This window comes from Schistocerca serialis, chromosome 10 (assembly GCF_023864345.2).
Source record: "Schistocerca serialis cubense isolate TAMUIC-IGC-003099 chromosome 10, iqSchSeri2.2, whole genome shotgun sequence".
NCBI classification, from domain to species: Eukaryota; Metazoa; Arthropoda; class Insecta; order Orthoptera; family Acrididae; genus Schistocerca; species Schistocerca serialis.
The window spans coordinates 115,434,647-115,578,825 of NC_064647.1; the positions used below are offsets into that span (position 1 = coordinate 115,434,647).

The 144,179-nt window shown below is 44.2% G+C and overlaps 1 protein-coding gene, 1 non-coding gene and 1 pseudogene across 3 annotated transcripts; 2 read left to right on the forward strand and 1 right to left on the reverse strand.

Moving 5' to 3' along the window:
• Window positions 1-24,341: 24,341 nt before the first annotated feature.
• LOC126425161 (dihydropyrimidinase-like) lies at window positions 24,342-111,959 on the forward strand. 2 transcript variants are annotated; one of them, XM_050088111.1, is made up of 12 exons: window positions 24,342-24,403; window positions 32,851-32,945; window positions 33,026-33,099; window positions 47,830-47,940; window positions 48,015-48,142; window positions 62,026-62,205; window positions 66,636-66,749; window positions 71,268-71,515; window positions 87,392-87,617; window positions 87,773-87,883; window positions 104,172-104,324; window positions 111,545-111,959. In XM_050088111.1, the coding sequence occupies exons 1-12, from the start codon at window positions 24,398-24,400 to the stop codon at window positions 111,566-111,568; spliced, it is 1,470 nt and encodes a 489-aa protein (XP_049944068.1). In that variant the 5' UTR covers window positions 24,342-24,397; the 3' UTR covers window positions 111,569-111,959. The 2 variants fall into 2 exon arrangements, with proteins under 2 accessions (XP_049944068.1, XP_049944069.1); XM_050088112.1 differs by having other exon boundaries at window positions 111,560-111,959.
• A 22,099-nt stretch (window positions 111,960-134,058) lies between these two features.
• On the forward strand, window positions 134,059-134,132 carry Trnat-ugu (transfer RNA threonine (anticodon UGU)). Its single transcript has one exon. It is a non-coding gene; the product is annotated as a tRNA-Thr (tRNA).
• Window positions 134,133-137,402: 3,270 nt separating this feature from the next.
• Window positions 137,403-137,520, reverse strand: LOC126425546 (5S ribosomal RNA; annotated as a pseudogene).
• Between the last annotated feature and the right edge of the window lie 6,659 nt (window positions 137,521-144,179).

A 144,179-nucleotide genomic window follows, 5' to 3' on the forward strand; every position in this document is an offset into this window, starting at 1 on the left:
TGCTGGAGTCGGCGCCAGAGATGGTGAGGGCGATGGCAACGGCGATGATGCAGACGATGAAGAGGGCGAAGGGGAAAGTTGAGTGTGGGTGGTGGCCCTCCAGGCCACCACCCTCGCAGGGGCCGCAGAAACGGAAGGAGCAGATGGGGGGAGTGGAGGGAAGGGATCAGAGGAGGCGAGGCAGGGAGGAGCCGGGGATGGGGCGACAAAAAGTGAGGGAGATGGGAGAGTGAGGAGTAGGGGATGGACTGATTGGGGGGGGGGGACATTGGGCACACCACATGTTAGTGGTGGCAGCGGCAGAGGGAGATGAGTATACTATGGTGGTGGTGGTGGTGGCTGCAGTGGTGATGGTGGGGGTTGACATGGTGATAGGGCGAAAAACACAGGACTGGACAAAGACGCAAATGAGGGACGGACAAGACGATGAGAAACACACTGTAAAAGGGATGGAGAACGATGAAGGAGACTGGGGCCACAGCCCCACTCTGCTACTGCTGGCGGAAGGGGATGGGACCTGGGGGGCTGGCCGGTGGGGACCCGCTGCTACTGCTGGCTGCTGGCTGGGACCGATGCTGGTTGCTGGCTGGGACCGCTGCTGGACACTGGCTGCTGGCTGCTGGATGGGACCACTGCTTGGTGTCGGCTGCTGGCAGGAACCGCTGCTGGCTGCTGGCAGGAACTGCTGCTGCCTGCTGGGTGCTGGCTGTTGGCTGGGACTGCTGCACGGTCCTGGCTGCTGGCAGGAACCGCTGCTGGCTGCTGGCAGGAACTGTTGCTGCCTGCTGCCTGCTGGCTGCTGGCTGCTGGCTGGGACCGCTGCTCGGTGCTGGCTACTGGCAGGAACCGCTGCTGGCTGCTGACAGGAACCGCTGCTGACTGCTGGCAGGAACCACTGCTGCCTGCTGCCTGCTGGCTGCTGGCTGGGACCGCTGCTGGCTGCTGGCTGCGACCGCTGCTGGCTGCTGGCAGGAACTGCTGCTGCCTGCTGGCTGCTGGCTGCTGGCTGCTGGCTGGGACCGCTGCTGGCTGCTGGCAGGAACTGCTGCTGGCTGCTGGCTGCTGGCTGGGACCGATGCTGGCTGCTGGCTGGGACCGATGCTGGTTGCTGGCTGGGACTGCTGCTGGATGCTGGCTGCTGGCTGCTGTCTGCTGGCTACTGGCTGATGGCTGGGACCGCTGCTCGGTGCTTGCTGGCTGCTGGCAGTAACCGCTGCTGGCTGCTGGCAGTAACCGCTGCTGGCTGCTGGCAGTAACCGCTGCTGGCTGCTGGCAGTAACCGCTGCTGGCTGCTGGCCGGAACCGCTGCTGCCTGCTGGCAGGAACTGCTGCTGCCTGCTGGCTGCTGCTGCCTGCTGGCTGCTGGCTGGGACCAATGCTGGCTGCGTGCTGGGACCGCTGCTGAACGCTGGCTGGGACCATTGCTGGATGTTGGCTGCTGGCTGCTGGATAGGACTGCTGCTGGCTGCTACCAAGAACTGCTGCTGCTTGCTGGCTGCTGGATGCTGGCTGGTGACTGGGACCTCTGCTGGCTACTGGCAGAAACCGTTGCTGGCTGCTGGCAAGAACCGCTGCTGGCAGGCACTGCTGCTGCCTGCTGGCTGCTGGCTGCTGCCTGCTGGCTGCTGGCTGCTGGCAGGAACCACTGCTGGATGCTGGCTGGGACCGCTGCTGGATGTTGGCTGCTGGCTGCTGGCTGCTGGATGGGACTGCTGCTGGCTGCTACCAAGAACTGCTGCTGCTTGCTGGCTGCTGGATGCTGCCTGCTGGCTGGGACCGCTGCTCAGTGCTGGCTGCTGGCAAGAACTGCTCCTGGCTGCCAGCAGGAACCGCTGCTGGCTGCTGGCAGGAACTGCTGCTGCCTGCTGGCTGCTGGCTGCTGGCTGCTGGCTGCTGGCAGGAACCACTGCTGCCTGCTGCCTGCTGGCTGCTGGCTGATGGCTGAGACCGCTGCTCAGTGCTGGCTGCTGGCAGGAACCGCTCCTGGCTGCCAGCAGGAACTGCTGCTGGCTGCTGGCTGGAACTGCTGCTGCCTGCTGCCTGCTGGCTGCTGGCTGCTGGTTGGGACCGCTGCTCGGTGCTGGCTGCTGGCAGGAACTGCTGCTGGCTGCTGGCAGGAACTGCTGCTGCCTGCTGGCTGCTGGCAGGAACCGCTGCTGGCTGCTGGCAGGAACCACTGCTGGCTGCTGGCTGGCACCACTGCTCGGTGCTGGCTGCTGGCTGGATCCTTTGCTGGCTGCTGGCTAGACTGCTGCAGGGTGGCTGGCATCTGCAATAGACCTATCGCTTCGATTAGAACCGGAAAGGCACAATCGGAGGGTGGTATTCTTCCGGATTACCGCCGGAGACCATTAGTCTTTTAGCTTTCATAACGGTTTTCAATTTGTCGTTGTACTCGCTGGTACTCGCTGCTTCTGTCGCGTATCAGTGGTTTTGTGATGGTGAGTGACGGTAAGTAAGCAAGCTAGTAATCTCACGAGACGTCTGTGCATACAGTATGGTACACTGATAGTGACCGGGCCAAATATCTCACAAAATAAGCATCAAACGAGAAAACTACATACAACGAAACTCGTCTAGCTTGAAGGGGGAAACCAGATGGTGCTATGCTTGGCCGCTAGATGCCGCTGCCATAGGTCAAACGAATATCATCCGCGTTTTTTTTTTTAATAGTAACCCCCATTTTTATTACATATTCGTGTAGTACATAAAGAAATATGAATGTTTTAGTTGGACCGCTTTTTTCACTTTGTGATAGAAGGCACTGTAATTGTCGCAAACGTACAAGTACGTGGTACGATGCAACATTCCGCCAGTGCGGACGATATTTGCTTTGTGATAATTACCCGTGTTATAATGGACCGTTTACCAATTGCGGATAAGGTCGATGTCGTGTTGGTATATGGCTATTGTGATCAAAAAGCCCAATGGGAGTGCGCTATGTATGCTGCTCGGTATTCTGGATGACATCATCCAAGTGTCCAGACCGTTCGACGGATACTTAAGTTATTTAAGAAAACAGGAAGTGTTCAGCCACGCGTGAAACGTCAACCACGACCTGCAACAAATGATGATGCCCAAGTAGGTGTTTTAGCTGCTGTCGTGGCTAATCCGCAGATCAGTAGCAGACAAATTGCGCGAGAATCGGGAATCTCAAAAACGTCGGTGTTGAGAATGCTACATCAACATCGATTGCACCCGTATCGTATTTCTATTCACCAGGAATTGCATGGCGACGACTTTGAACGTCGTGTACAGTTCTGCCACTGACAGATTTTTTGCACGCGTTCTATTTAGCGACGAAGCGTCATTCACCAACAGCGGTAACGTAAACCGGCATAATATGCACTATTGGGCAACGGAAGATCCACGATGCCTGAAACAAGTGGAACATCAGCGCCCTTGGCGGGTTAATGAATGGTGCGGCATTATGGGAGGAAGGATAATTGGCCCACATTTTATCGATGGGTCTTTAAATGGTGCAATGTATGCTGATTTCCTACGTGATGTTCTACCGATGTTACTACAAGATGTTTCACTGCATGACAGAATGCCGATGTTCTTCCAACATGATGGACGTCCGGCACATAGCTCGTGTGCGGTTGAAGCGGTATTGAATAGCATATTTCATGTCAGGTGGATTGGTCGTCGAAGCACCATACCATGGCCCACACGTTCACCGGATCTGACGTCCCCGGATTTCTTTCTGTGGGGAAAGTTGAAGGATATTTGCTATCGTGATCCACCGACAACGCCTGACAACATGAGTCAGCGCATTGTCAATTCATGTGCGAACATTACGGAAAGCGAACTACTCGCTGTTGACAGGAATGTCGTTACACGTATTGCTAAATGCATTGAGGTTGACGGACATCATTTTGAAGATTTATTGCATTAATGTGGTATTTACAGGTAATCACGCTGTAACAGCATGCGTTCTCAGAAATGATAAGTTCACGAAGTTACATGTTTCACATTGGAAGAACCGAAATAAAATGTTGAAACGTACCTACGTTCTGTTTTTTAATGTAAAAAACCTACCTGTTACCAACTGTTCGACTAAAATTGTGAGCCATATGTTTGTGACTATTACAGCGCCATCTATCACAAAGCGAAAAAAGTGGTCCAAATAAACATTCATATTTCCTTACGTACTGCACTAATATGTAATAAAAAAATGGGGGTTCCTATTTTTAAAAAACGCAGTTGATATCCGTTTGACCTATGGCAGCACCATCTAGCGGGCCAACAATAGCGCCATCTGGTTTCCCCCTTCAAGCTAGACAAGTTTCGCCCTTTGTAGTTTTTTCGTTTGATGCTTATTTCGTGAGATATTTGGCCCGGTCACGATCAATGGACCACCCTGTATAGTGGTGCAGATACTTACGCATAAAAAATGTATGCTGTGCCGGTATGTAGGTAAATAATGAATGCGTTTCTGTTATTTTGCATTATGTCGAATCTGAAAATATGCATTACATTATCTAATTATGTTTAAAAAATGCCTCCATTCACTACATTTGTGCAGAAGTAGAGTTTTAGGTGCTCCTCTGGCTCACCTAGTTCTACATGTGAGATCAGAGAAACACATACTAACCGTTTCTCCCATGTGTTATGGTATCTGCAACTTTTGATACATCTCCTAAATGGGTAATGTATGATTAACGTAGTCAATTAATAGAGCATAATGAAATACAACTTCACCAAAGTCCTCCCAAGTTCCACAACTACACGTACTGCTCTCTGTTTGCCGTACAGCCTTTAAATAACGCCGTCGGTGTGAGTCTTCAAGCGTTTTTGAAGCTCCGAGCCGCGCGCCGTTCTGCGTCTAAAATGCGACAGGCTTGTGACTGTTCTAATGTCTCTGTAGCTCTCAAGTTCTGGATTACTCTGAGGTTTGTTGGATTCGAGTAACAGTCGTAGCTAAATCAGACGTTTCCATGGTTTATAGTAATAGTTTTAACTATGGTTCTCGGGCTTTTATTTTTGTGTCCTCACCAAAACTTAGTCTATGTCATTTGGTGTGGGAACTAAATATCAGCAACCACGCCCACCATAACACTGGAATAGCACTGTTGTTGTTGTTGTGGTCTTCAGTCTTGAGACTGCTTTGATGCAGCTCTCCATGCTACTCTATCCTGTGCAAGCTTCTTCATCTCCCAGTACCTACTGAAGCCTACATCCTTCTGAATCTGCTTAGCGTATTCATCTCTTGGTCTCCCTCTACGATTTTTACCCTCCACGCTGCCCTCAAGTACTACATTGGTGATCCCTTGATGCCTCAGAACATGTCCTACGACCCGGTCCCTTATTCTTGTCAAGTTGTGCCACAAACTCCTGTTCTCCCCAATTATACTCAATACCTTCTCATTAGTTATGTGATCTACCCATCTAATCTTCAGCATTCATCTGTAGCACCACATTTCGAAAGCCTCTATTCTCTTCTTGTCAAAACTATTTATCGCCCATGTTTCACTTCCATACATGGCTACACTACATACAAATACTTTCAGAAACCACTTCCTGACACTTAAATCTATACTCGATGTTAACAAATTTCTCTTCTTCAGAAACGCTTTCCTTGCCATTGCCAGTCTACATTTTATATCCTCTCTACTTCGACCATCATCAGTTATTTTGCTCCCCAAATAGCAAAACTCCTTTACCACTTTAAATGCCTCATTTCCTAATCTAATTCCCTCAGCATCACCCGACTTAATTCGACTACATTCCATTATCCTCGTTTTGCTTTTGTTGATGTTCATCTTATATCCTCCCTTCAAGACACTGTCCATACCGTTCAACTGCTCTTCCAAGTCCTTTGCTGTCTCTGACAGAATTACAATGTCTTCGGCGAACCTCAAAGTTTTTATTTCTTCTCCATGGATTTTAATACCTACTCCGAACTTTTCTTTTGTTTCCTTTACTGCTTGCTCAATATATAGATTGAATAACTTCGGGGAGAGGCTACAACCCTGTCTCACTCCCTTCCCAACCACTGCTTCTCTTTCATGTCCCTCGACTCTTGTAAGTGCCATCTGGTTTCTGTGCAAATTGTAAATAGCCTTTCGCTCCCTGTATTTTACCCCTGCTACCTTTAAAATTTGAAAGAGAGTATTCCAGTCAACATTGTCAAAAGCTAAGTCTACAAATGCTAGAAACGTAGGTTTGCTTTTCCTTAATAGCACTGCCACGGAGTATTATGTAGACACCAAGAGCCGGCGATCATCGCTCCAGAATAGCGCCCACGCCACTCTCGTACACCATATGCAAAAATGTTAGTAACACTCGAAGAGATACTGCTTTCTAAAGCACCATATGGTGTTCCTCAGGGTACAAACTATCTGCATACCAAGGACCATCGGAACTGGTTCAGCGGTAGAGTGGTCAAAACGTAACAGAGTGAGTTACTTTCGCATTTAATGACAGCAGTGTTAGTATGGAAGTATAGTCCGCCCCGGTAGCTGAGTGGTCAGCGCGGCAGACTGTAAATCCAAAGGGCCCGGGTTCGATTCCCGGCTGGGTCGGAGATTTTCTCCGCTGAGGGACTGGGTGTTGTGTTGTCCTAATCATCATCATTTCGTCATCGACGCGCAAGTCGCCGAAGTGGCGTCAAATCGAAAGACTTGCACCAGGCGAACGGTCTACCCGACGGGAGGCCCTCGTTACACGACATTTCATTTCATGGAAGTATAGATTAAACACTTTGAGATTGAGCCTACATCTACATCTACATCTACATGGCTACTCTGCAAATCACATTTAAGTGCCTGTCAGAGGGTTCATCGAACCACCTCCTCAATTCTCTATTATTCCAATCTCATGTAGCGCGCGGAAATAATGAAGACCTCTACCTTTCCGTACGAGCTCTGATTTCCCTTATTTTATCATGGTGATCGTTTCTCCCTGTGTGGGTCGGTGTCAACAAAATATTTTCGCATTGGGTGGAGAAAGTTCGTGATTGGAATTTCGTGAGAAGATTCCGTCGCAATGGGAAATCGCCTTTGTATTAATGATGTCCATCAAAATCCTCTATCATTTCTGTGACTCTCTCTCCCATATTTCGCGATAATACAAAAGTGCTACCTTTCTTTCAACTTTTTCGATGTACTCCGCCAGTCCTGCCTGGTAAGGATCCCACACCGCGCAGCAGTATTCTAAAAGAGGACGGACAAGAGTAGTGTAGGCAGTCTCCTTAGTAGATCCGTTACATTTTCTAAGTGTCCTACCTTTGGTTAACCTTCCCCACAACATCGTGTATGTGTTCCTTCCAATTTAAGTTGTTCGTAACTGTAATTCCTAGGTATTTAGTTGAATTTACTTCCTTTAGATTTGACTGACTTATCACGTAACCGAAGTTTAACGGATTCCTTTTAGCACTAACGTGGATGACCTCACACTTTTCGTTATTTAGGGTCAACTGCCAATTTTCGCACCATTTAGACATCTTTTCTAAATCGTTTTGCAATTTGTTTTGATTTTCTGATGACTTCATTAGTCGATAAACGACAGCGCCCTCTGCAAACAACCTAAGACGGCTGCTCAGGTTGTCTCCCAAATCGTAACGAACAGCAAAGTACATATAACGTTACCTTGTGGAACGCCAGAAATCACTTCTGTTTCACTCGATGACTTTCCGTCAATTACTACGAACTGTGACCTCTCTGACAGGAAATCACAAATCGAGTCACATAACTGAGACTATATTCCATATGCACGCAATTTCACTACTAGCCGCTTGTGTGGTACAGTGTCAAGAGCCTTCCAGAAATCCAGAAATACGGAATCAATCTGAAATCCCCTGTCAATAGCACTCAACACTTCATGCTAATAAAGAGCTAGTTGTGTTTCACAGGAACGATGTTTTCTAAAACCATGTTGACTGTGTGTCAATAGACCGTTTTCTTCGAGCTAGTTCATAACGTTTGAGCACAATATATGTTCCAAAATCCTGGTGCAATTCGACGTTAGTTATATGGACCTGTAATTTAGTGGATTACTCCTAATACCTTTCTTGAATATTGGTGTGCCCTGTGCAACTTTCCAGTCTTTGGGTACGGATCTTTCGTCGAGCGAACGGTTGTATATGATTGTAAAGTATGGAGCTAATGCATCAGCATACTCCGAAAGGAACCTAATTGATATACAGTCTGGACCAGAATAATTGCTTTTATTAAGTGATTTAAGCTGATTCACTACTATATTTACTTCGTCTTCTTTTGCGAGGCATTTCGGAAGGCTGTGTTTAGTAACTCTGCTTTGCCAGCACTGTCTTCAATAGTATCTCCATTGCTACCGCGCAGATAATGCATTGATAGTTTCTATCCGCTGACAACCTCCACATACGACCAGAATCTCTTTGGATTTTCTGCCAGGTTTCGAGACAAAGTTTCGTCGTGGAAACTACTATAAGCATCTCGCATGAAAATCCACCAATCTTGGGGATTTTGTGTCTCTTTAAATTTGGCATGTTTGTTCTGTTGTTTCTGTAACAGTGTTCTGACACGTTTTTTGTACCAAAATCCGCATTGTATTGCTTACACTGAATCATATTACGTGGAATATATCAACGAATAATAGCATTTTCACAATTATGATAAAGTACAGAAGTCCAAGAGTAAACAGCTTTATCAAAGAGTAAATATTTTCCCTTAATTTGCGTAATATTCATCAAATCAATAAATGACTTGTACTACACATTTTGTAAAGTAGCCTGTCTTCTTCATCAGGGTTGATTGGTTGTTTTGGGGGAGAGGGTCAAACAGCAAGGTTGTCGATCCCATCGGATAAGGGAAGGATGGTGAAGGAATTCTGGCGTGCCCTTTTAAAGGAACCATCCCGACATTAGGATTCAAGCTATCTCACGCCATATTTCATGGACACAAGTTCAGCAGTTTAGTCGTGAAAACACAGCAGATTTTCGCATTTGTGATATTAGTATCCAAGTATGGCTCAAATGGCTCTGAGCACTATGGGACTTAACTTCTGAGATCATCAGTCCCCTAGAACTTAGAACTATTTAAACCTTACTAACCTAAGGACATCACACACATCCATGCCCGAGGCAGGATTCGAACCTGCGACCGTAGCGGTCGCGCGGTTCCAGACTGTAGTGCATAGAACCGCTCGGCCACCCTGGCCGGCATTCAAGTACGGATTGGTATGAATTAAACAAATTCAAGATTGTACAAGCAGTGTATTGTAGCTGCCGACCAGCACTCGCGTACCAGTAAAGTGAAATGAAGTGTGCGCATAGTTTTACTGGCGGGGAGACCCCGGTGAGGATTCTCGGAAGCTTGGTTCAAGTCTTTTTATTTTTGACGTCGAATCGGCGAGTTGCACGACGGTGATGATAAAAGTATGATGAGGACAATGCACGCACCCAGACGCGAGCAAAAGAAAGAGGAATGGCCCGGGTAGGAACTGAACCGAGGATCGGAGAACCGCAACGCTGATCGCATGACCACAAGCTAACAAGTTATAAGAGACACACGAAGCTCAGTGGCTAAAATGTGACGGGTTTGTGACTGATGTTAGTGTTGCGTTGGCAGAAGAGCCAACACCGTGTTACTAGTGGAGGCCGAAATGCACCCGTTTTAGCTCACGCAGGCTGGCGTGAGAAGGGAAGGACTATACTGACGTGAGGTTTGGAACATGACAAGGAATTAGAATTCAGAAAGCGGACGTAATTAGTTTGATACTTTACTTTAATCCATTCATGATGAACGTCGCTCTTGACGGTACATTTCACAATATTATCTGTTCAGAATACATTCATAGTAACTGAATATGGCGCCTTGCTTGTTCGTAGCAAATGACGTACCTGAAGGCTATGCTAAACTGCCGTCTCTGCAAATGAGAGCGTATGTAGACAGTGAACCATCGCTAGCAAAGTCGGCTATACAACTGGGGCGAGTGTTAAGGAGTCTCTCTAGACCTGCCGTGTGGCGGCGCTCGGTCTGCAATCACTGATAGTGGCGATACGCGGGTCCGACGTATACTAACGGACCGCGGCCGATTTAAAGGCTACCACCTAGCAAGTGTGGTGTCTGGCGGTGACACCCCAGTTAGTATCAAATGATTGTATTAACATTGGATTCATTAGGTTGAATCGTATTATGTAGAAAATATCAGACAATAAAAGTATTTTGACAAATATAATAGAGTTCAAAAGTCAAACAGTAAATACCTTTTTCAAAGAGTAATTATTACTCCATATTTCGCGTTATATTGTTCAAATCAATAAATATGTTATACCACACACTTTCTAAGGTCACGTATGTTCTTCCGCGGTGCTCAAGCTATATGCATGCCAAATTTTATCAAATTCACATCAGCGGTTTAGTCGTGAAAGCGTAACAGAGTTACTTTCGCATTTATAACATTATTATGGATCCCATTTATAATATTATTATGGATCATTGCGATGATCGGAAAACTGTGGCCTCTGCTGACAGCGTCCTGACAACTGAAGGAAATTCAGTGAAATTAAGTTACACAGACTTCCACTGTCACTTACATTTTCTCGTGTAAACCTCGAAAACTACTGCCGCATTTCCTCCAACGGAGTATGTGGGAGTAGCACCGGTGAGGAAACCGATTTAACGGTGTTATTCATACGTACCCCGTGGGAGAATCTTCGGCTGCAGTGTTGAGCAGTAATAGTAGGAAACATGAGTGACAATGAGATTCAAGACTAGAGGTGACGTCGGAGGGCCTAAATATTTAAGCGACTGCTCACGTTAGTCCTTGACCCCGGTTCGAGTCCCGGCATGGCGTAAGTGTCCCGCCATTTTCAACTAGGTGACAGTTTCCCATTTTAATTCGAGATGCTAGGTCAGAGACGACACATTTTCACATTTTACATCACCGCTGTTACACGGGAGCAGGGCTGTGCAGAAGAATTATTCAACAGGTCAAAGTGACAGCGTATTATTGGCCACTAAAAACTGGATTCTCCAGCGGAACTACAGAACTGTACTTCCGCGGAAAACATGGTCGACCACAGGAATTTTTTCGAAAATGGACAAGATTCAAACCTTTTGATGTTATGTCTCCATACACATCTTGTTTCAGCAAGATATAGGCCGCCCGCACACGGCGAGAATTTTTTTCTGCTTATCTTCGTGCTTACCAAGCCGTACCTTGGGCAATGAGGTTGCAGGGGCTCTCCCTAGTTGACAAAGCTTGGAGCAGTGTGGCCCGCCAACCAGTCGGGGATTTTGACAGTCTATCGCGCAGATTGGACTGAACTTGGCACGATATCCGTGAGGAGGGCATCAAATCTATTCCAAATTCGGGTAACTGCTTGCATAACGGCTAGAGTGGGCAATCATGTCATAGTAGTAGTAGCTTTATTCATCCGTAGATCTCTTTTTACAGGGATATAGCACACGCCAAAGTATTTACAACTTTAGAACAATTTAAAATAAGCTAATTCCTATAGACGTACATCTACAGACTTCTACATTACTGACCATTAAAATTGCTACGCCAAGAAGAAATCCAGATGATAAACGGGAATTCATTGGACAAACATACTAGAACTGACATGTGATTACGTTTTTACGCAATTCGGGTGCATAGATCCTGAGAAATCAGTACCCACAACAACCACCTCTGGCCGTAATAACGGCCTTGATACGCCTGGACACTGACTAAAACAGAGCTTGTATGTCGTGTACAGGAACAGCTGCCCATGCAGCTGCAACACGATACCACAGTTCATCAAGAGCAGTGACTGGCGTATTGTGACGAGCCAGTAGCTCGGCCAACATTGACCAGACATTTTCAATTGGTGAGAGATCTGGAGAATGTGCTGGCCAGGCCAGCAGTCAAACATTTTCTGTATCCAGAAAGGCCCGTACAGGACCTGCAACATGCGGTCGTGCATTATCCTGCTGAAACGTAGGGTTTCGCAGGGATCGAATGAAGCGTAGAGCCACGGGTCGTGACACATCTGAAATGTAACGTCCACTGTTGAAAGTGCCGTCAATGCGGACAAGAGGTAACCGAGACGTGTTACCAATGGCACCCCATACCATCGCGCCGGGTGATACGCCAGTAAGGCGATGACGAATATACGTGTGCGTTCACAGCGATGTCGCCAAACACGGATACGACCATCATGATGCTGTAAACAGAACCTCGATTCATCCGAAAAAATGACGTTTTGCCATTCGTGCACCCAGGTTCGTCGTTGAGTACACCATCGCAGGCGCTCCTGTCTGTGATTCAGCGTCAAGGGTAACCGCAGCCATGGGCTCCGAGCTGATAGTCCATGCTGCTGCAAACGTCGTCGAACTGTTCGTGCAGATGGTTGTTGTCTTGCAAACGTCCCCATTTGTTAACTCAGGGATCGAGACGTGGCTGCACGATCCGTTACAGCTATGCGGATAAGATGCCTGTCATCTCGACTGCTAGTGATACGAGGCCGTTGGGATCCAGCACGGCGTTCCGTATTACCCTCCTGAACCCACCGATTCCGTATTCTGCTAACAGTCATTGGATCTCGACCTACGCGAGCAGCGATGTCGCGATACGATAAACCGCAATCGCGATAGGCGACAATCCCACCTTTATCAAAGTCGGATACGTGATGGTATGCATTTCTCCTCCTTACACGAGGCATCACAACAACGTTTCACCAGGCAACGCCGGTCAACTGCTGTTTGTGTATCAGAAATCGGGTGGAAACTTTCTTCATGCCAGCACGTTGTAGGTGTCGCCACCGACGCCAGCCTTGTGTGAATGCTCTGGAAAGCTAATCATTTGCATGTCACAGCATCTTCTTCCTGTCGGTTAAATTTCGCGTCTGTAGCACGTCTTCTTCGTGGTGTAGCAATTTTAATGGCCAGTAGTGTAGTTAGAGGCAATCATTATATTTACTCCTGGTATACAACACCTTTTTTACAAATAATTTATTAAGTGATGTAATGTCACATTGTTCACTCATATCTCACTGCCAGTCACTGCACACACTATACACACATTGTTTCAGAACACTTCTCTCACTACACATCCAAAAACACACAAACTGGTGATCTCTGAGCCTTTTTCCGTACCACACCTTCCCATTTGCTATCCTGAAAAACTGAAACAGTATGCCTCTATTATGAGTGAGATGTTGAGCTCATAAATAGGAACAGCTGTTAGTATTGTACAATGCATAGTTTGGGGGTATGCTAGAAAAGGAAAAAAAACAGGAAAAAACATAGTGTGAAGGAGTTATGTGGAATGTTAGATGTTCTATTATCATTATTATTATTATTTATTTGTATAACTTTTTGTTACTAACTTGCTCAGTTTGTGAAGTCCTTTTTCTTGAATAAATCATCCAATTTTTTCTGAATTGTTTGTCTGTAAATGAACATCACATCTACCGACTTCCGTTCCATTCAGGTAATTTCTTCCTGGTGACTCATCTCTTATCGTCTTAGAGTGTATATGATTAATGCGAGTGTGGATGCCACCTATTTGATTCAACAAGGTGAAGTTACATTGTCGTGTAATTAAATCTAGGTTATCTAACGAATTATGAAAATAAAGAAACAAAATATTCATGAAAATAATTTGCACTTACTCCCTTTAACGTTGCGATTCAAATTAAAAATTTAAAATTTCAACTAGACAATGAAGTCAGATTATTACAAACGATCCCGCTGGATATCAACAAAACTATCGCACGAAGACTTCTCCAAGTGCCGAAACAGGCACCAAATATTGATAAGAGCTTATTCAACGCCGATTCCATCTACAAGACTTCGTTTGCTCATAAAACTCCGGTGCTGTTCACGTTAATGGATTTATTGTATTACTGTCATGATTTCTGGTTCTTTAGTGGCAACGGGCATGGCTGAACTAGTACAAAATGTGTTTTGAAAGCTACATTTTTTTGCGTCGGTAAGATAAAGTGTAGCCCAGGGCCAATCTGTGAGGAGATGAATCTGGGAAAACTCGCCAAAACCATCCTTACATTCGGCAGTAGAATTAGCTTTTAGCGACCTAGAACTGCATCAAGGTAATATACGTCTCTCCAGTTCGTCACAGTATTGTGCGCCATGCCGACTGGAATGCAGAATTGGTAACTTCGAGACAGCACGTGGCACTCTTTTGCTGCCATAGACTATGAGAAAGTCGCAGTCTGACGTCCCTTTCCGACTGGAAGATTTCTCTCCCTTCCCTCTCTTCTAGTGCTGAGAACTATACTGTCTTTTTTCGTATAATGTGTTTGGGGGTAGGTATAGATGCACACACCTACAGTATACCGGGTCGTTGTAATACCTTATACTGCAGGTGCAGTGTGGCTTGTAACTATCGTACATCGGCCAAACGTGCTAGATACGCTAGTAAGTTACGCTGAAATAAATTTGTTTCAGTTGTGGAAGCCAGGTCCTAATCTAGCGCAGTAACGCATCTCGTTGTTGTTGTTGTTGTTGTTGTCTTCAGTCCTGAGACTGGTTTGATGCAGCTCTCCATGCTACTATATCCTGTGCAAGCTTCTTCATCTCCCAGTACCTGCTGCAACTGACATCCTTCTGAATCTGCTTAGTGTATTCATCTCTTGGTCTCCCTCTGCGATTTTTACCCTTCACGCTGCCCTCCAATGCTAAATTGGTGATCCCTCGACGTCTCAGAACATGTCCTACCAACCGATCCCTCCTTCTAGCCAAGTTGTGCCACAAACTCCTCTTCTCCCCAATCCTATTCAATACCTCCTCATTAGTTATGATTATCTACCCATCTAATCTTCAGCTTTCTTCTGTAGCACCACATTTCGAAAGCCTCTATTCTCTTCCCTTCCAAGCTATTTATCGTCCATGTTTCGCTTCCATACGTGGCTACACTCCATACAAATACTTTCAGAAACCACTTCCTGACACTGACATCTATACTCGATGTTAACAAATTTCTCTTCTTCAGAAACGCTTTCCTTACCATTGCCAGTATACATTTTATATCCTCTCTACTTCGACCATCATCAGTTATTTTGCTCCCCAAATAGCAAAACTCCTTTACAACTTTAAGTGTGTCATTTCCTAATCTAATTCCCTCAGCATCACCCGACTTAATTCGACTACATTCCATTATCCTCGTTTTGCTTTTGTTGGTGTTCATCTTATATCCTCCCTTCAAGACACTGTCCATTCCGTTCAACTGCTCTTCAAAGTCCCTTGCTGTCTCTGACAGAATTACAATGTCATCGGCGAACCTCAAAGTTTTTATTTCTTCTCCATGGATTTTAATACCTACTCCGAATTTTTCTTTTGTTTCCTTTACTGCTTGCTCAATATACAGATTGAATAACATCGGTGAGAGGCTACAACCCTGTCTCACACCCTTCCCAACCACTGCTTCCCTTTCATGTCCCTCGACTCTTATGCCATCTGGTTTCTGTACAAATTGTAAATAGCCTTTCGCTCGCTGTATTTTACCCCTGCCACCTTCAGAATTTGAAAGAGAGTATTCCAGTCAACATTGTCAAAAGCTTTCTCCAAGTCTACAAATGCTAGAAACGTAGGTTTGTCTTTCCTTAGTCTAGTTTCTAAGATAAGTCGTAGGATCAGTATTGCCTCACGTGTTCCCATATTTCTACGGAATCCAAACTGGTCTTCCCCGAGGTCGGCGTCTACCAGTTTTTCCATTCGTCTGTAAAGAATTCGCGTTAGTATTTTGCAGCCGTGACTTATTAAACTGATTGTTCGGTATTTTTCACATCTGTCAACACCTGCTTTCTTTGGGATTGGATTTATTATATTCTTCTTGAAGTCTGGGGGTATTTCGCCTGTCTCATACATCTTGCTCACCAGATGGTAGAGTTTTGTCAGGACTGGGTCTCCCAAGGCCGTCAGTAGTTCTAATGCAATGTTGTCTACTGCTAGGGCCTTGTTTCGACTCAGGTCTTTCACTGCTCTGTCAAACTCTTCACGCAGTATCGTATCTCTCATTTCATCTTCATCTACATTCTCTTCCCTTTCTATAACATTGCCCTCAAGTACATCGCTCTTGTACACTCCATCTACACTCCTGGAAATTGAAATAAGAACACCGTGAATTCATTGTCCCAGGAAGGGGAAACTTTATTGACACATTCCTGGGGTCAGATACATCACATGATCACACTGACAGAACCACAGGCACATAGACACAGGCAACAGAGTATGCACAATGTCGGCACTAGTACAGTGTATATCCACCTTTCGCAGCAATGCAGGCTGCTATTCTCCCATGGAGACGATCGTAGAGATGCTGGATGTAGTCCTGTGGAACGGCTTGCCATGCCATTTCCACCTGGCGCCTCAGTTGGACCAGCGTTCGTGCTGGACGTGCAGACCGCGTGAGACGACGCTTCATCCAGTCCCAAACATGCTCAATGGGGGACAGATCCGGAGATCTTGCTGGCCAGGGTAGTTGACTTACACCTTCTAGAGCACGTTGGGTGGCACGGGATACATGCGGACGTGCATTGTCCTGTTGGAACAGCAAGTTCCCTTGCCGGTCTAGGAATGGTAGAACGATGGGTTCGATGACGGTTTGGATGTACCGTGCACTATTCAGTGTCCCCTCGACGATCACCAGTGGTGTACGGCCAGTGTAGGAGATCGCTCCCCACACCATGATGCCGGGTGTTGGCCCTGTGTGCCTCGGTCGTATGAAGTCCTGATTGTGGCGCTCACCTGCACGGCGCCAAACACGCATACGACCATCATTGGCACCAAGGCAGAAGCGACTCTCATCGCTGAAGACGACACGTCTCCATTCGTCCCTCCATTCACGCCCGTCGCGACACCACTGGAGGCGGGCTGCACGATGTTGGGGCGTGAGCGGAAGACGGCCTAACGGTGTGCGGAACCGTAGCCCAGCTTCATGGAGACGGTTGCAAATGGTCCTCGCCGATACCCCAGGAGCAACAGTGTCCCTAATTTGCTGGGGAGTGGCGGTGCGGTCCCCTACGGCACTGCATAGGATCCTACGGTCTTAGCGTGCATCCGTGCGTCGCTGCGGTCCGGTCCCTGGTCGACGGGCACGTGCACCTTCCGCCGACCACTGGCGACAACATCGATGTACTGTGGAGACCTCACGCCCCACGTGTTGAGCAATTCGGCGGTACGTCCACCCGGCCTGCCGCATGCCCACTATACGCCCTCGCTCAAAGTCCGTCAACTGCACATACGGTTCACGTCCACGCTATCGCGGCATGCTACCAGTGTTAAAGACTGCGATGGAGCTCCGTATGCCACGGCAAACTGTCTGACACTGACGGCGGCGGTGCACAAATGCTGCGCAGCTAGCGCCATTCGACGGCCAACACCGCGGTTCCTGGTATGTCCGCTGTGCCGTGCGTGTGATCATTGCTTGTACAGCCCTCTCGCAGTGTCCGGAGCAAGTATGGTGGGTCTGACACACCGGTGTCAATGTGTTCTTTTTTCCATTTCCAGGAGTGTATATACTACTTCCACCTATCTGCTTTCGCTGCTACGCATCTCGTATCTCGTCGATATCGCCAGTCACCATTCTGAACAAACTGTATAAATGGTGCATAACACTAAAATGAACATTATTCCTTTCTCACTTGTTTTATCTTCTGTTCTCACATCTCGTTCTTAATCCATTACATATGGAAACATTTCTATAGCTCTTTCTTGCATTCACAGCTCTAGATTTGCACCTGGTGGCCAAAATTATGAAGAAATTTTTTCCGGCGTAACTCGGTTTCGCATTAATGCATTAGAACATCTACCCAAGTTTCATCGCCGTATGATAATTACTGCCCTCACTGGACCTTTGTGAGTAGTCGCACTTTAATTATAACCACCCGGTAGCTACATTCTTCCGAATGTACTATAATAGCTCTGTCGCTTAAAATTGCACCCAAAATCTGCAAGGCATCATGCGTTCTTTTTTTTGCCATTGACAAATGGTAAATTACTGTGAAACCTTCCCGTCTCCTCTATACCTCTTTTGTTAATGATAACCTCCCCTTTTACAATAACCTATGTAAATTTCCCTTAGGAGTTCTATCTCTCGCTTAATAATATGAAATCTTCCCTTTGAAATTTATTCTCTTTTTCAATCTTCGCATATAAATTTAATTGCTGCTTATTAAAAGTGATTTTCTGATTATTTCGACGAAACATAGAATGTGTCGTCGTCGTGGCCCTCAGTCGTTACCTGGAATAACCTGTTCCTTACCTTTTTTACTGTTACTGGATCGCCATGTGATTGCTACATCGAACTGCGACATGAATATACTTACTCTGTTTTACTATACTCTATTAACTGCTGGTGGGCTGTCATAATAAGTGGCTGTATTTATTACCAAAGCTGACGTTATTCTTTAATAGCAAAGCTGACGTTATTCTTTAATTAATTTTACTGAAGTTATGTAAATCATAGTTACACTTTTTCTTGACAACAATAAAATTTTTTCAAAGTTTTATGTTGATGGTTTTTGGGATGGATTATAATCAGTAATGCAACATTGCTGGCAAAAATTAATTATATTATGAAAACGCTTCAAATATTTACTGTTGGCAATGAAATGATTTTACAAACGTTCAAATGGGACTTACTTTTTACAATAATCTTACAACTAGCATTGCGCAAACATACCTTCAGTAGTCTTGAGTTTCGCAAAGAAAATAATTCAATAATATTAGTTCCTCTTATGATAATAGTTAGTTGATGTCTCTGTTCTACTCCTCTCAACCTCTCGCTTCAGACCTGCTACCAAGCCGGCCGAAGTGGCCGTGCGGTTAAAGGCGCTGCAGTCTGTAACCGCAAGACCGCTACGGTCGCAGGTTCGAATCCTGCCTCGGGCATGGATGTTTGTGATGTCATTAGGTTAGTTAGGTTTAACTAGTTCTAAGTTCTAGGGGACTAATGACCTCAGCAGTTGAGTCCCATAGTGCTCAGAGCCATTTTTGAACCTGCTACCAACTCGCTTCACATCTCGCTTACTACTGACTTCCTACGAACGCCAAAGTGCGGTCTCTCCCGCCAACAATGCTTTCTGGTGCAGACAATCCCTGCTACCATTACAAAATGTATCAATGCGCGGTCTTTCCCGCTCTTTTCTTAAAATGTATCCATACGCGGTCTCTCCCGCCCTTTCTAAAATCATAACAGTTTGCGGTCTCTATTGTCAACAATACTTTGGTGCAGACATTCCCTACTACCACAATTATTTCCAACATGACAAATATTAATTATTCCTACTTAATCCTATTAATAAAATATAAACATCTTTCATAAATTGAGGTTTGACAATAGACAATAGAAATATACACGTCTTACAACTGTTTCGATGTGAATCAAGGGGAGTGGGAGTTCTTATGGAGGAAAAAAATAACGGTACGGCAGTTTAGGTTGAGACTCTTCGGCGACTTGCGAGTCTTTTTGTCATTATGATGACACGAAATGATTGGGGCAACTCAAATACCAGTCACCGACAGCAGAAAATCTCCGACTCGCCGGGAATCGAACCCAGCTCTCCGGGATACAGAGGTGGCGACGCAGACAACTAGACCACGAACTGCTGACCCCGTGTAGGAACTGGGGAATCATGACTGATATGCATATTACTGCCACGTTCGTGTGTTGGGAACTGGCGACTGAATACGTGTTACAGGGTGTCAGACCGCGTCCTATCCGCAGCTCGGTAAGACCTGAAAGAGAAAGCGGCAGAAAAAGATGGAAGACGATATTAGGGCGCACTTCTGTATCCATCTTTGACTGCACGTGAGCACCAAAACCGCAGCTGCACCAAGGAAGTGGAACAATCAGCGCTGATTTTCTGGATAAAAGGTTATGTGGTACTCTGAGTGACCTACTGCCAAAGTCCAATGCGTGTAAATTATTGCTGTAAGAAATTATACTTTAAACACGTACCACAAAGCAAATAAATAACTTGGATTTATATATTTGGAGTAGGTATTAAAATCCATGGAGAAGAAATAAAAACTTTGAGGTTTGCCGATGACATTGTAATTCTGTCAGAGACAGCAAAGGACTTGGAAGAGCAGTTGAACGGAATGGACAGTGTCTTGAAAGGAGGATATAAGATGAACATCAACAAAAGCAAAACGAGGATAATGGAATGTGGTCGAATTAAGTCGGGTGATGCTGAGGGAATTAGATTAGGAAATGAGACACTTAAAGTAGTAAAGAAGTTTTGCTATTTGGGGAGCAAAATAACTGATGATGGTTGAAGTAGAGAGGACATAAAATGTAGACTGGAAATGGCAAGGAAAGCGTTTCTGGAGAAGAGAAATTTGTTAACATCGAGTATAGATTTCAGTGTCAGGAAGTCGTTTCCGAAAGTATTTGTATGGAATGTAGCTATGTATGGAAGTGAAACGTGGACGATAAATAGTTTGGACAAGAAGAAAATAGAAGCTTTCGAAATATGGTGCTACAGAAGAATGGTGAAGAGTAGATGCGTAGATAAACATAACTAATGAGGAGGTATTGAATAGGATTGGGGAGAAGAGAAGTTTGTGGCACAACTTGACTAGAAGAAGCGATCGCTTGGTAGGACATGTTCTGAGGCATCAAGGGATCACCAATTTAGTATTGGAGGGCAGCATGGAGGGTAAAAATCGTAGAGGGAGACCAAGAGATGAATATACTAAGCAGATTCAGAAGGATGTAGGTTGCAGTAGGTACTGGGAGATGAAGAAGCTTGCACAGGATAGAGTAGCGTGGAGAGCTGCATCAAACCAGTCTCAGGACTGAAGACCACAACAACAACATATAATATCTACAATTAAGGTTAAATAAGGGACCTTACAAATGAACGTGATTCATTAAAGCAGGTTCCAAATAGGTACATTATGTGATCAAATGCGTCCGTACACCTGGCTGAAAATGACTTATATATTCGTGGCGCCCTCCATCGGTAATGGTGGAATTCAGCATGGTGTTGGCCCACCCTTAGCCTTCATGACAGCTTCCACTCCCGCGGGCATACGTTCAACCAGGTGCTGAAAGTTTTCTTGGGAATGGCAGCCCATTCTTCACGGAATGCTGCACTGAGGAGAGGTATCGAAGTCGGTCGGTGGGGCCTGGCATGAAGTCGGCGTTCCAAAACATCGCAAAGGTGTTTCATAGGATTCAGGTCAGGACTCTGTGCAGGCCAGTCCATTATTGTAGCGTAACCAACCCGCCCCAGGCCGTGCATTATGAACAGGTGCTTGATCGTGTTGAAAGATGCAATCGACGTCCCGGAATTGCTCTTCAACAGTGGGAAGCAAGAATGTGCTTAAAATATCAAAGTAGGCCTGTTCTGTGATAGTGGCACGCAAAACAACAAGGGGTGCAAGCCACACCATAACACCACTGCCTCCGAATTTTACTGCTGGCACTACACACGCTGGCAGATGACGGTCACCGCACATTTGTCATAACCACACCCTGCCATCGGATCGCCACATTGTGTACCATGATTCGTCACTCTACACAACGATTTTCCACTGTTCAATCGCCCAATGTCTACGCTCCTTACGCCAGGCGAGGCGTCGTTTGGCATTTACCGGCGTGATGTGTGGCTTACGAGCAGCCGCTCGATCCTGAAATCCAAGTTTTCTCACCCGCCGCCTAATTGTCATAGTACTTGCAGTGGATCCTGATGCAGCCTGGAATTCCTGTGTGATGGTCTGGATAGATGTCTGCTTATTACATATTACGACCCTCTTCAACTGTCGGCGGTCTCTGTCAGTCAACAGGCGAGGTCGGCTTGTACGCTTCTGTGCTGCACGTGTCCCTTCACGTTTCCACAGCACTATCACATGGGAAACAGTGATCCTAGGTATGTTTAAAAGTGTGGAAATCTCGTGTACAGACGTATGACCCAAGTAACGCCCAATCACCCGACCACATTCGAAGTCCATTGAGTTCCGCGAGAGCCCCATTCTGCTCTCTCACAATGTCTGATGACTTCTGAAGTCGCTGACATGGAGTACCTGGCAGTATATGGCAGCACAATGGACCTAATGTGAAAAACGTATGTTTTTGGGGGTGTCCGAATACTTTTGATCACAAAGGTATCTTTCTGGTTATACATTTTCCTTCGCGGGGATGTCAGTCTCAAAAGCATGACACTGAAATTGTTGACCACTGTTGCGAAATATTCAATCATTGTATATTTATTTCTGTCCCAGTGTCCCAACTTTGGTACGTTTTGTTCAGAAGTAGGCCCGCTCGTCAGTGACACATTTTCAGCACACACGATTCCATATCCACTGTTGTTGCTACTTTCATCACCTCTGTCATTCTCAAACAGTTTTTATTCGCTGGGTATGAGAAATGCTGCAAAATATTACGATTCATTTCGACTTTAAAAGTCTAATGGAATTTCTCACTTCACCTAAACGTCTTCACCGATTACAGAAGTGAACAAACGCCGTCACGACATCACTGAATAACAGTGAAAGCTGTGCGTTCTTGAAATATATTTTAACATGTGACCGCATGAAACTATTATCTATTTCCGTGGTTCTTAACATTTACATGTGGAACGATATCAAAAATACTATCCAGACACATATTCTCATCACGTTTATAAAAGATTGTGAGATTGTTTGCTACGAATCGTTCCACATCTTTACGATTTATCGTGCAAACTGATACATCGAACATGAAATTTACTAAGTGACTATATAACCTGGGAGGAATATCAGTATACAAATGCCCCAGATATAGACGAAATTTAATATCATTATCTGCTTTTGCTAATAACGTCACTGATGTACGATTTTTCTATCTTTTGATATAAATTAAATATAACTTCTTCCCACTCTGAAGATTCAAAATGTTAAAAGGGACGCATCCACGAGCGTAACCTAGCTAGCTCAGCACTGAGCATAATTTCCCTGCGAACAGAGCGACAACTAAGAAAATTCAGCCGCGCGGTTTGAGGCGCCATGTTAGGGATTGCGCGGCCTCTACCGCCGGAGGTTCGAGTCCTCCCTCGGGCATGGGTGTGTGTGTTGTTTCTAGCATAAGTTAGTTTAAGTTAGTTTAAGTAGTGTGTAAGTCTAGGGATAGATGACCTCAGCAGTTTGGTCCCTCAGGCATTCACAAACATTTATTGAATTAGAAAACGCAAGATATACACTGTGTTCAGAGACAGCCTGAAAACTTGTAGGCTCTGCTGACAAATAACTGTTAACAAAAAAAAATTCGATTTGTTGCGCCATTTCCGTTTTAATTATCACTGAAGTTGTCGAATCAGTTAGTAGTGCGGACAAATTGGAGCAGCCTGCCAGGTAGTGTTGCCAAACATATTTTTCGCTTTGGTTCCCGACTTCTGAATTCCGAAAAAGGAACATTTCTGCTGGTAATGACCGTTTCAAACAAGTGGTAACTCACGCACACGCAGATGTCTCTCCATTACCGCATTATAGTGCGCCCAAGTGTTTCAATTTACACCTGATTGGCTAACTTCAGTGCCAAATAATTCGGAAACGGAACAACGCATCGAATTATTTTCTTAACATTTATGTCTCCGTATAATCTCTCCTGCTACAACCTTACAAGCTTTCCAGACTGTTTCTGACCCCCATGTATAGTGATTGCTAAAACTCAAGTATTTCTCGTTACTATCCGCATTGTTAAATCTACGGGTTAATGCGGTCGCAGTTAATGATTGCTAGAAGTTAGAGAGAATTCTGTAACGAAAAGAAGCGCTGCACCCATATTCCAGCAGTGCTCGAACTCGCTGCTGGACCTCCACCCTCCCTCCCCCCCCCCCCCCCCCCCCGTCCTTCCCTTGCGGCTATGATGGGAAGCAACGTCTAGTAACTAAACCAGAGCTAATCCGATGCTCCCAGGCAGACATTTCCAGTATAGAGGCAGATAAATCCGGCCTAAGGATTTTCTAACAGTTTCATCATTGTACCATTCCTCCGACAGAAAATAATCTATTTTTTTCTGTATGTCATCTCGGCAAAGATACGATGAATACGGCAATGTCATTGTCACCACCACTTTTTCGGCGCTTGTTTCAGTTCGGTCCTTTAGCGCCATATATGGCTCGTTGAAGCGCTGACAGTTAATCTAGAAAGGTTATCGAAGTAGTTCGTTTACGCTACGGAGGGTGCGATAGCACTACCGCACGGAGATAACCCCAGTCTGACCAGGCATTTTTTGCTCCTCAACTTTTAAATGCTGATAATGAAATAAGAAAGTAGTATTTTTTTTGTCCGCGTGTGCAGATGTGAACTTTCCGCTAATGATGTCTCTTATTCGTTCGATTGGGCTGTTGTAGCTCCGCCCCTAGGCATGAGGGGGAGGGAAATTCACGCACTTGAGAACATTTAAATAAAACGCTTCTGTGTCGCTTTGGACACATATCAGTTTTTACTGTGAATGGGTTCTGAACGTCCTGCACTTCATAATGGAGGTAAGAAATCTGTTTCTATTAGCACATCACTAAGAACAATAATTCATGTTTATTTTCAAAAAATTGGGATGACTCAGTGCCGTATGTGCTGTAACGCAATTGAACCCATAAAAATACATAATATGCAGCGTCAGTATGCAGGCCTCCGATAAAAATGTGGTAACAATGCGGGGAAAGTATGCTTGAAAATAAACGCAAGTACTAGCCAAGTCTCCAGGTTGTGCTGTTGTATTTGACCACGAACGCCACCTGTGTGATATCCACGATACATTGTAAAAGTCAGCCGTAGTCACAACAGTATTCTGTGTCGTCGCGTGTACATTACGACGGAGCCAATTCCAAAGTGGGTAAATTGTTTGTCCGCGTACGGTGAGTGATTCCCTAGCCAAGGAAGGCTAAATGTTTAGTGTTTAAAAAAAAATGGCTCTGAGCACTATGGGACTTAACTTCGGAGGTCATCAGTCCCCTAGAACTCAGAACTACTTAAACCTAACTAACCTAAGGACATCACACACATCCATGCCCGAGGCAGGATTCGAACCCGCGACCGTAGTAGCCACGCGGTTCCGGACTGAAGCGCTTAGAAGCGCACGGCCACACCGGCCGGCGTTTAGTGTTTCAAGAAGCACCGTATGCAAGATTTGTACCGCATAGAAAAAAAGTGGAAAAATATCACCAGCTACGTCACAGCGCGAGCGAAAGTATGTGTTGAGTGATCCTGACAGACGGTCGTTGAAGAGGACTGTAACGAAAAATAAGAGCAGCCGCAAAAGTGGCGAGCGGTCTAAGGCGTTGCAGTAATGGACTGTGCGACTGGTCCCGGCGGAGATTCGAGTCCTCCTTCGGGAATGGGTGTGCGTGTTTGTCCTTAGGTTAATTTACGTTAAGTAGTGTGTAAGCTTAGGGATTGATGACCTTAGCAGTTTTCAGAGTACCTTTTGGCTCAATACAAAAGTTTTGTCTCAAGTACAGATAGTGTTGAGGATCAGTGGACAAAGTTCAAAACCATCGTACAATATGTGTTAGATGAGTATGTGCCAAGCAAGATCGTAAGAGATGGAAAAGAGCCACCGTGGAACAAAAAACGAGTAAGAAACCTGCTGCGAAAGCAAAGGGAACTTCACAGCAAACATAAACATAGCCAAAGCCTTGCAGACAAACAAAAATTACGCGAAGTGAAATGTAGTGCGAGAGGCGTTCAATGAATTCGAAAGTAAAGTTCTATGTACTGACTTGGCGGAAAATCCTAAGAAATTTTGGTCTTATGTCAAAGCAATAGGTGGATCAAAACAAAATGTCCAGATACTCTGTGACCAAAATGGTACTGAAACAGAGGATGACAGACTAAAGGCCGAAATACTAAATGTGTTTTTCCAAAGCTGTTTCACAGAGGAACACTGCACTGTAGTTCCTTCTCTAGATTGTTGCACAGATGACAAAATGGTAGATATCGAAATAGATGACAGAGGGACAGAGAAACAATTAAAATCGCTCAAAAGAGGAAAGGCCGCTGGACCTGATGGGATACCAGTTCGATTTTACACAGAGTACGCCAAGGAACTTGCCCCCTTCTTGCAGCGGAGTACCGTAGGTCTCTAGAAGAGCGTAGCGTTCCAAATGATTGGAAAAGGGCACAGGTCATCCCCGTTTTCAAGAAGGGACATCGAACAGATGTGCACAACTATAGCCCGATATATAATAATGACTTTTCTGGAGACTAGAAATGTACTCTGTAGGAATCAGCATGGGTTTGGAAAAAGACGATCGTGTGAAACCCAACTCGCGCTATTCGTCCACGAGACTCAGAGGGCCATAGACACGGGTTCCCAGGTAGATGCCGTATTTCTTGACTTCCGCAAGGCGTTCGATACACTTCCACATAGTCGTCTAATGAACAAAGTAAGAGCATATGGACTATCAGACCAATTGTGTGATTGGATTGAAGAGTTCCTAGATAACAGAACGCAGCATGTCATTCTCAATGGAGAGAAGTCTTCCGAAGTAAGAGTGATTTCAGATGTGCCGCAGGGGAGTGTCGTAGGACCGTTGCTATTCACAATATGCATAACTGACCTTGTGGATGACATCGGAAGTTCACTGAGGCTTTTTGCGGATGATGCTGTGGTATATCGAGAGGTTCTAACAATGGATGAATCCATAGAAAATGCAATCCGAAAACAAAGGAAGAAGGCTACAGTACGCTTGTTCGCCCACTGCGTGAATACTGCTCAGCAGTGTGGGATCCGTACCAGATAGGGTTGATAGAAGAGATAGAGAACATCCAACGGAGAGCAGCGCGCTTCATTACAGGATCATTTAGTAATCGCGAAAGCGTTGCGTAGATGGTAGATAAACTCCAGTGGAACACTGCAGGAGAGACGCTCAGTAGCTCGGAAGGGGCTTTTGTTGAACTTTCGAGAACATACCTTCATCGAGGAGTCAAGCAGTATATTGCTCCCTCCTACGTATATCTCGCGAAGAGACGATGAGAATAAAATCAGAGAGATTAGAGCCCACACAGAGGCATACCGACAATCCTTCTTTCCACGAACAATACGGGACCGAAATAGAAGGGAGAACCGATAGAGGTACTTCAAGTACCCTCCGCCACACACCGTCAGGTGGCTTGCGGAGTATGGATGTAGATGTAGATGTAGAAGTCCCATAAGATTTCACACACATTTGAACATTTTGCAGAAGTGAATACGGAAATGAATGTCGCATTCACGAACCCTATCGACACCGAAAGAACACGAAGGAGCTCTACAAGCAGGGAACTGCAGAGCGAGTTGGAATTCCAAAACCACTCACCAGTGACACAAATTTCCGTAACGTGATGCCGAGGCCATAAAACATGCGCTATGGAGCAATAGAAGGAAATCATTTGATCAAAGGAGTCTCTTTCACACTTTTTCCAACTCCTGGCCTACTTTACTTCCCAAGGGGTACTCAACAGAGGAACGTCCACTGGAGCTGACGGGATACAGATTCGATTCTACACAGAGTACGCGAAATAAATTGCTCCCCTTCTAACAGCCGTGTACCGCAAGTCTCGAGGATCGGAAGGTTCCAAATGATTGGAAAAGAGCACAGGTAGTCCCAGTCTTCAAGAAGGGTCGTCGAGCAGATGTTCAAAACTATAGACCTATATCTCTGACGTCGATCTGTTGTAGAATTTTAGAACGTATTTCTGCTCGCGTATCGTGTCGTTTCTGGAATCAACATGGATTCCGGAAACAGCGATCGTGTGAGACCCAAACTATCTTTATTTGTTCATGAGACCCAGAAAACATTAGATACAGGCTCCCTGGTAGATGCCATTTTCCTTGACTTCCGGAAGGCGTTCGATACAGTTCCGCACTGTCACCTGATAAACAAAGTAAGAGCCTAAGGAATATCAGACCAGCTGTGTGGCTGGATTAAAGAGTTTTTAGCAAACAGAACACAGCATGTTGTTCTCAATGGACAGACGTCTACAGGCGTTAAAGTAACCTCTGGCGTGCCACAGGGGAGTGTTATGGGACCATTGCTTTTCACAATATATATAAATGACCTACTAGATAGTGTCGGAAGTTCCATGCGGCTTTTCGCGGATCATGCTGTAGTATACAGAAAAGTTGCAGCATTAGAAAACTGCAGCGAAATGCAGGAAGATCTGCAGCGGATAGGCACTTGGTGCAGGGAGTTGCAAATGACCCTTAACATAGACAAATGTAATGTTTCGCGAATACATAGAAAGAAGGATCCTTTATTGTATGATTATATGATAGCGGAACAAACACTGGTAGCAGTTACTTCTGTAAAATATCTGGGAGTATGCGTGCGGAACGATTTGAAGTGGAAAGATCATATAAAATTAATTGTTAGTAAGGCGGGTGCCAGGTTGAGATTCATTGGGAGAGTCCTTACAAAATGTAGTCCATCAACAAAGGAGGTGGCTTACAAAACACTCGTTCGACCTATACTTGAGTATCAGTGTGGGATCCGTACCAGGTCGGGTTGACAGAGCAGATAGAGAAGATCCAAAGAAGAGCGGCGCGTTTCGTCACAGGTTTATTTGGTAAGCGTGATAGCGTTACGGAGATGTTTAGCAAACTCAAGTGACAGACTCTGCAAGAGAGGCGCTCTGCATCGCGGTGTAGCCTGCTGTCCAAGTTTCGAGAGGGTGCGTTTCTGGATGAGGTATCGAATATATTGCTTCCCCCTACTTATACCTCCCGAGGAGATCACGAATGTAAAATTAGAGAGATTCGAGCGCGCACGGAGGCTTTCCGGCAGTCGTTCTTCCCGCAAACCATACGCGAGTGGAACAGGAAAGGGAGGTAATGACAGTGGCACGTAAAGTGCCCTCCGCCACACACCGTTGGGTGGCTTGCGGAGTATAAATGTAGATGTAGATGTAGGTGATGGTTTGGACAGTCATCTCCTGGTATTCCATAGGCGCCATGGTTATTCTGCCAGGTCGCATTACTGACGAGAATTTGCGACCATTTTGGTTCATTCCATCTATGCTATAACACATAGTTTCTTCTTCAGTTGTGATTCCATGCCTTGCTCACGCAGCTCGCATAGTCCAGGACTGGCTTTGTGAGCACCAGGAAGTATTGGCGCGTCTCCCCTGGCCACTCAGTATTACTGAGACTTGGGAGAGATAGATACGTGATCGGTATCAACATCGTTAGCAGAACTTGCCACTATATTGCAGAAAAAATGTTTATAGAATGAAATTTTCACTCTACAGCGGAGTGTGCCCTCATATGAAACTTACTGGCAGATTATAACTGTGTGTCGGACCGAGACTCGAACTCGGAACCTTCGCCTTTCGCGAGCAAGTGCTCTACCATCTGAGTCACCGAAGGACGACTCACGCCCCGTCCTCACAGCTTTACCTCTGGCAGTACCTTGTCTCCTATCTTCCAAACTTCACAGAAGGTTCGTAGGAGAGCTTCTGTGAAGTTTGGAAGGTAGGAGACGAGGTACTGCCAGAGGTAAAGCTGTGAGGATGGGACGTGAGTCGTGCTTGCGTAGCTCAGTTGGTAGAGCACTTGCCCGCGAAAGGCAAAGGTCCCGAGTTCGAGTCTCGGTTCGACACACAGTTTTAATCTGCCAGGAAGTTTCATATCAGCGCACACTCAGCTGCAGAGTGAAAATCTCATTCTGGAAACATCCCCCAGGCTGTGGCTAAGCCATGTCTCCGCAATATCCTTTGTTTCAGGAGTGCTAATTCTGCAAGGTTCGCAGGAGAGCTTCTATAAAGTTTGGAAGGTAGGAGACGAGGTACTGTCGGAAGTAAAGCTGTGAGGACGGGGCGTGAGTCGTGCTTGGGTAGCACAGATGATAGAGCAGTTGCCCGCAAAAGGCAAAGGTCCCGAATTCGAGTCTCGGTCCGGCACACAGTTTTAATCTGCCAGGAAATTTCATATCAGCGCACACTCCGCTGCACAGCGAAAATCTCATTCTGGAAACATCCCAAGGCTGTGGCTAAGCCATGTCTCCGCTATATCCTTTCTTTCAGGAGTGCTACTTCTGTAAGCTTCGCAGGAGAGCTTCTGTGAAGTTTGGAAGGTAGGAGACGAGGTACTGGCGGAATTGAAGCTGTGAGGACGGGGCGTGAGTCGTGCTTGGGTAGCTCAGTCGGTAGAGCACTTGCCCGCGAAAGGCAAAGGTCCCGAATTCGAGTCTCGGTCCGCCACACAGTTTTAAACTGCCAGGAAGTTTCAGAAAGAATGTTATTAATTTTCCCTTTAATATCACACTGTAACTGTATCCACCCCTTTCCCTTTAAAATCACACAGGAACAGTATCCACCCCTTCGGAGACGACTGAAAGCTCTTTTGAACGCCAACTATTTCCCGGCACCCTGTTTGTGGCAATACCATTTTTTTTTCACGCCTTGTATTAGTTTCCTTTCTGCTGTAACATTAAAGTGCTTGAAGTATTTATACTGTGCGTGTGCTTTAGCAATATGTGTTATTTTCATGTGAGAAGCTAGTGCAAAACAGCAAGATGATGCACACTGAAACGCCAAAGAAACTGGTATAGCATCCGCATTCAAATTCAGAAGATATGTAAGCAAGCAGAATGCGGCGCTGTGTTCGGCAATGCCCATACAGGACAAGAAGAGTCTGGCTCAGTCGTTAGATCGGTTACTGCTGCTACAATGGCAAGTTATCAAGATTTAAGTGAGTGGTGTTGTAGTCGACCCACGAGCCAACGGACACAGCATCTCCGAGGTAGCGATGAAGTGGGGATTTTCCCGTACGACCGTTTCACGAGTGTCCGTCAATATCAGGAATCAGGTAAAACATCACATCTCCGACATTGCTGCGGCCGAAAAAATATCCTGCAGTAACGGGACAGACAGCTGAAGAGAATCGATCAGCGTGACAGAAGCGCAGCCCTTCCGCAGATTATGGCAGATTTCAGTCCTGGGATGTCAACAAGTGTCAACGCGCCAACCATTCATCGAAACATCATCGATATCTGCTTTCGGAGGCGAAGGCCTACCCGTCTACCCTTGACGATTGCACGACACAAAGCTTTACGCCTCGCTTGGGTCCGTCGACACCGACATTGGACTGTTGATGACTGGAAACATGTTGGCTTGTCGGACGAGTCTCGTTTCAAATTGTATCGAGTGGATGGACGTGTATATTTACGGAGACAGCCTCATGAATCCATGGATCCTGCATGTCTGCCATTGACTGGTCAAGCTGGTGAAGGCTCTGTAATGGTGTGGGCATGTGCAGTTGGAGTGATATGGGACCCCTGATACACCTAGATACGACTCTGACAGATGACACTGTAAGTAGGCTGTTTAGGTTTTTATGTTGGTTTCGCCACGTAGCGCTCTGTATGAAAATCACTGGCTGTGCTGTGTGCAGTCTGTGGCCGGGTGGCATTGTTGGAATAGTCGCTATTGTAGTGTTCGGCAGTTGGATGTGAACAGCGCGTAGCGTTGCGCAGTTGGAGGTGAGCCGCCAGCAGTGGTGGATGTGGAGAGAGAAATGGTAGAATTTTGAGAGCGGACGATCTGGACGTGTGTCCATCAGAAAGAGTAAATTTGTAATATTGGATATCATGAACTGATATATATATGATGACTTTGGAACATTATTAAGGTAAATACAATGTTTGTTCTCTATCAAAATGTTTTATTTGCTGACTGTGCCTATCAGCAGTTAGTGCCTTCAGTAGTTAGAATCTTTTATTTAGCCGGCAGTATTGGCGCTCGCTGTATTGCAGTAGTTCGAGTAACGAAGATTTTTGTGACGTAAGTGATTCATGAAAGGTATACGTTACTGTTAGTTAGGGCCATTCTTTTGTAGGGATTTTTGAAAGTCAGATTGCGTTGCGCTAAAAATATTGTGTGTCAGTTTAGTGTTGATCAGAAGAGGTAAAGAGCGAAATGTCTGAGTACATTCAGTACTGCACAGCTGTTTGAAAATCAAATAATGTAAAAATCATCCCATGTAGGCTTTCACGGCCGGCGTCTTCATCAGTAAAAACTTCCGGGCTAAGTTGCCGTGGTCGATCTGTAGAACTTCTTCTCCCTAGTTCTACAGATCGACCACGGCAACTTAGACCGGAAGTTTTTACTGATGAAATAATGTAAGAGGCTTGTCAGCACAGTCATTCATAAATTTTTCTAAGGGGCCGTTTCAACACGTACTTAAGCATCCTGTCACCTGCATCCATTCATGTCCATTGTGCATTTGAACGGTCTTGTACAATTGTAGCCGGGTTCGATTCCCGGCGGGGTCACGGATTTTCTCTGCCTCGTGCTGGCTGGGTGTTGTGTGCTGTCCTTAGGTTAGTTAGGTTTAAGTAGTTCTAAGTTCTAGGGGACTGATGACCATAGCTGTTAAGTCCCATAGTGCTCAGAGCCAATTGTAACAGAACAATGCGACACCCCACAAGTCCAGAATTGCTACAAACTGGCTCCAGGAACACTCTTCTGAGTTTGAACACTTCCGCTGCCCACCATACTCCCCAGACATGAACATTATTGACCAAATTTGGGATGCCTTGAACGTGCTGTTCAGAAGAGGTCCATCCCCTCGTAGTCTTGCGTATTTGTGGACAGACCTGCAGGGTTCATGGTGTCAGTTCCCTCCAGCACTACTTCGGACATTAGTCGAGTCCATGCCAGATCGTGTTGCGGCACTTGTACATGCTCGCGGGGGCCCTACACGATATTAGTGAAGTTTACCAGCTACTTTGGCTCTCCACTGTATGTGTATTACAGAACCACGTGACTGTTAACCTTTTCATCTGCTGAGATACCTTGATAGTGAGGCATCAGCTACAGAATCTCTACGATCCAACCTGAAGTCTCAACACGGCATGTAATTGATATGTGTCAAGAAAGCCCATTTTCAAGTTGTCAGGAAGTGGTTTGTTAGACTGATAATAAAGTTAATCGCACTCTTTTTCTTTCTTTGCAGAATTCCCAGAACAGGATACTTATCAAACATGGGAAGATTGTCAATGTGGATTCTGTGGTAGATGGAGATGTTTACATTGAAGGTGGAGTAATAAAGTGAGTTTCGTCAATCTGAAATGCATTATCTTAGTACTGTCAAAAAGTCTCCATCGAAGTTCAAAGTTTGTTTTCCGCAGGCAAGTTGGCAGCAACCTGACCGTTCCTGGTGGTACGAGAATAATTGATGCTCGTGGAAAGTATGTGATACCTGGTAAGTAGCAAAACACTTAGCCCTTCCTTGCTAAGAATCAGGAATGTTTACTTCATGGGCCATGGCTACTTTTCTAATGACTAATATTTAGTTTTTTATTAACCGTTCTGTAGCTTGATTGGAAAAGGAGCAATCTCAGATTTTGCTTTAATAAGGTGAAATACAGCATGAAGCTATTGTGTGGTTGGGTGTCTTAAGTGACTGAGATGCTTAGAGTGCAGAATTATTGGCTTGAATCATGTTAATTCATAGTTTGCGTGTTCTGGCTCTGCATAGCCGAATGCACACATTCTGATGTCGTTAGTAACCACAGAGCTTGACAGTATTTTTAAAACACTTAAAAGAATTCTAAAATTTCAGTTGTAAATGAAACTGTCGTTTCATTTTATGAAACCCAATCGATTGGAAATTTTCTCCGCTCAGGGACCGGCTGTTTCTGTCGTCTTGGTCATCCTCATTTCATCCCCATCGACGCGCAAGTCGCCGAAGGGCCGTCACCTCAAAAGTCTAGCACCAGACGATGAGGTCTGGGGGGCCCTCGCCAGATGACATTTACAACTGAAATTTTATCGGTTCTACCCTCTATTCCAGTCTCGTATTGTTCGTGGAAAGAAAGATTGTCGGTATGCCTCTGTGTGGGTTTTAATCTCTCTTATTTTATCCTCATGGTGTCTTCGCGAGACATACATAGGAGGGAGCAATATACTGCTTGACTCCTCGGTGAAGGTATGTTCTCGAAAGTTCAACAGAAGCTCGTACCGAACTACTGAGCGTCTCTCTTGCTGTCTTCCACTGGAGTTTATCTATCATCTCCGTAACGCTTTCGCGGTTACTAAATGATCCTGTAACGAAGCGCGCTGCTCTCCGTTGGATCTTCTCTATCTCTTCTATCAACCCTATCTGGTACGGATCCCACACTGCTGAGCAGTATTCAAGCAGTGGGCGAACAAGCGTACTGTAACCTACTTCCTTTGTTTTCGGATTGCATTTCCTTAGGATTCTTCCAATTAATCTGTCTGGCATCTGCTTCACCGACGATCAACTTCATATGATCATTCCATTTTAAATCACTCCTAATGCGTACTCCCAGATAATTTATGGAATTACCTGCTTCCAGTTGCTGACCTGCTATATTGTAGCTAAATGATAAAGCATCTTTTTTTCTATGTACTCGCAGAACATTACACTTGTCTACATTGAGATTCAATTGCCATTCCCTGCACCATGCGTCAATTCGTTGCAGATCCTCCGGCATTTCAGTACAATTTTCCATTGTTACAACCTCTCGATATACTACAGCATCATCCGCAAAAAGCCTCAGTGAACTTCCGATGTTATCCACAAGGTCAGTCATGTATATTGTGAATAGCAATGGTCCTACGACACTCCACTGCGGCACACCTGAAATCACTCTTACTTCGGAAGACTTCTCTCCATTGAGAATAACATGCTGCGTTCTGTTATCTAGGATCTCTTCAATCCAATCACACAATTGGTCTGATAGTCCATATGCTCTTACTTTGCTCGTTAAACGACTGTGGGGCACTGTATCGAACGCCTTGCGGAAGTCAAGAAATACGGCATCTATCTGGGAACCCGTGTCTATGGCCCTCTGAGTCTCGTGGACCAACAGGGCAAACTGGGTTTCACACAATCGTCTTTTTCGAAACCCATGCTGATTCCTACAGAGTAGATTTCTAGTCTCCAGAAATTTTAAAAATACTGTCCAACTTTATAAGCTCACCACACGAAAAAAATTGTGGCCCCTAGGGAAATCATGAGCATCGTTTAATACTATATAATTCGGCCCCTGGATTTGTTAATCGCCTGGATTCCGTTAGGAAGCGACACTACAAGCTTGTGCAGATACGTCGCACACAGTTTAAGCCACTCACTGCAGAATCTGACCGAACAATTTCATCAAACTTCGGGGATGATGATGTCAGCGCCTGACGCGTCATTCCAACATGTACCATAGATTTTCTGAGAGATTCCAGTCAAGTGATACTGGCGTGCCAATCGAAATGGAAAAAGGTAGGGAAGTGTTCAGAAAACCAATGACACATTCTTTCAGTCCGCTGAACTTTGTTGTTGTCGTGCTTTGTGTGACAGACTCCAAATGTTGATTACATGCAGTTCCCATCGAAATGTTCTCTAACTAGCAGGCTGGGATGGACCATCAATCATTGCTTGCAGCAACTCGATTTTGATTCTCAAGTCGTTAAACGCGTCTCCGGACACTCTCGGTCTGTATCTTTTTGCGACCGCAATTCTGAGGTCGTGTTTCGTGACCATGAGTATTACGTCACTGCTTCTACACACGTTGAACAGCCCGCCGCGAAAGACCAACAAATCCCGCAATTTCATACACACTATATCCATATTTGTGCATTGGCAAGCGCTAAAGGAAACCAAAGAAAAATTTCGAACATAAAGTTCAAGGAGAAAAAATAAAAACTTTGAGGTGTGCCGATGTCATTGTAATTCCGTCAGAGACAGCAAAGGATTCGGGAAATTAGTTGAACGGAGTAGATAGCATCCTGAAAGGAGGATATAAGATGAGCATCAACAAAACCAAAACGAGGATAGTGGAATGTAGTCGAATTAAATCAGGTGAAGCTAAGGCAATCAGATCAGGAATGGAGACACTTCAATCAGTAGATGAGTTTTGTTATGAGGAAGCAAAATAACTGATGATGGTCGATGTAGAGAGGATATAAAAGTAGACTGGCAATGGCAACAAAAGCATTTCTGAAGAAGAGAAGTTTGTTAAAATCGAATATAGATTTAAGTGTTAGGAAGTCTTTTCCGAAGGTATTTGAATGGAGTGTAGCCATGTATGGAAGTGAAACATGAACGATAAACGGTTAAGACAAGAAAATAATAGAAGCTTTTTACGTGTGCCGCTACAAAACAATGTCGAAGGTCAGATGGGTAGATCACATAACTAATGAGAAGGTACTGAATAGAATTGGGAAGAAATTTGTGGAACAACCTGACTAGAAGAAGGGATTGGTTGGTAGGACACATTCTGAGGCGTGAAGCGACCACCAGTTTAGTGCTGGAGCAATCGTAGACCGTAGAGGGAGACCGACAGATGAATACTGTAAGCAGATTCAGGTTGTAGGTTGCAGTAGTTACTCGGAGACGAAGAGGCTTGCACCTTCTTGCACCTAGTTGCAGGAAAATTCTGCGTCTCCCTGGAGTATCTGTTGCAAGGGAAATGCTCAGTACAGAAGACCTTTATGAATTTCTGATAGTATAAGCACATTCTGGATAAATATCTCACATTACACTCTCACCGAGCAGTGGGAGAATGTGTAACTGGCCTCATTTTCTTTGGATCAGGACTGACCCCATCGCTACTAACTAGGTGCCACAAGATTATTTTTTCTTGGCCAATGAAGAGGTACTTTGTCAGATTCAGATGAGGCTTGCAGTACGAACACAATGTAGCACTGTTCTCAGGTCACTTGGGCGTCTTCGAAAATCGACAATGTCATCCAGATAGCAAAGTGTCGAAGTGCCAAGGCAGGTTGCCATGGAACGTTCGAAAGTAACTTAGAATTTGTAGACGCCAACAGATGTTATAATGGCAGTCTTTTCCTGGACTCCGTCAACCTCGACTTGCCAGTTGGCTATCTGCATGTCCATAGTTGAGATATATTGTGCTCCTTTCAAGCAGTATAGGGGTTTGTCAATTCTTGGCAACAGGTAGACATCTTTTTTCTTGATTTTGTTCAGTCAAAGGTAGTCGAGGCAGAAACACGATGAGCCATCATTCTTCTTCACAAAGACCACAGGACCAAGGAAAGAACTAAGGATTTCCTGAAAAATTCTGTGATGTTGCTGTGGCCTTGGCTGTTGGCTTCATTGCAGGCACCAAACATACAGCAGTGCATAACAGGTTGCTGTCTTGCCGACCCACCAGCTACACGATTCGGGTGTTCACGAGGAAGCAATCTGGCAGCCATGTAAGCATGCCAGGTGGCTTCCCTCTGCAGCGCTTTTGTTGTTGGCAGGAGCTCGCAGTTACAAGACGTGGACCACCTGAAGGTCTTGCCTGTGTCCTTCCGCCAGGAAGCTTTGTATGTCGCTGCCTTTTCGCTCTCCTGCAGCAGTTAACACTAAGGAACACTTCAGGCTTTACCTCGACTACACCAAGTGGTTCCTCAATCAGAATTCACTCATCACAGCTGACTCTGTACTGAGATACACCAGTGTAGTGGCACTACCCAGTCTTTTAGCAAAAGTAGGAAGGAGTACACTCATGTTCAGAAAAAAACAGAACAGCTTGAAAAACTAGAGATAGGAGGTTTATATTCACAGGACATGTAGACTAGTATGTTCTGCAGAAATGATTAGCATTTGAGCCATGTCGAGGTGTGGCTTGAAAGTCAACATCAATATCATCGTGCAACACCACCTACCGGTATACTGCGCCTGCGGCTCTGAGATGTATTCATCTGGGATACTGATGATCATCTGGGACGAAATGTTTGGCAGTGCAACGCCTGTGTGCAGACTGGTTCATGGAAGGCCATAGAACACGACGAGATGGATCGGGTCACACCACCCATACCCCTGCCCCCCCTCCCCCTCGAGAAGATCGACACCTGATCAGAATGGCTTTGTGGGACAGATATGTGTCCTCCTCACCACTGGTGCAACTGTGGGACAGTGTAACACATCGCACACTATCAGGGGTGACAGTCCATCGCCTTTTATTATGGCATGTCGTCCACTTCTGCACTTACCTTTGACGAATGTTCAGAGACATGCTAGATGGCGATGGTGTATGTAACGACATTACTTGGGGAAGAAATGGCATCAGATAGTGTTTTCAGATGAATCCAGGTTCTGTCACAGACAGGGGAGAGGCATCACAGTGACTGCACCCATGCAGACTTACAGCGCCAACTCAAGGCCTTATGAGTAGCAGAGCAAACTATGTACGAGCGCATTTTGTTAGTGCGGGTTGCCTTTATCAGAGGCAGGCATGCACTCTCCTTTGATTGACAAGTACTTAAACTATTGTTCTCCTTTGATTGACAGGTACTCAACCTAATGTTCTCCTTTTATTGACAGGTACTTAACCTGTTGTTCTGTTGAGTGCTGAGTGCATACCTGCCCCTGATGTAGCGAACCCACACTAACAAAATGGGTTAATACATAGTTTGCTCCACTACTCTTATGTTGTGGGGTGGTATTGGGTACAATCACAAATCGCAGCTGGTATGTGTCCAGGCTACTGTGACCAGTGTGACCTATATGAATGACATCCTGCAACCCGTAAGCCAAACCCTTTCTGCGCAACACTTCAGAAACAGTTATTCTGCAAGACGATGCATGTCCAAATGTTGCTGCACAAAGACATGCCTTCCTGGTGTCACAGGATGTTGGCCTTTTGCCCTGGCCCACCAGATCACCAGACATGTCACCAATCTAAACTATGTGGGATATGGTGAAATGACAGGTCCAGCGCCTTGACCCAGTGTCAACCATGACAGATGAACATTGGAACCAGGTGATTGCGGCATGGCTGGCTAACCACAGGATGCCACTCGCACCTTATATGCGTCGATGCCATCACGCGTGGAACAAGTTATCAGGACCCGTAGCAAAATGTGTGCCTACTATGCAACAGGACACATGCTGAACCGAAGTGACTGAAATGCTAATCATTTCTGCATAACATACTAGTGTACATGTCCTGTGAATGTGAATGTTCACTCTCTAGTCGTTCAAGGTGTTTTGTGTTCTATGAACATGACTGTAGTAAAAAAGACACTGCAAAGTACTCCTTTAGCAGCTGGTATACAGTATGGCAACATATGAGTTGCAAAAACATGCATTTAAGGTGATTGCAGGATAAAGCTAGCCGCTCTCAGCTGAAAACTGCACCGTGCAACAGTGATGACCGTAGCAGGTATGCACTAGGGCAGAAGCCACCGCCCATACGTATGTGACACTCGGGGCCAACAGAGCGAAGCGTGTTTTGCGTAACTCGCCAACGACAAAGGTTGTACCAAAGTTGAGCAATGCATTCTTTACTGTCAGAAATATTATAAAATGTAAACTTTCACTGCCAGAATTGTCACAATTAATAAAATATTCTATGCTATTATATCGTGGTCTAAGGGATTTCACTTCAAAACCCGACGTTTCACACCCATTTTCTACTGGACATTTTCAAGAGGGTCGTTGTTGTTGTTGTTGTGGTCTTCAGTTCTGAGACTCGTTTGATGCAGCTCTCCATGCTATTCTATCCTGTGCAAGCTTCTTCATCTCCCAGTACCTACTGCAGCCTACATCCTTCTGAATCTGCTTAGTGTATTCATCTCTTGGTCTCCCTCTATGACTTTTACCCTCCGTGCTGCCCTCCAATACTAAATTGGTGATCCCTCGATGTCTCAGAATATGTACTACCAACTGATCCCTTCTTCTAGTCAAGTTATGCCACAAGCTCCTCTTCTCCCCAATTCTATTCAATACCTCCTCATTAGTTATGTGATCTACCCATCTAATCTTCAGCATTCTTCTGTAGCACCACATTTCGAAAGCTTCTATTCTCTTCTTGTCCAAACTAGTTATCGTCCACGTTTCACTTCCATACATGGCTACACTCCATACAAATACTTTCAGAAACGACTTCCTGACATTTAAATCTATACTCGATGTTAACAAATTTTTCTTCTTCAGAAACGCTTTCCTTGCCATTGCCAGTCTACATTTTATATCCTCTCTATTTCGACCATCATCAGGTATTTTGCTCCCCAAATAGCAAAACTCATTTACTACTTTAAGAGTCTCATTTCCTAATCTAATTCCCTCAGCATCACCCGACTTAATTCGACTAAATCCCATTATCCTCGTTTTGCTTTTGTTGATGTTCAACTTGTACCCTCCTTTCAAGACACTGTCCATTCCGTTAAACTGCTATTCCAAGTCCTTTGTTGTCTCTGACAGAATTACTATGTCATCGGCGAACCTCAAAGATTTTATTTCTTCTCCTTGGATTTTAATACCTACTCCGAACTTTTCTTTTGTTTCCTTTATTGCTTGCTCAATATACAGATTGAATAACATCGGGGATATGCTACAATCCTGCCTCACTCCCGTCCCAACCACTGCTTCCCTTTGATGTCCCTCCACTCTTATAGCTGCCATCTGGTTTCTGTACAAATTGTAAATAGCCTTTCGCTCCCTGTGTTTTACCCCTGCCACCTTCAGAATTTGGAAGAGAGTACTCCAGTCAAAATTGTCAAAATCTTTCTCTATGTCTACAAATGCTAGAAACGTAGTTTGCCTTTCCTTAATCTTTCTTCTAAGATAAGTCGTAGGGTAAGTATTGCCTCGGGTCTTCCAACATTTCTACGGGATCCAAACTGATCTTCCCCGAGGTCGGCTTCTATCAGTTTTTCCATTCGTCTGTAAATAATTCGCGTCTTAGCTTTGTTGAACTGGCCAGTAACGAGACAGGGTGTGAATCGAAAGTTCAACGAAGCTAAGATCCCCCTTGAAAATGTGCTGCACAGATGGGGACGAAACGTCGGGTTTTGAAGTGAAATCCCTTAGACCACTGCATTTTTTTTTTTTTTTTTTTTTTTTTTTGTCATCAGTCTACTGACTGGTTTGATGCGGCCCGCCACAAATTCCTTTCCTGTGCTAACCTCTTCATCTCAGAGTAGCACTTGCAACCTACGTCCTCAATTATTTGCTTGACGTATTCCAATCTCTGTCTTCCTCTACAGTTTTTGCCCTCTACAGCTCCCTCTAGTACCATGGAAATTATTCCCTCATGTCTTAGCAGATGTCCTATCATCCTGTCCCTTCTGCTCATCAGTGTTTTCCACATATTCCTTTCCTCTCCGATTCTACGTAGAATCTCCTCATTCCTTACCTTATCAGTCCACCTAATTTTCAACATTCGTCTATAGCACCACATCGCAAATGCTTCGATTCTCTTCTGTTCCGGTTTTCCCACAGTCCATGTTTCACTACCATACAATGCTGTACCCCAGACGTACATCCTCAGAAATTTCTTCCTCAAATTAAGCCCGGTATTTGATATTAGTAGACTTCTCTTGGCCAGAAATGCCTTTTTTGCCATGGCGAGTCTGCTTTTGATGTCCTCCTTGCTCCGTCCGTCATTGGTTATTTTACTGCCTAGGTAGCAGAATTCCTTAATTTCATTGACTACGTGTGACTGTTCATTCCATTCAGCAGATCATTTAATTCTTCTTCGCTTTCACTCAGGATAGCAATGTCATCAGCGAATCGTATCATTGATATCCTTTCACCTTGTATTTTAATTCCACTCCTGAACCTTTCTTTTATTTCCATCATTGCTTCCCCGATGTACAGATTGAAGAGTAGGGGCGAAAGGCTACAGCCTTGTCTGACACCCTTCTTAATACGAGCACTTCGTTCTTGATCGTCCACTCTTATTATTCCCTCTTGGTTGTTGTACATATTGTATATGACCCGTCTCTCCCTATAGCTTACCCCTACTTTTTTCAGAATCTCGAACAGCTTGCACCTTTTTATATTGTCGAACGCTTTTTCCAGGTCGACAAATCCTGTGAAAGTGTCTCGATTTTTCTTTAGCCTTGCTTCCATTATTAGCCGTAACGTCAGAATTGCCTCTCTCGTCCCTTTACTTTTCCTAAAGCCAAACTGTTCGTCACCTAGCGCATTCTCAATTTTCTTTTCCATTCTCCTGTATATTATTCTTGTAAGCAGCTTCGATGCATGAGCTGTTAAGCTGATTGTGCGATAATTCTCGCACTTGTCAGCTCTTGCCGTCTTCGGAATTGTGTGGATGATGCTTTTCCGAAAGTCAGATGGTATGTCGCCAGACTCATATATTCTACACAGCAACGTGAATAGTCGTTTTGTTGCCACTTCCCCCAATGATTTTAGAAATTCTGATGGAATGTTATCCATCCCTTCTGCCTTATTTGACCGTAAGTCCTCCAAAGCTCTTTTAAATTGCGATTCTAATACTGGATCCCCTATCTCTTCTAAATCGACTCCTGTTTCTTCTCCTATCACATCAGACAAATCTTCACCCTCATAGAGGCTTTCAATATATTCTTTCCACCTATCTGCTCTCACGGCATAATCGCTCGGAATATTTTATTTCTTGTGTCAGAGGTACGTCCACTGGATCCTCTGACCGCTCACCATCAGCACTCAGGCCGCCAGACGCATCTGCAGTCTTCGCTGTGGCGTCCGTGGCCTCGATGGAATTAGTCGGAAGCTGGCATTGGAGCTCACCACGTTACAAGCTGCATGCGTAAGGGGACAGTGATATAGGACAACTGGGATCGTTAATGATGAATTTATAGTTGGAGACAACCAGGTTTAGGCAATGTGTGGAAGTGGTGTAAGCCAGGGCTAATAGAGTTTCTGCCATAATTGACCTCTGATGGCACGTAGTGGAGCTTAGTGGGCAGACATTCCGGCTAGGGAAAGCCGTTGTCAATGTTGATGTGCGACTAGCGTCTAGAGAACAGGACAATCCAGGTAAACCACAAACGTTAAGACTTAACTGGCGTGATCGCGTGTCGAGTGGCACCGGGGCTATGGGTGAATGTGTAGCCAGCCTTACCGAGTGATACACTGTATATAGTGGAACCGCTGGAGAATAGTGGAGTATTTGAGGCAGCATGTTGTTTGGTAAGACGTAGTACTGCACACATGCAGGAGAAGGGCATAGGCATGGTAGCACCCGTCAGTGTCGATAATTTTGGCGTCAAGGAGGTTAAACTGGTGAAGGAAACATTGTTGGCTACATTGGAGATTCTGGGTGAACAACATTGCCAAACAGGAGGTGTAGGCGGTAGGAGGGCATATAATGCTGCTAGGACTGCATCTCGTGAAAAATTGAAGTGTGTGAAGGGGTCAGCCGGAGGATCTGTTGCTAGAATCTCAAGACTTGTTTTTTCCACATGGGCCATTGCCTGCTACACCAGTAACATGTCACATGATTCTGACAGGGAATGCAGCACCAATGTATTGGACACCATACAGAACACCATGATCTCTGCAACCAGTTTCAGAGGAATTTATTTATCAACAGTTGGTTGAAAGTATAGCAGAAGAAAGTAGTAGAACCTGGGGACGGGGGTGAGGGAATTGTAACAGTACTGAAGAATACGAACAGTTCGAAGAAACGCCGATTCTGTTGCGACTATTACTATTTAAATATTAAAACTACGAAAAACACCTCCCCTACACCAAACACAGAAACGATTGATAATCTGGGGCAATGCCGGAACATTTTGACAGTAGATGTCAAGAGTGGATACCAACAGTCAGAACTGGCTCCAGAGGAGTGAAAACTGCATTTTCAGCGCCTTGGGGTTGCTGTCAGTGAAGAAGGATACTATTTGGATTAAGAATGCGCTAGAAAAATTCCATCCGTTATTGGACAGAGTACTAAAAGAATTACAACAGCATTAGCGTCTGAGCCGGCCGCAGTGGCCGTGCGGTTGAAGGCGCTGCAGTCTGGAACCGCAAGACCGCTACGGTCGCAGGTTCGAATCCTGCCTCGGGCATGGATGTTTGTGATGTCCTTAGGTTAGTAAGGTTTAACTAGTTCTAAGTTATAGGGGACTAATGACCTGAGCAGTTGAGTCCCATAGTGCTCAGAGCCATTTGAACTATTAGCGTCTGGTGTCCCTAGATGACATACTAGCCTTTTTCAGAGATTTGCAGGGACATTGGAATTGACTGAGAGACATATTCAAAAGGTTATAGGCAGCTAATTTAACACTAACTACTGAAAAATGTCGCTTTGCGTTGTAAGAAATCAACTATTTAGGCAATGTAATTTGCAAGTGTGGTGCAAGAACTGATCCTAGATTAGTGCAAGGAAGAACCAGTCTTATATGGCTCAGACAAATTATTATAGAAAGTTCATGAAGGGATTTATGGATATTGCACGACCGCTTACACAGTTCGGGAAGAACGTTGGCGTAGTCATAGGAATGTCATGGAGCGCTGTCGAATTTAAGTTGTTGTTTAACTCGGGTCCTGTGTTCATGTTTTGGGACTTTCAGAAGGAGTTCGTGTGGTCACGTGATGCTTCGAACCATGCCCTTGGGTTCGTTTTAAACCAGAAGATCGATGTCAAGAACATCCTACTGCATTTGCGTCAAGACAGTTGAACATAGGAGAGAAGAATTATTCTGCAATGGAGAGAGAGAGATGCTAGTTTAGCTTCAAAGTGGTGACGGACCATGTTGCTTTGAAGTGGTTACTAGGTTTGAAAGACTCATCCAGTAGACGAAATGGGCATTTAAAACCAGTGAATTCGAGTACGAAATAATCCATAAATCAGGGAAGAAGCGTAGAAATGCAGACGAGTGAAGCAGGAATACAGCAGTAGTACAAGCACTGTGTCAGCACCTTGCTGAGTAGTAAACAGCACAGAGCATCAATGAGAAATGTGAAGAGTATAGCAAGCAACATCCGTCAGATCACCGAAGTTAAGCGCTGCTGGGCTTGGCTAGTATTTGGATGGATCCAGGTCTGCCAAGTAGCAAGCAGTGTGCACTCGCACTTGTGAAGCCAATTGGGGAGCTACGTGACTGAGACATGGCACTCCTGCATCCACATCCGGTGACGCCTAAGGGATGAGGATGACACGGCGGCCGGTAGGTACCGTCGGACCTTCGAAGCCTGTTCGCACGGTGTTTATGTAGCAAGCAACAGCAGACTAGCATGAGTGACGGTTTAGTGTGTGAGAAACAAAATTATGACCAAATGTGGCTGTGGCAGCCGATTTGAAGCAAAACTAGTACGGGGAATGCACGTCACATCTTATGAGGCCATGGGGGATGCAGGGCGACGAGTCGGTGAGTGGCGTAAAAGCACTGGTGGATGGGAAGGAAGAACGATGCGAATCATCAGAAACTGTGTAGAAGGTGAACAGCATGTGGAATCAGAAGCAGGTGCTATTGCTGAGGCTGCCAGAAGCAATGAAACCCTTTAATTCCATTGGGATGGGAGTGTTTGGATCATTAAACTGAACACCAGCTGACCATAATAGATCGTTTCTTTTTTTTTGTTTTGGTTACATTGATATGGTGCTGATGCCGCACCAGCAGGCAATCAACCTTGCGCAAGTGTTATGTAATATGCAGATTTTGAAGTTCGGGTGTCAGACACAATAATTACACACAAAGGGACAAGCTTCATGTCAGACATAATGAAGGAGTTGAGTCATTCGTTAGAAGTAAAGATGTTAAGAACTAGTCCACTTCATTCTCGAGCTAAAAGAGGGACGGAACGAGTTCATCAGACAATTGGGAAAATACTTAGTACGTGAGTCATCATAAAAATATCTGACTGCGGCCCCAAAAATCTTGCATAACCAGGTTGGACATTGTCGATCTCAGCTATGAGGTACGTAACGGGTGGTCACATCATAAGGAAATTCCGCCATCTACTCAATCGAGGGAAGCTTTCGTAAGTAGGGTCTTCCTTAAGCCGTCGGCACACGGACCGTGCATCCGAACGTTGAGCGTTGAGCGTGCCGAGTCTCTGACGTCACAGCATGGAATAGCACGCTTGGGAGTCTTTCCGAACGTGCAGAGCAATATCTGGCATGTCAGATATTCTCAGCGTGCGTCTGAGCGTTGACCAATGACATGGCACAACGCCACCTACGTCACACGCACGCCGTCTCCCTGCAGTACAGAGTTGTGACGCGCCATATTGTCATTCATTTCAAGCCTATACGTACATATGCCGTTCCGAGCACCAGCAAATTGAGAATCACTGCAAAACTCATTGTTAACTGTGTGATTCGTTCCAATAAAATAATGAGAAACATCATATTCGCGGCAAAATAATTATTGTAACTTGCGTATAATCAGAGTAGGTTATTTGAAGGCAGCGACACACTGAAGAGCCACCCAAAACGCATTGTTCTTGGTACAATGTGTTATAATTAAATTTCAGTTAATAAAATATCTACGATTAAAGTGTCTAGCAAGACGTAAGGTACTATCATTAGACACAGCAGACGTGATGTTGGTATAGCGTAATGAATAGCATCATTGTATACTAATGAGGGTTTTTTTTTGTTGGGGCGGTGGTTCGCGTCCTGACACGACAAATTTTTTTTTTTTCCTAACATTCGTGTTTTTATTAGGTTCTGATACTTTATTATTAGTTTAATATAAGTATAGACTGTAATGTTTGATTTTATGTAAATACAAGTTCACCTTTTTTTGGGGGGTGACTTTGTTCGATTGGCTTAATGTAAAGGACAGGTTACGCTACTTGTATAAAGGTATTTTTTCTCCTTTTTCTTTTACGCTTCGTAATTGACATGTTGCAAAGATTCTGCTACTGGGTACGAACAGTGATCAAGTAAGACTGACCTTGCGGTTTTAGTAAAATGTGGGAATGATGAAATAATGTTTATCTTATGCGGAAAGCATTCCAATTTTGTAACGCACTGTTTGTAATGGAACTTTTATAAGCCTGTGTCCTTATTGATTGGACATGGTACTTTCCTTTTCGTGGACGATGGAAGAAATGTGCATTTTAATAGAGCTAACGTGGGAATTTTACGCGCCCGTTGAGTAAACAGTGTGATTAACGAACTAGAAACATCCCTCAACTGTCGCTTGAGTGCGTTGCGATCGCGTACACCACAGTGGGGTCCACGTACCGTATGCACGAGTCGCATCGTCCCTGAGCGTTGAGCAGCACGTTGAACTCGGCACGCCCAACGTTAACGTTCGGCAGCACGGTCCGTGTGCCGACGGCTTGAGGCCATCTCAGCCAGTCAGTCAGCACAGAAAGATCATTAGTGAGCGAGCACCAGTCACAGAAATCCAGATGACTCACAAAGAAAATAAGCGAATAGGAGGCGAAATGGCCAATAGGTGAGTAGGTGACAATTCACTTATCTTCTGCGTGCTGGAATTCTAAGGTGTCCCATTGTCTGTGCCATCTAAGACACTAGTATTCATTAGTCTTGTGGGTAGTTTTTCCACCAGTGGTTGACGTCTTCACTAGTGTTCGTTTTATCCGTGTCTCCCCACAGGTCCTTGGCGATTCTATCTCACCTCCCTCAGCTTTCACCTCTGCATCTAATTAGCACTCTAGGCTGCATCCGGAAGTTGCTGACTCTCCGTTTACAAAGCAGTTCCGGGGCCCTTGGCTGTTCCAGCTGAGCCATTTGAATGTAGCAAAGGTTTCAAAATCTTTAACTTCGGCCTTCATGAGAGATCATGCGCTGTTTCTAATGCATCACGTATTTGGAACCATGTACCAGGGCACAACACATACGCCCACTCTCAGTTGGTCGTTGTTCATTGCCAGTCTTGGCATATGGTGTTAACAGGTTTTTATCATAAGCTCAAACATCTAGCGTTCATCAGATTTGTGATTTCTACCTTTCGGTAAGCATTATGATAATAATGGTGAACCACACATGGAAAAATTAGGGAACAGTCATTCTACTATAGGCAGCATGAAAATCACCAGCTCCTTACTGTAGGTTCAATTTAGTTCCATGTGCCTATAATATGAAATAACACATTTCCAGCTCCATCTTCTAGGATAAGAAAACTTGGTGTTCTGTCCGCTGGAAAGTGTGAGTGCGAATGTAAAGGCTGGCTTACAGAGATTATTGCAAATTTTAATAGAGCTTTCCAGGCAAATACCAGGAATTTGAGAATATGACTTGTTATTACTTTACAGGTGGCATCGATCCCCACACACACCTAGAATTTCAGTTTATGGATGCAGTAACGGTTGATGATTTCTACCGAGGCACAAAGGCTGCTATAGCTGGAGGAACTACTATGATAAGTAAGTAAACTGACGGTTCATTATGCATTGTGAATTTTTAAACACAGCGCTGACTAAGCACTTTGTATTTACAGTTGATTTTGCTGTGCCCAAGAAAGGCCAGTCACTTCTTGAAATCTACCAGAAATACAGAAAGTTAGCGGATGGAAAAGTCTGTTGTGACTACGGCCTACACGTCGGAGTCACCTGGTGGTCGGACAAGGTATAACGTGGAGTACTTCTATTTACTTTCAGCGTTTATCGCATTGTTATGTACTGTAATACTGCATAATTGTGATATCTTTTGTATCGTATCATCATCTGTAGCAGCAACTGACCTGAAATGAGGAATATCTTACATGAGATAGTTGTTGAAGGTCTCATAATGGTGAAACTTCCTGGTAGATTAAAACTGTATCCTGCACTTGGGACTTTTCGTTTCGCAAGTCCTCTACTGAGCTATCCAGTCTCCTCAACAGAACTTGTGTGAAGCTTGGAAGGTAGGAGATGAGACACTGGCGGAAGCGAAGCTGTGAGGATGGGTCATGAGTCATACTTGGATCATTTAGCCAGTGAAGCACTTGCCCACTGAAGTCAATGATCCAAGGTTCGCAACCCAGTGCAGAAAGAGTTTTAACCCGCCAATAAGTTTCAAATCAGTGCACACTCAGCTGAAGAGTGCGAATTCATTCTGGTCCCATAATTATGCTATGCTACCAAAACGACTTAGTGGGTTTTCTTCTACAGAGTTGCATATCTGAATCTCTTCCAACCAGCTTACCCTATTAGTCATATATTTGTCGTTGATACAAGGCATGTTCCACGTATCCGTATTCTTTTGCTTCCATTAGTATATTACAATTGATCAAAAAAGTGATACATTTGTGGAGGCATGTTTACAGTAATGGGTATTATTTAATCTACACTCCTGGAAATGGAAAAAAGAACACATTGACACCGGTGTGTCAGACCCACCATACTTGCTCCGGACACTGCGAGAGGGCTGTACAAGCAATGATCACACGCACGGCACAGCGGACACACCAGGAACCGCGGTGTTGGCCGTCGAATGGCGCTAGCTGCGCAGCATTTGTGCACCACCGCCGTCAGTGTCAGCCAGTTTGCCATGGCATACGGAGCTCCATCGCAGTCTTTAACACTGGTAGCATGCCGCGACAGCGTGGACGTGAACCGTATGTGCAGTTGACGGACTTTGAGCGAGGGCGTATAGTGGGCATGCGGGAGGCCGGGTGGACGTACCGCCGAATTGCTCAACACGTGGGGCGTGAGGTCTCCACAGTACATCGATGTTGTCGCCAGTGGTCGGCGGAAGGTGCACGTGCCCGTCGACCTGGGACCGGACCGCAGCGACGCACGGATGCACGCCAAGACCATAGGATCCTACGCAGTGCAGTAGGGGACCGCACCGCCACTTCCCAGCAAATTAGGGACACTGTTGCTCCTGGGGTATTGGCGAGGACCATTCGCAACTGTCTCCATGAAGCTGGGCTACGGTCCCGCACACCGTTAGGCCGTCTTCCGCTCACGCCCCAACATCGTGCAGCCCGCCTCCAGTGGTGTCGCGACAGGCGTGAATGGAGGGACGAATGGAGACGTGTCGTCTTCAGCGATGAGAGTCGCTTCTGCCTTGGTACCAATGATGGTCGTATGCGTGTTTGGCGCCGTGCAGGTGAGCGCCACAATGAGGACTGCATAAGACCGAGGCACAAAGGGCCAACACCTGGCATCATGGTGTGGGGAGCGATCTCCTACACTGGCCGTACACCACTGGTGATCGTCGAGGGGACACTGAATAGTGCACGGTACATCCAAACCGTCATCGAACCCATCGTTCTACCATTCCTAGACCGGCAAGGGAACTTGCTGTTCCAACAGGACAATGCACGTCTGCATGTATCCCGTGCCACCCAACGTGCTCTAGAAGGTGTAAGTCAACTACCCTGGCCAACAAGATCTCCGGATCTGTCCCCCATTGAGCATGTTTGAGACTGGATGAAGCGTCGTCTCACGCGGTCTGCACGTCCAGCACGAACGCTGGTCCAACTGAGGCGCCAGGTGGAAATGGCATGGCAAGCCGTTCCACAGGACTACATCCAGCATCTCTACGATCGTCTCCATGGGAGAATAGCAGCCTGCATTGCTGCGAAAGGTGGATATACACTGTACTAGTGCCGACATTGTGCATGCTCTGTTGCCTGTGTCTATGTGCCTGTGGTTCTGTCAGTGTGATCATGTGATGTATCTGACCCCAGGAATGTGTCAATAAAGTTTCCCCTTCCTGGGACAATGAATTCACGGTGTTCTTATTTCAATTTCCAGGAGTGTATTTATCCATTCGACGAATATCAACAGTCGCCTCTGGACTAATGAATGGCTACTATAAAAAGGTTCCCTCAAGGTAAACTGATCCATGAGGTTGCTGAACACAATGGTTAACTAATTGCACATATTGTTTCAGGATTTGAATTGTTTACCTATGTTGCGCACTATAGTTAAGATCTGGACTCACATTCAGGAAGAGCAAATTTCTTCCTAGCCATCCAAATGTAGTTTTTCCTTGAATCAATTAAGGTCAATGACAGAAAATGTTAAAAAAATGACAGAATGGTTTCTTTGTAAAGAATACACCAGATATCCTACCTCAGTCTTCCTTCCTTCCGTCTTTCCAATTTTCCAATCTTTCTTCCTTTCAGTCTTCTTCCCTTCCTTCCAGTTTTCCATCCTTTTAATCTTTCTGCCTTCCAATCTTTCTGCCTTCCAATCTTCCTTCCTTCCAGTCTTCCTTCTTTCTTTCCTTCCTTCTTTTTAGTCTTCCTGCTTTCCTTTTCTCCTTCCTTCCAGATCTTTCTTCCTCCCTTTCTTTATCTGTTCTATCTGAATTCTTATCTAGATCAGTTCTCTTGAACCACTGGAACGATATTCTGCCTATTTCACTGCGTTTCCGTAATCCTCATAACCTTAAAATCTGATAATCCTACAGTGTTGTCATTGTATACAGGTGAGTCAGGGGAAAAGGTATATGTTTTGAGGGGGGTATAGTACTTCTTATTATGAACAAAAAATGCAAATGAACAAATGTCATTTTCTTAATCGTATCCAACATAGAGCTGTGTGAAAATCATGGACATCATTCGCATGTCCTCCTTCACCAGCACTCAGATACGAATATAACTAAAGCAACATCAGGCTACGTAGTGTTGCCTTAATGACCATTTCAATGCACACTTCATTTGCACTTAGAGGTTCCTTGATTTGCTTCAGCATGCATTACCAGAATACTTGAAGGATATTCCTTTGCCAACACGACGTCATATGTACTTTCAGCACGACACGGAAATGTATCCTGCGCGTTGGATCAGACACTGTGGAGTCATTTCTTGGACACTGAGGTCACCTGATCTTACACCATTACATTTCTTTCTAGGGCCTGGCTTAAGAGCGAAGTCTACGAGCAAAGGGTGGACACAAAGGAAGCACTTATCGCTCGCATTTTACACGTGTGTGCTCAAGTTAAACACTGTACTAATGAGCACAGATCAACAACACAGCAGCTGTCTGTAAGAACTGCAAAAGGTATTGCAGTTGATGGCGGACTTTTTGAACACCTTTTGCGAGGAAATTGAACGACGCCTTACACCGTAATGTTTCATTTACTATCTATCATATTTATCCTGTTCCCCATCATTTTCATTAGTTCCCTCGGAAATGATTAAGAACAGCACAAATGTTCAAACTACTTTTTTTGTTCAGAATCGCTAATACTATCACACTTCAAAGCATGTACCTTTCCTCCTAACTCACACTGTATACTCTTTCCCATTTTCTTTCTATACTCTTCATTTATACATTATCTTCATTCATTTATTTGCCCTGTTATGTACTTCACCATTGCTTTTACTTTTTGGATAATCTTTCCTCCTCACTTTGCTCCATTACAATTTTCCCTTTAAGTTTAGTTGTTTTTGCCCCACATTTTTTTCAGGTGGATTATATGACTGTGAGAACTGGTAGCATGTCCACATAACCAACACTTATGATATGAATTTTATTTATTAGTACTTGGCAAATACACTTAATCAGTCGAACACTTTGCATGGTATACTGTTTACACACGATATCTCTCATATGTAAGGTTTTGGAGAGTATGGTGAATTGCCGTTTAGGCTTTTCACACTTGCCCAATGCAGTTTCCAAAAGCATCGTTCTGCACTTGACGATCTTGTTGCTCTCTCCACTTATATAACGAACAATTTTCTCAGGAAACGCCAAACGGTAGCAATATTTTTTGATCTGGAGAGAGCATACGATACCTGTTAGAGGACAGGCATCCTCCGCACACTGTTCTCTTGGGGCTTTCGAGGTCGGCTTCCCCTTTTTATTCGTGAATTTATGACAGAGCGCACATTTAAAGTGCGGGTGAACACTACTCTCTACCGCACTTTCTCCCAAGAAAACGGGGTACCCCAGGGCTCCGTGCTAAATGTTGTACTGTTTACCATCGCCATAAATCTAATTATGGATTGTCTCCTTCCCGATGTCTCGGGCTCCCTCTTTGTCGACGATTTTGCGATCTACTACAGCTCTCAACGGACTAGCCTTCTTGAACGACTTCTTCGTCTCGATCGCCTCCACTCTTGGAGCATCGAAACCGGCTTCGGCTTTTTTTCCAGTAAGACTGTCTGTGTAAATTTTTGGCGTCGTACTGAGTTTCTTCCGCCGTCCCTACATCTAGGCCCTGTCGACCTTCCGTTCGCGGACGTCACTAAATTATTGGGACTTATGTTTGACAGAAAACTGTGCTGGTCCTCCCACGTTTCCTATCTTTGGGCTCGCTGTCTGCGATCCCTCAACACCCTCCGTGTCTTGAATGGCACCTCCTGGGGAGCGGACCGAGTGGTCCTTCTCCGCCCATATCGCGCCTTTGAGCGCTCGAAATTTGACTATGGAAGCAAAGTTTACTCCTCTGCTCGGCCGTCTATTCTTCGGCGTCTCGACTCTGTCCACCACCGTGGATTGCGTTTAGCGTCTGGAGCTTTTTACACCGACCCCGTGGAAAGCCTTTGTGCTGAGACTGCTGAACCTCCGCTGACCAATCGGCGAGCTGTCCTTCTGAGTCGTTACGCTAGCCATCTGTCTTCCATGACCTTTTTGTGCACTCCTCCTTGGATTTAGGGTATGCAGGCTGCCCCTCCTCCCTACTACCACCGGGAGTCCGCTTCCGTCAACTGCTACGTTCTCCTTCCTTCCACTTTCCTATAACTTTCTTGACAACTGAGGGTACAGCACCACCTTGGCTTCGCCCACGGACGTGCCTGCTCCGAGACCTTTGTCAGCTTCCCAAGAATGGTACCCCTTCTCTCGTTTATCGTCGGGCATTTGCTGCTCTATGCGCACAAATGAAGGATGCCACATCTATTTACACTGATGGCTCAAAAACATCATTTGGTGTTGGGAGTGCCTGTAATGTTGGCGACAACCCAAATCGATTTCGGCTTCCCGACCAGTGTTCGGTTTATACTGTGGAGCTTTACGCTGTTCTCCAGGCTGTTCAATACATCCATCGCCATCAGCGGATACAGTATATTATATGCTCAGATTCGCTCAGGTCTCTCCTCAGCCTCCAAGCTCTTTATCCTGTCCTTCCTCTGGTCCACCGGATTCAGAACTGCCTCAACTTGCTCTACTTGGAGGGTGTCTCTGTGCCATTCCTCTGGATCCCAGGACATGTTGGTATTTGTGGTAACGAGGCGGTAGCGGCCAAGGCTGCAGTCTCTCTTCTTCAGCCTGCTGTTCACATGGTTCCCTTCGCCGTTCTAGAGAGTGTTTTATGTGGTCGTGTTGCTCTTTTATGGCACGCACATTGGTCTGCACTTCCCAATAATAAACTGTGGGATGTGAAACCTCTTCCCTGTGCTTGGACCTCTTCCTCCCGAACTCGTCGGGAGGAGGTAATTTTAACTAGACTCCGGATTGGGCACTGTCTTTTTAGCCATCGACATCTTTTAAGCGGCGATCCTCCCCCACTCTGTCCCCACTGCTCTCAGCTGTGGACGGTAAGACACCTTTTACTTGAGTGCCGCTATTTTACTCCGTTACGCGCCCGTCCACAGCTGTCGCCTGATATATCTCCATTTTAGCAGATGACACGCGCTCGGCCGATCGCGTCCTCGAGTTTATCAGTGTCAGTGAGATGACGTCGGTCATTCTAAGCTCTTTTTGGGAAAATAACCCCCCCCCCCCCCCCTTCTATAGTGGTTTTCTAAGCTTTCCTTCCGTTTTTAGTTTCCCAACTTTTTGAGTTTCGCTCCCATTGCTGCTGATTTCCAATTCGTTTTTTTTCTTTTTACCCTTCCCTAAGCCACAGAACGGGCGCTAATGACCGTAGCAGTTTTGCGGCCTAAAACCATTAAAATGAATCAAAGACAGTCAGCCATCGACTCTGTTTTCTGATCACTGAGTGACATCACAATTCACTATCGATATGATGCCGCATCAGCCTCTCCCTTTTCGAAGATCTGATGTCCGGTAATTTGCCGAAGTGATGGAGTTCTTTCGTGGATGGCGACGAGCTGCATTGCTGCCAGCCATGTGAGTGGGAAATAATTGGGCTTTTTCTTGGTGTGGTGGCAGTACATCTACACCACACACGGTGAAAGAAGGACTTGTGCAAGCTTGTTAGTTGGCTGTCCACCGACGGATGGCAGTTGGCATGTCGCAGTCAACTGATCTCTGCCCACCTTCATTAAGCTAGTTCCTTGTGTGAATGAAAGAGTTATTGGTGCGTCCGCTGGGCTTCTGAAGCGGTCTCGCTGGTCGTGCACTTCTTGTATCCGTGTGCTTTGATATACGCCGGTGTGAGTCGGTCCAATAGAATCGCTGTCGGGCTTACTATTTGTAGAGCTCGGACTTGGGTGCCTAGGAAGGGGGGGGGGGGGGAGGGGTGACTGACATCCCAACCAGAACAACACTCCTGGCTGACGGATCCCGTGTGGCAGAACACTGCTGTTCTGGGCGTCTCCAGACATGTCTTTTCCTGTCACCAGGGCTCAGTTCTAAGTGGGTTTCACCACTGAAGGTAATTCCACTCCAGTTAATGAGATTCCAGGCCCAAGATGTGATCTTGGTCGCCTACGGTGGACTCGAAGCTGAGCGGTGTCCTCTCCAGTTGACAGGATGCTAGGAAATGACTGTGGACGTGTCACTAACGCCAAAGATACATTATTAATTCGTGACACCTTTGTTCCTGCCGAGTACAGGCCCGCGCAACACAGGCTGGCTGAGCTTGGTGATATCAACGACCTTCCCTGAGTCCTCGCTGACTCGTTGCGATGACACCAGCTCCGGGCCGCACCAGTCTTGCTAGCGCAGCGCCGCGTGCAGTGACGTAGCGCTGGAGTGCCCTTACTTCGGCCGCGCATGGCTGGCGGCACCCGGCTGGCCGGCCGGCTCGGCAGTGGACAGCAGGCAGCTGTGCGTAGGAGGCTCCGGGTTGGAGTCCCGCGCTGATGGCACTAGAAGCGTTCTCGTAGTGCGGAGTGTACTCAATCCCACCCTGTCTCCTTCCCTGCTCCTCCTGGTGGCTCGTCCGCGGTGGACGGGCGGAACGGCTGCAGTCCCCCAGCGTCGTCGGCTCACCCAGTTGTGACGGCGGGTGCACAGGGCCTAGGCCCCGCACGATCTCGACGACGGCTCACTGATGTGGTCAGCATTGGCGAAGAGCGAGTCTGCCGCGATGTCTGCTAATCCTGGGTTGATGATTGACAGTGGCAGCAGAGAGGACCAGAGCTGGTTCTGTCCCCTCACGTCTGCTGCTGGATGGGCCGCCCTTACTGCAACATCTCCTTAGTAAAGATTAACATGTCGAACACCGATCTGAGCGCTACACAGCGACCCAGTACACATCTAACTGCAAGTCTAACTGCGAATGCCTTGTTGCTATCAAAGCTGGCGTATTTAAAGGAAGCACGAGCGACGTCCTGACGTCATGCTCGTTTGTAATGAACGCATTCGTTCCACTTATACTGCTGATTCATCTGCCGTAAAGAGTTGGAAACGTGGAATATTGTCAAAGTTTCGTTGCCTATGCCGAGAGCCAGAGGCAGCAGGTTAGCCAAGAGGTAAGAGGATTGCACATGTATCGGAATGTGTCGTCAGGCAGGGGCAATGGCCTGGTTACACACAACAGGCGAGAGAGAAATGCTTAGCACGGGGGTTTGTGTGGTGTTCTTGCGACAGAATTACGTGTTGTTACGGCAGACTTACGCGAAGTTGTGAAATGCAGTACAGCTGACGCTATACTTCTGTCTTGCACTCTACGAAAGTCTCCGTCTAACACAACCCCACATGCTAAGCAATTCTCTCTCGCCTGTTGTGTGTAACCAGGACATTGCCCCTGCGTGACGACACATTCCATAAATGTGCAATCCTCTTACCTCTTGGCTAACCTGCTGCCTCTGGCTCTCGTCATAGGCAACGAAACTTTGGCAATATTCCACGTTTCCAACTCTTCACTATTCCGCGACACTACAGTCTGCAGACGCCCAGGACAGTGGTGGTATACCAACTCGACTGTCGTCCACCACACGGCATGACAGTTAGGAGTGATGGTCTGGGATGCCATTTCTTTTCGTTGCGCGACCTCTCTGATTGTCATCCGTGACTCCCTTACACCACCTCAGTACCGTACATCGACGATACTCTATCCCCCTTTACGTTGCACTTCGTGACAAGCCATCCTGAGCTTACTTTTCAGCAAGATGATGCCTACCGGCACATGACGACAGTTTCTACCTCTTGTCCTAGTGCCTGCCAAAACCTTCTGAGCCGAGTATCGACTCGTGCTACACCTTGTGTTTAAATTGCATTGGTTTTCCTTTTCTTCCCCTGACATCTTTGTTTGATATGTTGTCTGTCATTGCCTGCTTGGTTGTCTTTTCCCTCTGCTATCGATATCTGCGTTTTTGCTTCCGGGAAACTGGTATGGAGGAAGTGAGATCTTTGACCGGTGGTAACTTCGTGCGGCGGCGCGGAAGTAGGGGCGTTGCGCGCAGAGAGTGTGGTGGACATGGGAGGGCAGTGTGGCTCTCCAGCGCGAAGCAGGCGTGGTCGGTTGTACCGAGTCGCCACGTGATGTATGTCGGTTGTGTGTAACGAGCGGGTCGAGTTGGCGGAAGAGCTCCCCGCGGGTTGGTGGTATACAGAATCGCCCCACGAGTAGTTTCTGTTCATTTCGCCTTGGTGGGACGTTTTCTTTAAGTCCTCCGTTTCAACACTGGAATTTAAAAAGGAGACACCTAACATGCAGGAGTGATCACTTCGCGTCAACGTTGCAGAGAAGACGTGAACTCCGGTGACAGAGCGTGTTGTCGCGTGACCGTGGCGTGTTGGGTACGCTGGCGACGCGTGCGCCGTCGGATGTGTGGATCCTTGCCATCGGAGGTCGTGTACTGCCTGTTCGAGCATAATTGCAAGTTAAGTTCGTGGAAGGTTTAATCATTAAGTAATAATTTTGTGTAACCAGCGTCTCTTCCGCCTTGTGGCCTCCGGCGACCGGGTTTCCTGTCCCTGGCACCGGTGTAATTGAAGACAGTGATCTTTCCTCCTCCTCTCGTTACTGTACGATGGGAGGTGTAGTTTTGGCAGTTTAATTGTTTCGCTATTCTGTCGTGTGCTATGAGTACATTCATGCTTCTTGTTGGTTGATCATGTGGCCGCTCATTCAGGACTGTGTGGTGTAAATTTCCTTGCACGAGGTTAGCTCTAATTTTGTCAGCAAGTTAAGCAATCTTATTGCAAGTTTTCGCTGGCTAAAAGTCGGAGCGGTGACCAGCCTGAGAGTGGTAATTGTGTTTACTGGCGTATTTAAATTGGTCAGTATTCTGCCTAGCCTGAGCATCCCTGAGTGGGTGATTTGTGGTCGCCTTACACAGGTCCGAAATATCTGTTACGTTCTAATGATATTCCAGGACACTTTTGTTTAAAAACTTTTTTTTTTAATTCCACTATTCCTTTATTGCCATTAATCGTGTGTTTGATGAGACCTTTGTTTGTTTTTTTTTTTAATGGCGGTGTTGGTAGTTTCACTACCTCATCGTACTTTATTAACAAAGTTCTGTATTTACTTTAGTAGCCTGTTCACTAAGGTTCTTGAAATTTTTTTAAACTGTTGTATTGCTATAAGTTACTTGATTCCCGTTACCGGCGTGTTCTGAAAGGCTGTGTTTGCTTTTTTTTTTTAATTTTTAACTGTTGTATTTCTATAAATTACTTGATTGCCGCTTTTAAAAGAAATTTTTAAACAGTTGGATTGCTGTAAATTATTTGATTGCCGTTAGTGCCGTGTTTTGAAAGTTTGTTGATTCCCGTACTTTTACTTCTAGCCGGCCGCTGGTGGCCGAGCGGTTCTGGCGCTACAGTCTGGAACCGCGCGACCGCTACGGTCGCAGGTTCGAATCCTGCCTCGGGCATGGATGTGTGTGTTGTCCTTAGGTTAGTTAGGTTTAAGTAGTTCTAAGTTCTAGGGGACTTATGACCTCAGCAGTTGAGTCCCATAGTGCTCAGAGCCATTTGAACCATTTTTACTTCTATTTTTTAAAAAAAAAGAATTTTTTTTAAATTGTTGTATTGCTATGAATGATTTGATTGCAGTTAGCGGCGTGTTTAAAATGCCGTTTATTGCCGTACTGCTAGTTTCTGTAAGATATGAATCAAACATTTCTGTGTGAAAATCTCAACTCGACAGTAAACTACTAGAAATTTGGCCCCGTTTCCCAACTTGTGGTGTGGCTTGTAGTAACCGTAACCACTGTGTGTGTCACATACCTTGGCCAACAAGGTCGCTGGACCACTCCCCAGCTGAGAACGTTTGGAGCATTATAGGCAGGGCCCTCCAACAAGCTCAGGACTTGACGATCTAACGCACCAATTGGACAAATTTTGGAATCGATAGCCCTCAGGAGGACATTATAATTCCCTCATTCAGTTCCTAACCAAATAACTGGTTACATAAGGGCCTGATATCGAGCAACGCATTATTGACTTGCTCATTTTCTGAAGCTCTTGCTTCCTCTGCTTCTTCTTTTTCCTCTTCTTCTTCTTCTCCTCCTCCTCCTCCTCCTCCTCCTCCTCCTCCTCCCCAGGTATTAGGCAAAAGTGCCTGTTACGGTGCCCATCGTTGCTGAGATCTTCCTTTATCTCTTCTTCCTTGGTACTAATAATTTCTAGCCTTTAAGGGAGTCTGTCACTCTTCATTCTTTCTAGGTGTTCATTCCACACTCTACAACTTTATTAATTAGACTAAAATTTTTTAGTTGTTCTCTAATATCTTTATTCCTTAGTATGTCTTCTATTGTGCAATCTTTAACTCGTTTCTGGAATTTCATTTCTTGCACCTGAATACGGCTTTCTTGATTTTTCCTAACCACCCAGTTTTCGCTTCCATGTGGGGACTGCAACTGTTTTGTAGAATTTAATTGGAGTATCTTTACTTGTTTCGTTTTCAAAGTTTCTGTCAATTTTTCCACATACCCAGCTAAATTTACTATGCTTAATTTCTATACCTTTGCTGTAACCATATGTCACTTGACATTCCAGGGAGCTGAAGTGGTTTACTTGCTGTAAGATCTTTTGACGTCACTGCATCGTCAGCAAATAGTAAGATATGTAAAAGAGTCGTCCTGTCTAGGTGTACGGTATACCTTTCCGAAATACTGTTTTCCATATATGCATTACTTCATGTACGTAAATGTTGAACAAAGTTGGGGAGATACAGCAGCCTTGTTGTCCTGCTTTGCTAGTCGATATCTCATTAGTCATCTTTCCGTTGAGATCTATACTGTTCTGGTACATACTTTTTACCGCATTTATTAGATCTTTTAGATATCCAAAATTCGTCATTATCTTCCAAAGTGTATGTCTATTAACATTGTCAAAAGCTTTTTTAAAAATCAATAAAAGCAATATCTGTTTCTTTATTATATTCTCTGCGTGTTTTGTATTCTCTGTTGTAAAATAAAAACTGCACCTATCGTAGAACACCCTTTCCTAAAACCCATTTGTTGCTCATGCGGTACTGCTTCCGCTATGTTTTGAAGTCTTGTATTTAAAATCTTAGCATACATCCTGTATGCTAAGTCTAGTATAATTATTCCTCTATAGTTTCTGCACAGATTTTTGTCTCATTTTTTTTAAAACTGTTGTCACTCTAGCAATCTTCCAGTCTTTGGAGATAATTTTGCTCTTCCAAGACTCGTTTAAGAGACGTAACAGTCGTAGATGTAGCTTCATTCCTCTATATTTTAGCAATTCAGCATTAAGACAATCTCTTCCTGTCGCTATTTTGTTCATAAGTGATGTCAAGGTAGATTGTTGTTGCGTCAGGATGTATTTCAGCTAAGCCCTTGCCATCTATTGTTTCAATTACAGTTTCTTGTACTGTATCATCACACCATAATGCTTTGTAATAATTTACTCCTCCTCTTCTTCAATATTGCTTATTTGTACCTTCTTTTGAAAAAGGACAAAATAAAATGGGCCAACGGATATATCAAATTAACAACCGAGGATGTCAGAGGAACTTTCCAAAAAGAGACAGAACTAGCAAATATACTCAAAGACATGAATGCAGATGCTGTAGCGATCACACAAAAGAAAATAAAAATGAGGAGTACTAAATATCTAGGTGATTACGTTGTGTTCTGTAGTGGAGTCGAACAAGATCAAAATGCAAGCAAAGGTGAGGCATTACTCTTGCGTAAGAAATCAAAGATTGCACATACATAAGCGAAACAATACTCTTAGTCAGACTGAAGCTGAAAAGAGGCAACGCTACCATTATAAAAGTATATGCACCAGAAGAAGGAAAAAAGGGATGAATCTAGAACCATGAATCTAGAACCTCCTATGAAGAACTACAGGAGACTGAATAAATACAGTGCTACTGATCAGATTATTATGACGGGGGATTTCAGTGCCAGATTAGGAAATATCCGAGTAGCGATTATAGGGCATTTGGGAGAACCGGCATGTAATGAAAATGAAAAGATACAAAAAGACTTTGCCACTTACAATAATCTAAGAATAATGAAATCACTTTTTAAGGAAAGAGATATGCATAAGTATACTAGGCCACTAGAGGTCTTAGCTCAGTAATTGACTACATTTTAGTAAATGTTTAGCTAGCGAGTCAAGTAAGGGATAAAAGAGTTTACGGAGGTCAAGATACAGAGCCAGATCATTTTCTACTAATCTACAAAATAGATCTTTCATCAAAATGGAAAAAAATGACAAAACAAATGAGTAACCAACGATATCAAAGCGTTTATAAAGTATACTTGCTGGAAGAGGACAGCATCAAACGTCTTTCCCAAAGCAGTTTGAATAAGAGCTAATTAATTTTCAGACTAAAGATAATATAGAAGTCTAAAGAGCGTGATACATACAGCAGTAGGAGAAGCTCTCGGTAAAAAGAAAAAAATAAGGAAAAAAAAGTGCCTCAAAATTGGAAGGAGCATACAAGAAAAGCTGTTAAAGATAAACAGGATGCATGTATAAAACTCATAACCAACACCATAGATGAAAAGATGAGAACATGCAGTCTTACATGGAGAGAAGAAATGTTCCTAAATGTGTAGTAAGAGAGGCACACCAAGATCATTGGGACTGATTCATTCCTAATATCAAGAATGATGTTCAAGGGAGACAGCATATAGCTTATAAGGTTTTAAAAACTTTAAACACATCAGGGAACGAGAATTGAAGCTCTTTCTGTTGAGTAAATCATCCAATTTTTCTGAAATTGTGGTCATTTGATTGTCTATGCATCTGTATTACGTCTACCAATTTCCGTTCCATTTGAATAATTCCTTCATTGTGCATCATTTTCTTTTTCTTAGAGTGTATTTACATATAGTAGTAGGCTTCTTGACAGTACTGACTTTCTTCAAGCTCTCCACATTTCTGTAACATATTACAGGGGGCAACACATTTGTGTAAATTACGGTAATGTATAAGTGTAGTCCCTACAAATATAATCTCGAAAATATTGTATTATCAGTGGCACAATGTGTGTGTGTTCATGAATTGCAGGTTAGAGAAGAAATGGAACTTCTTTGTAAACATCATGGAATAAACTCTTTCAAAACATTTATGGCTTACAAAGATTTTTTTATGGTGGATGATTCCGAATTATTTGAAATATTCAAAAGATGTAAGGAACTTGGAGCAGTAGCACTAGTTCACGCCGAAAATGGTTCCATCATAGCTAAGGTAACTGACTCATTTCCATGATTTTAACTTTCGGTTATATTTCTGGATGTTTCACTATGGTAATAAAAATTTTCACAGGTAATAGTATAAGACGATCAACGGAGTTTGATAATGATTCTATCTGTATAGTACACACTTATTATTGAACTGTACACATACTAATGAATTTATTCTGATTTACTGGGATTCTATAGAGAAACATTCAATGTATGATGTAGTCTTAATTTCTTGCTATAACATCAAACTCTGATTAATGAAAGTGTAGCTGTAGCATAGGTTGCTTGTGAGCAAAACAAAGTTATTATTTGAAACAATTTTTTTAGAATCAATTAATTTTTTATTTACATTAAAATGTGTCACTTAAGACAGCCTAGAGCTAGGATATCATAAGATAAGTATTATTTTGCAGTAACACTGTGACAATATAGCCATGTGTGTGTGTGTGTGTGTGTGTGTGTGTGTGTGTGTGTAAGCTTCAACAAATGTCACTATCCCAAATCTCACTAACAATGTCTATCCTGTCTGCGTGCCTTTAGACAACTCAAAGCCACATCTACATTAGTGTTTAAATTTATTTTTTTCCGTTACTTATTTTCTCTGAATAAAAATATTTGTGTGAGAAACAGAATTACAAAACTGTTATTGCAAAACTTTTATTAGGTATGTGAAGTAACCAAATGTCCTTGGAAACATTACAGAATACAAGCTGTTCAGTGGAGGGTATACAAGAATAGGCACAGTGTGTCAACATCACAGTCTGTTCTGTCCAAGCACAACAATGAAAAGGATAGGTAATTTGATTGAGATGTAATTATAAGACCCCAAGAATTTGAGCTGCTCATGAGAGAATCTTCACAGCATCTAAGTGTGTCTGTGCCTGCTGTTAAAGATGTTACTGTGAAGTGAAGATATTGAGGAAATACTAAAGCCAATAATCACTTTTTTAGGCATAAAAATTAGTTGCTGTGGACTGTCAACGCGTATTTTGTATTGCACAAACAGTTTTCTGGGTATCTCCTTCAATTACTTTTAGATCAATTGTGCTGCAGCCGAGATACAGTGGCTATCAGCAGCAAAGATCATATTAAGATGTGACAGAACTCAGTTTTCAGTAAGTAATTTGGAGAATGAGTATTTGATATCACTTAGCCGCTTAAAGAGCGTTATTGTTTGTCTGTGTTGCTACAGAACAACTATTTATGGAGTGATTAGCCACCATACATTGGTTTGGTATTCAGATGTGCTCATGTTGGCCAAGCAGATGCAATGCATAGTGGTTTTACCGGAGTGTGTTGTGACAGTGAAACTCGGAGTGACTGATGTCATATTCTGGAACTGTTTATTGTGATTTCCACTTGAACCATTCGCTTTGGTTAATAGTAAAATGAATGCAGGCATTTACACGCCTGAAAGACCATCACCATTTTTATGTTGTGGCAACAATGTGGACCTGAACCTTTTCTGTGTCAGTATGATGATGCTCCTGGTCACAAAATAAGAGTCATCCCCTAAGGGCCTAATGAACATTGGGTGAATATGATGGACCAGCCTACTAAAATCTCTGACCAGGAACTTCTATTGATCATCTTCAATTAGTATCAATGTCAGTTAATTTCATTGCAATGGACCCAGAAACCCATTATAATGTAAGCACTGTTCTTAAATTACAATTAAATACATACTGCATTCAAAGCATCATAACTAATGGAAAGCTTTCCCCAAAGATTAAGAGCAGTAAATGTAACGGAAGATAGTCTATAGGCTAGTAGTTACTTGGTCAGCATCTTCAAAATGAGCAATGATTTGTGTCTGGAAGTCTGGACTCTTGAGGTCACATTCTAATATATGTCTTTTGATTTAATGACTCTTTAAAACATGCATGTCAAGCACTCTGTTTTTCGATGCAAGCAGCTCCTTGTTTCCCATAATTATTCTATATGCACAATTCCATACAACTGTAAGTAGAGAAATTCAAATCGTTACTATGTTTGAAGTATTTAGTGTTTTATTGTTCAGTTTGCGATAGGCCTATTTTGCCTACAGCGCCATTTTCTAGCTTCCTGCCAATGATACATAAACTTGTTAACTTTTTATTCTATTCCTTTGCACAATTACTGAAAATATTATGTGCTTACACAATATTACTTATGTCTTGCTGCTTTTGACGTCCACAAAACATCGATTGGTGCTTTCACTGTCTAATGATTTGATTGCTGTGTCTTAAAGGTGATTGTGGTGGCTATACTGCCATATACCAATCGTTAATATTCTTGTAGGTAAGGTTTTTTTGTTGGCTAAGGCCATTTCGTTCTGTTTACTAATATTTGTACTTTTGACGAATTTACTTGATAGGACACCAGCGATTTTCTGTAGTCAGCATTTTGTTTTAATTTATTAATCTCTGAGTTTCTTTGTATTAGAGATTTATCTTTGCTGTTAATTTTACCTTTGCTTGAAAAGGTTTTGGCTGTGTATGTTCATCCATTTTCTATATTTATTATGTTAATAAAATTTTCAATATAGTGTTTCCATTTACGACCTGTTTGGTCATTTAATATGCTCTAAGGATTGATATACATACACAAAAATTTCTATCTCTTCTGAGATATTCATGATTAGCCCTTTTGGTATTATGTGTAATATTTGCATTGCTCGTTCTGTTTGGTTCTACTTTGTTGTTTTCTGTTTTCATGTGACTGAAAAAAGTGAATGGATTTCTATAGCTATTTCTGATGTGTTCTCAGAATCTAATACATAGAAACTCATAGATTAAGTCATTAAACCGAAATTTTAACCTTATAAAATCGCTGGTGTCGCATTAAATAAAGCTGTCAAAAGAACAAAAGCTAGTAAACAGAACAAAGATGCCATAGCCAACAAAAAATCTCGTCTACAACTGTATTAACGATAGAGATATGGCAGTACAGTTGCCACAATCATATAATCATGCTACCTATAAGGCATAACAATAAAATAATCAGACAGTGACAGCAACAATCGATGTTTCATGGACATCAAAAAACTAGATTATATTGTATAATCACTCAAAATTATCAATAGTGGTGCATAAGAATAGAAACCAAGGGCAACAAAGTAATGTATTATTGCAGAGAGCTGAAAAATGGCACTGGAGCTGAAATGGGCCTATCGAAAAACCAACAAATAAAGCAGTATACAAAGGGTTTAAGCCATTATCTGCATGTGGGAATTGATTTATATGAAAGGGGCGAGTTGAAATTTGTGCCATATGGGGTTCGAACCTGTGTCTCCTGTTTATTAGCCAGGTGTGCTGACCACTAAACCATCTGGACACAATGGTCACCACAACAGTATGGACTACCCTAGATGCCTTCCATCAGACCCAGGGTCTGAACTTGTATCACACATTACTGATGTAGTGTCTCTTTTTATTAGTCTCATTACATGTGGCATCTCTCCAATTACTACAATAATTCGAGCTTGGTGTGCATCTGCACTAAGGGGATCATTGTCTGTCGTCACCTCATATATATATATATATATATATATATATATATATATATATATATATATATATATGTGTGTGTGTGTGTGTGTGTGTGTGTGTGTGTGTGTGTGTGTGTGTGTGTGTGTGTGTGAGTGTTCTTTTGAACATGTTTGCAAGAGGCATGCTAGAGTAGTCTGTGCAGTTATGGTGACCACTGTGTCCAAATGGAACAGTGGTTAGCGCATCTGCCTTCTGCCTAGTAAGTGGGAGACCTATGTTTGAATCCTGGTCTGACATAAACTTTCAACATACCCCATTGATATAAATCAGTGCACACTGGTAGCTAATGTTTTTAATTCCTTTATGTGTGATTTATGGTATCTACAGGATCAAAATAGTGTCTGTTGTTTTAGACATGTCTGAAAGAACACACACCACATATACACAAACAATAAAGCACTACATACTTTAAACATAGCAGCGATTTGGGTTTTTGTACTTGCAATGGCTCTGCAACACATACATCGTGCCATGAGCCATCAAGAACACAAACCATACTATTATGTTCCAAATAAATTTGGAGCAGTCCAAGAATCAAATCAGGCATCCATACTGTCAATCATTATACCATAGAGACTTTTCTCTTTCAACATATTCCCCCAATGGCCTAGTCCTACCTTTGTCTCATAGGTCAGCTTTTCTTAATTTCTCTACACTATTTCCATTTGGAAGCAATATCCATCTAATACATTTTATACTGGAATCTTTAGCCTGTCCTCAGTGATTTTTTTGCCACAAATATATCACATAGAAAAAGATAATTGCCAAATGGCTTACATGAAATGTAACTCTGTGAATAATTTTGAGTGTTATTAATAAACACAGATGTTCGACAATCATATTTTTTGATTGTGATACATGCACAACTCTGATGCTTAATAACAGAATACCACACCCATTACAGAAAGCACAACAGTTGTTAGCTGCTGGCATTACTGGTCCTGAGGGGCACCAGCTATCAAGGCCAGAACCAATTGAAGCAGAAGCCGTGGGAAGAGCATGTATCATTGCAAACCAGGTATTGTTATCACTTTTGATGTCACGTACATAAATAATATAAGCTCACAATTTTAGTCCAATATGAGATTTCGCATAGCACTAGAACACAGTGATTGCTAGCTATTACTGAGTTTCAATTGTATAAAGTGAAACAAGTAATTTTATGCAAATCTAAAACTGGCAACACCATACATGTTTGTCACTGTCTGCTTTTCTGTGTTAGTATTTATAGGTATTTAACTGTTGTTCAGGACCTGCAAAGAATAATGAAAACATATTTTATTGTTCTTCTAGAAGGTCCTAGAAAGAATAACAGTACTGCTGCTGTTTGTATCATTTTTCTGTCTACAAAGTCAGTTATGTTGTTGAGACACTGTAGAAGTAAATAGTCAAACCATGAGGACTCATGACTACTATGAATAGCAGCAGTTTGTCCAGTCTCTCAGAAGCAAACAAATGTAATTAACTCAGACTTTCCATTATACATATGGTTTTTGTGAGGATGCATTTTCACCTTATGTACGTATTTTTTGTGAAATAAATTAGTCAACATGAAAACATTGTGCTAGAAAAATTTGGTTCCATCAGGATGCTGAAGTGTTTAGCCCCTCCATCCCCCCCCCCCCTCACTCTCATACCACGAAATAATTTTCAAAAACTGAAATGTTACAAATGTCTCATCTACTGTCTGGAGATCATAGGGAAGAGTTAGTAGGTTATTTGTACTAATACTGGCGAAAATGATTTTAACCTGAGTTCTTTTCTTATGTCCATTTTAATTTCTTCAATTTTTGTCACAGCAGCCTTGAAGCATGTTATTCTGCTACATGGTTCACAACTCCAACCACATTCAACTCACAACAACTAACTTGACAAGAAGCATGAATATATTGCATATCAAAGTAACTCTTTAACTTAACAAAAGACTTACATATTAACAGTGTTTTCTGCATTACCTTTTCAGAATTCATAATTACCTGTTCCAACATAAGTAACTTCAAATGTAATGACAATTTTGAAATATATAGAACATACAAAAAGGTAATTATGTTTCTGAAAGGTAATAAATCTTACATTAAATTCATGTTTTATCACATTTGTTTTTCACAAATACATAAGATAACTTTAGCTTTGTCATCTCACCAAATCTACACTATATGCAAAATTACTATTTGTACATTGTAGGATTGTATTGTGAATTTATTGTATACCTCAGGTGCCCAGTATGTGACAAAGAATGTTCACTGATGAGTTTCATTATAATGGCCCCCAAACCCAAGAAGTTTTTTAAGCAAAGCCTCAAAATATATAGATAGATAGATAGACAGACAGAAAGTCTAGTGATGTTGGATGAGTTCAGTCAAAACATCCCTCATCAAAAGAAAAATTAAGAAAGAACAGCAACAGTGACAAGGCAAGAGGGTGAGAATATGAATGAGTGTACTCAAAAAATATATATGAGTAGCATCCAATGGCATCTGTCCACCAATGTAAATTCACAACACATAATGGCGAAATGGATGATTGTGATAGTAGCCTTACAGCATTGTAAAGAACCTTATCACTGAGAAATTTTTTCTGAGACACTATTTCGGATACCAAGGAAGATGTAAAAATGAATATATGATTCTATACAGATTTAGAAAGGATGTAAACATAATACTATTCATAACTATACAAATGATAAAATTTCAGAAAATCGTTTTGTTACTATACTGAAGGTGACTCAAAATACTTCAAACTGTAAAACACACATGAATTATTGATAATGCTAGGTAGTAACAAAATATTTAAAAAATTCATAAATTTGTAATACTAACTTTAAAATACTTGAGAGGTAGTATGGACAGAAAAAGACACACCAGGCACATAACATATTAATTTTGTATGTTCCTTTGAGGAGTTCCATATACATTTTTCACATATTTAGGTCAAAATAATAATAATCATGTTGTTTATACATATCTTACAACATATACATGTATTTTTCAATCTTCAATCAATTCAGAACACTCAGCTTCTTTTTTCCAGTGAATAAACTTCTCCTTTTATTCAAATTTTTTATGAATCATCTCTACCCTTCCGCTTATATGGTTTCAGAGAAGTTATGTTTCTCAGCCAAAGAAGTTCCTTAGATTTGAGATTAATCAATTGATTTGCACAAGGATGGGATATTCAACTATTTTTCAGTTTAACAGTTAAGAGTTTTTTTGCCGAGTTTTTAACAAATATATAATCTCCATCCACCAGGTAGGATGTACACGGTTCGATAGCGTCCGCATTGTTACTTTCTGCCAGGAAGAGCTCTCAACAAGGGAAGTGTCCAGGCGTCTCACAGTGAACCAAAGCGATGTTGTTCGGACATGGAGGAGATACAGAGAGACAGGAACTGTCGATGACATGCCTCGCTCAGGTCGCCCAAGGGCTACTACTGCAGTGGATGACCGCTACCTACATGTTATGCCTCCGAGGAAACCCGATAGCAACGCCACCATGTTGAATAATGCTTTTCGTGCTGCCCCACTACGTCATGTTACGACTCAAACTTTGCGCAATAGGCTGCATGATGCACAACTTCACTCCCGACGTCCATGGCGAGGTCCACCTTTGCAACGACGACGCCATGCAGTTATATACAGATGGACCCAACAACATGCCTAATGGACCGCTCAGGATTGACATCGCGTTCTCTTCACCGACGAGAGTCGCATATGCTTCAACCAAACAATCGTCGGAGACGTGTTTGGAGGCAACCCGGTCAGGCTGAACGCCTTAGACACACTGTCCAGCGAGTGCGGCAAGGTGGAGGTTCCCTGCTGTTTTGGTGTGGCATTATGTGGGACCGACGTACGCCGCTGGTGGTCAGGGAAGGCGTCGTAACGGCTGTACGATACGTGAACGCCATGCTCCGACCAATAGTGCAACCCGAGCATATTGGCGAGGTATTCGTCTTCATGGACGACAACTCGCGCCCCCATCGTGCACATCTTGTGAATGACTTCCTTCAGGATGACGCCATCGCTCGACTAGAGTGGCCAGCATGTTCAGAGATGAACACTATCGAGCGTGCCTTGGATAGATTGAAAAGGGCTATTTAGGGACAACGTGACCCACCAACCACTCTGAGGGATCGACGCCGAATCGCCGTCGAGAAATGGGCCAATCTGGACCAACAGTGCCTTGATGAACTTGAAAGTCACGAGCTCTATCTTCTTATCTCGTGTTTTCTACTGAAAATCTGGTGCTTGTACTCTTGTTAACTTTACTATTACAGAGATCACCTAAACTCTGTTTTTTTATTGGTCCTGTGCGCAACAAATAACTTACTTGGTCTTTCTGCTGCCACTGCTTGATCTGCTGCATTCCATTATTTAACAAGACCATAAAAAACCTATTATTCATGGTGAGTGCAATGCATGTTCTGTCTGGCGGCTGCTGCTGTTGCTGCGGCTGCTGCTGCTTACTACAACTACACATAATTCAAGATAAAGGGTTTGATCAAATCTAAACTCGATAAATGATAACCCAAACAAGTAATTCCTTTTTTAAAAAACTATATTCTGAAAGCGATTCTTTCTCATTCAATTAGCAAAATTTGAACAATCGCTTCGTATGTAAATCTGCCTCCAGTGGCATTAAAGCAATATTACAAATTAACCAAACTCTTGACACAGACTGAAATACTTCTCAATTAAATACATAGTGAAACAATTCCCTGACAATTACAAAAGAAATCAATGACAAAAATCAATACTTAATCTATACGCCTAACAATGGCTTCCCTTAAGAATTCAACTCCTATCATTACCAAAATTACCGTCTGCTGCTACGCACATACACGAAGCCTTTTCTTTAAATTAATAAGCGCGCTGCAAATTATAAAAAATATCAACTCACTACCAAATCCCGTGTCGCTGCTGGCGGACACGGCAGTACGGCAGCTCTGCGACGACTCCTCGCCCAACACATGTGCGCACCACAGCAGGCGGGCTCCTACACTGGCTCCCAAACTGCCGCTAGTTAATCCCTGCGCTGCGAGGCGCTACAATAATATCTTAGATTCCAGAGCTTGTGTATGCGCGCTGTAGCCAACTCTCAAACTTATGGATGGTAATGCGACGACGAATACAGGCATGCATCAATGCAAGAGAACATGCTACTGGGTATTACAGGTACCGGTGTGTACAGCAATTCTGGACCACCGCCTCTGAAGGTCTCGCTGTATGGTGGTACAACATGCAATTTGTGGTTTTCATGAGCAATAAAAAGGGCGGAAAAAGGTGTTTATGTTGATCTCTATTCCAATTTTCTGTACAGGTTCCGGAACTCTCGGAACCGAGGTGATACAAAAAGTTTTTTGACGTGTGTATTTCTACTTCTCGTTATTGTAGTTGTTTTTGTTTACCTTAAAGCGCAAATTATTATCCCGTAAGGTATGGTGGTTTGTTGTAAATTTACACTAGTCACATCCTAACTTCTCATTCTGTCGTATGGTCAAACTTAATTTTTTATACGTGTGACACACTTTCCCCTGTAGGTGAACTGCCCGCTGTACGTGGTGCACATAATGAGCAAGCCTGCAGCAGACGCACTGGCGCACGCACGCAGTATCGCCTCTGCTACCGGGGGGAGCCCAGTGTTTGGAGAGACGCTGGCGGCTGCCCTGGGCTCTGACGGCAAGCAGTGCCTCCACAGGTGCTGGTACCACGCAGCGGCGCACATCGTCAGCCCCCCGCTATCTCCTGACGTCACTGCCAAGAGCTACCTCATTCGTCTGCTGGCAGAGTAAGTACGGCCGAGGACGCGCGGCTTTCTCTTGTAAAAAAGGCTCACTGTCGGTGATGGTTCGGTTTGTGTGCACATTCAAGAGTAGCTGCATGCAGCAGATTGTCAAACTAAGTGATATATACGCTAGTGGCCATTAAAATTGCTACACCAAGAAGAATGCAGATGATAAATGGGTATCCATTGGACAAATATATTATACTAGAACTGACATGTGATTAGATTTTCACGCAATTTGGGTGCATAGGTCATGAGAAATCAGTACCCAGAGCAACCACCTCTAGTCGCAATAACGGCCTTGATAAGCCTGGGCACTGAGTCAAACAGAGCTTGGATGGCGTGTACAGGTACAGCTAACCATGCAGCTTCAACACGATACCACAGTTCATCAAGAGTAGTGACTGGCGTATTGTGACGAGCCACTTGCTCGGCCACCATTGACCAGACGTTTTCAATTGGTGAGAGATCTGGAGAATGTGCCGGCCAGGGCAGCAGTCGGACATTTTCTGTATCCAGAAAATCCCGTACAGGACCTGCAACATGCGGCCGTGTATTATCCTGCTGAAATGTAGGGTTTCGCAGGGATCGAATGAAGGGTAGAGCCACGGGTCGTAACACATGTGAAATGTAACGTCCACTGTTCAAAGTGCCGTCAGTCCCAACAAGAGGTGAGCGAGACGTGTAACCAATGGCACCCCATACCATCACGCCGGGTGATACGCCAGTATGGCGATGATGAATATACGCTTCCAATGGGCATTCACCGAGATGTCGCCAAACACGGATGCGACCATCATGATGCTGTAAACAGAACCTGGATTCATCCGAAAAAATGACGTTTTGCCACTCGTGCACCCAGGTTCGTCGTTGAGTACACCATTGTAGGCGCTCCTGTCTGTGATGCAGCGTCAAGGGTAACCGCAGCCGTAGTCTCCGAGCTGATAGTTCATGCTACTGCAAACGTTGTCGAACTGTTGGTGCAGATGGTTGTTGTCTTGCAAACGTCCTCATCTGTTGACTCAGGGATCGAGACGTGGCTGCACGATCCGTTACAGCCATGCAGATAAGATGCATGTCATCTCGACTGCTAGTGATACGAGGCCGTTGGGATCCAGCACGGCGTTCCGTATTACCGTCCTGAACCCACGGATTCCGTATTCTGCTAACAGTCATTGGATCTCGACCAACGCGAGCAGCAATGTCGCGATACGATAAACTGCAATCGCGATAGGCTATAATCCGACCTTTATCAAAGTCGTGATGGTACGCATTTCTCCTCCTTACACCAGGCATCACAACAACGTTTCACCAGGCATTGCCAGTCAACTGCTGTTTGTGTATGAGAAATCGGTTGGAAACTTTCCTTATGTCAGCACGTTGTAGGTGTCGCCACCGGCACCAACCTTGTGTGAATGCTCTGAAAAGCTAATCATTTGCATATCACAGCATCTTCTTCCTGTCGGTTAAGTTTCGCGTCTGTAGCACGTCATCTTCGTGGTGTAGCAATTTTAATGGCCCGTAGTGTTTGTCCTAGCGCGGTTCCAGACTGTAGCACCTAGAACCGCTCGGCTACTCCGCAAAAACCTTTCAGTTTCACTTTTTGAGAACTAGGATTTGTGTAGCATTTTTATGAATTTGTTCAGCGAAATTCCACAGTCTCAAAAAAATGGTTCAAATGGCTCTGAGCACTATGGGACTTAACATCTGTGGTCATCAGTCCCCTTGAACTTAGAACTACTTAAACCTAACTAACCTAAGGACATCACACACATTCATGTCCGAGGCAGGATTCGAACCTGCGACCGTAGCGGTCACGCGGTTCCAGACTGAAGCGCCTAGAACCGCACGGCCACACCGGCCGGCTTCCACAGTCTCAAATCATCATTATTATATAACCTGTCAAGACATGTTCCAGCTGAGCTATTTCATCCACAGTGCCCTTTCCTTTAGCTTTCGTGATAATATTCCTGACGTCAAAACAGTGCGCTTTCCTTTAGCTTTCGCGATGATATTCCTGACGTCAAAACTGTCAGTATACCTTACCTCTGTGTCTTTGCCCTTCTCCTTCTCTTTCAATGATATCTTTTTGCTAACGGCGTTTTCTTACACTGTTTGCAACTCGTCTCACTATCCTTCTTTTTATGTGCTTTAGGAGGGTTCCAGTTTCCTTTATTCTCTTGTGAACTTCATCATTCTTAACTGTACCTATTTAATTATTCGTAGAACTCCACTGACAGTTTTCAAACCTTTTAAGATTTTTCTTCTAGTATTCCTCAGGGTCAAGTTTGGGCTCCGTATGTGACAACATTCCACAAATTAAGCAATTTGCAAGTATCTCTTAGTTAAATTCTATTGCTCTTGTCTCTAATTCATGTATTCCTCTGAAAAATTACTTGCTGTATTTTATCCTACTTGTTCGTCTAGTACTGCTTCCATCAGCATTAAGCCTAAGTGAAAGAGTTCACTTGTTTAATTATTTCACCCTGTAGTGTTATATTTATTGAGCTATATATGTTTGTCGTTTTCATTAAGTCTGTCTTGGGAATACTGAGACACTCTGAAGATGTTTCTCTTACTGCTTGCATGATTTTCAGAAAATCTTCACCTTCTGGGAGGGCTGCTTCATCATTTGCATATGTAGTAGCATTCTCTTGCCCTTGTAATCTAACTCTGTGTACATTATTCAAGGCTACGTCAGCAAAGTCGGTCACAACAGATATGAAACAGAGCTAGAGGTATGTAGCAACCTTGCCTCACACCTCTCTTTACAGGCAATTCATCTGTTTTTTTCCTTTGGCCTATCCCCATTGCTCTCAAAATAGTCATGACAGACTATCTTTCTGCTGTCTGTGTTTGCGGCAGCTGACAAAATACACATTGCAAAGCCTAAGCTGTTGAGTTTACTTGTTAAGTAGTCTATGTGTACCTTCTAATTTTAATTTTTATAGTTATTTAGGCCTAACAACATTGCATAACTTGTTTCTGTGATATCCTGTTCACTGCAAGTAATTTTTATTTCATCGTATTGCCGCGTGGAGTGGCCGCTTTGGTTTAAGGCGCCATGTCACGGATTGTGCGGCCGGAGGTTCGAGTCCTCCCTCGGGCATGAGTGTGTGTGTTGTTCTTAGCATAAGTTAGTTTAAGTAGTGTATAAGTCTAGGGACCAATGAACTCAGCAATTTGGCCCCTTAGGAATTCACACACATTTGAACATATATTCATCCTGTTCCATTTAATTAACTTCAGATTCAATCATTCTGATTTTAATTTCGTTTAATTTTAGTGCATTTTAAGGGAATGAAGATTCAAGTTTTTCTAAAGTATTTGTGACACTTTCTGGAATCCTTCAGCAAATAAAAGTGAATGAACATAAATAGCATGTGGTAAATCGTTTATGTAGAAAAGTAGCAGATAGGGACCCATTATAGAACCTGGTGGGACTTCTTGGGGAATTTTTTTTCAGTTTTATGGAGTATTTGCTTGAATTTGAAGTTACAGTTACTCTTTGTTTCCTATCTGTTACATGACAGTTGAATAATTGTAAACCAGTGTCCTTGATTTCATAACTCTATAATTTGTAGCGAAGTAAGGAGGGGTTCACCGAACTGAATGCTTTTGTCAGATCACTGAATATTCCTGTGGCCTTCTAACCCTTATCTAACGTGGGGCATATTTTTGAGTAAATCACTGACGACATTTACTAAGCTTTAAAAATTGGTGTTTAAAAATTATGTCATCCACTGATTTGTAGTCAGAAATTTTTTAAATTTATTTTGCTAAAATCATTGCAAACCCTTTGGAGAATATCGGGAGAAGAGAGACAGTGCGGTAATTGGCCATATATTCTGTCGATTCCTTTCTGAATACTGATCACATCTCTCGTATTTCAGTACATCTGAAAAATATCCCTGCTCAAAAGATTTTTTTATAATAACCTGTCAGTAATGTGGACTATCTTTCTCGTGAACTCTGAATTAACCATAGTTTGTCCTTTTGATCTGAGATGTTGTAAAAGTCGATCTGCATATACTTTAAAATAAATGTGTTCTCTCAACTGTGATATGCTGTGCGTTTTGTATGTGCTCCTTGCCGTTTTTCTAAGGAAGATTCACGGGCTATGGGCCCGGAATCGCCAGTCCAAAGCGACAAGAAGTGTAGACTAAATAACAAAGCAGACTGGAAGATGGTTCGAAACGCTGAGAAATTGTGAGTACTGAAAGTATTTGCCTTTCGAGGGTTCGTATGTGATATTACGAAATCATTGTGAAAGTGATAACGTGATTGCATTCCGGGAAAATGAACAGGAAAGTGTCCGTGGTTCTCGATATAGTTGCAGTACACAAATAAATGATAGGACATGGCGGTCGAGCGAAAATCGAACTGTTGATTAAAGATAATTACCGCCGCCTGTCACAAAGAATTAAGAGGATTCCCATAAATAAAGAGCGCTGTAATAGATTGTGGCATGGTAAATATACACACAGCGGACAGACAAAGCAATGGCAGAAATGATTTATTCCTTTTTCAAATGTTCTTTTACAAAAGGAAAACCAAGGAGAATTGACCTACCACTGAAAAGGTGACTGAAATAAGTGTTAATGTCAGTAGTGTTGAGAAACATCTAAAACCGATCGAATCCCTATGAGATTCTATACTGAGTTTTCGGTTGAGTTAGCCCTCTCTTCATTGTAATCTATCGTAGACTCCTCGAACAAGAAAGCCCGCCCAGTAGGAGCAAGAAAGCACAGGTCATACCTGTTTGCAGGAAGGGTTGTCGAAGTGACCCACAAAATTACCGTCCGATAACCTTGACATCGATTTGTTGTAGACTCTTAGAGCATATTCTGAGCCCAAACATAATGCGATATCTCCATGCGTCCACTCAATCTGGTGGAACTGCGCGATTAAATGACTTGTGGACTCACGTCATAACCGAGTCCGGACCGTTGTCAAGTCCAGGGTCGGATTTACACGGTGTTAAGGTTTTGCAATGATTTCTCTAGAAGTGACGAAGGTTTTTTTTCGGTGACAACACGAAGAAGGCATTGGAAGCCTGTGCTGGGACTGCGAAACATGACTGGAAGACGTACAAATGTGAAAACTGCAAGTGACAGTCTCAATGCAGCTGCAAGTGAGTCATTATTATAATAAAACTGGGATTAGCTCAACATTACTTTTTGTAATAAAACAGTATTCCTGTAGGTATGCAATCTTGGATTTTTCTTATGCAATAACCCTATCCAAAATTAGGAACTACACAACCCGAAAGTACGCGCTATTTTAGTACACTCATCAAAATGACCAACATCCTCTGACATAAATTATAAAATTAATCTGTTGACTTTCGCTGTGTTGCTGTTGTTTTGATCTTCAGTCCTGAGACTGGTTTAATGCAGCTCTCCATGCTACTCTATCGTGTGTAAGCTTTTTCTCTCCCAGTGCCTACTGCAGCCTACATTTTACTGAGTCTCCTTAGTGTATTCATCTCTTGGTCTCCCTCAGCGATTTTTATCCTCTACGCTGCCCTGTAATACTAAATTGGTGATCCCTTGATGCCTCAGAACATGTCCTACCAAACGATCCCTTCTTCTAGTCAAGTTGTGCACAAACTCCTCTTCTCCCCAATTCTGTTCAATACCTCCACATTAGTTAAGTGATCTGCCCATCTAATCTTCAGCATTCTTCTGTGGCACCACATTTCGAAAGCTTCTATTCTCTTCTTGTCCAAATTATTTATCGTCCATGTTTCGCTTCCATACATGGCTACACTCCATACAAATACTTTCAGAAACGACTTCCTTACACTTAAATCTATACTCCCTGTCAACAAATTTCTCTTCTTCAGAAACGCTTTCCTTGCCATTGCCAGTCTACATTTTATATCCTCTCTACTTGGACCGCCATCAGTTATTTTGCTTCCCAAATAGCAAAACTCCTTTACTATTTTAAGTGTCTCATTTCCTAATCTAATTCGCTCAGCATCACCTGACTTAATTGGACTACATTCCATATATTCGTTTTGCTTTTGTTCATATTCATCTTATATCCTCCTTTCAAGATGCTGTCCGTTCCGTTCAACTGCTCTTCCAAGTCCTTTGCTGTCTCTGACAGAATTACAATGTCATCGCCGAACCTCAAAGTTTTTATTTCTTCTCCATGGATTTTAATACCTACTCCGAATTTTTCTTTTGTTTCCTTTACTGCTTGCTCAATATACAGATTGAATAACATCGGGGAGAGGCCACAACCCTGTTTCACTCCCTTCCCAACCACTGCTTCCCTTTCATGTCCCTCGACTCTTATAACTGCCATCTGGTTTGTGTACAAACTGTAAATAGCCTTTCGCTCCCTGTATTTTACCCCCGCCACCTTCAGCATTTGAAAGAGACTATTCCAGTCAACATTGTCAAAAGCTTTCTCTACAAATGTAGAAACGTAGGTTTGTCTTTCCTTAATTTATCTTCTAAGATAAGTCGTAGGGTCAGCATTGCCTTACGTGTTCCTTTATTTCTACGAAATCCAAACTGATCTTCCCCGAGGTCGGCTTCTACCGGTTTTTCCATTCGTACAGGGGCTACTTGAATACATCACATTTCATGTTTGTACTATTTTTTATTACAGAGATACGAGGCCATCTTTGGTGTTTTTAAATGGAACCCTATGTTACATTTTTGGGGAACATGATGGGATTAAAAAGGCGGTTTCAAATATGTGTATATCATATTATTTAGGCGAATAGTTTTTAAGACACAGACATATTCTCGTATCGTATTCGACCTTCGAAGCGGCGTTGTCCAATGCGACCTTTCCTGCTGACCACTAAGGAACTTAACGGGGAAGGCGTTGTTTTCCTGCTTCTCGATAACGCCGTAAGGTGACGCACGAGGTAGCTGGAGAGAAGGGTATAAATGTGCTGCTGGGGTAATGAGACATCCCAAAACCCAGGCGATCATTGTAGGCAAAACCACCCCTTCCTTCCGCCTCCTTGATTTCTATCTCACCCTCTATGGCCGTCCTACCGCCCTCACTCCCACCCTTACGTACCTTGACGTCACCCTCGACCGCCGCCTCTCCTGGACTCCCCACCTCCGGACAATCCAAGCCAAGGCACGCTCCCAACTCGGTCTCCTCAAGCTCCTCTCCGGCCGTACGTGGGGTCTGGACCCCTCCACCATCCTCCACACCTATAAATCCCTCATACGCCCTATCCTTTGTTATGCCCATCCGGCTTGGATCTCCGCCCCCCCTACCTTTTATAAATCCCTCCAAATCCTTGAATGTCATGCTCTTCGCCTCGCCTATCGCATCCGTCTCCCCTCCCACACGCGGATCCTGTATGATCTCATCCCCTTCCCCCACCTCCTCCTTTTCCTTGAAAGGTTATGGATCCTGTACACCTCCCGCAAACTCGATCCTCCTCACCCTCTCGTCCCCCCGATCCTCTCCCACCCCCACCCGCTGCCGCTCCTGTATTCGCACGTCCCACCCGGTCTCCATCTCTCCACCCTCCTTACCCTCTCCCAAGGTGGCTTCCGCCAGCTCCCCCTCCCTGATGATGCCCTCCTCCCCTCCATTTACCCCTCCTACCAACTTTGAACCTCCCGCCCTCCTCCTGTGCTTGCTCCTCTGGGCACCCTCCCTCCCTTCTCTCCCTTTTCCCTCCCTCCTCCATTTCTCCCTCCTCCTCCCCCGGGCTTCCCTCCCCAGTCCCTCTCCTCCTGCCCCCATCTCCTCAGCCATTGGCATCCTTTTTCTCCCCTCCCCCCCCCCCTCACGCCTGTTCCCCTCTTGGCAGGTCCCCTGATGCACACGCTAAGTGGACATTCGCGCGCCGAAGATCACCACCATCAGTGTTTCGTGTGTGCCGTCATGTTTAGTGTTCAGTGTTCACCGTCACCCTACATCGTTCACCAGTGCCATCGTCTTCTTCAGTGTTTGTGCGTCGTGTCAACAGTTAGTAGTGTGGATTGTCATCGAGTGTGAACGGCTTCATGTTTTTTTTTTATGTTCATGTGTCTACTGTTTTTTCCCGCCGTTTTTCCAAGTGATGTATCTTCTCTGTTTGTATCACTGTACTCTCCTCGGCTGAAGAGCGGCGTATTGTGCTGCTGCCAGCCTACCTGTTCCACAGGTTTTAAAATCACAATAAAGAAAGAAAAAAAAATGAGACATCGCATTTCTGGCACAGGCTTCGCGGTCTGCCTCACAGAGGGCAGCACGCATGCGCGAGACGTATAGAATCAAATTCTTATGACGCAAGCGTCAGATAACATTTTTGATATGAATTAATTTTATACTTTACTACTGTAAGTTAATTACAGTATCCAGCATGACTACGTTTTACATTCTACCACAGAGCCTTATAAACTGACCAACAAATCTCGTATGAACATCTGTAGGAAAGGTTCTATTATTACAGAAACTGTAATGGTCACACGCATTATGAATTATTGTAAACCTAATATAGGCTGGAAGCCTTCGAAGTATGCCCTATTTTTTAGATACAGTTGATCGTTCAGTAGATTGCTTCTATCTATTATTAGGTGTGCATAAATGTGTAGTTCCTCAAGCGTGTCGAGTCTATATCCCTTAACTTCATCATGTAGTAGCTCTACGTCACGTAAAGGTTTAGGTGTATGAGCCATTTGCACCAGATGTTCCGCAAAGGCTGACCCCCGTGTTCCTACTCCCTTCATTAGAAGATGTTCTTTAAACCTTACTGCTATAGCTCTGCCTGTTTGACCTATGACATGGGCAAACATCACACATAATCTTATATACGCCTGATTTCGCTGACTTATCACAGTCTTTCTCAAGGGTATGAACCAAATTTCGCTTTAAACTATTACTCGTCAAGAAGGAAATTTTAAAACCTGAATTTTTCAACAGGAGCCCTATCTTATAGGAGACATTACCCATATAAGGAAACGACAACCATTTCTCGGTCTGATCTTGGGTTTGAGTATTTGTGCTTAGAAAAGTCGTCGTTCTTTTTCGCGTTTTCTTGTGATATAATTGCCTCACTATCTTTGGATCATAGCCATTATTCTGTGCAATACTCTCGAGAATTTGTAATTCTTTTTCGAGGGTGACATCTGACAACGGGATAGAAATCGCCCAATGGATACTAGAATAGAAAAACGCCATTTTATGCGCTTGGGGGTGGGTTGAATCGGCTGGGATGATTGTCTGAATAAGTTGCCTTCCGGAATATGTTGAACTCTATTTTAGCATCTTTAATAGTCAACGTTAAAGCAAGATAATTTAGTAATCTATCAGCTCATTCCATTTCTTGTGTGAATTTTATTTTTTCATGTAGAATGTTAAACGTTGCGAAAATTTGCTTTTTTCCTTCTGGAGAGTTATTAACCGGTAGAAGAATGTCATCCACGTATCTCCCATAAGATGATGTTGTTCACTAACTCACTAATTCCGGGTAATTTCGGAAAAAAACCAATTCCAGAGAATTTATAAAAATTTCAGACATGATATATGCAAGTGGACTCCCCATAGCTAGGTCACATGGCTGTGAATATAACTAATAATAATGTTAAAAATTATGGAATTTTGGTATTATATGAAACACTACAAACCGTCTGTGAACTGTTCAGTTTAAATGTGTCGTACATACATATGTCGTATTTTACTTTATTTTAGTTCACATCTTTTGTTGTACTTTCTCACATTTAAAGTTAGCAGTTTTTCACGCAGTTGCTCTTCCTCTTTATTACGGCTTGTCATGGGATAAGTATGCATTTTTCATTTGATGTGGTTGCTTCTTGCCACTGAGTATGCTTTGTAGTAGTATGACAGAGTACATAGTTATTGTGCTAGATACTACCATGCAACAAAAATATTCTCCATCGAAAGGAATAATTGTACATGGGATTGTGGTTTAGAGAGAAAAACAAAGTACACGCTAACGAGATGACATTTTTGAGAAACAGTATTGGAGTGACAAAGACAGACAGGTTATAGAAACCAGTACGTTGTCCTCGATGGTGAGTGTCAGTCGGAGGTGAGGTCCGCTGTTGTTTTCTATCTACGTAAATGATCTTTTGGATAGGGTGGATAGCAATGTGCGGCTGTTTGCTGATGATGATGTGGTGTACGGGAAGGTGTCGTCGTTGAGTGACTGTAGGAGGATACAAGATGACTTGGATAGGATTTGTAATTGGTGTAAAGAATGGCAGCTAACTCTAAATGTAGATAAATGTAAATTAATGCAGGTGAATAGGAAAAAGAATCCTGTAATGTTTCAATACTCCATTAGTAGTGTAGCGCTTGACACAGTCACGTCGATTAAATATTTGGGCGTAACACTGCAGAGCGATATGAAGTGGGACAAGCATGTAATGGCAGTTGTGGGGAAGGTGGATGGTCGTCTTCGGTTCACTGGTAGAATTTTGGGAAGATGAGGTTCATCTGTAAAGGAGACCGCTTATAAAACACTAATACGACCTATTCTTGAGTACTGCTCGAGCGTTTGGGATCCCTATCAGGTCGGATTGAGGGAGGACATAGAAGCAATTCAGAGGAGGGCTGCTAGATTTGTTACTGGTAGCTTTGATCATCACGCGAGTGTTACGAAAATGCATCAGGAACTCGGGTGGGAATCTCTAGAGGAAAGGAAGCGCTCTTTTCGTGAATCGCTAGTGAGGAAATTTAGGGAACTCGCATTTGAGGCTGACTGCAGTACAATTTTACTGCCGCCAACTTACATTTCGCGGAAAGACCACAAATATAAGAGAGATTAGGGCTCGTACAGAGGCATATAAGTAGTCATTTTTCCCTCGATCTGTTTGGGAGTGGAACAGGGAGAGATGATGCTAGTTGTGGTACGAGGTACCCTCCGCCACGCACCGTATGGTGGATTGCGGAGTATGTATGTAGATGTAGATGTAGAAGAAATGAGAGGATCAGAGAGCTAATTACAGGAGGAGATAGAGAAATCAAAGCTGAGATGGTATGGACACGTTACGAAAATGGAGGAGGAGAGCATACCCTGGAGGATACACGAGATGAAATTGAAAGGAAAGAGACCAAGAGGAAGACCGAGAGGCAGATGGCTGAAAGGACGTGCTTCCACCGTACTGAATGTAAACTAAATTTAGTAAATACGATATCGCACTGTCCTGTGTTCTTCAGAAGTACGATGCAATTGATGAATCATTAATTAAAACTTCCGGGCTGACTTGCCGTGGTCCATATATAAAACTTCTTCTCCTTCCTGACGTTGCGAACAGCTTTCAAGAGAAATGGGTACACTGACAGGGAAATAGATCGAGCTCTCCACCCTAGAAGAAAAGTGTCCGAAAATACACAACAACAACCGGCGGCTGGAAAAGTTTTTCTTCCATTTATTCATAACATCACGGACCGTATTGGTAAAGTTTTGGCCAAGTTTCAAGTGGAGACAATCTTTCGACCTACCAAGAAAATTTTTGATAGTTTAAGATCGGTGAAAGACGCACGATACCCCTTAGCCACCCCAGGTGTATACAAAATTCCGTGTAGCTGTGGCATGGTTTATATTGGAACGACTAAAAGGAGTGTTAATACCCGCCTAACGGAACATAAAAGGAACTGTAGATTGGGAAAAATTCACAAAAAATGGTTCAAATGGCTCTGAGCACTATGGGACTCAACTGCTGAGGTCATTAGTCCCCTAGAACTAGTTAAACCTAACTAACCTAAGGACATCACAAACATCCATGCCCGAGGCAGGATTCGAACCTGCGACCGTAGTGGTCTTGCGGTTCCAGACTGCAGCGCCTTTAACCGCACGGCCACTTCGGCCGGCGAAAAATTCACAAATCAGCTGTAGCGGAACACATTTTCAAAGACGGTGATCACGAAATAAAATTTAGTGAGACAAACGTGATAGCTGGGACCTCACATTATTATACTCGCATGTATAGAGAAGCTATAGAGATCTACAAACACGGAAATAATTTTAATAAAAAAGAAGGATTAAAACTAGACAAGATATGGCGGTCGACTTTGCACCAACGAATTGACAATCGATTACCTATAATCGAGAGATATGGCACTAGCCAGAGATAGTTTTAAAGTCGAAAGCACGTGATGAGTGGTGGCGCCATCTAAGCGCTCTATATAAGCGGGACCTCCAGCGCCTAGCAGCCAGTCGCCGACTCACCTCAGAAGATGTTGCCCGCAGTAGGCAACGAAACGTCAGGAAGGAGAAGAAGTTTTATATATGGACCACGGCAAGTCAGCCTGGAAGTTTTAATTTATGAAGACGCCGGCCGTGAATGCTTACATGTTACAATGCATGAATGTCCGAAGGAACAGGCACTGCGGCGTTACGAAATACATGAATGTGTCAGCAGCTGCGAATATCGGTAACCATCAGGTGTATAATCGAATGACGACAGTGAAAATTTCTACCAGACTGGGACTCGAAACCCATTCCCTGCTTCAGAATAAATTCTAGATGTTTCAGTATTAACAACAAGAAAGGAAGTTTAAGGTTATGTGATCCTATGAGCACGGGCCCTATGAACCTGTGTCCGCAAATGCAGCGTTGGCATGGTAGGTGGAGCTGACGGATGGCAGTTCCTCTGACCACGTGCCGTGGGTTCCTTGTGTGTTGCAGGCTGTGTGATTGACGCAGTGTACTGTAAGCAGCAGAATCGTCCGATATTCACGACTGGAACAAACCGAGATCTTGTTTGTGTAGGGTCAAAAAAATGGAAATGGCCGAGAGGCGGTACGGCTATACCAAAAATATCTTCACAGACACCAATCACATCACACAACTTTTCAAGCCCTTTTTGAGCGTTTGTATGACCGTGGGTCCTTTCAGACAGGCGAACGTGCAGGGAGAATGCGGACTGTGCGTACACCAGAATCGGAGGAGCGGACTCTACAGGATAGAGATGGCCAAACTCGTTCATCCTTGGGAACTAGTTCACTGCTGATCGTTCTTTTTTTGGAACCGTTCATTTTTACTCGTCCACCGTTCATTTGTGCTTGCTATATGGTTCTTATGAAAAACTGAAAACCAGTAGTGTAGGTGACTGAAGGATAGAGGGCGCCAAGAGGGGGTACTTGCCTCCCCCCTGGAGTATAGAGTTTTTATTCATTACTGAATTCTTACACACTTTTAGAAGGAATTTCTGTGATTCTGCAGAACCTCTCGTTCAGCCAACTGTAGCGTTGTGTGGCTGACCGCACGGAAATAATATAGGGTGGCGCACGGAAAACCGGCCCCGAGTACAGACTGCTCGCCAATTACGGACCATGTGTCGCCCGTTGCGAGCAGATACAACAAACACACACATGTAATAATCAGGCAGTGAAGAAATAACAAGCTAATTCAAGCAACAATGGCGAAACAATCGATGACGATGTGTAGAGAGCTGGAGAAGAGAACATGAAAATCTCACGCGACGCGCATAGGCTGTAGCTCATGCAGTCTTGTAAACCTGTTGGTGGCTGTTTCCCAACTTTATAGACCACAAGTGCCTTGTATGAAATTCTTCGACTTGCACTATATAGCTATGCTACGTTGTAAACAATAATCGTTTACACCCTATATATACTTCATGTTGTCTCTGAGTTCGTAGGCGAAGTAGAGACTTTATGGATGCATAAAATAAAATGTGGTTTTCTCGTCATACTTGCGTCACACGCTTCGTAAAAATTATGTTTTTATGTTGGATTATTAAAGTTAATGCAGCAATAATAATAATAATTAAGTTCGCAGTAATAAAGTTTTTGGTTTGAAAGCTCCTCCTGAACAAATGTTTTTGAGGTAATAAGTAAATACGATTTTATGGCAATCTATGTCTTTTGAAATGGAGAGGCACCGCTTTTCCTACTGAGCCAAAATGACCCACAACCCACTTTTTTTTTTTCAAAGAAACCAAACTAGCAGGTAATGCAAATTGGAAACAACCAAACTCAAAAATAATTAGAGCCTTCCCAAATGTAAAGTTTTGTATATGAAAGATACACGAAAATCTTTTTATATGAATTTTCTTACACTAAAAATTAGGCAAATTATTGAAAGTTAGTTGCTAAATCAAATCGATGAAACCAAAAAATAAATGAGTAACAAAAAAAAACTTGCCTTGATATAAGTATGTTTTCTGCTGTTCATCGATGTAATGAAGTGAGCTGATATGCCCTTTTGTTACCTGAAATGACGTTCCTATTAGATACAACGTAATTTTTATGTAATTTAAGTAACTATAAAATACTTTTTGATTACCGGTTGTGGACGCTGAATAGCCAGAACCAAGTGCAAGAACAGTTTGGAACACATGTAAAATGGGTGAGCGCAGTGAACGAAACGAACAACTGGATACTGAACTAACTGGGAGCAGTCGGCAGTGGAACTGAGACAGGTGGTCATGCGAAGAACGACGAGTGCGGCCGAGGGAGACCGAGACTGAGACGAGCACGCGACCGAGGCTGGAACGAGAACTGCCGAAGTGACCGCCGCGACCGAAGTGAACTAGTGAACTATGAACCGATCGTTGCTTGGAATTCGTTCCTCGGTCCTTTCGTTCATCTTGGTGAACCGTTCCTTTGCACCCGTTCGTTCTTGAACTACCCATCTCTACTACAGGATACCTGACGGATCCTAGTACAAGCTCCAGGCAAGTGACCCGTTAAGCCAAAGGGCGATCAAGTGTGTCCTTCATGACAGCCGCTACTGTGACTATCCCCTGCAAGGAGTGCAAGGATTATCAGCAATGAATTTTCCTGTACAGAAAGGATTTTGTGGATGTTTCTTGCACCAGACCATCACAGTCATGGTATTTCTGTCAGCAGTCCTCTTTACCGTCGAAGCAACCTTTACAGGAACTGGCATCACCAATCTGCATAATCGTCGTATGTTCAAAATTGTGTGAATTCCCAAGGGACCAAACGGCGGAGGTCATCGGTCCCTAGACTTATACACTACTTAAAGTAACTTAAACTAAGAACAACACACACGCGCATTCCCGAGGGAGGACTCGAACCTCCGGCGGCAGTGGCCGCGCAATCCGTGACATTGCACCTCTAACCGCGCGGCTACTCCGCGCGACAATCGTCATATATTGTGACGTGGATGTTATGCTCTCTCTCTCTCACACACACACCCTCTCTCTCTCTCTCTCTCTCTCTCTCTGTCTCTGTCTCTGTCTCTCTCTCTCTGTCTCTGTCTCCCCTCCTTCCATCCCTCCCCGTGTGTGTGTGTGTGTGTGTGTGTGTGTGTGTGTGTGTGTGTTGAGAGAGAGAGCGATAAAATAAATGTATTTAAAAAATAAACAATTTTTTTCAGCCTTCAGTTGCAAGGTAATTTTTACTCGTTTACCTAGATTTCGATTCCAGTAATGGAATCTTCTTCAGAACAAAAAATTAAATTATTTTGAGAGCCAAACACTGGCCATGTTACAGATTAAAAATTAAAACAATAAAGACGCACAATCATAAGATTATGTCTGTCAAGATTAAAACCATTAAGGCGAACGTAGACGGAGCTACGCCAGCCAGAAATCTTATGCGTCTTTATTGTTTTAATTTTTAATCTGTGACATGGCCAGTGTTTGGCTCTCAAAATAATTTGTTTTTTGTTCTGAAGAAGATTCCATTACTGGAATCGAAACCTAGGTAAACGAGTAAAAATTACCTTGCGACTGAAGGCTGGAAAAAAATTGTTTATTTTCTATACATATACGGTTGCTGACGCGCTGCATGATGTTAAAGATTTGTAAAAATGTATTTAATACAATGACTGTGCTCTCTAAAAATTTTTACTGCACAATTGTTTGTCGTCTTTTGTTTTGCTTTCCTGCGTTGCTGATGTCAAATACTTTCATATTTGACAATCTGAACGGCTTAATAATTTTTATACTTCAGAGACAAACTGCAGCTTGTTGGCAGCGACAACTGTACATTCAGTGAGGACCAGAAAGCTCTGGGTGAAGACGATTTCACCAAAATTCCAAATGGTGTGAATGGTGTTGAAGACAGGATGTCGGTAGTGTGGGAGAAGGGTGTGCACTCTGGCGTCATGGATGTAAGACGTTTTGTTGCTGTCACCAGCACAAATGCAGCAAAAATATTTAATGTTTATCCTAAGAAGGTGAGAGTCGGTCTTCTACACAACATACATTGTAGAATAGGTATTGATTTATAAAAATCAGTAACTTTAATTCTCTCTCATAATTTCTCGCTTCAAACAAAAATCTTAAAAGTAAAACAATACGTTTTTAATTTCTCATTGCACATTTAATATAGGGATGTATTGCTGTTGGTTCTGATGCTGACATTGTTGTTTGGGATCCAGTGAAAACAAGAGTTATTTCTGCTAAAACTCATCATCAGGCTGTTGAATTCAACATTTTTGAGGTAAGTATATATTCATAAGACCATATATGACTTAAATGATTAAATGTGTTGCAGATCTTACCTTACATGATGATATAAAATTATTGTAAGCTGTCTCTGGTGTTAAAGTGATGATTAAGAGATAGTCTTCGCAGAAACTACTTGGAAAACGGGGTGCTGAAGGTTTATCTTGTTGTTACAAGCAGCGTTGTGACTGAATAGGTGCTGGAAACCCCCCTATGTGTTGTGGAGAGTTCCCAGCTGGGTAACGAGCTCTAGTAAAATCCACTTGAACATTTCTCGCCATTGTAAAGCTGTGAGTAGCTTATTCCATCTATTGCCTAAATTTCAGCATCGATCTCCAGAACTAAGGGTATTTTGTTTATTTATTTATTCATTTTACGTTTCATGGATACATGTTGTAAGGATATCCCTTGGACATGAACAGATACATTATACATTTACGTTTCATGGATCCATGTTGAAAGAGTATCACTTACACATGAACGTGTTACACATTGCAGATACATTATACGTTATTGGAGGGGTAGAGGTAACAACTCGATTGACAATGGAGGCGTTAAGTGAGTCAGTTGAAACTACAAGTTTACTGTTATCAGCCACAATTTCTTTTATTTGCATTACATGATTCAGAGATTTAAACCTCAATCAATAGGTGGATTTACATGTATGAGTGGCACATGTGTCCGTTGTATGTACGACTTTGTGGTAGGCTTTGGCACTGTCTAGTTGCAGAAGACAAAAAACAAAGCATACTTTTAAACTGAGACCTTTTTTTGCTTTCAGTGGATTCCTTTTTCGAGGTACACACACACACACAGACACACACACACACACACACACACGCTGTGTGGCCACATTGTGCCCTCTGACTAGGCTCTGCAACTCATCTGGGGTGTGAGGGGATTGTGTCAAGTGGAGGGGAGAGGTTAGGGAAAAGTGACTAACAGCTAGGATGGAGAGCCAGTATATGCACACCAAACAGAAGTGCTGCATGAGCACCAAACCGGGTGGTCTAGTGTCGTGTAGTGATGTGAAAGGGTGGTTTGGAAAGGGTAGACAGAACAAAGGTAGGGGAGACAGTGGGGAAGAGGGTTGGCTGCACGATGGTTGAAGTCAGGGCCTCGGGACAGGGTGGCGGTGAAAGTAGGTTGGGGTCTACCAGATATTTCGGCCAGAAGGATAACAGAAAAGAAAGATGAGTTGCAAGGCCAATTCCACATATGTAGGTCAAAAAAGCTGGTATTGGGAGGAAGGCTCCAGATGGCTAGGATTGTGAAGCAGCGATTGAAATTGAGCATATTGCGCTGAGCAATGTGTTACAGCAGTGGGTGGTCATATTTGCCCTTTGCCACTGTTCAGCAGTGGCTGTTAATTCAGATGGACAGCTGGCTGGTGGCCATGCCCACATAAAGTGCTCTGCAGAAGTTGCAACACAGCTGATACATAACATGAATGCCTCCACAGGTGGCTCCCCTCTGATAGCATAGAATATGATGAGTCAGTACCAGGACTGCAGAGGAAGGTTTAGAGTGGGGCTATCTGACAGGTATTGCGCACGGCTCTTCCACAGTGGTTTGACCAATTTGGCAAGCATTTGGGAGTAAGTGTGGCTTAAGGATGAACACGATATTCGCAGACTGGGTGGGTAGCCGAATTCAACTTTGGGAGTTACTGGAAGGATTTTGGGTAGAACGGTCCTCCTTTCTGGGCAGAATGATAAATACTTGTAGCCCTGGTGAATAACATGCATTGTGCAAATATGCAGCTGTTGCAGTATCAGTATTGGGTGCTGAAGCAGGTGTTCCTTTGCAATGGTTCTTGGGAGTCGCCAAGGATGTAATGGCTTCAAATGGCTCTGAGCACTATGGGACATTACTGCTGTGGTCATCAGCCCCCTAGACTTAGAACTACGTCACACACATCCATGCCCGAGGCAGGATTCGAACCTGCTACCATAGCAGCAGCGCGGTTCCGGACTGAAGCGCCTAGAACCGCTCGGCCACAGAGACTGGATCAGCTTACTGAGCAAGGGATTTCTTGACACTGCAAATGCTCCATCCACGGTTGGCCAAATTATTTGGGAGTGGTTCTGTTGGTTCAGTGTTTGAAGTGACAAATCTCTTTCTCAATATGCTTACTAAGATCTTTAGAGACAGGCACTAAGCTCAAACTTAGTCTGCAAACTTACACTCCTGGAAATTGAAATAAGAACACCGTGAATTCATTGTCCCAGGAAGGGAAACTTTATTGACACATTCCTGGGGTCAAATACATCACATGATCACACTGACAGACCCACAGGCACATAGACACAGGCAACGGAGCATGCACAATGTCGGCACTAGTACAGTGTATATCCACCTTTCGCAGCAATGCAGGCTGCTATTCTCCCATGGAGACGATCGTAGAGATGCTGGATGTAGTCCTGTGGAACGGCTTGCCATGCCATTTCCACCTGGCGCCTCAGTTGGACCAGCGTTCGTGCTGGACGTGCAGACCGCGTGAGACGACGCTTCATCCAGTCCCAAACATGCTCAATGGGGGACAGATCCGGAGAATCTTGCTGGCCAGGGTAGTTGACTTACACCTTCTAGAGCACGTTGGGTGGCACGGGATACATGCGGACGTGCATTGTCCTGTTGGAACAGCAAGTTCCCTTGCCGGTCTAGGAATGGTAGAACGATGGGTTCGATGACGGTTTGGATGTACCGTGCACTATTCAGTGTCCCCTCGACGATCACCAGTGGTGTACGGCCAGTGTAGGAGATCGCTCCCCACACCATGATGCCAGGTGTTGGCCCTGTGTGCCTCGGTCGTATGCAGTCCTGATTGTGGCGCCCACCTGCACGGCGCCAAACACGCATACGACCATCATTGGCACCAAGGCAGAAGCGACTCTCATCGCTGAAGACGACACGTCTCCATTCGTCCCTCCATTCACGCCTGTCGCGACACCACTGGAGGCGGGCTGCACGATGTTGGGGCGTGAGCGGAAGACGGCCTAACGGTGTGCGGGACCGTAGCCCAGCTTCATGGAGACGGTTGCGAATGGTCCTCGCCGATACCCCAGGAGCAACAGTGTCCCTAATTTGCTGGGAAGTGGCGGTGCGGTCCCCTACGGCACTGCGTAGGATCCTACGGTATTGGCGTGCATCCGTGCGTCGCTGCGGTCCGGTCCCAGGTCGACGGGCACGTGCACCTTCCGCCGACCACTGGCGACAACATCGATGTACTGTGGAGACCTCACGCCCCACGTGTTGAGCAATTCGGCGGTACGTCCACCCGGCCTCCCGCATGCCCACTATACGCCCTCGCTCAAAGTCCGTCAACTGCACATACGGTTCACGTCCACGCTGTCGCGGCATGCTACCAGTGTTAAAGACTGCGATGGAGCTCCGTATGCCACGGCAAACTGGCTGACACTGACGGCGGCGGTGCACAAATGCTGCGCAGCTAGCGCCATTCGACGGCCAACACCGCGGTTCCTGGTGTGTCCGCTGTGCCGTGCGTGTGATCATTGCTTGTACAGCCCTCTCGCAGTGTCCGGAGCAAGTATGGTGGGTCTGACACACCGGTGTCAATGTGTTCTTTTTTCCATTTCCAGGAGTGTATTTCCCACACCATATCCTCAACACCTGTAATCCTCAGACCATCCTGAGAAGCAGTTACAAAGGAACACCCTCCTCATCACCAAGTGTCGTCATGTACTGGAGCAACTGAACCATATCCTTAGCCAGGAATTCAACTATTTATCATTGTGACCAGAAATGAGATATATTCTAACCTAAATAGTTTTCATCACTCCCAAACTTCTTGGAGAAAATATGCCTAAACATAATCTCTAACCTCACTCTCTTTCTTCCTCTCTCCCTAAGTGGGGATGGGCGGACCGGAGGGGAAGGGGGGGGGGAAGAAATTGCAGTTTCCATAGTTTCTATATGCAGTCAACATAAACTCATTTCCCCCCTCGCTCTGCCAGTCACTTCCTCCCCGTCTCTTCCTCCCCCCTCTCTCTGTCCATTTCCTCCTCCTTCCCCCTCTCACTGTCCATCACATTCTCCTTCCCCCTCTCTCCATCTCCACCTCCTTCCCCCTCTCTCTGACCATCTCCACCTCCTTCCCCCTCTCTCTGTACATCACCTACTCCCCTCTCTCTCCATCCATCTCTTCCACCTTCACCCCCTCTGTACATCACCTCCTCCCCCTCTCCCTCAGTCCATTTTCTCCTCCTTCCCCCCTCTCTGTACATCACCTCCTCCCCCTGTTCTCTCAATCTCCTCCAATTTCCCCCTCTCTCTGTAGTTCCTCCCCCTCTCCCTCAGTCCATCTCCTCCTCCTTCCCCCTCTCTCTGTACATCACCTCCTCCCCTCTCTCTCCATCCATCTCTTCCACCTTTGCTCTCTTTGTACATCACTTTCTCCCCCTCTCCTCCTTCTTCCCCCTCTCTCTGTACATCACCCTCCCCTCTTTCCATCTCTTCCACCTTCCCTCTCTCTGTACATCACTTCCTCCCCCTCTCCCTCAGTCCATCTCCTCCTCCTTCCCCCTCTCTCTCTGTACATCACATCCCCTCTCTCTCTCTGCCCATCTCCTCCTCCTTCCCCCTCTCTCTGTACATCACCTCTCCCTCCCTCTGCCCATCTCCTCCACCTTCCCCCTCTGTCTGCACATCACCTCCTCTCCCCTCTCTCTGACCATCTCCTGCACCTTCCCTTTGTGTGTATATCACCTCCTCCCCTCTATCTCTTTCCATCTCCTCCAACTTCCCCCTCTTCCTGTACATCACCTCCTCTCCCTGTCTCTTTCTCAATCTCCTCCACCTTCCCCCTCTCTGTACATCACGTCCTCCCCATTCTCTCTGTCCATCTCCTTTTCCCCTCTATGGCCTGCCATCCTTCTCTGCCCATTTCCTCTTTTCCCACTCTCTGATCATGAGTCTTTCGTATTCGTATTGCAAACAAGACCTTGACTGAGAAGTGGAGTCGCTTGATATGAATCGGTTCTGGCCGGAGTGTCTGTGCGGTTCTAGGCGCTACAGTCTGGAACTGAGCGACCGCCACGGTCGTAGGTTCGAATCCTGCCTCGGGCACGGATGTGTGTGATGTCCTTAGGTTAGTTACTTTTAATCAGTTCTAAGTTCTAGGCTACTGATGACCTCAGAAGTTAAGTCGCACAGTGCTCAGAGCCATGAGTCCGTAAATCGGCTGGGATCGTTGGTATCTGGAGTATGAGAGAGAATCTACAACTCCTGGATGTTTGAGTATAGTAGCTTCAATGACAGTATTTCACATAGTTTTAGTTTGCGAAGGAATGATTATAAAGTTTCAGATATACAGACACCCTGATAATATTCTGATTTTAAGCCGATAACCCACAGGCACAACTTTCCTGTTTTCTGTAAAATAGATGGCGGGGAAGAAAAAACTGCATTGTTATGTATACAATTTTTGTTTCAAATTATGTAGGAGAAAGAACATGTGGGGGAAACGATGTGAATCGTAAATTGTTGAGACCTGTAGCTTTAAAAATGCTTTCACAATGAAATATTCTCATACAACATGATGTTGTCATTACGACTATGGTTACGAAAGTTAAAAAGACGGTCAAGAAGGCTAGGAGAGTATTTGTACTAGAAAGAGCAGATAAGCAGTTGTTAGCATCCCACTTAGTAAATGAATCTACTTCATTTACTTCCGGTACGATGGACGAGGAAGAATTATAGGCAAATTTTTAACACTTTATTTCTAACAGAGAAGTCAAATACCAATTTCCATAGATCTAGCTTTAATACTACTTCAGTAGTCTTTGATAATGATTTTTTTCCAAAAACAATTTCATCCGCTATTTTAGCCCCATAGGCCTTAAATTTCAAGAAACATGTATACTTCTTTATTTCTGTTTTGGTAGGTCTAGCTTCAAAATTGCCTTAATAGCGACCAGTTTTCAAGAAATGTTTCATCCCCTATTTCTTCACCCTAGGAATGGAATTAAAAAAAAACTCTGAAACGACGCCTACAGTACAAGAACAGGACTCTCTGCAAATCCTTAGTGGTTCCAGCTGGCGAGTAATGAGTCAGTCAGTTTGGACATGGTTTTTTATATCTAGATATTACTTTTATATCTGCACTTTACAAGGCACTGTGCAGTATACAGTAGAAAGAGCTTTACTTAATTTGTTTGTCATATTTACGTCCCTAATGAAATGAGTGGTCTATCAGTGCCTTAATGCCTCTATTGTGTGTCCTTTTTTTTTCTTTATTGAATTTCGATTACCCTCCCCCCCCCCCCCCCCCCCCCCCGCATCCTCCCCGAAGGGGGAGGGCTGGCAGCAGCTTAGTATGCCGCTCTTCAGCCTACAGACTTTGTTTTAAGAAAGGAGAAGATAATATAAAATAAAATAAAACAGGCGTCAAAATCGGAGAGAAAAGGTAACATAGCGAAAAAAAATCGTGGAACTTAAAACAGAGAACAAACGGATGTTGATGCTAATAAAATACATATGAAGCAGACAGGTAAAATAATAGACAGACAATTAAAAAACCCGGCGACAGTCTGGTTTCTGTTCGCAAAAGACATAAAATTCAGACCCAGCGACAGCATGCTTTCTGTTCGCAACATGGGAAACGACGAAACGACACTGAACAGTCACTGGAACACTGCACTAAAATATGACATAACACAGCCAAGAGCAGGTGGGGGGAAACTGGTCAGATGATGCGAAAATAAAAAAGGGGGGAAGGTGACGAAAAGCGAAGGGGGGAGGGGGGAAAGGAGCCAATGGAGGATGAGGACCAATAAGAGGGGTGGGGGTGCTGATCAGACGTGACAGGGATTGGGAAAGGCAGAGGAGGGGAATACAAAAGGACTCGGGGGCGGAGGGGAGAGGTTGGGTGGGGAGAAAGCAGGATGGAAGGGGGGAAGAGGGAGCCCAGGGAAAGGACGAAGGAAAGGAGGGGAGGTGAGGATCAGAGTTGATAAGAGGGATAAATGGAGGGAGAGAGGTGGGGGAGTCGATGGAAGCCACCTTCGGAAAGCAGATGAAGGGTGTAGAGGTGGAGAGCAGGGGGGACACAATGATGAAGACGTGGCAGGGGGCGGGGGTGGGAGAGGAGAGGAGCAACCAGGGGGTGAGGGGGATCAAGGCGGCGGGAGGTGTAGAGGATGCGGATATGTTCGAGGAATAGGAGCAGATGGGGGAAAGGAATGAGGTCATAGAGGATCTGCGTGGGGGATTGTGTTCTTTTTTTTTTCCTTTATTGTAATTTTAAGCACCTATACAGGCGGGCTGTCAGCAGCATAGTACGCTGCTCTTCAGCCTTAAATGGAACAATAAACATGACAGAGAGGTGATATATACAATACAAAAAACGGCGGGCAAAAAATGGAGATACAAAAAATCAATAAACAAGAAGCCGTTCACATTGGACGAAAAAAACACTAACACTTGGAGACACGGCGCACAAAACACGGAGAACGGCGACGACACATGTGAACAGTTGAGTTGTAACTGCATGAAACACAAAACGAAGCACACACACTAAACACTGATGGCGATGATCTCTGGTGCGCGAATGTTCACTGAGTGTGTACGAGTCCGGGGACCTTCCAAGAGAGAAGGTGGAGGAGGAGGAAGGGGAAATGGGAGAGGGGAGAGCAGAGATGCCATGGGCAAAGGAGAGAGGGGGGGAGGAAGGGGGAGGGGAAGCCTGGGGGAGAGGGTAGGAGGGAGGGGGGAAAGGAAAGAGAAGGGAAGGGAAAGGGGGGGAGGGAGGGTACCTAAAGGTAAGGACACAGGTGGTGGGGGGGGAGGATCAAAGTTGATAGGAGGGGTAGATGCAGGGGAGGAGGACATCATCAGGGAGGGGGAGCTGGCGGAAGCCATCTTGGGAGAGGGTAAGGAGGGTTGAGAGATGGAGACCGGGTGGGACATGGGAATACAGGCACGGCAGCAGGCGGGGGTGGGTGAGGATCAGGGAGACGAGCGGGTGAGGAGGGTCGAGTTTATGGGAGGTGTACAGGATCCATATCCTTTCAAGGAAAAGGAGGAGGTGGGGGAAGGGGATGAGATCATACAGGATTCGCGTGGGGGAGGGGAGACGGATGCGATAGGCGAGGCGGAGAGCATGGCGTTCAAGGATTTGGAGGGAGTTATAAAAGGGAGGGGGGGTGGAAATCGAAGCCGGATGGGCATAACAAAGGATAGGGCGGATGAGGGATTTATAGGTGTGGAGGATGGTGGAGGGGTCCAGACCCCACGTACGGCCGGAGAGGAGTTCGAGGAGACTGAGTCGGGAGCGTGCCTCGGCTTGGATTGTCCGGAGGTGGGGAGTCCAGGAGAGGCGACGGTCGAGGGTGACGCCAAGGTACTTAAGGGTGGGAGTGAGGGCGATAGGACGGCCATAGATGGTGATGTAGAAATCAAGGAGGCGGAAGGAAGGGGTGGTTTTGCCTACAATGATCGCCTGGGTTTTGGAGGGATTGACCTTGAGCAACCACTGGTTGCACCAAGCGGTGAACCGGTCAAGATGGGATTGGAGAAGGTGTTGGGAGCGCTGTAGGGTGGGGGCAAGGGCAAGGAAGGCGGTGTCATCGGCAACCTGGAGAAGGTGGACGGGGGCTGACGGCGGCGGCATGTCGGCCGTGTACAAAAGGTACAGAAGGGGGGAGAGGACGGAGCCTTGGGGCACACCGGCAGAGGGGAAAAAGGTGTAGGAATCTGAGTTATGGACGGTGACATAGGAAGGACGGCGGGAGAGAAAGGAGCCGATCAGACGGACGTAGTTAATGGGAAGGGCGAAGGTTTGGAGCTTGAAGAGGAGACCGGAATGCCATACGCGGTCATAGGCACGTTCGAGGTCCAGGGAGAGGAAGATTGCGGAGCGACGGGAATTAAGCTGTTCGGAAACGAGATGAGTGAGGTGAAGGAGAAGGTCGTCGGAAGAGAAGGACGGCCATTTTTGTGTGTTCCAACTCCTCTTAGTATAACTTAATACCTACAAAAGCTATACTCGAGCTATAATTTTACACACCACACATTTATGAGTGTATCACCATTATTTCAACAATTTTCATTTAAATTATTTACGTACCTCTGTTATGCTTTGATATGGCCTACACTAACGTGTCACGAGAGATACTGATCAGCCAGAACATTGTGACCATCGACAAAAACCTGCCCAGGCGACAGCAGCGTCACCTGGCGAGGTACCTGCTAATGAGGAACACGCACGTTGCATGCAGTACCAGGGAGCGTGCTGTTCGTCTGTAGAATGGGCAAGGCGCGCGATATGTCCGAGTTTCACCGAGGACAGAATGTGGCGGTCCAGAGGGCACGAGCACTTCTACATCTACATCTACATCTACATTTATACTCCGGAAGCCACCCAACGGTGTGTGGCGGAGGCCACTGTCATTACCTCTGTTTCCTGTTCCAGTCGCGTTGGGTTCGCGGGAACAACGACTGCCGGAAAGCCTCCGTGCGCGCTCGAATCTCTCTAACTTTACATTCGTGATCTCCTCGGGAAACTAGGGGGAAGCTATATATTCGATACCTCATCCAGAAACGCACCCTCTCGAAACCTGGACAGCAAGCTACACCGAGATGCAGAGCGCCTCTCTTGCAGAGTCTGCCACTTGAGTTTGCTAAACATCTCCGTAACGCTATCACGCTTACCAAATAAACCTGTGACGAAACGCGCCTCTCTTCTTTGGATCTTCTCTATCTCCTTCTTCAACCCGATCTGGTACGGATCCCACACTGATGAGCAGTACTCAAGTACAGGCTGAACGAGTGTTTTGTAAGCCACCTCCTTTGTTGATGGACTTCCTTTCTTAAGGACTCTCCCAATTAATCTCAACCTGGCACCCGTCTTACCAACAATTAAATATATATGATCATTCCACTTCAAATCGTTCCGCACGCATACTCCCAGACATTTTACAGAAGTAACTGCTACCAGTGTTTGTTCCGCTATCATACAATCATACAATAAAGGATCCTTCTTCCTATGTATTCGCAATACATTACATTTGTCTATGTTAAGGGTCTGTTGCCACTCCCTGCACCAAGTGCCTATCCGCTGCAGATCTTCCTGCATTTCGCTGCAATTTTCTAATGCTGCAACTTCTCTGTACACTACAGCATCATACGCGAAAAGCCGCATGGAACTTCCGACACTATTTACTAGGTCATATATATATAATGTGAAAAGCAATGGTCCCATAACACTCCCCTGTGGCACGCCAGAGCGTACTTTAACGTCTATAGACGTCTCTCCATTGAGAACAACATACTGTGTTCCGTTTGCTAAAAACCCTTCAATCCAGCCACACAGCTGGTCTGATATTCCGTAGGCTCTTACTTTGTTTATCAGGCGACAGTGCGGAACTGTATCGAACGCCTTCCGGAAGTCAAGGAAAATGGCATCTACCTGGGAGCCTGTATCTAATATTTTCTGGGTCTCATGAACAAATAAAGCGAGTTGGGTCTCACACGATCGCTGTTTTCGGAATCCATGTTGAGTCCTACAGAATAGATTCTGGGTTTCCAGAAACGACATGATACGCGAGCAAAAAACATGTTCTAAAATTCAACAACAGATCGACGTCAGAGACATTGGTCCATAGCTTTGCGCATCTCCTCGACGACGCTTCTTGAAGACTGGGACTAACTGTGCTATTTCTAATCATTTGGAACCTTCCGTTCCTCTACAGGATTGCGGTACACGGCTGTTAGAAGAGGGGCAAGTTCTTTCGCGTACTCTGTGTAGAATCGAATTGGTATCCCGTCAGGTCCAGTGGACTTTCTTCTGCTGAGTGATTTCAGTTGATTTTGTATTTCTTGGACACTTATTTCGATGTCAGCAATTTTTTCGTATGTGGGAGGATTTAGAGAAGGAACTGCAGTGCGGTCTTCCTCTGTGAAACAGCTTTGGAAAAAGGGGTTTAGTATTTCAGCTTCACGCGTGTCATCCTCTGTTTCAATGCCATCATCATCCCGGAGTGTCTGGATATGCTGTTTCGATCCACTTACTGATTTAACGTAAGCTCTTTGTTTGTATCTAAACACGTGGTGCGTGGTAGAAATATTCTGTGACAAATCTAGTGTTCAGTGAGAAACATTTACGTGTGCAACAATAAGAATGCAGTCGGAATGTATTCACATCTGTTGGACGAATGTTATGAAAACAAACACTCCAAACCGACATCTCACGTAAGTCACATGCAACGAAAATCTGTAACGCAATCGTCTGTGTGTGGAGAGCTTATAATTATGTATTACTTATATCTTAGGACAATTCGTCTGTAAAAAACACACCACATGTTGTAAGGAAAGCGTGTAAACCGTCTGAAGATGAATCACAACGATTCGAAACAGGTAACGGTACCCTTTGAATAAAGGAACTGAAAGTAAATTTGTGGCTGGTTGCTGTCCCAACACTATCAACATGAAATTCAATCAAAGACAAAAAGCGACACATCGCGATGGAATTATCCGGAAATCGGTAGGTGTGATGGACATCTACATTCAAAGAAATGATTACAATTTCAGAAAAATTGTACGGTTTATTCGAGAGAAAAAGCAAATGGCTCTGACCAATATGGGACTCAACATCTGAGGTCATCAGCCCCTATAACTTAGAACTACTTAAACCTAACTAACCTAAGGTCATCACACACATCCATGCCCGAGGCAGGATTCGAACCTGCGACCGTAGCGGTCGTGCGGTTCCAGACTGTAGCGCCTAGAAGCGCTCTGCCGCCACGGCCGGCAAAAGCTTCCACCTCTGAACCTTATGTAAGCAGTTATTCGACTTGGTACTGATTGAGAGAGTTATTGTATGTCCTCCTGAACGATACCGTGCCAAATTCTATCCAACTAGGGCGTTAGATCGTGAAAATCAGGAGCGCATTGGATGGCCCTCCCGTTAAGGCTCTAGATGTTTGTTTTCAGTTGGTGAGAAACCTGGTTACCTCTCTGACTGAGGTATTGTTTGGCAAGCGTGAAAACAAGCAGCTGAAACTCTCGTCATGTGTGGGCGAGCATTATCTTGTGAAACATGAGCCCAGAACGCCTTGCCACGAAGGACAACAGATCAGGGTGCAGAATATCTCGATATACTGTTGTGCTGTAAGAGCGACGCGGATGACAACCAAAGGGATCCTGCTATGAAATTAAATGACATTCCATGTCTTCGTTTCCGGTTGTCAGGTCGCATGGCGGGTGATAGTCAGGTTGGAACCCCACGGCTGTCCAGGGCAGCTTCAGACACGTATTCTCTCGTCGTCGGAGCGGGAGTCATCACTGAAGACAGTTCTACTCCGGTCGATGAGATTCCAGAGCGAAGGCGTGTCTAGAGGCTGCAAAGACACAGATGGGATACCAAACTGCTTGTAGCCCACTATACGGGCCGACAAGGAATGATGGTCCGGGGTGTCATTTCATTTCATAGGAGGACACCTCTAGTTGTCATCTACATCTACATTTACATCTACATCCATACTCCGCAAGCCACCTGACGGTTTGTGGTGGAGGGTACCTTGAGTACCTCTATCGGTTCTCCCTTCTATTCCAGTCTCGTATTGTTCGTGGAAAGAAGGATTGTCGGTATGCCTCTGTGTGGGCACTAATATCTCTGATTTTATCCTCATGGTCTCCTCGCGAGATATACGTAGGAGGGAGCAATACACTGCTAGGCTCCCTGGTGAAGGTATGTTCTCGAATCTTCAACAAAAGCCTGTACCGAGCTAATGAACATCTCCCTTGCAGTCTTCCACTGGAGTTTATCTATCATCTCCGTAACGCTTTCGCGATTACTAAATGTTCCTGTAACGAAGCGCACTGCTCTCCGTTGGATTTTCTCTATCTGTTCTATCAACCCTATCTGGTACGGATCCCACACTGCTGAGCAGTATTCAAGCAGTGGGCGAACAAGCGTACTGTAACCTACCTCCTTTGTTTTCGGACTGCATTTCCTTAGGATTGTTCCAATGAATCTCAGTCTGGCATCTACTTTACCGACGATCAACTTTATACGATCATTCCATTTTGAATCACTCCTAATGCGTACTCCCAGATAATTTATGGAACTGCTTCCAGTTGCTGACCTGCTATATTGTAGCTAAATGATAAGGCATCTTTCTTTCTATGTATTCGTACCACATTACACATGTCTACATTGAGATTCAATTGCCATTCCCTGCACCATGCGTCATTCGCTGCAGATCCTCCTGTATTTTAGTACAATTTTCCATTGTTACAACCTCTCGATATAGCACAGCATCATCCGCAAAAAGCCTCAGTGAACTTCCAATGTCATCAACAAGGTCATTTATGTATATTGTGAATAGCAACGGTCCTACGACACTCTCCTGCGGCACACCTGAAATCACTCTTACTTCGGAAGACTTCTCTCCACTGAGAATGACATGCTGCGTTCTGTTATCTAGAAACTCTTCAATCCAATCACACAATTGGTCTGATAGTCCATATGCTCGTACTTTGTTCATTAAACGACTTTGGGGAACTGTATCGAACGCCTTGCGGAAGTCAAGAAACTCGGCATCTACCTGTGAGCCCGTGTCTACGGCCCTCTGAGCCTCCGCGACCCCCTTATAGCACAGCTCCGTTTGTCCTTTATGGCAAGTCGTCCGGAGCTTACATTTCACAAGATAATGCCCGCCTGCACACGATGGGTGTTTCTACTGCCTGGCTCGGGTTCCCGGGTTCGATTCCCGGCGGGGTCAGGGATTTTCTCTGCCTCGTGATGACTGGGTGTTGTGTGTTGTCCTTAGGTTAGTTAGGTTCAAGTAGTTCTAAGTTCTAGAGGACAGATGACCTCAGATGTTAAGTCCCATAGTGCTCAGAGCCATTCTGCTGCCTGTGTCTCTGATTCCAAACCCTACCTCGGCCAGCATGGCCGCCGGCCCTTTCCCCATTGCTAACGTTTGGAGCATTACGGGCAGCGCCCTCCATCCAGCTCTGCATTCTGACGAACTAACGCACCAGTCGGACAGAATTTGGCACTACAGCCTTCAAAAGGAGATCCAACAGCTCTGTCAATTAATGCTAATCCGAATAACTCCCTGCATTAGAGCCAGAGATGTACCAATGCGTTACAAACTTGCTCAATTTGTGAAGCTCTTTCTCTTAAATAAATCATCCAATTGTTCTGAAATTGTAATAATTTATTTGAGCGTACATTTACCGGGTGATAAAAAAGTCTGTATAAATTTCAAAACTTAATAAACCACGGAATAATGTAGATAGAGAGGTAAAAATTGACACACGTGGTTGGGAATGACATGGGGTTTTATTAGAACAAAAAAAAAAAAACACCCCATATTGCTAGACGCGTGAAAGACCTCTTGCGCGCGCGTTTAGTGATGATCGTGTGCTCAGCCGCCACTTTCGTCATACTTGGCCTCCCAGGTCCCCAGACCTCAGTCCGTGCGATTATTGGCTTTGAAGTTACCTGAAGTCGCAAGTGTATCGTGATCGACCGACATCTCTAGGGCTGTGACTCTTGAAGTTTTCCCGGCGAATCGAATATTCCACAAGATTTCGGGATTGCAGCCGGATCTCATCGACTTCTTTCCACGATATTTCGGCTGACAACTTTACAGCCATCTTCAGGCGAGTGTTTGACACCAATCTAGTATACCGCGCGCGGAAACAATGAACACCTATATCTTTCCGTACGACCTCTAATTTCCCTTAGTTTATAGTGGTGATCGTTTCTCCCTATGTGGGTCAGTGTCAACAAAATATTTTCGCATTCGGAGGAGAAAGTTGGTGACTGGAATGTCGTGAGAAGATTCCGTCGCAACGAAAAACGCCTTTCTTTTAATGATGTCCAGCCCAAATCCTGTATCATATCTGTGACACTCTCCCATATTCCGCGATAATACAAAACGTGCTGCCCTTCTTTGAACTTTTTCGATGTATTCCGTCAGTCCTATCTGGTAAGGATCCCACACCGCGCAGCAGTATTCTAAAAGAGGACAGACAAGAGTAGTGTAGGCAGTCTCCTTAGTAGATCTGTTACATTTTCCAAGTGTCCTGCCAATAGATCGCAATCTTTGGTTAGGCTTCCTCACAACATTTTCTATGTGTTCCTTCCAATTGAAGTTGTTCGTAATTGTAATACCTAGGTACTTAATTTAATTTACATCATTTAGATTAGACTGATTTATCGTGTGACCTAAGTTTAACGAGTTCCTTTTCGCACTCATGTGGATGACCTCATACTTTTCGTTATTTAGGGTCAACTGCCACTTTTCGTACCATTCAGATATCTTTTCTAGATCGTTTTGCAGTTTGTTTTGATCTTCTGATGACTTTATTAGTCGATAAACTACAGCGTCATCTGCGAAGAACCTATGACGGCTGCTCAGACTGTCCCCAAAATCGTTTATATAGCAAAGGACCTATAACACTACTTTGAGAAACGCCAGAAATCACTTGTGTTTTACTCGATGACTTTCCATCAATTAATACGAACTGTGAACTCTCTGACAGGAAGTCACAAATCCAGTCACATAACTGAGACGATATTCCATAAGCACGCAATTTCACTAAAAGCCGCTTGTGTGGTACAGTGCGAAAAGTCTTCCAGAAATCCAGAAATACGGAGTCGATCTGAAATCCCTTGTTAATAGCACTCTTCATGTGAATAAAGAGCTAGTTGTGTTTCACAGGAACGATGTTTTCTAAACCCACGTTGACTGTGTGTCAATAGACAGTTTTCTTCGAGGTAATTCATAATGTTTGAACACAACATATGTTCTAAAATCCTGCTGCATATCGACGTTAACGATATGGGCCTGTAATTTAGTGGATTACTCCTATTACCTTTCATTAATATTGATGTAACTTCTTAGATTGTATGCCTAAATATTGTTTACACAATAAAGACTTAACATTTATTGAAAGAAGTCATTTTCCTGTATGATGCTGTCCATTATTTGAAACAGAAACTTTGTTTTTTGAGCTATTAGCTAATGTCTTCCACCTGTGGAGCCCTGTCAATGTCATACAAAAACTGTGTCATACACTCCCATCTGTCAGCATGCCATGCTTCGCAAAGCAGAATGCAAGGGTAAATATGAAATGATGCTCCATATTCCTGTCGAAGGGCATGAAATTGTAAAAGAGACTTACCAGAATCCTTGTCCTTACACAGTTAATAAGAAACAGATATTTTGTGCACATTTTTATTACATTTAGTACTTTTGAGAGAGAAATCTCATTGACTATGTTACTAAAAATAATAATATTTTCAGGGAATGGAATGTCATGGTGTTCCAGAATATGTAATAGTTAATGGGAGAGTGTGTGTTGATGCAGGTGTTTTGAAGGCTGTTCAAGGTTTTGGAAAATTTGTTCCAACACCAGTGTATTCAGAATATGTATATGAGAAGGTGAAACAAGCCAAAGTAAGTACTATTAATTTTATGTGACTGTGTGTATGAATATACTCCTCTTTTTTACCTTGCATTTATTGAAACTTGGATGCTACTGTATCAATATGTAGACCTTAAACTGCCCAGTGTGTGCACATACCTTTTGAACTGGTGATATTGTAACAGTGTCTTCTTGATAAATGCAAATAATTTTGTAATTGTATAGCTTAATACCTTCTTTTGCAATTGGAATGAAAGTCTTATTAAGATCAGACGCGTTTCGCATCTTCAGTGACCCAACAATATGGTTTTTACAGTGACCGCTGAAGATGCTCAAGGATAAAGCGAAACACGTCTGGTCTTAACAAGATTGTCATTACAGCTGCAAAAGACGGTAAGTAAAATACATAACTTGTATATCTGAAACTGCGGAAAAAGGAGCGTGAAATCAGAGAAGAGAACACGTATAATTTTTTAGTGTTTACTTATGCAGTGGCGCAGCGTGAATTTCTGTCACCCGGTGCGAGACCTACATTTGCTGCTGCCTATTTGTGCAATTAGGCAAAAAGCAACAGAGGCTTTGACAATGCGTAGCCATATTAGGTTAATGCTTATAAATACGGAAGTTATAGGCCTAGTTCATTATCCCTGCATAATTTTTTGGTGGCTTCCATGCTTTTCAAAAAAATGGTTCAAATGGCTCTGAGCACTATGCGACTTAACTTCTGAGGTCATCAGTCGCCTAGAACTTAGAACTAGTTAAACCTAACTAACCTAAGGACATCACACACATCCATGTCCGATGCAGGATTCGAACCAGCGACCGTAGCGGTCGCTCGGCTCCAGACTGAAGCGCCTAGAACCGCACGGCCACACCGGCCACCCATGCTTTTCGTTACCCTGAACAAGTCGTTTGCAAAAACTATTTATATGACTTATTTGTGTGAATTGACGGCAACAGCAAAGAAAAACATCATATATTTAAGACAGTTTCAACAAATAAAATAGACGTATTCATGCTATAAGAAGTTAATAATTCGTAACATCAGAATCTACAGGGAAACGGAATTTCATAGGCTCAATAAATTATATTGTTCTGATTTAATTTTGGAGAGTACTTTCATGCATATTATGCCGAAAATAACTCCTTGTCAACAGGAAGTCAGTAGATGTTTCGACTGTTCGTTACACGAGGTGCATCCAGTCTGCGTATGGAAAGACTTAGCACTAGCTTCAGGGTTGAATTCTGTTAAACCAGGCGCTGTTATATTCAGGAGAATCCTATTACACAGGGGCTTACCTTGACATACAAAATTTTCGTAATGTTAGAACGAAAATAACAGTAACGAACAGCCGCACCAGAAAGCAATGTCAAATAGGACAGTGCTGTCAGCAGGGAGGGAAGAACTAGTAACAGAGGAGGACGCTGGGACAGAAGCCAGTCAATGAGTTACCGCAGCACTTGTTAGCTGAAACATTTAATCCAAAACTGACGTCCTCCAGACTAGAAATGTAGAGGTCTCAATAACAATCTAGAACACAGGTAGACATCCAGCACGGTATGGGGAACAGATGGTAGATATTTTGCCAGTCCTGACGTTCGAGATGAGTGATTACGTATCAACTGAATCATGTCGTTCTTTTTCGGTGCCCATAGACATCATGTGACATCAAGAAGGCACGTTTTCTTAGAGCAATATACGGCCGTGCATTATCGTAGAGGAAACAGATACTTGGAGAAGGTTTTCAGTGGAGAAACTAGACACACGTATAGCTATCACTAATGTTGTGACAGAATATCCTTGTCCAACAATTTGAATTGAAACTTTAAATACGTCTAGAACTGTCGACTGAAATTCACTTAACGTTTCGTTTAGCGATCGTGATGTACACTCATGTTCAGAAAAACAGAACACCTTCAACGACATGGGATAGGATGTTCATATTCACATGTACAGGTACATGTACGTTATCAGCATTTCACTCATTTTAGTTCAACATGTGTTCTGTTGCCCACCATGGTTCCTGATAACCTTTCCCATGCGTAACGCCATGTACACGCATAAGGCGGGAATGACGTCCTGTCGTATAACCACCCATAAATGATGATTAACTGAAACCCTCAGCTGCCGACAGATGTTGTTGATATACCTCGATGTGGACAGCTGAAAATGTGTACCCCCACCGGGCCTCGAACCCGGGATCTCCTGCTTACATGGCAGACGCTCTATCCATCTGAGCCACCGAGGACACAGATGAATAGGGCGACTGCAGGAACTTATCCCTTGCACGCTTCCCGTGAGACCCACATTCCCAACTGCCATGTAAGCAGGAGATCCCGGGTTCGAGTCCCGGTCGGGGCACACATTTTCAGCCGTCCACATCGAGGTATATCAACAACACCTGTCGGAAGCTGAGGGTTTCCGTTAGTCATCATTTATTCCAGGGAAAAGCTGTACGGTCATCACCAGGATCTGTTCTTTCGAAAACCGTTACTGTCTTCATATATAACCACCCATACTGCGTTCATCTTGTTCCGAAATTCATCTGTGGTGGCTGGCATTGGATCACAGCGCTGCAGTTGTCGTATCACCACATCCCGCACATTTTCGATTGGCGACAAGTGTAGTGATCTGGTGTACCAGGGCAAAAGGTAGACATACGGTGACATCAAGAAAGCACGTGTTCTTGGAGCGATGTGCGGTCGTTCATTGTCTTGCTGAAAAATGGCGTGTGGAGTGTTTGTAGAAAGGGTATGGCTACGGTTCGCAGAATGTCATTCACTGGTCACAGGACGCTGGACACGCACCAGATGTGATTCGTGGTTGTACCACATGGCACCCCACACCATAAGGCGTTGAGCTGGCGCTGTATGTCTTGTGTGAATGCAATCACTGTGTTGCCGCTCCCGCTGTCTTCGGCGAACCAAAATGCGACGTGTTCCAACATTTCTACGGAGTTTTTCCATCCGTCTGTAAAGAATTCGCGTTAGTATTTTGCAGCTGTCACTTATTAAACTGATAGTTCGGTAATTTTCACATCTGTCAACACCTGCTTTCTTTGGGATTGGAATTATTATATTCTTCTTGAAGTCTGAGGGTATTTCGCCTGTCTCATACATCTTGCTCACCAGACGGTAGAGTTTTGTCAGGACTGGCTCTCCCAAGGCCGCCAGTAGTTCTAATGGAATGTTGTCTACTCTCGGGGCCTTGTTTCGACTTAGGTCTTTTAGTGCTCTGTCAAACTATTCACGCAGTATCATATCTCCCGTTTCATCTTCATCTACATCCTCTTCCATTTCAATAATATTGTCCTCAAGTACATCGCCCTTGTATAGACCCTCTATATACTCCTTCCACCTTTCTGCTTTCCCCTCTTTGCTTAGAACTGGGTTTAACGGCTTAATTTACTGCATTTTTATATTTTCTCCTTTCATCAATTAAAATCAATACTTCGTCTGTTACCCAAGGATGCTGGGTGCGTTAGATTGTAAAAATCCCGAGATAGTTACAGGGCTCTGCCAATAATGCTCCAAACATTCTCAACCGGACAAAATATTTGGCAAACTTTCTGGGCAACGCAGGGTCTGACAAAGACGAAGAGAAGCAGTAGAGACGCTCGTCGTGTGCGGGTGGGCATTATCTTGCAGAAATGTGAGTCCAGGATGGCTGGCCATGAAGGGCAACAAAACAGGGCGTAGAATATCGTCGATGTACAGCTGTGCTGTGAGAGTGCTGCGGATGACAACCAAAGGGGTCGTGCTGTGAAACAAAATGGCCCCCAGACTGTCAGTCCTGGGTGTCGTGCCCTGTGGTGGGTGGCAGCAGGGTCAGCGTCCCACTGCTGTCAGAGGTATCTCCAGACTCGTCTTTGGCCAGGAATTTCATTGACTGGACTACAGGGTGAAAAGTATTTAAACCGACAAACTCTGGGAGGCTGTAGGGGACAACAAAACAAATATTTTTCTCTAATGTCATTTTTTCCTATGGCGATTATTTAAACCGGTGGAGGCCGTTTTACGATCTTTAGTCGTTAGAGGGCGCATTACGCTCTCCAGGTGTAGGCAACTGCTGTCCACCAGTGTAGCAGTGCATTGTCTCTGTTTACAAATGGAACGATACACCTGGAGTGAGTACACTGACACGGTTGGTGCGTACTACGTAGCGCACCACAACGGACGAGCTGCACAGCGGGTTTATCAACAACAATATCCTAATCGCCGTATCCCGCATCATACGACCTTTGCTGTTGTGTACCAACGTCTGCGTGAGACCGGGTCATTTAGTAAATTACCTGGACAGGGACGCCGTCACACGGTAAGAACGCTGCAATTTGAGGATGCTGTCTTGCTGCATGTGGAGCGGGATCCTTCAGTCAGCACTCGTGCAATTGCACGTAACATGGGAACGAATCAGACGAATGTAAGAACAGTCCTTGGAGAGCAATTGTTACGTCCATTTCACTTACAGCGTGTCCACAACCTGGAACCAGTTGATTATCCACCCAGAGCACAGTTTTCGCAGTGGTACCTGGAACAGTGTGAAATGCATCCTACATTTCCATCCTCTGTGGTGTTTACCGATGAAGCAACGTTCGAGCGTGACAGAGTCTTCAACATGCGCCATTCGTATGTTTGGAGTGAGGATAACCCACATACCACAGTAACTAGCGCTCATCAAGTGCGGTTCTTCGTTAATGTGTGGGTCGGTGTTTTTGGGGACGGTTTAAATGGGTCGTATCTGCTACCTAAGCCATTAAATGGCAGGCACTATTAGAATTTGCTGGAAGACGTCCCGCTCCCTACAAGACAACGCATGTGGTTCCAACATGACGGGGCGCCGGCACATTTCAGTCGTCGTGTGCGTCGATTCCTGGACCGACGGTTCCCAGAAACGTGGATTGCCAGAGGTGGTCCTGTACCATGGCCTGCTCGATCCCCAGATATGTCCACTCTGTACTTTTTTGTGTGGGGGGAGATGCGCAATCTTGTTTAACGCAAGTCCTGTTGCATCAGAAGACGATCTGCGTGCCCGGATAGAAGCAGCAGCGGGAACAATTCAGGATACTCCTGGGCTTTTTGCCCGTGTCAGACAGAGCATGATCCGACGGTGTAACCTTTGTTTACGTGTCAATGGAGGCATTTTTGAAAATCTACTGTAATTGAAATTGGGGTGTGTTAATGTGTTCTGTTGGTCATAAAAAAATGGAAATTTTTAATTTTCCGCCAGGGAAATCTTCTTCTACCGGTTTAAATAGTCCTCATAGGAAAAAATGACATTAGGGAAAAATATTTGTTTTGATTTCCCCTACAGCTTCCCAGAGATTGTCGGTTTAAATACTTTTCACCCTGTAGAATTGTCTTCAGTGATAAGTCCCGATAACTAGATGAACATTACTCTTAGGGGTCAAGCAGCCTTAGTCTACTGTAAATATGTTAAGGACAAACTCTATTGCCGGCGGCGGTGGCCGAGCGGTTCTAGGCACTTATCGCAGGTTCGAATCCTGCCTCGAGCAGGTAGTAGTAAATTTCGATGTCCTTAGGTTAGTTAGGTTTAAGTAGTTCTATGTTCTAGAGGACTGATGACCTCAGATGTTACGTCCCACGTTGCTCACAGCAAGCCATATTCTATTTTGAACAGCTTTCACTTGTGCAAGTGCCTTGAAATTCTGAATAATACTTATGAAGTCCCAGTGGTAATACAGTTATCTGATCTAATCACGATGCAGACAGGATTGTCCGGCTTGACCGCAAGCTGCCCTGCCTCTTCGCGTTTGTGCCACTTGGAGCGATGCCGCCCCACTCGTTGGCCACACCTCCATGCAACGCCACTCGTGTACGAATCAGAAAGGGGTGTGTGTGTGTGTGTGTGTGTGTGTGTGTGTGTGTGTGTGTGTGTGTGTGTGTGTGCGCGCGTATGTGTTTATATAATGTGTTATACATTTTTCTTCCCCATTATATCAGATAATGACCTCCGAAACTGAGTGCAATACTTAGCTATAAACATTGAATTACAGCACATTATAATTATTAACTGAACTAATCATTCTTTCATCGGTATTGTAACCTCCCAACAGTAAAAAATATATAATTATAGCATTCACATTCTGCGTAGCGTACCAACAGATAAATTCCGTAACCTACCAATAATACAATGTGACTAATCTCTGAATAGAATTGTGGCTCACTTATAACCTTTCAATAATTATCTGATTGTGGATCTAAACTGATAAATTTGGATGTCAGCAGCGCTGCGTCATGGCCCTGGAAGATCATTCTGAATAAATTGAAAATTCTTACCTCAGTCAAGTCGCCGGATAACGCGTATATATATCTGCTCCTATAAGAAATTTTTCTGGCACAGCCCAGTGCAATGCTGGCCGATAGATTTGTCATGTATAAAAGGAAACAACTGATTTTTCTTTACTATAATCGTGATGACCATGTATTGGAGAGATTAATAAATTCTTTAAATTGAGATGAATGATTGTCAAAAGTTAATTTTTATAAAAAAGATTATTATTAAGAGATTTCTTTTTAAAAGCATTTACATTGGACTTGATATAACAATCTACATATGCATGAGGCTGCTTTTACCTTATACTACAACGCTAAGGCACCGCCATCGCTCCACACGACCGGCCCAGCCAACACGATACACTAGACAGCTAGCTGCTGCTACTACTACTACAACTGCTACACGGTTCCTACTGCTGACAACACTGCTCTCTGGTCTGAGATTCTCTTACAGCCTACATATCGCAGGCAGCGCGTGAGCAATCCATCGAAATTACATCTGCTCGAGTGCGCTAGCAACAAATTCCTTAATCATGGACCTCTTACAGTATTAAATATAGCTTTATAATGCATTATGCAAGTAACACTGCAGGAATAAACGTCAGTGTAGATAACTTATGGAGGTGGTAATTGCAGCATAGAACAGTGATCACTGCTGCTATGTTGTTGTAGTAAATTGTGCATAAAAAGAACGCAAACAGCACTGCGATTTGGAATCTGTCAAATGTAGTTAAGAAAGACAGGGATACAGTACATGTAATAGCAGCCTTTTGATAAACTTGGATGCTGAAGTGACCCCTCTATATAATCACAGCTTATAATGTGGTGTAAAGGAGTCATGCATAGGTTTTTTTAGTTAATGAACTCAGGACTAATGCATGCTTATCATCCGTACCGCTTAAGTTTTTCCATTATTTTCCAATGCTCAGTGTTTGATAAACACAAGAATTCCGTCAAGGTTATCATGTTACAGCGGAGCTAGACGACATAACAGAGAAGTTCTGTGTGCGAGAGAAGAGCCCCTCTGGCAGGTAGCCATCGAGTGGGTTTCGATAAAGCATCGCCTGGCAGCTCAAGTTCGGCTATGAGGCGCACCAGCGTCTGTCAGCTGCGACTGATAACCGTTCGGATACTTCATGTGAATAATTGTATGCCACTGCTTTTTAAAATTTTAAATTGTAAAGAGATGTTCTAGCTATATCTAGTTCCAGCTGTGCTACAGAAGAAGGAAGTTAACTGCTGTAAGGGTACATTTCAATAGTGGCCATTTGAAGATAAAATTAATATTGCTGGTTTTGTAATAAATGTTGTTAATAGTCTGTCCAAAAGTATTGTACCAATTGAAAGATCATTATTCTGACTTATGCAGAGAATCTACTTTTTTTATTTCATCCTGGACTTTCCACTCTTTTATTTTAATTAGTATAGAACCTTATATTCCACTTGGACTTGGAAGAGCAGTTGAACGGAATGAACAGTGTCTTGAAAGGAGGGTATAACATGAACATCAACAAAAGCAAAACGAGGATAATGGAATGTAGTCGATTTAAGTCGGGTGATGCTGAGGGAATTAGGTTAGGAAATGAGACACTTAAAGTAGTAAAGGAGTTTTGCTATTTGGGGAGCAAAATAACTGATTATGGTCGAAGTAGAGAGGATACAAAATGTACACTCACAATGGCAAGGAAAGCGTTTCTGAAGAAGAGAAATTTGTTAACATCGAGTGTAGATTTAAGTGTCAGGAAGTCGTTTCTGAAAGTATTTGTACGGAGTGTTGCCATGTATGGAAGTGAAACATGGACGATAAATAGTTTTGACAAGAGGAGAATAGAAGCTTTCGAAATGTGGTGCTACAGAAGAATGCTGAAGATTAGATGGGTAGATCACATAACTAATGAGAAGGTATTGAACAGAATTGGGGAGGAGTTTTTGGCACAACTTGACTAGAAGAAGGGATCGGTTGGTAGGACATGTTCTGAGGCATCAAGGGATCACCAATTTGGTACCGGAGGGCAGTGTGGAGGGTAAAAATCGTAGAGGGAGACCAAGAGACGAATACACTAACCACATTCAGAAGGATGTAGGCTGTAGTAGGTACTGGGAGATGAAGAAGCTTGCACAGGATAGAGTAGCATGGAGAGCTGCATCAAACAGTCTCAGGACTGAAGACCACAACAACAACAACAACAACAACATTCCACTTTTGCGTGTGAAGCTGTTATAATTTCAGAACCTAAAAACATTGTTGCAGTACTCTTTAAGTACTGATTTTTCAATGCTAGTGAACAGTTCTTCTACCTAGAACTCAGAGATACTTTGTGAAAATGACCACACTCATGGCTCGGCAATACTCGTGAGTTTCCATGGCCAAGACAAGTATCAAATACAAGCCTTAATTTGACCTCATATCGCTGAGAGGTGAATGCTGGTTTAAAAAGAAAACTGAATAATCCGCGGTCCAGCCGAGATTCGATCCCGCCACCTCTCGGTTTCCAGTCACATATTTACCGCTAGATAATTCTTCCACAGATTTCGATGAGTGAGTTTGCGAGTATCAAGATGTGATATATAGGACCGTTCTTTTGGCTGCACTGACTTAGAGGCATCACTATTTACACCGCCAAGGGACAGCAGACCTTAGTATCTGATATAAATTTCAACTTGATACCCCTAGACGTAGGACTATATGGAATGTAGTAAATCGAGAGACAGGACAACAAGCCACGGAAGAGGATAACATCACCATACATTTAAATTGAAGAGCTATAATTATTAGCCACGGATAGCAGATGTTTTTAATATCAATTTCTTAAATGTAATAAAAATGTATGGGGCCAAATATTCCAAGAGATGAGCCAAAAGGCTTTGATGAGCAGCTCAAAAACACGGATGCCTCACCCACTTCTCCTTCTGAAATTAAGATATATCAAAAATAAGAGCTCATCTGGATTTGATGGGCTTTAAGTGTATTACAGTCTTGATCCCATATAATAAGCACAGTCTTTTCTGAAATATGCAAGGCAGCACTAACTCAGGACGCTTTTTCAGAAAGACTGAAATATGCCTTTGTAAAACTCCTTTTCAGGAAAAGTAACTAGAGATATGTCAATAATTACTGACCCATTTCACTACTGACGTCATTTTCCAAATACCTGAGGTCATGTATTCCACAATACATATTCTCAGTAAGCCACACTTTGGATTACAGAAGAGTTGCTCAACTGGCAATGGATACTCACCAAATGTTACAGACAATAACATTTGGTATTTTCTGTGACTTTTTACGATGCTTGACTGTGTAAATCATAATATCTGCTGCATAAACTGAGGCTTAATGGAATTTATGGTATAGTTAAGCAATGATAAGCCCATATCTAACTAAAAGAATGCAGGAAATTATACTTAAGAAATCAGTCAATGTAAGCAGAGGAGATTCTTCTGAGAAATAGCTTATGAGGTTCCACACGGCTCGATCTCAGATCCACTATCCTTAGATATGTAAACGACCTTCTATCTAACACACAACATGCAGAATTAGTACTTCTTGCTGATGACACTCATATTGTAATCAATGAAAAACACGCAGACAGCAACAGAAGAAATGGTACATAATGTTGTTAAAAGTATTATTTCGTGGTTTTCTGCGAATTATCTGACTCTCAGTTTCAAAAAGACACAACATATACTGTTCTGCGCGTTTGGAGGTGGTACGCAAATTACAAGTGTAACTCGTGGCGGGGAAAAAACTACGGAGAAACATCAATGAAACACCCAGCTTAATCTGCAGGACAGGACAGGTAGTTTACATTGTGGAAAGAGGCCAAAATAAGGGACTGTCAGTTACACTCGAACATACAACTTTATTATTTGATCAAACATTACAAGATGCCAAAAACAAATTTCTTTTAAACACACAATTTTAATCATTGGAACTTAATTACCGGCTGAAAGCCGGGATCACATAAAGATAGCTAGAACAATAGTGTCTCCCGCCAAGTACAAGGGCCTGGTGAGAAATCTCGTCTGAAGCTATGCAGCCAACATTACATAACTGTCATGCGGTTTCTTCTTCAAGACAATTCTCAGCCGCATTTTGCAGGGGCGATGGAGATGCTCCTGCATCGTTTTCAATCGGAAATGTTTGATTACTTACAAACCTACAATACAGCCCGTAATTGTCTCCCTCTGAGTTTCACCTCTGCTCACATGAACCGCTGGCTGTGTAGCACAGACAACGAGCTGTAGGCCATCGTAGAGAGTTGGCGGAAAGCACTGGCGGCTGTATTCTATAACAAGGGTATTGGAAAGTTGGTTTTAACGCTACGACAAACGTCTAAGTCGCTTCGGCGACTATGGAGATACGTAGCTGGAAGTTGTAGCTAACTGCTGCAAATAAAACAGTTTTGATTTTCACTGTAGTTTCCATTTCGTAACCTATCGTTCCTTACTTTCCGAATAGCCCTAGTATAAGCACAAATAGAATGAAACCAGCAAAATAAAATTATAAGAATTAAGTCCCTTGCTCAATTAAATTAGTTTCTCAAGAATGACTTCAGGAAATTTTAATACTGAACAGAGCAAGCACACCAGAATCTAAAAATTGAAGCTTAATTTTCAACTTATGACAATTATCGCCGAGCTTGCCAAGTATTCTTGCTAAACAGTAATAGGATAACGATTGGATCTACATTTGAAAAGAGCACGACTGTAGCCGGAGACACTAATTTAAGGTAAAGGTTAATATACCGAAATTTGCAACAAACACTTCTTATTAGCAACATAATCACATTAAATATTCGTTATTTTCCGAGCAGTTAAGGGGCCCACCTTAGACAGACAGCTATTGAAATAAGGGGAACACTAACTCTACTACTTAATAACAAAGCAGGATGGCGTGCGTGATCCGCAACACTCAAGACTAAGCACACTGCTAAACCACATTAAACCATTAAACACAATAATGTTAGTGAATGCTGTCCTTACAGCACTAGCAGACAACTGTTTGCCTGCCCAGTCCACTGATAGTAATACCACAGGCCCCACACAAACCAAATCGCCAGGAGGCAATTTAGTCCTTGTCATATTTTTCTTTTTTCGTTCCTCTTACATACACATCTAAACCACGTGGCCGCCGCGGTATGCACATAAGAGAAATCGAAGCCTGCAAAATCAACCCGCAGCTCGATGGGCACGCATCAGTAACATTTCGGCATATGTACAGAAGAAAGCACTGGGACGGTATGCTGGGATGACTTGCAGTGGACGAGACAAATGGTTCAAATTGCTCTGAGCACTATGCGACTTAATATATGAGGTCATCAGTCTCCTAGAACTGTAGTTAGGTTTAAGTAGTTCTAAGTTCTAGGGGACTGATGACCTCAGAAGTTGAGTCCCATAGTGGAGCCATTTGAACCATTTTTGATTACCCGTTTATCATCTGCATTTCTTCCTGGTGTAGCAGTTAATGGCCAGCAGTGTATCATTCAGTCTTCGTGGCGAGCCCGCATCTCGTGTTCGTGCGGTAGCGTTCTCGCTTCCCACGCCCGGGTTCCCGGGTTCGATTCCCGGCGGGGTCAGGGATTTCCTCTGCCTCGTGATGGCTGGGTGTTGTGTGCTGTCCTTAGGTTAGTTAGGTTTAAGTAGTTCTAGGTTCTAGGGGACTGATGACCATAGATGTTAAGTCCCATAGTGCTCAGAGCCATTTCTTCGTGGCGATGGGTGTTGGTAACTGGGATTTTCGATCTCAGAAAGTATGGCAAATACGGCACCACAGCATCTGCCAGTGCAGCTGCTCCTTCAGCGGCGCCGTTGTCGCCAGCAGCACGTATCGAGAGTCTGCTGATGCTGCGTCAGACCCCGTGGACGTCCATAGCAGATCCGGCCGTGGCATCTGCTGTTGTACTGGGGAAGGCGGCCAAGAGATGGTAGGGCGATACAGAGCCCCGAACTCCACGCTGGAGGATGAAGGACTACGGCTTGTTGCCTTCAGCTGCTGCAATCCATGGCTGGGGAGACCTTAGAAGAGACCTCTGAGAGAGTACTTGCAGTAGAGACAGACTGCAGGGCTGCCAAGAGCCTGGGCAGTCAGGCAGGCATCGAGGGTTCGAGGTCAAATGACGATGTTGGCAGCTGCATCACGGGCACATTACCATCAAGGCAGCACGCGTCTGGACCCCGGCGAATAGACCGGAAGTGGCAGCGCAATGTAAAGTGACCAAGAGCGCAGGAAGGCAGTATTTGATGGTTATGGGGTCTATGCAAAATAGTATTTGACAATATGTGCAAACACAGAGAGTGCTCTTTTCCACAGCTTTGGTACTACAATGACGGCACGTCCAGTAGGTTTCTCCTAAAATGGGTTGATGCTCCCATACAGCCACATGACGAAAATCTTCAAGTACTTTACCCCTTTTTGCCAGAAAGACAGGTTTTTGTCCACGCCTTTTTTGGGATAAGCCAGCGATCAATTGTCTGGCTAGGTGGACCCTGTATGTGAGCTGATCGTGCTGTCCACTTTCTCTTTTACTATTTTTCGCAGGATAAAACTGTTCACTGCAGCAACTTCCACCAGGAAATAAAATATTCTGTGCCACCATTTTACAGAACGTCTGTCAATAGCATACCTTTCTCGTAATTGATCAAACTTATCGACACTATACATTATTTTGTTGTATTCTGCCACAACTTCAGGACAAGAAATCGCTGTACTAGTACCATCTTTGTTTTTCTTTTTCACTGTGGATGTTTCTCATGGATCATGAATTGAGGACAGGAAAGTGACTGGACGGTTATCCATCCATTTTACTGCAGAAATGGCTCCTTTTGTTTCAAACTGGAATTCTCCTCGTTCAAATTTTACGTTTTCCTTCATAAATTTGGGTAAATTAAAAGTATTTACTTTATACTATAGCTTTGAGGAAAAAAATCACAAAATGTCACGCAAACAGCACTGAAAGGCTCATCTACGGAGAAACACTCAGCTATACAATGCCTCTGCGCGAAGGTACAGCAAAAACGGTGGGAACTTCCGATTGGAAGCAGTACCCTATACTGAAACTTCCTGGCAGATTAAAACTGTGTGCCCGACCGAGACTCGAACTCGGGACCTTTGCCTTTCGCCTCGTCTCCTACCTTCCAAACTTTACAGAAGCTCTCCTGCGAACCTTGCAGAACTAGCACTCCAGAAAGAAAGGATATTGCGGAGACATGGCTTAGACACAGCCTGGGGGATGTTTCCAGACATGGCTTAGCCACAGCCTGGGGGATGTTTCCAGAATGAGATTTTCACTCTGCAGCATTCTGCATTCTGGAAGTACCCTATACTGGTCACTAGGTGGTAGCACCGTACAGAGGTTGTTGTTGTTGTGGTCTTCAGTCCTGAGACTGGTTTGATGCAGCTCTCCAGTAAAGCTGCATGTCCTCGGGAAAAATTACGGCTGTAGTTTCCCCTTGATTTCAGCCGTTCGCAGTACCAGCACAGCAAGGCCGTTTTGGTTAATGTTACAAGGCCAGATCAGTCAATCAACCAGACTGTTGCCCCTGCAACCGTACAGAGGTGGGAGCTGTGAATCCCACGGGACTAGGAGCGAGTTCATTGTAGTGGGAAGCATGTTTCCCACTGCTTACTAAAGGGTTATCCTACCGAGATCTTATTGCTTCCATGCCACATCCCGTCGTCGCTGTTATCCGTGCTAAAGATGAACATAGTGGCTATTAGGTTGGTGGTCATAATATTCTGGCTGATCAGCGTATAAAGCTAAAAGACAAATCTGAACGAATACGAAGCACCTCGTCCACTAAACGTAAGCAAAGCGTTACCGCGTGGGGCGCACCGGCTAATACGTCTGGAAGGGTTTTAGAAATCAGGACCGTTATCCACCTATAGGCATTGAAATAAATCAGGAATTAAGGTTGAAAATTTGTGCCAGACCGGAACTCGAACTTTGGGTGCTCCGCTTCTCTACACGGTCGCCTCGAACATCCGGACACATTTCTCAACCTGCTATGCCCAAGTGGCGCCTCACTGCATATACAGTACTGCAGTACGATCATCTCATTTCAGTCCACATATTCAATTCAAATTGTTAAGACGACTGTGAAAACACTATACTTTTGAACGGAATCCGTCTCTACTAGCAATATGATGACAACCATTAACGACCCCCCCGCCCCCCCAATCTTAACTTTTCTCCGTAGTTTTGTTAAACCAGTCAAGAAAGTTCTTGGACATATTTTTACATTTCAATGTCCAACAAACGGGTGTGGCGGTGACACGTATAACATGTGAGATTTTTTTTAGGTTTTGACATGTGCTGAAGCAGAATTACTAGGGCGTGCTCAGAAGTACCATCTCTCCGAATTTTTTCACGTGAAAAATCTTCAAGCCTTTTAAATAGAACTAACTTTATTAATATTCTGCACCTGCTATACAGGGAGAAAAGTATTTAAACCGACAAACTCTGGGAGGTTGTAGTGGACATCAAAACAAATATTTTCCCCTAATGTCTTTTTTTCCTATGAGGATTATTTAAACAGGTGGAGGCCGTATTGCGCTCTTCAGTTGTTATAGTTCGTATTACTATCTTCAATTCTTAGAGGTCGTATTACGCTCTTCAGTTGTAGGCAACTGCTGTCCACCAGTGTAGTAGTGCATTGTCTCTGTTTACAAATGGAGCGATACACCTGGAGTGAGTACACTGATATGGTTGGTGCGTACTACGTAGCGCACCACAACGGACGAGCTGCACAGCGGGTTTATCAACAACAATATCCTAATCGCCGTATCCCGCATCATACGACCTTTCCTGCTGTGTACCAACGTCTGCGTGAGACCGGGTCATTTAGCAGATTACCTGGACAGGGACGCCGTCGCACGGTAAGAACGCTGCAATTTGAGGAAGCTGTCTTGCAGCATGTGGAGCGGGATCCTTCAATCAGCACTCGTGCAATTGCACTCAACATGGAGACGAATCAGACGAATGTAAGAACAGTCCTTCGAGAGCAGTTGTTACGTCCATTTCAGTTACAGCGTGTCCACATCCTGGAACCAGTTGATTATCCACCCAGAGCACAGTTTTCGCAGTGGTACCTGGAACAGTGTGAAATGCATCCTACATTTCCATCCTCTGTGGTGTTTACCGAGGAAGCAACGTTCGGGCGTGATGGAGTCTTCAACATGCGCAATTCGCATGTTTGGAGTAGGGATAACCCACATGCCACAGTTACTAGCGCCCATCAAGTGCGGTTCTTCGTCAATGCGTGAGTCGGTGTTGTTTGGGACTGTTTAATTGGGCCGTATGTGCTACCTAGGCCATTAAATGGCAGGCACTATTACACTTTTCTCACCAGAGCATTGCCAGAATTGCTGGAAGACGTCCCACTCCTTACAAGACAACGCATGTGGTTCCAACATGACGGGGCGCCGGCACATTTCAGTCGTCCTGGACCGACGGTTCCCAGAAAAGTGGATTTGCAGAGGTGGTCCTGTACCATGGCCTCCTCGATCCCCAGACATGTCCCCTCTGGACTTTTGTGTGTGGGGAGAGATGCGCAACCTTGTTTACGCAACTCCTGTTGCATCAGAAGAGGATCTGGTTGCCCGGATAGTAGCAGCAGTAGGAACAATTCAGGTACTTCTGGGGTTTTTGCCCGTGTCGGACAGAACATGATCCGATTGTGCAACCTTTGTTTACGTGTCAATGGAGGCATTTTTGAAAATCCACTGTAACTGGAATTGTCGTCTGTTGGTCATAAAAAATGGAAAAGTGTTTGTTGGTTTAATTAATTTGCCGCCAGAGAAATTTTCCTCTACCGGCTTAAATATACCTCATAGGAAAAAATGACGTTATGGTAAAATATTTGTTTTGATGTCCCCTACAACCTCCCAGAGTTTGTCGGTTCAAATACTTTTCACCCTGTATATTTTCTCGTTCTTCTAAGCATAGACTGGAGACAAACACGTTCCTCCCAACGAGAGATCAGATAGTTGATGCAGTCGCCGTAGAATGTTTGTCTTTGTTGGCGGCGCCACATCGTCACCTGTGCTTGCAGCGCTTCATCAGTATCAAAGTCAAGTCCTCGAAGGTTTTCTTTAAGTTCCTGAAACATGTGAAAATCGGATGGAGCCAAGTCGGACTGTGCGAAAGATGTAGATGACAGTGAATCGCCGGCCGAAGTGGCCGTGCGGTTAAAGACGCTGCAGTCTGGAATCGCAAGACCACTACGGTCGCAGGTTCGAATCCTGCCTCTGGCATGGATGTTTGTGATGTCCTTAGGTTAGTTAGGTTTAACTAGTTCTAAGTTCTAGGGGACTAATGACCTCAGAAGTTGAGTCCCATAGTGCTCAGAGCCATTTTGACAGTGAATCCGAGGCGTCAGATTGTAGCAAACGCACCGCTCGTGTGTGGTGTGAGAGGGTGCTCCGTGTGTGGACGAACTCTTTCTGTGGTTAGAAACTCGATTACAACACGCTGTTCTAGCTACGTTACACACAGCCACGTTACACGCTATAATTCGGAGATTTCTGGTGGTACAGGGTTGCAACTTTCTTCAGCGAAGCGGAAAAGTCGACAGAATAATAAGCATGGCAGCTGAAATGTTCATTCTTATAGGACAGCTATCCAAGGAGTTCCTCCCAAGAATATCCAAACAGCAGACTCTGTACACAATTTACTAAATTACCAATACTAATCTCCTTTAAATAACAACAAATTCATATAACTTACGAAACTTAACAAATGGTTAAAGAGTGAGCTTTAAAAAACAATAACGGCAGCTTGCCACCATAAAATCAGGAACCTTTTACAATAGTGCTTTTAGAGTTTATCCAGAATACAAAATCCAATAATAAGTTAACTTGGCATTACAATTTAAAATGATTTATATAAAAAAACTTTAAGATAATGGCGCTTGGCACCATAAAATGATAGAAGCGCAACACACATCCAATAATAATAACAAAATTATAATTTGATACAGCCAAAAGGCGAGGGCAACTCCCAACGCAATCGCAGACGAGCGAGCTCTCAACACTTGGGAGCCTTCCCGCTAGAAACGGTCACCGAAATAAAACGCTGAGAGCTCCCCGACATGCCTCCCACAACTGCCCATCACTTACGCACCTTGGTTATGTTCTGTAACAGACGACAGATAATATCGACACAAGATAAAATTCAAAAATACAGTACAACATCCCGACATCACATGATAACCACGGCGCCGCTAACTCGGGCGCTCTTAATAAGTGCCGGAAGCCAACACACACAAATCTCAGACAATTCTCGCTTCCTAAAACGAAATAATAAAAGCCAAGCGCACCTGAATAGTCAAACCGCAGTCTTAGAAGCGCCTTAACGACACCAAACGCGACTATTCCACCAAGTTAATAATAACTCAGTAAAAAAAAAAAAAATGCAGAACATACCACTAAATGCTTTTACACAACCAAATTGACTAGACGGTGTTGTTCAGGTCCCAGAAGACCACATATACCAAGCAGCAGTAATTCACTACGTATACACTGTACAAAACCGCCCTTCTTAGGCAGACTTTACCTAACACTTCGACTGCCAAACGTACCATACATGAACGCAACTCCAGGCAGGACTCCAGTTGAGCAAATAAATTAGTATCAACAAATATCGTAACGGGCCACACACACAGCAAAAAGTTCCAACAACACTGTCCTACATTAGAAAAGTTCAGAAACCGCTGCTGGAATGTCCAGCGGAAAATCTGAAGAGCCAACCGAGCCCACGCCCTAACCTGGAAGACGACTCCAAAATTCAGCAACTAGTTGTCTCCGGGCCAGAGTATCACAGGACCCCACCGGACCTCCACATCAGACAGGCAGGCAGAACAAGTACGCCGACTCCAGTTAATCACCACCGCATGGCCAGCACAGCGGCAAGTCGCCTCCGCCCCAAACCACTCTGCTCATATTGCGAGGCTTAGCGCTAGTCACTAGCCGGTCAGGCAGAGCGAACTTCACGTTCCGTGCAATACCCGGAGTACCAACTACCCTCTCGCTTTCCGCCGGCCACCGCAAACACACGCCAGCGACGTCATAGCAAATCGCCACCGGAGCGCCACCCGCACCAGGACAGCCAACTATAATCGATTACAGTGCGGGGGGTTCTGAACAAGATCACAGGTTAGCGGCGCGCGCCTTCTCAGCAGCTTTAATGCGATTCTTGCTGTTTTAATTAATCGGGAGTAGACAGTCTGGTTTTAAACTTTCTTTGCTTTTTGCGTTCAATTTGATTGGGAAACCGTTGAGATTGAACTTAACATATACATGGATGGACATGAGAAATGAAAGGTTGCAATAAATTTTTCATCTTTGATTATTACTTTACGTATGAAATATTCTGATGCAGAATAATAAAAATGAATTTCTTTGGATATTCCAAAATAATTATTCAAGTTCTACTAAAGCTGTTTGTGCAAGAATGAAAATATTATTGTCCATCGAACTTAGCAAATATTTTCACGTTGCAGAGTAGCTCCGCACCGCCAGCGATATACAATAAAATACTGAAATTTCTTAAATAAAATGGGTAATGTCCGGTGCGAACTTTGCAGTAATTGTGACAAACAGATTTTACTAGATAAATATATTTTAATAGAAACAATTATCATCTTTACACACCTTTTACAATCCCAGCTACAAATTGCGTCGATCATCGACTTACGACAAATGAAGACTGCCTAAGAGCCTAATGCAACCCCCCATTCAGTCCGTGCAGAAGACAAGCGATTCTATTACAATATATTGCCTATTTATATCTTAAATAATTCTTATACAGTCTTTGTTATTTTTAATTACATATGGTTTCTTCTGTGGCGGTTTTCACATCCTCCGCCACAGATAGTATTTCACACTCTTTGAATAATCATTTATAATAGCAAAATTCATAATTATCTTTTTCCTCGCAAAATTAAGCGTCCTTTTGAAATTCAGTTAACAGAAATACATATAAATTATTTGTTACAGTGAGCATTATACACTGAAATGTTCTATTCACTTTGGATGCGTGCAGCCAGAGATCGTTACGCAGCTAACACCTTAACCGATATTGTAAACAGAATAAAAAATTCGGCGCCGTTACTTTTCAGCGCGCTCACTTATTTCAACTTGATAACGAGCACAAGACCTAATTGATATAGTGGGTTTTACAAATAAATATTTTACAGCCAAAGATGTCTGTAATGTCATTTACTCTTCAAAAAATGACAAAATATTTAGAAAATTCCGCTGAACAAACTCCGAAATTTTATGGGCAGAGTTCGGCACATGTTTCCCAAGTCTGCAGCAAGCCAGGTGACACGCGAGACAGGGAGGGGAATGGAGGAGGGTGCTTTGCACAGACGAAGTGGCGCAGCGTTCGGGGACGGAATTTTTAATTACGAGCCGGCGAGGGTACCGAGAAGTCGGCCGGCGATTCAGCGCACGGCTTTATTACGGCTGTCTGCTCGGAATTCATAATTAGCTGCCGGCATTCCGCCACTACTTGCTACGCACCTGGTTCATTTTTCTCCCTTACACTTTCTGTGACATTTCCCTAAAAGGATGCGAAGCACGAGGTCATAAATGAAGCAATGTCGTATCCCCCTGTCGAATATGGAAATAACTCATTCTCCCCATTCCTAAACCTTTAGAAATATATCTTTTTTTTTAAGTTCTAGAAGTTCGGCAACATTCTACATGTTCCGTTCCGTACCCCCACTAAACAACTTGAGTAAGAGGTCTCTCACCTGCAGCTCTAAATTCTACGTTACGTTCCTATTTTATCGCGTACGCATACAACCTAGTGCTCCATTCAATCTACATCTACATCCACGTAGACAATCCGCAAGCCACCGTACAGCGCGTGGCGGAGGGCATTCTATATCACTACGAGTCATTTCCTTTCCTGTTCCACTCGCAAATAGAATGAGCGAAAATCGACTGTCTATATTCCTCCGTATCAGGCCTAATTCCTACAATCTTGTCTTGGTGGTCATTCGGCGCAATGTACACTACTGGCCATTAAAATTGCTACACCAAGAAGAAATGCAGATGATAAACGAGTATTCATAGGACAAATGTATTATACTAGAATTGACATGTGATTACATTTTCAGGCAATTTGGGTGTATAGATGCTGGGAAATCAGTACCCAGAACAACCACCTCTGGCCGTAATAACGGCCATGATACTCCTGGGCATTGAGTCAAACAGAGCTTGAATGGCGTGTACAGGTACAGCTGCCCATGCAGCTTCAACACGATACCACAGTTCATCAAGAGTAGTGACTAGCGTATTGTGACGAGCCAGTTGCTCAGCCACCATTGGCCAGACGTTTTCAATTGGTGAGAGATCTGGAGAATGTGCTGGCCGGGGCAGCAGTCGAACATTTTCTGTATCCAGAAAGGTCGGGACAGGACCTGCAACATGCGGTCGTGCATTATCCCGCTGAAATGTAGGGTTTCGCAGGGATCGAATGAAGGGTAGCGCCACGTGTCGTAACACATCTGAAATGTAACGTCCACTGTTCAAAGTGCCGTCAATGCGAACAAGAGGTGACCGAGACGTGTAACCAATGGCACCCCATACCATCACGCCGGGTGATACGCCAGTATGGCGATGACGAATACACGCTTCCAATGTGCGTTCACCGCGATGACCCCAAACGCGGATGCGGCCATCATGATGCTGTAAACAGAACCTGGATTCATCCGAAAAAATGACGTTTTGCCATTCGTGCACCCAGGTTCGTCGCTGAGTACACCATCGCAGGCGCTCCAGTCTATGATGCAGCGTCGAGGGTAACCGCAGCCATGGTCTCCGAGCTGATAGTGCATGCTGCTGAAAACGTCGTCGAACTGTTCGTGCAGATGGTTGTTGTCTTGCAAACGTCTCCATCTGTTAACTCAGGGATCGAGACGTGGCTGCACTATCCGTTACAGCCATGCGGATAAAGATGCCCGTCATCTCGACTGCTAGTGACACGAGGCCGTTGGGATCCAACAGGGAGTTCCGTGTTACCGTCCTGAACCCACGGATTCCATATTCTGCTAACAGTCATTGGGTCTCGAGCAACGCTAGCAGCAATGTCGCGATACGATAAACCGCAATCGCGTAGGCTACAATCCGATCTTTATCAAAGTCGGAAACATGATGGTACGCATTTCATTTCCTTACACACTTCCTTACTCACAGCAACGTTTCACCAGGAAACGCCGGTCAACTGCTGTTTGTGTATGAGAAATCGGTTGGAAACTTTCCTCATGCCATCACGTTGTAGGTGTCGCCACCGGCGCCAAACTTGTGTGAATGCTCTGAAAAGCTAATCATTTGCGTATCACAGAATCTTCTTCCTGTCGGTTTAATTTCGCTTCTGTAGCACGTCATCTTCGCGGTGTAGCAATTTTAATGGCCAGCAGTGTATGTTGGCGGCAGTAGAATCATACGGCAGGCAGCTTCAAATGCTGGTTCTCTAAATTTTCTCAATAATTTTTCTCGAAAAGAACGTCGCCTTCCCTCCAGGGATTCCCATTTGAGTTCCCGAAGCATCTCCGTAACAGCTGCGTGTTGTTCGAACATACCGGACAGAAACCTAACACCCAGCCTCTAAATTTCTTCGACGCCTTTCTTCAATCCTACCTGGTAAGGAACCCAAACACTCAAGAATAGGTCGCACCAGTTTTCTATATGCAGGCCACTTTAGAGGTGAACCAATCTTCCCTAAAATTCTGCCAATAAACCGAAGATGACCATTCGTCTTTCCTACCACAGTTCTCTTCAAATTCTTTCAAATTCTGAAGGTGGCAGGGGTAAAATACAGGGAGCGAAAGGCTATTTACAATTTGTATAGAAACTAGATGGCAGTTATAAGAGTCGAGAGACATGAAAGGGAAGCAGTTGTTGGGAAGGAAGTGAGACAGGGTTGTAGCCTTTCCCCGATGTTATTCAGTCTGTATATTGAGCAAGCAGTAAGGGAAACAAAAGAAAAATTCGGAGTAGGTATTAAAATCCATGGAGAAGAAATAAAAACTTTAAGGTTCGCCGATGACATTGTAATTCTGTCTCGCCGATGACATTGTAATTCTGTCAGAGACAGCTAAGAGCAGTTGAACGGAATGGACAGTGTCTTGAAAGGAGGGTATAAGACGAACATCAACAAAAGCAAAACGAGGATAATGGAATGTAGTCGAATTAAGTCGGCTCTTGCGGAGGGAATTAGATTAGGAAATGAGACGCTTAAGGTACTAGATGAGTTTTGCTATTTGGATAGCAAAATAACTGATGATGGTCGAAGTAGAGAGGATATAAAATGTAGACTGGCAATGGCAAGGAAATCGTTTCTGAAGTAGAGAAATTTGTTAACATCGAGTATAGATTTAAGTGTCAGGAAGTCGTTTCTGAAAGTATTTGTATGGAGTGTAGCCATGTATGGAAGTGAAACATGGACGAAAAATAGTTTGGACAAGAAGAGGATAGAAGTTTTCGAAATGTGGTGCTACAAAAGAATGCCGAAGATTAGATGGGTAGATCACGTAACTAATGAGGAGGTATTGAATAGGATTGGGGAGAAGAGGAGTTTGTGGCACAACTTGACTAGAAGAAGGGATCGGTTGGTAGGACATGTTCTGAGGCATCAGGGGATTACAAATTTAGCATTGGAGGGCAGCGTGGAGGGTAAAAATCGTAGAGGGAGACCAAGAGATGAATACACTAAGCAGATTCAGAAGGATGTAGGTTGCAGTAGGTACTGGGGATGAAGAAGCTTGCACAGGATAGAGTAGCATGGAGAGCTGCATCAAACCAGTCTCAGGACTGAAGACCTCAACAACAACAACAACAACAATATGACGATTACGAGTGTTTTCTGAAAAGTAATGCCTCCGAATTATTTGTGTGAAAAGTTACAGATTCTAAATAAAACAAACTTTATTAACATTTTACAGACTTTTTTTCAATCACTTGAAAGTGGATTTAGAATAACCCTTTTTTGCCAGTACCGCATGTCTGTCAGGCGGACGCGATAAAATAAGAATTCTTGCAGATGGGAGATCTCTTGCTCAGCTTGTTTAGTGGGGCTACACAAAATAAAATGTCTGGAAATTTATTTACCGACATAGTCACCATGGCGACGAACACTTTTCTCTCACTGAGAGGCTAGTTTGTTGACACCGCCACTGTAGAACGTTTGACATTGTCGACGGAGCCACAATCTCACCTCTGTTTGCACCGCTTCGTCACTATCGAAGTGAAGTCCTCCAATGCGTTATTTAAGTCCTGGAAACAGATGAAAATCGTATGGGACCAAGCCGGGACGAAGTCGGGAATGATCGATGACAGGGAACCTAAAGCGACGGATTGCTGCAGATGTAGCAGCGCTCGTGTGTTGCGTTGTCAGGACGAAAGAGAGGGCGCTTCATATTTGGACGAATACTTGGAATTCCAAACTCGATTATAGCACGCTCTTTCTCACACCCTGACATAGTTCCGTCCAGACCGTCATATTACACACACTGCATTTCTAGGCTCTCTGGCGGCAGAAAGTTGCAATTACGTCAGAGAAGCGGGAAAGTCGACAGTGTAACGTTCATAACACCTCAGCCGATATTGACAGCGAAATAAAAAACTCGGAGGCTTTACTTTACAGTCTCACAGTGCCTAACCTCAAACAAACATACACATCAAAAAAAATTTCCATCACCTCGCTTCCGAGAGTTTCGGAACTTGCACAAAAAATTGGAATAGAGATGAACATAAAAATCAATTCCGCCGTATTTATTGCTCATGAAAACTACACATTGCGTGTTGTTCCACCACACAGCCAGACTTTGAGAGGTGATGGTCCAGATCGCTGTAAACACCGGTACCTCTAATATCCAGTAGCACGTCCTCTTGCATTGACGCATGCCTGTATTCGTCATGGCATACTATCCACAAGTTCATCGAGGCACTCCTAAACGGCGATTTGGCGTAGATCCCTCAGAGTGGTTGGTGGGTCACTCCGTCCATAAACAGCCCTTTTCAATCTAGCCGAGGCATGTTCAATAGGGATCGTGTCTGAAGAACGTGCTGGCCTACCTGGTCGAGCGAGGTCGTTATCCTGAAGGAAGTCATTCACAAGAGGTGCACGATGGGGGCGCTAATCATCGTCCATGAAGACGAGTGCCTCGCCAATATGCTGCCGACATGGCTGCACTATCGGTCGGAGGATGGCATTCACGTAGCTTACAGCCGTTACGGCGTTTTCCATGACCACCGGCGGCGTACGTCGGCCCCACATATTGCCACCCCAAAACATCATGGAACCTCCACCGCCGGCCGGTGTGGCCGAGCGGTTCTAGTTGCTACAGTCTGGAACCGCGCGACTGCTACGGTCGCAGGTTCGAATCCTGCCTCGGGCATGGGTGTATGTGATGTCCTTAGGTTAGTTAAGTTTAAGTAGTTCTAAGTTCTAGGGGACTAATGACCTCAGAAGTTGAGTCCCACAGTGCTCAGGGCCATTTGAACCATTTTTGAACCTCCACCTTGCTGCGCTCCCTGGACTGTGTGTCTAAGGCGTTCAGTCTGACCGGGTTGCTTCCAAACATGTCTCTGACGATTGTCTGGTTGAAGGCATACGCGACACTCATCGGTGAAGAGAACAGGATGCGAATCCCGAGCGGTCCATTCGGAATGTCGTTCGGCCCATCTGTACCGCGCTGCATGGTGTCATGGTTGCAAAGATGGACCTCGCCATGGGCATCGGTTGTGAAGTTGCGCATCAGGCAGTCTATTGCGCACAGTTTGAGTCGTAACACGACGTCCTGTGGCTGCGCGAAAAGCATTGGCGTTGCTGTCAGGGTTCCTTCGAGCCATTATCCGCAGGTAGCGGTCATCCACTCCAGTAGTAGCCCTTGGTCGGCCTGAGTGAGGCATGTTATCGACAGTTCCTGTCTCTCTTTATCTCCTCCATGTCCGAACAACATCGTTTTGCTTCACTCCGAGACGCCTGGACCCTTCTCTTGCTGAAATCCCTTTCTGGCACAACGTAACATTGCGGACGCGATCGAACCGCGGTATTGACAGTCTTTGCATGGTTAAACTACAAACAACACGAGCCGTGTACCTCCTTCACGGTGGAATGTCTGGAGCTGATCGGCTGTCGGAACCCCTCAGTCTAATAGGCGCTGCTCATGGATGGTTGTTATCTTTGGGCTGGTTTAGTGACATCTCTGAACAGTCAAAAGAACTGTGTCTGTGATACAATATCCACAGTCAACGTCTATCTTCAGAAGTTCTGGCAACCGAGGTGATGCAAAAATTTTTTTGATGTGTGTATTTTCTCTTTTTTTCTGGCGTTACGTGATATCTTTCACAGGGTCTGGATTTTCTGCTTGGCGATAGCAGTCGGAGCGCGGTATGGCGCTGCTCAGTCGCTGCTAGAGTACTGGATCTTCAACGTACTTCACGTTCCTGTTAAAACATAAATATACACCACTGGCCATTAAAATTGCTACACCAAGGAGAAATGCAGATGATAAACGGGTATTCATTGGACAAATATATTATACTAGAACTGACATGTGATTACATTTTCAGGCAGTTTCGGTGCATAGATCCTGAGAAATCAGTACCCAGAACAACCACCCCTGGCCGTAATAACAGCCTTGATACGCCTGGGCATTGAGTCAAGCAGAGCTTGGATAGCGTGTACAGGTACAGCTGCCCGTGCAGCTTCAACACGATACCACAGTTCATCAAGAGTAGTGACTGGCGTATGGTGACGATCCAGTTGTTCGGACACCATTGACAAGACGTTTTCAATTGGTGAGAGATCTGGAGAATGTACTGGCCAGGGGCAGCAGTCGAACATTTTCTGTATCCAGAAAGGTCGGTACAGGACCTTCAACATGCGGTCGTGCATTATCCTGCTGAAATGTAGGGTTTCGCAGGGATCCAATGAAGGGTAGAGCCACAAGTCGCAACACATCTGAAATGTAACGTCTACTGTTCAAAGTGCCGTCAATGCGAACAAGAAGTGACCGAGACGTGTGACCAGTGGCACCCCATACCATCTCGCCAGGTGATACGCCAGTATGGCGATGACGAATACACGCTTCCAATGTGCGTTTACAGCGAGGTAGACAAACATGGATGCGACCATCATGATACTGTAAACAGAACCTTGATTCATCCGAAAAAATGACGTTTCGGCATTCGTGAACCCAGGTTCGTCGTTGAGTACACCATCGCAGGCGCTCCTGCCTGTGATGCAGCGTCAAGGGTAACCGTAGCCATGGTCTCCGAGTTGATAGTGCATCCTGCTGCAAACGTCGTCGAACTGTTCGTGCAGATGGTTGTTGTCTTGCAAACGTCCCCACGTGTTGACTCAGGGATCGAGATGTTGCTGCACCATCCGTTACAGCCATGCGGATAAGATGCCTGTCATCTCGACCGAATCAAGAGGCGATACGAAGCCGTTGGAATCCAGCACGGCGTTCCGTATTACCCTCCTGAACTCACCGATACCATATTCTGCTAACAGTCATTGGATCTCGACCAACGCGAGCAGCAATGTCGCGATACGATAAACCGCTATCGCCATAGGCTACAATCCGACCTTTATCAAAGTCGGAAACGCCGTCAACTGCTGTTTGTGTATGAGAAATCAAGTTGGAAACTTTGCTCATGTCAGCACGTTGTAGGTGTCGCCACCGGCGCCAACCTTGTGTGAATGCTCTGAAAAGCTAATCATTCGCATATCACAGCATCTTCTTCCTGTCGGTTAAATTTCGCGTCTGTAGCACGTCATCTTCGTGGTGTAGCAATTTTAATGGCAAGTAGTTTAAAACGAATATCGTACTAGACTAATTTGGTACCCCTCTACTGAATGGGTATGTAAAATTCCACTATAAAAACAATTTTGCTTGGAGCAGGAAACAAAAGGACACTTTCCAGCGACACTGGGCGTCGGATGAAAGAAGTGGTGAACACTATTTCTTTGGGCTGACTTCTGCTACACACTGCAAATATCCGGCGAAACGCGAGAGAAAATGCGCCTGATGACTCTTCGGAGGGACAGCCGGACTGTCTAATCACCTCTCAGAAGCCTGAATAACGACCTTGTGAAGCGCGAGAGGTGCAGGAACAGGGCGGCGAGATTCTCCAAGGTCTGACACTGATGCGTTGCAATGCTGACTCCAGTCCCTTGGCTGGCTGGCTGTGTCTCGGTTGAGGATCAGTGATCCAAAGAGCCCGATCGAGGTGGTTCCACTGATTTTCAGGTGGTTTTAAAACGGGGAGTTTAGTACCTGGCGAGCCCGCCAAACTGTTGAGTGGTATTTAAGATAGGTAAATAAATTAGTGAAATCAGTGTGAAGCGAAGTAGAAATTAGAAAATAAATGAAAAACTTAGTGTAGTTTAGAAGAGTTACACACTGGCAAACAGCGGGCAGAGCAGTAGTGGCAACATCCGGCGCTTGCAAGTCTGCACATGTCAAGAGAAGCCATCGCCCTCCCCACATAAGCGGAAGCTGTAGATTCAGCCGTCAGGGCATAGCCCGACCGGCTCACGTGTTTCTCAGTTGTCACATGTGATCAAAGGCCCTCGCCTACATTCCAAGAGCCAATGACCGACGTTAAGAAGATTCTTCGAGATGCTTTTCAACCTGACAGAAGAGGCAATGACCGTGAAGTTGTTCACGTCCACTGAACTGAAGTGAATAAATACGCGAGACGCAGTGGGCCCGACAATAGGAGTAGTTTTCAGTTCAGTTTCGAAGCTGAAGACCGTCATGCAGGAAGAGACTACATCGCACACAGACGCACCAAGTCCGCCACTGTAATGGAATAGCAAGCAGCAGCCTCGGCGCCAGAAGACAGAAGTTAGAAGGTATTTGAAGACCGATATTTACGTACCCGGGTGACTCGTGAGGACAGGTAGGAGACAGCCTCACATCAGCAGTCACCTGTCTGTGAGCTGGGATGAAGATCGGACAGCCGAAGACTGGCAAGCTGGAGTCCGTTGTTCGCGTCCGAGACACTGGCCTTCCCCAGCCGCGCTGCTCCGCTGGCCGACGCACAACACTGACACACGCGGCCGCATAGAGAAGAGAAACACTGGGACGCCACACCCAAGGTATCACCATCCGATTCACGACTTCGTTCTCAATAATTAAATGGGCCACCTCACGAGGCGCGTCTCCAGTCAACTGGGCGAAACGGCGACACGAGATACACACCGCCAGGCGTAATAAGACGCCGCCGCTGCCGCAGCAGAAGGCTTCGCAGACGACACAGCTGCCGCTCTCCCAGCCAGAATAATCGAGTAAGAAAACCATTGTACACATCTTCAATAAAAGTTATCTAATGTAAAAATGCTGTTTCATTCTACCTCTTACCCGAGCCAAGGAAGAACCCACCCTGCCCACATGTTGTTAAGAGAGAAAAAGTAATTTATTTGGCGTTTTTTCACCCTGACATAATGCTTTAGAATCAAATGCCCTTTGCCGTAATGCCCATCCTGACAATTGACTACCATCAAAAGAGAGAACCTAGTTACAAAACTCATCCTTTTGCTCTTCGAACCACACACATACACTGTGAGCTGTGTGACGCATTGCATTGCCCTGCTGGTTAACGCTATCGTGTCAAAGAAAAACAAACTGCATCTAGGGGTCGACATGGCCCCTAATATAATGTTTCCCCAAGTGTTAGCGGATTTCGTGACTGTACGTTTTCGTGCAGTAGCGCTGAGACGATTTTGTCGCTGACAAAAGATACTGCAATTATCTATGTAATTAAAGCGATCAAGGATTCGCAACTTTTTGTTTTTTCTCTTCCTGGTCAGCCATTTTCTGGTATGGTCATAAAAATATTGCTTGGTCTATGTTATTAGAGATTTTGTTATTTGCGCTCATTTTGCTCAATAATAACTATTTAATTTCATTGTGTTTCTTATTACGACTAATCGTACCTTTTTTCCTCAGCTTTTATCATGAATTTGATAAAAATTAATGTATATGGTGGCAGTAACTATTCTCGAAAGAACAGATACTGTTGATGACCGTGCAGCTTTTCCCTGGAATAACTGATGACTAACTGAAACCCTCAGCTTCCGACAGGAGCTGTTGATTTACCTCGATGTGGGCAGCTGAACAACACCTGTCGGCAGCTGTGGGTTTCAGTTAGTCATTATTTATTCCAGGGAAAAGCTGCACGGTCGTCAACAGTATTCTGTTCTTTCGAGAACAGTTACTGTCTCCATATATATATAGTTAAAGGCTACCCAGCCACTGACCTTCGTCTGTGCGAATGCGCACAGGTTGCCCAAACTCTTACGGGAATCGCCAAAGTGTGCGCGAGTAATGAGTGGATGGGCAAATATCTATAAAGTACATTACATATGTAGAATTGTGGACAGTTGGGAATGTGAGTCTCATGGGAGGCGTGCAAGGGATAAGTCCCTGCAGTCACGCTATTCACCTGTGTCCTCGGTGGCTCAGATGGATAGAGTGTCTGCCATGTAAGCAGGAGATCCCGGGTTCGAGTCCCGGTCGGGGCACACATTTTCAGCTGTCCACATCGAGGTAAATCAACAACACCTGTCGGCAGCTGAGGGTTTCAGTTAATCATCATTTAAAAATGAATGTGGCTTACTTTGTGTGGGGGTGTCTGTTAGTGAATAATCGCATATTAACGGCACCAATCAGTGTAATACGTTTGGTTTGCTTTCAGAACAGAACCTGAATCTAAAATTTCACTTTCCACAAAACGAAGTCCGACACCTTTTAGGCGTAAATCACGTCCCATAATTATATTTGCCAACAGACAATCCCGATAGAGGAGCCTAGCTAAAAAATATGAATCATGATGGTAGTAAATAAATTCCAATTTCAGTATTTAAAAATCATTTTACGTGATTTTCCAAGTATGTAATTTTTCTTTATTTAATTGAAGCCAAAGATAATTTTGAATTGTTTCAGACTTGCATTTGAGTTCAAACATTTTAAATCCAGAATAATTAAATTATTTATTTTATGGCCTTCATTGGAACACTCTACTCAAAAATACAAAGTTGTAAACAAGTTGTTACACAGGGATACAATTTGGCTCAACAATAACTTAATATGATATTTAGGTAATATGAGGGCGGTTCCGAAAGTAACCTCCGATTGGTCACAGTGCGGGTTGTGGGGGGAGTAGCGACGCCATCTGTGCGTTCACGCACTCAACAGGTCAGTCGGCATCAAGCCGTGGTCGAGTGAACGTCGTACCTGCGCTAGTTTAGTTTTTGTGGCAGTTTGAAACGTGTGCTGCAATAGAAAACCCCGCCAAATGTGAAGTGCGTGCTGTCATAAGGTTTTTTACAGCCAAAGGATATTCTGCAGCAACTATTCATCGTGAGCTTTGTGCCGTGTACGGACCAAGAGTTATGAGTGAAGGAGTTGTGCGTGAATGGGTACGTTTATTTAAAAGTGGACGAGAAAACGTTCATGATGAAGAGAGGAGTGGTAGACCATCATTGGTGACTGACGAACTCGTTCAGACAGTTGATGCAAAAGTTCGTGAAAATCGACGTTTCTCAATGTCAGAGTTGTCTACTGGTTTTCCACAGATTTCTAAGACTCTCTTGTACGAGATAGTGACAGCAAGATTGGGTTGCCGTAAGTTCTGTGCACGATGGGTGCCCAAAATTCTTACCGACCACCACAAAACTCAAAGAATGGCCTCTGCATTAGACTTTCTGTCACGTTATGAGGACGAAGGAGAACCATTGTTAAACAGAATCGTGACCGGTGACGAAACCTGGATTAAGTACGTGAACCCTGAGACAAAAGAACAATCAAAGATGTGGGCACATTCAAATTCGCCTACAAAACCAAGAAAAGCCTTGCAAGATTTTTCTGCCAGAAAACTGATGGCAACGGTGTTTTGGGATGCCAGAGTTGTTGGTTGAATTCATGGAACGTGGTACGACCATTAATCAAGACGTGTACTGTGAAACAATAAAAAAGTTACGACGGGCTATACAGAACAAACGCCGTGGTATGCTGACTTCCGGTATCGTTTTTTTGCACGATAACGCCCGTCCTCACTCTGCTCGCAGAACAATGGCCCTTCATGAGGGCTTCAAGTGGGACGTTATCAACCATCCACCTTACAGCCCAGACCTGGCGCCAAGTGATTATCACCTCTTCATGCATTTGAAGAAATGGGTCGGGTCACAGCGGTTTGATGACGACGAAGAGCTCAAAGATGCGGTCACAGGCTGGCTCCAGGCACAAGTGGGTGATTTTTATGCAGAAGGAATTTCAAAGCTTGTGAAGAGATACGATAAGTGCCTCAATCGCTATAGATACTATGTAGAAAAATAGTGCAAAGATGTAGTTGTAAGATGTATATATTAAAATATTTTTATTTAACTTGGTGTATTTTATTAAATCAACCGGAGGTTACTTTCTGAACGGCCCTCATATAATTATTAGAGTCTATTCTTATATGAAAGGTGTTTTGCTCTTCTGTCTCCTCAATATCTCTTCATTCTTTCAGATATTTTCTTTCTTTCTTCATCCGAGACCACACTTCCTGTACTCCTTTTATTGATTTTCATTTGTAGTTTGCGGATCCTGCAGTATTCTAGTTTTCTCTGTCTTGTTTTTTAGGTCATCTACTGTAATTTGGAGTTCTTTTGTATCTTCCCTAATTTCTGTGATCCATTTAATGTTGCTCTTGCTATTCCATAATTTTTGTATTATTTTTTTACGAATTCTGTTTTCTGGAGGTCTCATCAGGTGTCCAAAGAATGAGATGCGTTTCTTCCTGATCGTGCTCATGACTGGTTCTATTTTCTGATATACTGTTTGATTTGATGCTATTCTCCAATGTCCATTTATTTTATACTGTTTATTTATACATGTCCTAATTATTCTTCTTTCTATATTTAGTATTCTGTCAACTTCTGCTGCATTAATTGTTTTGAAGATAGTTTCAGCTGCATACGTTATTTCTGGTTGTGTAACTGTTTTATAGTGTTTTAATTTTGCATCTATAGATAGGCTTTTTTTGTTGTTTAGATAATGTAATTTGCGTAGTTCAGTTTTTTATTCTATTCTGCCATGATGGCTTCTCATTTAGATTGTATGTTATTATTACGCCTAAATATTTAAATTTATTAACAATTTTGATTTCCTGTTCTATTGTAATTTTGTTTGCAAGTGGTGGGTCAGTTAGCATAATCTCCGTTTTTTTTCAAATGATATTCTAAGGCCTACTTTCTCTGCTATTTCTTGTAGTGATTTCACTTGTTGCCTGGCTTCTTGAACAGTGTTGGCTAGGAGAGCAAGATCATCAGCGAATCCCAAGCAGTTTAAGCTAATATCTTTTGCACTTCCATTTCTTATCATCTTTGGATTGTCCTTGCACCATTCTCTCATTATGTATTCCAGTGCACAGTTGAACAGTAATGGTAATGGGCAGTCACCTTGTCTTAAGCCTGTTTCTGTGAGGAATGGTTCCGAAATTTTTCCTCTCAACTTCACTTTTGACTTGGTGTTGGTTAGAGTGAGTTGTATTATTTTAATTAATAATAATAAAATAAATAATAATTTAAAACCACCACGACAGTAAAAAGAACTCCGTCTTCAGGCCACAAGTGGCCCATCGGGACCATCCGACCGCCGTGTCATCCTCAGTTGAGGATGCGGATAGGAGAGGCGTATGGTCACCACACGGCTCTCCCGGTCGTTACGATGGTTTTCTTTGACCGGAGCCGCTACTATTCGGTCGAGTAGCTCCTCAATTGGCATCACGAGGCTGAGTGCACCCCGAAAAATGGCAACAGCACATGGCGGCCCCGATGGTCACCCATCCAAGTGCCGGCCACGCCCGACAGCGCTTAACTTCGGTGATCTTACGGGATCCGGTGTATCCACTGCGGCAAGGTCGTTGCCACACCACGACAGTAAGGATAGATACATACATGTGTTGATCCATTGCTCCCCCTTGCATCGACCAGCCATCTGTCTGATGGAGCACAAAACGTGACTCATCGGGAAAGCCCACCTGTCACCACTCAGTCCAGCCCACTTGCGGTATCGGCCTGCAAATTCCAGCCTCGGTCGCCGATGTACTGCAATCAGCACGGGTGGACGAAACAAGTGTCTGCCGCAGAGGCCCATAGACAGCAATGTTCGCTGAACAGTCGCTGAGAAGACACTGTTGGTAACTGCTTGGTTCATCTGGGCATCCAGTTACTCAACAGTTTCAAGTCTATTCGCCCCTACACATCTCTGCAGCCGCAGTTCACCCCTCTCATATATTGTACACCACAGTTGCCCCGGCACCGGATTTGGGTAGTACGATTTTGGCATGCCAGGTATATTCTAACCATGGTGACACGGGAACAGTTAACGAACTTAGAAGTTTCGGAAATGCTTCCACTCTTGGGCAGAAACCCAATTATCATGGCTTTCAGACGTCAGACAAATCGTTCCATTTCCGCATTACGACAATGATTACTGTGCCATTGCTCTGGCGCGTTGCGTATCCGGCACTATCGATAGCAACTTGTATTTCTGTTTCCGTCTGGTTCGGCCTGCGCAGGCGCTGGGGTGGCTGCTGCCCTCTGGAGCGTTTTTCGCGGGGGCCGCGCGCGCTCGGCTCGCCAGTTGGATTCGCACCGAGCTGGTGGTATTGTGCCTTCCGGCCCGGCACGGAGGTGTGGTCTCTTTGTTGGCGGGTCTCGTTGATTTGGGCGTTGGGCGGTGTGGCGTGTTAGTGACGTGCTGTAGTGGACAACTGGTGGATCCCTGCACGCGATCCCTCGAGGTTCTCAGCCTCTGAAAAGGGTGCCACGATATCGTTTGGGTGTCCGCACCCAGGAGTTGTAAGGACTGCGGGGCAGGCTTTCTGTGTGTTTGCTCTGTCCCGTCTGCGTGTCAGGGTTCGTTTCACCTTACTTCAGCTGTCGTTTATATTTTCTGCGTATTCCGTTTTGGCCGGGGTCTAGGTGTCGAGTTTTCTGCTGGTGTGTACCCGGTCGTCGCCCCCGTTTTCCCGCCCGGGGGGCAGCCGTATCTGTTGGTGGGAATTATTTGGCAGTGTGTGTTTTGCGTGGACCCGGTGTGCTCACTCGCCCTGATTCTGAGTTGAAATTACTGCGGTCAGGCTGGCTCGGTTGCTGGAGTGTGTGTTATTGGTTTTCTGGCTTGCTGGGGACTGCGCGCGCGTCTGTTCCGTTTTGCGATGTGGCAGCAGTCTGATATTTTTATGTGTGGTTGTTGTTGCTAGCAATTGCTTTTAGCCTTGTGCTTACTTATTTTTATTTAAATTGCTCGGCATTGTCATTTGTCTGTTCTTTTACCTTTATTTATTTGTAGTGTCAATTAAGCCTAAGACGATGTCCAAGGTGCTAGCAATTGATTTTAGCCTCGTGTGTACTTCTTAATCCTATTTAAATTCTTGGGCATTGGCATTTGCTTGTTCTTATACTCTTATTTATTTGTTGTGCCAGTCAGCCCTAAGATGATGTCAGACCTTGGTATCTGTCAACCTTATTTTGGCTACTAGCGCACAGGTGCAATATTGCTGGGCCTATCCCGGATTTGTCATTAATTGAGAGCCTTTTATACTGTTTTTTTAGTAGTAGGTTTGGCAAGTGCACTTGCGTATGGTATTTATTGTGTTCCCCCCCCCCCCCTCTTTTTCTCCTCCTTCGTGAAAACTGATTTTGGCAAGATTGCAAGGTGGCCTGTGTTCTTTTATTACCTATGTAAGTTGCCCGCTGCTGTAGTCGTAACATGTTTTGACCGGCAAGCGGCCCATGTTGGCGAGAGTTTCAATGTGTTTTGCGCTGTTGATGTTGGGCTTTGCAGTACATATATTTAGTCATGTACATGTTGTTGTGTTAAAGATTTTAGGGCATTTTTAATTGAGATACCTGTTGGAAATTTTATCACTCTTTAAAAGAAGGTATAGGAAGGAGTAACTTCAACTGAAAATTTAATTGTAAATTATACATTTGTGCTTCACATTTAAAAATTTAACTGTATTAGGTGAAAGTATGTAGTTTAATGCACAATGATTATTTGTTAATGTATCAAATTGTAAAAAGTTTTGAAGTTTCTCTGTTTACCTGTGGCATATAACATTTTTATTAGCTCATATTGTAAGCAGCTTGATTTGTTTGTGTCACTGTAATTTGTAAGCCACAGTGTAATTTATTACAATTAATTAATTGTTTTGGCAAAATAAACCTTGAATTGTATGTCCCCTTTTCATTAGCCGAATCCCATCCAAATCGTCCGCTCAATTACACTGTCTTCAACGTTCCCCTGGCTCCCTTTGCATACCCTGCACTGCTGCCCTGTCACCTGCCGCATGTGAGTGGTTATCGCATGCTGACGTCGGACGTAAGCGTTGGTCACGTTAATGTGACTGGACTGGTTTTATAAAATCAGAACTCCACAGACAAAATTTCAAAGTTTGTACACACACATTTTCTGAGTGTTTTAATATAACAGACCTGCTGTCTTCAGTCGCTCATTACAGAGTGTGGGGTGTTCAAAAAGTCTCTCCGCAGTGCCGTATGATTGTTAGCCGCGCGTGCCGTATGCCGCAGTGAATATACCGAAATGAAGCTCAGTGAAATACAAGTTATTAATTTATTGAATATTCATTTTTACTTGCAAATTTTCACATTAAATATCGAAAGTGTCCCCCCTGTTGTTGAATACACAATTCAATTCGTCTAATCATGTTTCCAAACACAAGCTGTCACTTTTTTTCTGTAACAGAAGCAGTGAAAATGGATATTGCAATTTTCAATTCATCCATGGATTTTGGAAGGTTTTTATAGGCAGCTGCTTTCGCTGCACCGCAGAAGAAAAAGTCAGGTGGTGTTAGGTCAGGCGATCGTGGAGGCCAAAGTCCGTGTGAAATTATGCGATCAGCAAAAACATAAGCAAGCAGTGACATTGACACGCGAGATGTATGCGCGGTTGCACCATCTTGTTGAAAATAACCGTTCAGTATTTCACTTTACACCACTTCTCCTATGAATGGGTACTGGAAATTGCAATCCAAACTCCTATTTTCACAGAATGACGTGCTTCCCCATGAATACACAATGGATTTGCAGTACTCCACATACGAGAATTTTGAGAGTTCATGTACCCAGATAAATGAAACCACGCCACATCAGTGGAAAACGTTTCATTAAGAATATTCCTTCCATTTTGTAGAACGAAATGTTTTTCAGTTCTTGCACGACTGTCACTTTGTGTGGGAAAAGTTCTAATTTTTTCCTTACAGCTGTGTGGGCTGTACCGACACTAACATCGATTTCCTGGGCGAGTTTTGTTACTGACTTCTTCAGACTCATGGACATTTTATCGGAAATGTGGAGTAGAGTATCCTCAGACAAAACGCTAGGACGACCACTTTTCGGTGCATCTGTCACTGAACCCGTACTTCGAAATTTGTTAATCAAATCTCGCACAGTATCGTGATGTGGGAGTGCTGTCTCCAGGAAAACTGAATTAATTGTTTGACGAACTGGAACTGTATATTTACCGCCAGCTTTGAATACTTGTTCGATTAAAAACACATGATCTTCAATGGTCAGCATTTTAACAGTGACAAAAACGAAACAAACGAACAAAGGAACTAAAGTTGAAGGTTCACGTCAACACGTAACGACACACACCAACGATACTACTGATGCTGGCTGAGATAAACAAAACAGTGAAACGTTGGGAGAGTCCACTTGAAGGGAAGTAACCCAGGCAGGCGAACAATCATACGGCACGCACGGCTAACAATCATACGGCACTGCGGAGAGAATTTTTGAACACCCCGTATTAACGTAATTTCAATATATTCGGTTTGTCAACCCAGTTAATTTTATTTATGGAAAAATGCTTTCAGAGCAATGAAAAAGTCTGCAATACAACAGAAAGCACAGTGTAATGCAGTAACTCTCAAAGAGATGTAAAAGTAGACAACGGGGTTGCCGTCGATGGGACAACATCTTAGCGTAGTGTTGTTGTGATGCTCTTCCATTGCAATGAACTCATACACGAGATGCATTTCGCAAATTCTCCATCACTAAACTTATACATACTGCAGTGTATCACTGTTACGCTAATGCAATCGAAAACAAAGCGAAGGAACAGAGCAATACTGAAGGCAGTCTTTAGTTCGAAGAGTAGAGTTTGCTTTACTGTTGTCACCAACAAGTTTTGTCACTGGGCAGAAAAAGTGATTCTAAACACAGCACACACACACAGCATACCGTTAACATTTGAATTTTTAGTAGATATTTTCAATGTAATTAAGATAAAGAAGGGTGAGACATGAGACAAAATGCAACTAATCTGTAACGAGCAACAAGAGACCATAGGCCAATACAGAGAAAACATCCCTGAACAATCTGAAATTTTGCTGGTGGGGTTCTGGTTAACACCGTATAGTTATTCAAAAGTACCTCTGTCACTTCAGAAGATGACTGCATGATAACTACTAGATGTAAAAAAATAGACAAATGTCATTGGATAGACTGAGGAATGGAAGATATACAAACAAAACAGATAACATGAATATTGTATGTGTGCCTTTTCATTGTTTTTAATTGCTGTGAAAAGAAATATTGGAGAACAAAATTAGAAAAACTGAAAGCTTATTACGATTATAATGAAGAGACAAACCACTGGAAATTTCAAAAAATTACATTCAAACGAATAAAATTCATGAAGTAAGACACTTCGATATTGTTTTTAAATAAAGAAAATATTACGCATCAAACAAGGTTTGAACTCAGAACCTTTCACTTAGCAGTCACACAGTTTAACCATTACGCTAACAATGCTCAACATTCAGTAGGATTCCTGGAGGACTCTATGACACAAAATACCAACAAACACTGTTGGTATAACTATGCATTACTCATGTTTCGTCGAAGTACAATAGGATATAAACAATTACCACTGTTCTTTATTGCGAAAAAGCGCTTTGTGAGAATGATACTAACACCTTTCCTTGCTATTGCCTGAATTAGGAGGCTTATTGCTTGTTTGGTTTAATTAATTAATAGAATATGAAGCAATTGTTATAAAAAACGCTTTTTCCAAAATTTTCTATAAGAGTAAGTCAGCTACAAGACATTGCTTTTGTTCAATTATTTTATATATGAGTGAACGTTTCTAAAACTGTAGACACTCGTCCGTGCTCTGCACTGCAGTCGAGCTCTGGCAACACCATTCTCTGTTCATTGGCTGACTGTGTTTTGTGACGTCAGATGAACTCGGCCGCCATCATAAATGACGTGCACTATAGCAACCTGTCAGATCAACCTGCTTTGCAGGGCAGCCTATATGCCAGCAGTAAGAAACTGTTTTCCAGGCCCCAAAATGTAGGCTGCCATGCATGACAGGCATGTTGCAGGTGTAGTATCGGTCTGCTCTATTGAACTTAATTGCACAGGCTACATGTGCCGATGAGTATGCCTGGGGACAGATTGAAATGGATAGAACAGGGGATGAACAGAGCAAGGGTGAGGAGGAAATGGACAGAGAGAGGGGAGGATTTCTTGTTGCATGAGACAGATGGAAGGTGTAGTGTGGTAGAGGGCAGGTGGAAAAGAAAGAAAGGGAGATGGTGATGGAAAGAGAGAAAGGGAGGAGGATATGGTCAGAGGGAAGGGTGAGGAAGATATTGTCAGAGTGAGAGGGTGGAGGGAATGGTGAAAGAAAGAGAGGAGAAGATGGAGGGAGAGTAGGGAGGATGAGATAGACAGATGAGGTGGACAGACAGATGGAGGAATTGGTGGACACAGAGCAAAGGGGGAGGGAGAGTTTTTGTGGTTGTGACAAACAAGCCACGATTTTTCGAGAGGGAAGGTATAGCAGCTCTTCTTCTTGATGATTTGGTTTGATTTGTACTTGGCGTCGGCTAAAACTCGGCGAGAGTCGGTAGAGTGTTGAGATCGTTATCAAGTTACGTAGACGACGTTACACAAAATAACAGTGCTGAACCGATATGTCGACGTGCGTGAGATATTTACTTCACCAAGAATCGTAATTAATCGTTCATAATCGATGTTTAACTGATTAATGATGAAATATTAATGACAAAACCAATACAGTGACATGCACAACAAATTCCCTACACGCTGGTCGTAATTTCAAGTATCTAAGAAATCGTAACAGTGGGCTTGTTATTTGAGTCAAAGATTCTACAAAAGCGCCGAGCGCTACAGTCAAATATTATCGCTGCGCGTAATTATTACTCGGGAGTTTCATGTCAATAATTTGACAGAATTTTAAATCACAAATGCACGACTTGGTACAAGAGGGTGTTTTATTGCACAATATCAGTCACTTCCTAACCGAGCCTTGAGAAGAAAACTTTCCCAGGTGTTGGGGGGATTTAAATCATATGCTTCGAACCTATCACTGGAGTTCCGTAAACCACTGGCTATTATGAATGAAAATTGTCTATCAGTGTTCGTTGCCTAAATCACTGTCTAAGTAATGTTTAGTTCAATTATCTAGTTAAAAGTTCAATTTATTCTAGTAGGTAAAAGTCCTCCGTTCGAATTCTAATGCCGTGA

What these genes read in the sequence shown, in the direction of transcription:
- LOC126425161 (XM_050088111.1), top strand. An exon ending in TTAATGTTTATCCTAAGAAG is followed by an intron (nt 87,618 to 87,772) that starts GTGAGAGTCGGT and finishes CATTTAATATAG; the next exon opens with GGATGTATTGCTGTTGGTTC. An exon ending in AGAAGGTGAAACAAGCCAAA is followed by an intron (nt 104,325 to 111,544) that starts GTAAGTACTATT and finishes AATTCCGTCAAG; the next exon opens with GTTATCATGTTACAGCGGAG.